The 144,179-nt window shown below is 45.5% G+C and overlaps 2 protein-coding genes and 1 long non-coding RNA gene across 4 annotated transcripts in view; 2 read left to right on the top strand and 1 right to left on the bottom strand.

The window, feature by feature from the left end:
• Window positions 1–8,560, top strand: part of ECRG4 (ECRG4 augurin precursor) — an 11,434-nt gene extending 2,874 nt beyond the window's left edge. The window contains exons 2-4 of the mRNA XM_019428484.2: window positions 2,073–2,120; window positions 4,126–4,283; window positions 8,185–8,560. Coding sequence (XP_019284029.1) covers window positions 2,073–2,120; window positions 4,126–4,283; window positions 8,185–8,295 — 317 coding nt within the window. The 3' untranslated portion in view covers window positions 8,296–8,560. The remainder of the gene's footprint in view (window positions 1–2,072; window positions 2,121–4,125; window positions 4,284–8,184) is intronic.
• Window positions 8,561–24,937: 16,377 nt separating this feature from the next.
• UXS1 (UDP-glucuronate decarboxylase 1) lies at window positions 24,938–120,704 on the bottom strand. 2 transcript variants are annotated; one of them, XM_019428482.2, is made up of 15 exons: window positions 120,494–120,704; window positions 91,351–91,378; window positions 90,017–90,080; window positions 88,898–88,941; window positions 83,815–83,875; window positions 72,592–72,772; window positions 58,698–58,802; window positions 55,649–55,708; window positions 52,724–52,845; window positions 42,287–42,406; window positions 34,893–34,936; window positions 31,322–31,382; window positions 28,166–28,223; window positions 26,146–26,249; window positions 24,938–25,801 (listed from the first exon to the last, which is right to left on the bottom strand). In XM_019428482.2, exons 1-15 carry the CDS (start codon window positions 120,585–120,587, stop codon window positions 25,670–25,672), a joined length of 1,278 nt encoding a protein of 425 aa, XP_019284027.1. In that variant the 5' UTR covers window positions 120,588–120,704; the 3' UTR covers window positions 24,938–25,669. The 2 variants fall into 2 exon arrangements, with proteins under 2 accessions (XP_019284027.1, XP_019284028.1); XM_019428483.2 differs by having other exon boundaries at window positions 90,017–90,065.
• On the top strand, window positions 46,662–48,635 carry LOC109254530 (uncharacterized). The gene is made up of 3 exons (XR_002074844.2): window positions 46,662–47,085; window positions 48,020–48,133; window positions 48,247–48,635. It is a non-coding gene; the product is annotated as an uncharacterized LOC109254530 (long non-coding RNA).
• Window positions 120,705–144,179: the final 23,475 nt, after the last annotated feature.

Genomic DNA, 144,179 nt, shown 5'->3' with positions numbered 1-144,179 from the left:
TAAAAAAAGTTATTAAATGTACACATTGTAAATATCTGTAACCAAATCATTTGAAGGTTTGGGCAAATTTTCACAAAGTTTGTATGTTTTTAGTGAAAGTTACCAGTAAGGCTTTATTCAGTAGTGCAACGAATTTTTTTAATTTCTTTATTTATTTTGAGAGAGATAGAGGGAGCACACAGGGAGGGGCAGAGAGAGAATACCAAGCAGCCTCCCTGCTGTTAGCGCAGAGAGTGATATGGGGCTCAAACCCACGAACCGTGAGATCATGACCTGAGCCAAAATCAAAAGTCGGTCGCTTAACTGACGGAACCACGCAGGTGCTCCTAGCAGTGCAATTAATTTTTATTTTTAATCCCTGTGCCCAATTTTGGAGTTGAGAGGATTGTTGGTGATAAATGTATGATGTAAAAAAAAAAATTCCCTGGTTCCTAGAGATTCTTCCCAACCACGTTCCCTGGCTGGCATACCTATTCTAAGGGCACTTGGCTAGTGCTTTTTAAATTCAGATGCCTACAGAGGGCTAGCTGACAGGTGAAATGGCTCTTTATGGCCATGGGGTGGGCTGAGTGACTTGGGCCCAGAGATGTTCCAATTCAAATTTTGCAAACACTGCGTGCAGTCATAAAACACGTCTGCAGGAAAAGCTCAGCTGTGGGCAGCCAATTGGTCACGGATGTGTTTTCTTCCCCCCGATTACATAGTAAATACTTTAAGCAGGGGTTCTTAGTCTTATTTAGGTCCCAGACACTTTGGAGAGTCTGGTAAAAGACATCACTCCTATTCCCAGAAAACTGTACCTTCGCAGATGCAAACACGGGCCTTGGGGCCTGTCCATGGATGGAGCAGTTAAGGGCCTGCCTAGAAAGGTGGACATCACCACCTTCATCCTGGGGCCAGATCAGCTCCTTACACCTGAACATGCTATGTTCTGTTCACTACTTCTGAGGCTGGATTTTTCTTCCAGGGGCTTTGGATATCCCTTCCAGGGATAAGCCTCATACCTACATGTAGCACTTAAAGATCAGAGATGTCTATGGGTCCTCACACCTGCTCACCAAGCAGAGGAGGGTGTCCTACCAGACCAGTCATGTGATTTTCTGTTAAAATGTTTAGGCTGGTTAGAAATACTTTTAGAACTGAATAAAAATGTCAGAAAATGGTATAGATAATGCCTGATTGGAAGAGGGTCTGGGCAACCTTACAAAACTGGGCTGGATTAAAAAAAATTTTTGTTTAATGTTTATTTTTGAGAGAGAGAGAGACATAGAGTGTGAGCGGATGAGGCTCAGAGGGAGATACAGAATCTGAAGCAGGCTCCGGGCTCTGAGCTGTCAGTACAGAGCCTGACTCGGGGCTCGAACCCACGAACCGTGAGATCATGACCTGAGCCAATGTCAGACACTTAACTGACTGAGCCACGCAGGTGCCCCTGGACTGGATGTTTAAAGAGCTAAAGTGCCTTCCTCGGCTTATGACAGTGAAACTTCATGGTGCTTGCCCGCCTTTGTCCTCACACGGCTGCCTTCTTTGTACCCCCTCCCCCTCCTCCAAAGATTCCAGCCATTGGACTTTAGGTTCCATCCATCTGACATGATATCACCTCCTTCACAGTTAACTGAGATCCTTGATTACATCTGCAAAATGCCCTATTTCCAAATAAGTAAACATTCGATAGTTCTGGGTGGATATGAATTGGAGGGTGGGAGGCATTATTCCATTTACCATACCATGAAAAGAGAAAGTCTGCAGAAAGGTACATATGACAGACAACTGGCCCTCATAATAAGACGCAAGGAGCTTGAAAGAACGATGTCACTTCTCCTAGGGAATATCTCAAATTGTTATGCCCTGGGTCAGCCATGGTCATTGTCACCAGTTTGAGCCATGAGTAGCCTGAATTGTTTTTCCTTCATGACAGGGAAGGCAGCAAACATCAAATACTGTGATACCTCCAAGTTGCCAAGACAAGATAGGGGCACGCGGTGCTTTATTCCAACTCAGATTTTTGCACTTGAGAATGTAAAGGGTACAGTGCAACTCTGACATGATTTCTGTTTTCATTCCATTAGGTGGCGTAAGTGGGAATAAACTCAAGCTGATGCTTCAAAAGCAGGAAGGTAAGTATACCCCCCATGGATAATGGCTGCCTTCTTAATGGGGCGCAGTGAAAGGCAATGTTGAGCGTGCTCACTGGGGTCTTGTATTTGGAAAATCAGAAGTGTTTACTCCTTAAAAGGTTGGCAGATCTGAAGGTCTTACTGTGTGTGTGTGTGTGTGTGTGTGTGTGTGTGGTATTTCATTGGATAAATATTATTGCCAGTAAATGTTTGAAAATTATTTTTCTGAAAGCTGTCGGTGTGGACTCAAAGATAAAAGAAACAGTGCTACTGTGTTAATTGAATGCTATTTATTTTAGAACCAAGATACCCTGTAGAGCACGTATGTAAATTTAGAGCATATCCTTTAGAGCACATAAAACCTCCATTGGTGGAATAGACACAGAATGGTACTGTTGTAGTATTCTATATGCAATTAGCCCCCGGGGCCAGGGTTGAACAGAAAAACTGTTTGTCACTAACACCTGTTGTGAAAAATACTCCTCCAAGGAATGTGATAGATGGCACCAAAATGTTGTCGAACCACAACAGGTTGGGAGCCATACAATAGGAGTTCCAGGCCCACCATAATCAGGTAGATCAGTTGGACCAATCATGTGGTCTTACGAAGGCCATCTTCCCTTGGAACTGTCATCTTTGCCTGTAAAATGAAGAATTTGTACATCTCTTAGAAATTTAGAAGTGTGACATTTCTGATGTGAACCTTTAATCCCTTATATTCCTTCCCCGCCCCAACTCTGCCCCAGTTAACGGGAGAGTCTGGCAGGCTGAAGCCTGCTCCCTGACAATGTGGGGCTCCCTGGTGCTATTCATATGCTTCCCAGTCAGCCCCCCAGAGATCCCCTGGATGCTGAGCCTTGGGGGTTCCCCTCAGGGGCAGGGGGCTTCTGAAGGGGCTCCCAGCATCTTCCCCAGCATTTCTAGCTGCTCATGAGGCCCTGGCCCATCCCTGATCTCTGTGCTGAGCAGCCCGCTCCTCCAGGACACCTGGGGTGACGGAAGCTCTTGAAAGGCCACCCTGTCAGAGGTGGGAGCAAGCAGACCACTAAGATAATCACGAGTCCTGATGTACATCCTCAGATTTTATTCAAGTCAAACCTAGAAACACATATTGAGCACCTGATGTGTACAAAAGGGTGCAACAGGCCCTGAAGGAAACAGGGATGAGCAGGAAGTGAGGAAACAAATCCACTGATACTTGTCCATGTGACCAAAGAACACATAGAACACTTCACTCCCATTATCCTGTGCAGCCTTCGTAACACCACCAAGATGGGGACTGTCAGCCCGATTTTGTAGATGAGGGGACAGACAGCAGGGGAAGACCCAGTGGCAGAACTGTGTCCCCTGAGCACGTCCTGCAGAAGGGGAGCCTTTTGAACCATTGAAACCACACTGGGAAGACGTTGGGAGAAGCCACATGCTAAAGCAAGGGCCAGTACCTTTCAAGACTTGGTTGAACCGTCGATGATCTGTGAGGCCCGCAGATGGTGACCCCAGGTGGCCCTGTGTGCTCCAGCTCTCCGGGGTGAGAGCATGCCATGGTGCCAGGCTGGGCCACTCCGAGCTCATTGTTCTAGTTCTTTTTCCTTCCTGGTCACCTAATCAGGCACAGTGCTCTCTTGTTTGCACGTGCAAGGAACGTACACCTTTATGGCCCTAGACATCTACTTGTTTCCTAAATGCCTAAGGGGTGGGCCACCAGCCCCTGCAAGCGGCCTGGGGTCTAGGCCCGGTGAGTGACTGCAGAGAATGGGCTGCATTTCTTCTCTCCCCTGTGCGCCTTTATGTGACTGCACCCAAATGGAGAGCTTACTACCAAGGGGTGTGGAGACAGATGATGGACAGCTGTATTTCATCACATGTGATGTAAGAATGAAGTTGAAAGTCAAAACCATCTAATGCGGGGTGGGCTTGGGGTGTGGGATGTTCGTTAGCGATTCACCCACGCTAAGAAGAGAAATCAACCTTTGTACTTTGGGGGGGTGGGGTATTGATATTTCAGCACCTGCTTCACCTAAGACGAAAGTGGCGGTGGACGAGAACAAGGCCAAAGAATTCTTAAACAGCCTGAAGCGCCAGAAACGGCAGCTGTGGGACCGGACTCGGCCAGAGGTCCAGCAGTGGTACCAGCAGTTCCTCTATATGGGTTTCGATGAGGCGGTGGGTATTCCCGGCCCCTGGACGACTGGCTCCCTGCAGAGCAGCACCATGGGGACGGATGCTTGGCTTGGGAAAATGGCACAGAAAAGTAGTCTTCATAATTCACTCCAAAAAGTAGGAGACCCCATTATCTGTCAAGTGCTACCCAGGCAGTGGATAACATTACCATTGAGATGTAGGGACATCAGCTAGAATTTTCCATCACACTACGCCCAAAAGGGAGTCTCTCCCAACATGGCTGGGAAGCGGGGTTCCAGAGAAGCCACTGCCCAAAATGGCCGGGACCTAAATTCATCCAGAATCCGATTTCACTTATCTGTACAGTTTTGCCCAGCGGGTGTTTTTTTTTATTTTTATTTTTTTAACATTTATTTACTTTTGAGAGACCCAGCACAAGCAGGGGAGGGGCAGAGAGAGAGGAAGACACAGAATCTGAAGCAGGCTCCAGGCTCTGAGCTGTCAGCACAGAGCCTAGCGCAGGGCTCAAACCCATAAGCCATGAGATCGTGATCCAAACTGAAATCGGATGCTTAACCGACTGAGGCACTCAAGTGTTTTTGAGTGCCTGGGTGTTTTTAAGATAATTTACAACCTCCCCAAAACATTTGCAGCTTTACCTCCAAAAAATGTCAGAGACAACAAGATTGATGCAAAGACCCATGAGGATAATGGAAAGAGATGAAAAGTAACTTTTTATTGTATTTTTTATTTTTTAATGTTTATTTATATTTGAGAGAGAGAAAGAGAGAGAGAGAGCACAAGAGGGGGAGGAGCAGAGAGAGAAGGAAACAGAATCTGAAGGAGGCCCCAGGCTCTGAGCTGTCAGTGCAGAGCCAGACACGGGGCTCAAACTCGCAAACTATGAGATCATGACCTGAGCCAAAGGTGGACACTTAACCGACTGAACCACTCAGACACCCCAAAAGTGAGTTTTAAAAAAATGTCTACTTATTTTGAGGAAGAAAGCATGAGGAGGGGAGGAGCACAGAGAGGGAGAGAGAGAAAGAATCCCTAGCAGGTTCCATGCTCAGCCCAGCTGGGGGCTCGATCCCATGACCGTGAGATCACAACCTGAGCCTAAATCAAGACTCGGACATTTAACCACCCAGGGGCCCCTGACAAGTGGCTGTTAAAGAGAGGTGGTCTTTGCATGTGCTTTCAGGGAAATTTGGCAATGCATTTGCAGGAAAATATGGTTCCGTTCCTGTGTCCAGGAGGTAGGTAGGTGAGTGGATGTATTCACGAAGTCCAAGGAAAAGAATGTTGACAATCAGAGACTCCCAGCAGGAAACAGGTACAGGTGAGGTGGCAAGGGAGTTAAGATCACGGATTCCACTGCACAGAAGCAAGTGTGCAGAGTGACCAGCACGGCAGTGCCAGCAGGAACGCCGGACTGGAGGCTCTGCGGCGACATCGAGAACACTCGCCCTGCCCTCCAGCCGGAAAGCGTGCCCGGAAAGATGAAGGGTGACATCTCCAAGCCGGGGGAGCTGGAAGGGCTTTTCCAAATGGACCCAAGATTCGTACTGTGCACAGAGGGTGTCTGTATACAAAGCACCACAAATTGATGAAAAAAAAATGAAACTCTTTAGAAGCCTTATTTTTAAAGGTTTCTTAAAAGGCAGCCATGTAACTGTATTACAATGTCCTTTCCATTCATATATATATATATATATATATATATATATATATCCTGCGTGTGCAAAAGGCTGAACACATACATCCAGACTCTGCCAGGCAGGGGTCTAAGCACTTAATATGAATGAACTTACTTACAGTCGCAACAACCCAAAAGACAGGTACTGTTACTTGCGTCCTTGTGTTTGGTTTGTTCCTTCCTTGGTATTCCATTTTCCAGTGGAGTTATTGGGGCTGAAGGTAGAATTAGGTAAGGGTCTGTAAGCACTGTCAAAGTGCACATTCCCGTGAGTCACGTGGGAGAGCACCAGTCTACCCACATCCTCAGGAACACCTGGAATTCTCACTGAAAATTAAAAAAAAAAAGAAGTACTTATTTGAACATGAAAATTGCATGCCAGTTGTAGTAACTTGCATTTCTTTGCTGCAGTCCATGAAAAAGGCTACTAAGAGTTTAATGTGGAGAGGGGCGCCTTGGTGGCTCAGTTGGTTGAGCGTCCGACTTCGGCTCAGGTCATGATCTCACAGTTCGTGAGTTCAAGCCCCACGTCAGGCTCTGTGCTGACAGCTCAGAGCCTGGAGTCTGCTTCGGATTCTGTGTCTCCCTCTCTCTCTCTGCCCCTCCCCTGCTCGTCCTCTGTCTCTCTCTCAAAAATAATAAATATTTAAAAAATTAAAAAAAAAGAGTTTAACATGGAGAAATGGCTAAAATAATGACTGATGACAGAAACAGAATAAGGGTGAGGATCCATAAGATTATAACTAGCCACAGAAAAGACTGGAAGGCAATAACGTCAAAATGTCAGCTATGCTTGTCTTTGGCAATGGAGTTGTAATCCCCCTTTTTCTCTGCCCCACTCCCACATACCCATTTGTAAATATGAGTGTGCGTTATTCCTGTATTCATAAAATATATTTTTTTACTTTCTTGAAAACAGCTTTTTCCCATAAAATGGGAAAAACTGGGGAACAAGATTATTACACTATGGGAAAAGCTGTAGTATTGTAGGGAAAGCAAATGTTCTCATTTTCATGCCAGAGCCCCCGGGGCTCAGCAAACAGAGGGGCGGCGTGGTGCCCATCAGCGTGGCACAGGCTGACCCACCGCTCACCCCCGGTGGGTGGCCACAGAGAACACCATTGTGGCCGAGGCCAGGCCTTCCAGCCTCAGGAGCGCTCAGATACCCATGTTCACTGGCAGTCTTATGCAATAGATGCCTGCCACCCAGCCACCGGAAAATTCCATCCATGAGGTGCAAAAGGGTGCCTGAGAACTTGCACTTTATAGCATCCCTAGAGGTTGGATGCACCGGCCACACTTTGAGAAAAATTGGGCCCAAACTTCTGGATAGCCTGCAACCTCCCTAGGTCAGCCTTTCCTTGTCCCTGCCTTTTCGATCTCACACCAAGTATCTCTCCGAGTCGTCACCATCCACACCTGTGAGCTTGCATCTACATTCACCTTGTACCTTCATGAGCAACAAAAGAATCTCTCTTTCCTCTAAGAGAGGCAATGGTGTCAAAGACCAGCTACCCCAGTTATAAACCTGAAAGTTGTTCTACGCTTCTCAATCACTTCAGTTCTTCTTCCCCTTCTTCCTGCTAATTGCAGCTGCCTATTTTCATGTGTGTCTCAGTAACTGTAGGCTTCGTGAAGGCAGGGAATCTGTTCCAACTTGCTTTGGGTGGCCCTCCGGTGCCACGCATAGGGCTGACAGGCTGCGCCCAGTTAAGAAGTGTTTGTGGAACGAAGAAGGACAGCCGTGCAAACTCTAACCTACACCACGGGTATAAAACGGTCACCGTTGCTACTGCGCATGGCTATCACATGCCCCGGTGGTGGTTGATTTAATTCACCAAGCGTCTACTCTGTGCGCTCGAGTGGGCCAGGCTCAGGACAGGACAGGGAGAGGAGGCAGTGTCTGTAAGATGAGTACAATCAGATGTGCACGGTGCCCGCGGGTCAGGCCAAGTTATTGCTGTCTTTGGGAGACGTCCATTTTATCTACTAGAAAAGAGAAAAATGTTTAAGTGTTGGGTACATTTAGAACTCACAGGACGGAGGTTTTCAAGGGCTTGGATCAGTACTCTTTAGCTGGCTGTACTCACCTCTGAGTACAGAGTACGATAATGAAGGGTGATTGTCAGTTGGAGCTGTTAATCATTGAAGAAGAGCCACTATGGAGAAAAGGCAGAGGGAAGATGTGGTCTAGGGGGAGTGGGTGTCCTTCAATCTGTTCTCTGTTGTGCTCTTTTTCTCCAGAAATTTGAAGATGACATCACCTACTGGCTAAACAGAGGTCGGAATGGGTACGACTATGATTCCTACCAGCGTCACTATGACGAGGACTCTGCGATGAGCCCCTACGACTGAAGGCACGGACCCATCGGCAACTACCATGACTACTAACACCCCGTGCATACGAACCGGCGCCCAAAGTGCCCCCCACCCCGCCCCCTTCACTGCCTCGCACCACGTGGCTTCTGCTGGGCTTTATTCCAGCAGATCTTTTCTACCCCCTTTCTGCGCCCAGGAAGGGTGAATTAAAACAAACAATATTAATGCTTTTTGATATTTCATGCAAGTACCTAACAACGCATTTCATTAAAAAATAGAAATAAAAGCATTTTGTTAAAAATGCAAGTCTCCGAATTCATTCGGGTGGATTTCAGTCCCTGGATTTTCCCTAAATTGAAGCCTCATCTGAGAGACAGCTCTCTGTTACCATCACCCTGCCAGGAATCCTCGCCACCACCGGGGCAGACCAGGCCACTGAGCAGGGCGGTCTTCCGTTTGTTAACATTTCTGCCCACGCTAAACCCAAGATATGGAACCAACAAGAAAATTTGATCGAAAATTATTTAAGGCTACAGAACACGGCTTGGACTAATCATTCCACATGTGTGTGAGACTTTTCTGGGCCCCCAGGCCCTGAGCTAGAGCTGGGCCTGTTTAATATGATCACGCAGGAAATGAAGGGTAATAGAAAAAAGGCTGAAGTTTGGATGAAGTCATGGCCTCATTTCTCTTAAAAGAATTAAAGCTTAGCCAATGAATTCAAGAAATATTTAAGAATATACTTCACTTCATATTTAAGCAACCAGAGTGAATGAGGGGTGCCTGGGTGGCTCAGTCCGTTAAGCCTCCGAGTTAGGCTCAGGTCATGATCTCTTGGTTAGTTGGTTCAAGCCCCCTGCAAGGCTCTGCACTGACAGCTCAGAGCCTGGAGCCTGCTTCAGATTCTGTGTCTCCCTCTCTCTCTCTGCCCCTCTGCCCCTCCCCTGCTTGTGCTCTCTCTCTCTCTCTCTCTCATTAAAAATAGGTAAATAAGCAACCAGAGTGTGAATAAAAGAGAAAAGTGCTGTGGAGGTGAGGAGAGGAAAGAAGGAGGGAGATGGGGGCAGGATGGTGAGGTGAGGGGATGCTGTCCGGAGACATTACTGATGGAAGGAATCTGGTCACAGCCTGTGTGATGACCTCTGTGCTGCGGCGGGCACTCAGAATGGCTCTTAGACTTTTGTGTGTCACAGACCCCTCTGACAGTCTAATGGAAGCTTTTTGTTCTTTCTCAGAAAAATGATAATTTTGTATATAGTCCCTGGACTACATCTCCATTCACAAACCATAACTAAAGATAAACAAACAACGGGCTTCAGGAGAGTGGTATATATGGGCACTCATAACACCCACATATAAATTTTGTTTTCATAACTTTATGTCTTCCTTTGGCATCCTTACGATTTTTTAAAAATTTGGTAAACTATTCATAATATAAAATTTACTGTTTTTACCATTTTTAGGTGTATAGCTCAGTGGCATTAAGTGCTTTCACATTATTGGGCAACCATCACCACACCTGTCTCCAGAACATTTCCATCTTCCCGAACTGAAATTCTGTCCCCATTGAGCACTAACTCCCCATCCCCCACTCCACCCCCCCACCCCACCTCCTCCGCCGCCAGCTCCTGGCAACCCCCATTGTCTTTTCTGTCTCCGAATATGGTGACTTTGGTACTTCACTGACGTGGAATCATACAGTGTTCTTTTGTGTCTGGCTTATTTCACTTAGCATAATGTCATCAAAATTCATCCATGTTGTACCATGTGTCAGAATTTCCCTCCTATTTAAGGATAAACGATGTTCCAAGGTAGGTTTGTACCCCATTTGATTTATCCATTCATTTGTTAGTGGACAGACGCCTGGGTTACTCCCCTCTTTTGTCTGCTGTGCATGATGCCCATGCACATAGCTCTCGTGTGCCTGCTTTCAATTCTTTTGGGTGTATGCCCGGAAGTGGAATTATTGGATCATATGGTAATTGTTTAATTTTTTGAGGGACTGCCATACATATTTTTCACAGTGGCTGTCCTGTTTTACATTCTCACCCTTTAAGCGTGTTTCTTCTTCTTGTCTACTATTAGGCTGGTTCAAACCCAGCACAATTAAAGAGGAGGGAGGGAAGGGTGATGGAGAGGCCATCTCAGCTTCGTTCCTGACCTTGCCACGCTTCTCCATGCTTGCTGGATGATTTTGGTAGATGTCTATAAAATTAAGGAAATTTAAGGAAATGGAGTTTCCTATTTATCATGCTGGCTTTAAAAGTATCCTAAGAAAAGTTCTAAATGTCATGAATGGATGTCAAATTCTATTTTCCTTATCTGTTGAGATGATATAACTTTTCCTTTTTAATCTATTAATTAATGTGGTGAATTCTGTTAACAAAAGTCTAATATTAATCAATTGAATCCCTGGGGTGAAACCTCACTTGATCGTGAATTCTTTTTATTTATTGTTGAATTCTGGTTGGATATATGTTCAGAATTCTTATATCCATGTTCATGAGGAAGGTTGGCCTTAGTGTTTTCTTCTGGATGTTTTTGTCAGTTTAGGTATCACGGTTATTCTGCCCTCTTAAAATGAGCTGATTTCTTTCTTATTCTGTGTAGGAATGGAATGATTTGTTTCCTGAATGGTAGCATTCAGATAAAGCCATTTGAATTTGGTGTTTTCTTCATGGTAAAATTGCTTCCTATTGATTGCATTTTTTTTTTTTTACAGGTAAAACATTATTCTGACTTTATGTTTCTCCTTGGATCTGTTTTGTTAAATTCCATCTTTCTAGGTAGTCACCCATTATATCAAAGTTCTGAAGTATTGAGAGTTGTTCTTATTATCCTTTTACTGCTTTTCTCTGTAGTATCTGTGGTTTTGTTATTTTTTTTTCATTTCCATTCCATTTGTGCCTTTTTAAAAAATGAACCGTCTTTTCAAGCATAAAGATTTTGCTTTGTTGATCTGTTCTTTTGTATGTTTCTCTACTTTGTGAATTTCTGTTCTCTTAATTTCCTTCCTTCTGCATCTGTGGGACTTTGATTTATATTAGATCTCAGCTCTATTTTCAGCCTTATTTTTTTTGAAGGCATTTAATAGTTTCCTTCCAAGAACTGTATCCCATGAGTTTGATGTGAAAAGTTAAGAAAAGATGACATCATCTCATTTCAATTATATTTTCTCCTTTGACCCTTAAGTTGATTACAAGTGTTATTAAATTTCCAAGTGAATGGATTTTTCTAATTATCGTATTGGCTTTGTTTTCTAACTTAATTGCATTGTGGTAAACAATTGGAAAAAAAAAAAAAAAAAACAACTATGGTCAGATCCTGATCCTTGGAACTATACTGAGGCCAGTTGTATGGTCCAGTGTGTCAACCCCAGCAAGTGTTCTATGCGTGTCTTTTCCAGACATCAGATGAAATCAGGTCCATTAGCTCAAGCTGGGTAGTTGTACTCTTCACATTTTCTATTTTCTTACTGATTTTTTTTTTTTTTTGGTCTGTTTGATCTACTGATTACTGCCAAATGTGTTAATGTGTACTATGATGATGGATTCAAAAGGGTTTTCCTTTAATTCTGTCATTCTGGCTTCATAGGAGGCTATACACAAGTTTGCATGGTATCCACACATTTCAATGCATCTTCCTAGTGAATGGAATCATTGCTCATTATGCAGCAAATTTCTTATTTCTAGTAGTGCTTTTTGCCTGAATTCTCCTTTGATATTAAGATAACTATATTTGCCTCCCTTTGGTTACTAACTGCCTGGTATATCTTTTCCATAGTTCAGCCTTTTTTTGTGTGTGCTTTATGTGTGTCTTTTGTAAAGAATAAATAGCAGACATTTGTTTTGTTTTTAAAATATGGTGTGACTATTAAGGCCTTAACAGGAGAATTTAGTCCACATACTCTATTTTTAAGTTCATTCATTTATTCTGAGAGGGGGGAGGGGCAGAAAATGAGAGAGGCGGCGGTGGGGGGTGCCAGAGAGAGAGAGAGAGAGAGTGAGAGAATCCCAAGCAGGCTCCAAGCTATCAGAGCAGAGCTCACTGCAGGGCTCGATCCTACAGACTCTGAGATGATAACCTGAGCTGAGCTAAGAGTCGGACACTTAACCAACTGAATCACCCAGGCGCCCCTATTTCACTTACTCTTAATGTGATGAGCAATTTGGTTTTATTTCTAACATCACAGTTTGGACTTCTGACTCATTCCATTTCATCTGTTCCTGCATTCTTATTCCTCTTTTCTTGCCTTCCTTTGGACTGTTTTGTTTTCCTTGGTAGAGTCTTTTCCTTGTATTTCTTTTGAAGGTATACAGTGGCTCTATTCTATTCGTGTTTGCTCTATTTAATGCATATTTGACAACACGACAGGCGCTCGGTAGCCATATAGCTTCTCCTGGACAAACAAGGACCTTGCAAAACCTTATTCTCCAATCTCCTCTCCCAACTTCTGAGCGGTTGTAACTTGGCATTTTAAATTTAGCCTTCTTTATTTTCCCCACAGATTATCTTTGTTTCATATGTAGTCATTAATTTGTTTAGACTGTCACATAGTTATCTTGGTTCATTATTTCTCCTTGCAACTCAGACCACGTACCTGAGGTCATTTTCCTTCGATTTGAATGAAATCTTTCAGGATCCATTTAGTGAGGGTCATTGGGTGGTAAACTCTCAAGTTTGGCATTTTCCCCTGTTTCACTTGGTACAGAATTTTTGGTTATTTAATTAGTACTTTGAGATGATTCTTACTGTCTTATGGTTTCTACTGTTGACGTTACAAATTTTGCTACTTACCTATCACTTCTCTCTGAGTGACACTGTCCCTCCAAGGGTCTTTTATAGCTTGTCTGCTATCTCCCACAGCTAGGTCTATATATATTTACACTGCTTAGGGTGTGTTGGGCTTTTTAATCTGACGGTCAGCATCTTTAAACAAATATGGAAAATTCTTGCAATACTTCTTTGAATGTCACTTCTTCCCCATTCTATGATTTCTTCCCAAAATGTTACTCAAGTATATAAACTTCACTTACATTTTCCCTTCCTTTTTCAAATATGCTTAGCTATGTCTCTTGTTATCTGCTCAGATTTTCAAGTTTCTCTTTTATTTCCTTAAATGTATGAAATTTCTTTTTATATTGTTTGTTCTCTCCAGTATCTGAAGAAGCCTTTGTGGATCTGTTACGACCCTGCCATCTATCCATTGTTTTTCACCCATAATGTCATCTCCTTGATTCCATGTAATGCCTAATCCCTGCTCATTTTATTTAGAGCTTTATTTGGTTGGGAAATATTTGATGCCTGATTTAAGCTGAATTCGTCCATGTGGCCCTTGCGTCTCCCTTTACGAGTGGCCTTGGGTGCAGAGGCAGGGACAGGTGGAGTCTTACCAAACAGGGACCACTGTAGATTAAATTCTCCACTTGTGGATTTATAGACCACATGGGGACACCTTGGGGTTAAGATTTTCATGGATGCTCTCTCCCAACCTACCCACCCACCCCTACCCAGCTCTCTGAAAGAAGCATCTTCACTGCCCGCTTCAGTGTGATGGGTTTATTTGTTTATCCATCCAGGTGGATTCCTTACTCTTGTATCATTAGGAGATAACACCTAGAAAGATTGTTTTTTATTATGATATTCAGCACTTTATTGGCCCTTATTGGAGATATATTTAGGTTATCTAATCTGTCATACTACTAGAAACAGAACTCCTATTTGGTCATTCACTTCATTTATATACATATATTACTTTTTGAGTTTTTATTTATATTTGAGAAGGGGGGGCAGAGAGAGAGGGGGACAGAGGATCTGAAGCAGGCTTCACATTGACAGCAGAGAGCTGATGTGGGGCTCAAACTCACAAACAGTGAGATCATGACCTGAGCCAAAGGGAGACACTTAACCGACTGAGCCACCCAGGTGTCCCCTATTTGGTCATTTACTTCATATCAGACATTCCTCACTTTTTTGTGTGTGTCTAGGAATCTCTGAAGCATAATGCTTTTAGTAAGTAAAATATATAGGATTAAAAATGAAACCAATTATATTAAAAAAGTTACCAACACTTTAAATATTTATTTTGGGGAGAAAGCACAGCAGGGGAGGGGGACAGAGGACCTGAAGTGGGCTGTACAATGACAGGCTGACAGTAGTGAGTGTGATGTGGGGCTTGAACTCATGAACCACGAGATCATGACCAGAGCTGAAGTCGGATGCTCAACCAACCAAGCCAGCCAGGTGCACCAAAATTTACCAACATTTTAAAAGACAAATTTGTGATATAGTAATAAGGATGCTTCCTTGTGCTATGAGTAAGAAGATCTGGTGCCAGGTAGACAATCCAAGTAGTGAAATTATTCTGAGATATTCATAACAAGTATAATGTGATGGCATATCTGATTTGTATGCACGACAAAGTCCCAGGTAAGAGCAAAGACTATTGCAGTTTGCTGCCTATACTTATAATTAAAGAAAAGTCTACATTTGAGCTGGGGAGAGTAAAAACAAAGAACATAAGATCTTTCCCCATTCAAATTCATGAAACTGTTTATTAAAAGGTATTTCCAGGGGTGCCTGGGTTGCTCAGCCGGTTGGGCATCTGACTCTTGATTTCGGCTCAGGTCATGAAACTGGGGTCATGGCATCAAGCCCCACATTGGGGTCCACACTGAGCGTGGGGCTTGCTTAGGATTGTCTCTCTCACTCCCTCTGCCCCTCTCCCCTGCTGGCATGTGCTCTCTCTCAAAAAAAAAAAAAAAATTAAAAAAAGGGGGTTTCCAGTCCAATTCCTGTAGTATATCCAGAGTAAAAGTTCCCAATTGTTCTTAGGTTAAAGGTGAAAATACATGAGTCGTCCTAGGAGGTCTGGTCCCCGCCTTTCCCTTTAGCCTCCTCCTGTCACTCCCTCTTGCTCTGATTCAGCCACTTCAGCCTTTCCATCCTTTGAGTGTGCCATCGACTCCCTCCTTCTGGAAGGTTCTCTCTCCCTCTTTTGCCTGGGTAACTCCCAGACTTCCTTCAGTGTTCACTGTTGTCCTCTCCCCTCCCCAGTTCTTCCGGGTCAGCTTCCTCTCACAGGCTCTGCTACAGTGCTGAGATATAGCACCTTCCTAGAGAATATTGTCACATGGGTCATTATCTGATAAACTTCTTGGTCTCTGCTGGACTGGAAACGCCAGGACACACGGCATAACTATCTCTTGCTCACTCAGAGCCTAGCACAGAGCCCATCAGAGTAACTGTTCTTTAGTATGGGTTGGATTGAGCCTGATTGCATTTGGGAAGGGAAAAGTTGATCGAGTCTCATTTCTACAAATGGGGAAAATGGCCACAAGGGCTGAAGGACAGACACCTCCTAAGATACAAAGTGAAACAGGAACAGAACAGGAATACAACTCAGATTTGGGGGTCCTTCCCATATCAGATGATCTCTCTCCTTCCTCCTCAGGACATGCACCACCCTACATTTGCTTATCCCCATGTCCCTACCCCCAATTTCCCCAATGGCAATGTCCACCTCCTTTCTCCAAGGTGTGCCTCATGGGCCTTTGGTTTTCTGAACCTGTTCTCAGACCGGAAATGGCGAACTAACTTTTTTCCCACTCGTCCAATGCCGGCTGCCTTCTGAGCAGAAGATCACATGATCAAGGATGAGAACTTGAGGCCAGGCTGGGTGGGAAGCTTTTTTAAGCTTGGTCAGAGGCCCTTGGCCATGTGCTTTCCAAATCATACCACATAATTCTTTTCAAATCAAGAAATACGGTCTTCTTTTATGGATCAGAATTACTCTCCAGGATTTTATAAACCAATTATTTTCATATACTGCTTCAACAAAGGGGGATGGGGAATGCCGTTGTAAAAAGATACAAAGATTGGAAATGGAAGGATGACACGTGCACAAACATTGCTCTCCCCCTCTTCCTCTGCCCCATGTTTTTAAACATTGAGTAGACAGCATCTGGGGGAATATGACCAGATCTTCCCAGGAATCTATGCTAGGGATAAAATGCCCGGAGTGACTGGACTGCTCATTTTCAAACATCTGAAGAGCTGTCAAAAGAAACAAGTCTTTGTCTCGTTCTTGGAGAGCCCAAAGGGCACAACCAGAACCCAATTCCAGCTCAAAATTCCAAATGTAGAATGGGATGCTTCACGAGGTTAAGTGCTTCCAGCAGGGTGAGTGAACATTTTGACAAGATTGTTTACTGCAAATTCTGCGTTCGAAGATTAAAGTTCCTTAAAGTCTGAGATCCTGAAATACTCAGTGGCGATTCTCATACAACGGCAACTCACTTCTCCATCCCTGCTGAGCCTCTGTGAAGAGATCTAGCACCTGATTCCTCTGAAACCCTGACTAAGCCTTTTTCTCTGATAAAACTAATAGTACATACACCTAAGGCGCATAGGCAAGACTAGATAATGGCAGACATGTTACAGCTAAAAGATTCACTCCATTCAGGCTACAGGCCACTCAATAAAGGCTCTAGTAGTCTGTGATCTACCCTGCCTCTACATCACAGTGTAGCAATGAGGGAAAAACAGGAAGATACCTCCAGGGAATCGGGATTTATAAAGAGATGCGTCTTTCCCTTGAAAGTTCATTTCTTTTCTTGTTAATAAATACCTAGCTTCGCTAATGTAAGATGGCCTGGGGAGAGGGCAGACAAAAACAAGCAGCGCCACTGCTGTGACCACCAGCATTATGAAAAAGCCGAGAAGCAGCCCAAGAGGCGGATGTAGTAGCTCCGGGGGAAAAAAACCGTGTAGAGTGGAGTCTGTTATAAAGGATGTGTGGTGGGCGCTGCCTGTAATTCATGGCTAGTTTTTTGTTGCTTTTAATTGAGCTCTTTCTCATCCTATTCCTTTCTGATTTCCAGTTTCTTTTCTCTTTTTGCTGAGAAACAAATCTTGTGAAAACAGACCAGCAAATGTGACATAGAACATGGTAAGCATCTAACATTAAAGAAGCCCAAGTGCTGATAAGAACGCTGATGAGTGGGTCTTTATTGCACTGATGACAGATGAATTTTACCTCCTGTCATTTGACCTGTGGAGCTAGGAATGATGATTTTGACTAATTGTCCATCTATGATCTTTCCAGCTGGCCGCTGACTCAGACACGGTTCTGTTGTGGGAAGTATAAACACAATCATCATCATTTCCTTCTCCCATCTGTATATTACGTCACTGCAACCTCACTATCACCTTTAAAGTAGGAAAATCGGGTGTTATCACCTTCACTTATTTTTTTTTAATATCTTCAACGAGTTTTATTTCATTAATACTTGATTACTGAAATTCCCTTTTTAGCTACTGATTCCTATTTAATCCTTTTCGGTGCCTATCACATTTTCCTCCCTTTATTTAAAAGTAATCTTTCAGGGTACCTGGGTGGCTCAGTCGGTTAAGTGTACGACTTCAGCTCAGGTCATGATCTCGCGGTTTGAGCCCCGCGTCGGACTCTGGGCTGAGAGCTCGGAGTCTGGAGCCTGCTTTGGATTCTGTCTGTCACTCTCTCTCTGCCCCTCCCCTGATCACACTCTCTCTCTCTCAAAAATGAATAAACTTAAAAACAAATTTTTTTTAAAGTAGTCTTTCAAATTCAAGTTTTGCCAGAAAGACAGCACAGGGCATCAAGCACAGACCGTGGTATAGCTGGAATGCTTAACATGATTAGATCTTTCAGCGTCATGTGACATGATCATGGGATTTGTTTTCCTTCATGGTGGAATATATTGATCAGGGTTTTCAAATACTGTACTAGCCTTGTATCCCTGCAATAAGTTCCACTTGGTCCTGGTACACAGTTCTTTTTATATGTTGTTAATTCAATTTGCTAACATTTTATTTAAAATTTTTGCACCTAAAAGTTAAATTTAAAAAATTTTGCACCTATACTCATGAGAGATATCGGTCTGTAGTTGTCCTTTTTTTGGTACTGTCTTTGCCTTTTTTTTTTTTTTTTTTTAGGTTTTTATTTATTTATTTAGAGAGATAGAGAATGAGCAGGGAAGGGGCAAAGAGAGAGGTGGACAGAGGATCCGAAGCGGGTTCTGTGCTGACAGCAGAGAGTCTGATGTGGGCCTTCAACTCATGAACCATGAGATCATGACCTGAGCTGAAGTTGGATGCTTAACCAACTAAGCCACCCAGGCCCCCCTCTTTGTCTGGTTCTGATGTCAGGGTAACACTGACTTCATAAAACAAATTGGGAAGTGTTCCTTCTTCTTCTAGTTGCTGGAAAAGATTGTGTAGAATCGATGTGACTTAAGTATTTGGTAGAATTCTCCAGTGAATCCTTCTGGGCCTGGAGATTTTTCAGGAGGCTAATTATGAATTCTATCTTATACGACTATTCAAGTAACAGATCCCATATTGGGTAAGTTGTGTTAGTTTGTGCTTTTCCAGGAATTGGTCTATTTCATCTAAGTTGTCAAATTTACATACTGAGTTGTACCTAGTATTCCCTTATATTCTCTTGATGTCTCCTAATTGGTGTGATTGGCCATTTTCGTTTAATGTAATTATCATATTAAGGCTTAAATCTGCCTTTTTTTTTTTTTTTCTACTTGTTTGTTTCCTTTTTCCCATCTTCCTGTGGGTCACACATTTTTTTTTTTTTTTTTTTTACAACTCTATTTTTTCATTTGAGTATATCTCTTTCAGGAGTTGCTCTACACATTACATTGTATGTACACACGACTTCTCAAAATCTACTGGCATCAACTTTCACCAGTTTGAGTAAAATATGGAAGGTTTTTACCTTCCAGCATTTATACACAATTGCCTTATTTCCTTTAAATTAATTGAAAACCACAAGAGTGTTATAATTTTTCCTTCAACCATCAAACATAATTTAGAAAACGTTAAGAGAAGGAAAACCTATTACATTTTCTCTTATTTTTGCTCTTTTCATGTTCTTCCCTCCTGCCTGATATCCCAAGTTTCCATCTTTTGTCATTTCCTTTTTGTTTAAAGAATTCTACTTTAGTCGTGCTTTTAGGGTAGGTCTGCTGTGAAAACACCTCATAGTTTTCCTTCAGAGGAGAATGTCGTACTTTCCCCTCCATTTCTGAAGGGCATTTTCACTGGATTGACAGTTCTTTTCTTCCAACACTTAGAAAATGTGCCACTTATTCATGGGCTCATGGTTTCTGATTAGAAATTCCCCGGTCATTCTGTTTTGCCCCCAAGGCAATGTGTCTTGTCCCTTTGGCTGCCTTTGAGATTGTTTTACTTTGGCTTTAGTTTTTCAGTTTGACTATTACGTGTCTTGGCATGGACTTCTTTGGGTTTTCTTATTTGGGGTTCGCTTAGCATTTTGAATCTGTTGGCTTATGTTGCTTTGCCAACTTTAGGAAATTGTCAGTTCTTTTTCTTAGAGTATTTTTTTCAGTTCCATCTCCCTCTCCTCTCCTGGTACTCCAATGACATGACCGATTTTTTGTGATACTTCCATACATCTTTTTTTTTTTTTTGGTCTATTCTCTTTTTCAGACTGGGTAATTTCTACCGTTTCATTTTCAAGTTCATGGCGTCTTCCCTTTGTCCTCTCCACTCTGCTCTTGAATCCATCCACAGAGCTTTTTATTTTCATTATTTTATTTTTCACTTCTACAAGTTCGATTTCATTCTTCATATCTCCTCTTTGCTGAGATTTTCCATTTTCCATGTTCCAAGCATGTTTGTAATTGCTTGCTGAAGTATTTTCTTGATGCCTGCTTTAAAATATTTATCAGATGGGGATGAGAGAGGTACAGCATCAGTAATATAGTCAATGGCATTGAAGTAGTGTCCATTGTATGGTGGCAGATGGTAGCTACACTTGTGAGCATAGTGCGACATACAGAATTGCCAAATCACTATTTTGTACACTTCAAACTATGTAGCATTGTGTCAACTACAATTCAAAATAATTCACAGTAAACAAAAACTAAAGATACATAGAAGTTAAATATTTGTCAGATAATGCTAACATCTGTTGTCTTCTCTTACTCAGTTTGATCTTGGTTCTTGGGGTGACATGATTTTCCATGGACACCTGGTCAATATTCTAAGAGAAAACTCTGGGCCTTGGCAGGTCTCCTCTGATACTGCTCCTGTGAGTAAGAGGGAGCACTGCTCTTTACTACCTGGTGGGGGTGGAGGTCCAGGCTCCTCACTGGGTCTCCACGGATGACATTCAGGCCAGAAGGGGAAGGGGCACTTCATTACTGCTGCCCAAGTGGTCCCCACTGGGGTTGCTTTGTAACTACTGATCAAAGAGCTGAAAGTCCTGACTCGCCACAAGGCCTCTGACACCACCCCAGTGGCAAATGAAAGGGACACATCAATACTACTGGGTGGAGGTGGAAGTCCATGACCCCCACGTGGTCTTACATCATACAGATGGGGTCATTACCAGCCATCAGAGATGCGAGTCCCATATCAGGCTGTCTAGTCCCTAGCTCCCACAAGGCCTTCCGGGATACCACCAGGGAGAGGTGTGGGGGTGGGGGGCTGGCTGAGGCATCTTGTCACAGCCAGGCAAGGGAAACTCCAGGCCCAACTTGGCCTTTAATGGCAGAAACAGGATTGAGCTACAATTTTCTCACGTGGTATTCGGCTGGAGTAGATCCATTATTGTTTGAAAGTTTTCTGCCTTACTAGGCTGCCCCTTTCCTGGTACATTTGTTATAGCGAACAGGTTTGAGGGGCTTTGACTGTGTCCACTGGCATTTCTGGCTTGTGGCTTCTCCATTCGGGGATGTATGAGGCAAGAAGAAAATCCAGGGAACTCCCTACTTGTATTAGTTTCCTAGGGTCGCCATAACAAACACTGGACACTGGGCGCTTAAACAGCAGACACTTATTTTCTCACAGTTCTGGAGGCTGCAAGCCCAAGGCTAAGGTGTCAGTAGATTTGGTTTCTCATGAGGCCTCTCTCCTTAGCTTGCAGATGACTGCCTTCTGGCTGTGTCCTCATACGGTCTTTCCTGTGCACATGCACACAGATGTCTAAATTTCCTCCTCATAAGTCATCAATCAGACTGGATTAGGGTCCATCCTAAAGATCTCATTTTTAACATAATAATCTCTTTAAAGACTTTATCTCCTGCATTCTGAGGTCCAGGGGATTAGGGATTCAACATGTACATTTTTGAAGGGACACAAGTCCACACATAACACCACTGTGACCTTCCTTAGGTCCTGAGGTATGCAGTTGTCTGCTTTCTTCTATCCATTTCCTAAGCCTTCCTATGTTTGATTTATATATAATGTCCAGAATTTTAAATTGTGCTTCCTGGGAAGAAAAGGGAAAGTCTTATCTACTCCATTCTTGGAAACAGAAGTCTTTCCCTTGCATTTTTATCTTCTTTTCTTTAAAAACTCACCTTCTGTGGCTGGCAAATGGTAAAGCCAGTGAATCTTCCGCCTCCTGCATCCCGGGTCTGTAGATCACATCACATTAGTTTCATTCCGAACGAAATATATCTTAACAAACACAGCAACACAAAATTCAAAGTGTACCCAGACAGCAAGACTTTCAAACACCGTTAAAGTTCTTGCACGCGCCCGCCGTGGAAGGAGCTTGCAGGTCACTCCTCCGTCCCAACTGCTAAGAAGCAAAACTGGAACCACCACCAATTCTTCTTACATTCAACAGAGTAGTGAGGTCACAGGGCAAAGTGCTTTCCCCCAAACTGGAGACTGGAGAACATACAGAATCACAACTTAGCAGGATAGCAAGCTCTGAGCGAACAAGGACCATGGGAGTGAAGTCTGAACTGTGACGCACAAACTACTGGAGGCTCAGTGTGGACAAGGCTTGGTTAAGAAGCCCAGGGGGAGACGGTCACAGGGGGACCCACGGTTTTGTGTTTTATCTCTAGTTCCACCTGGTTCTCTCGGCAAAGAGCGGAGAAACACTTCATGCTCCTGGTGTGCTGAGGCGAGAGGAAGGAACTGTTTGTGGAGTACACCAGAGTACCCAGTTGTCCCTAACAAGACCTGCCCTCGAGAGACACTAGTCAACCAGGGTAACCTGCTGGGGTTATCTCAGAGCCTAACTGACCTGGAGAATGGGAAATCATGCCAGCCCCCACTAGACACCTTCCCGCCTAAAAGGAGAGAAAAAAAAAAAGAGATTTTTGATAGTAAAACCTTCTTTTTTCCTTCCCTCAGCACAGCTGTAGATAAAAAAATGGCCCTGATTCCTAATGTGCCTAAGGTACAAATAGGACACAGTCAAGAATTTTTAAGACAGAGGAAACAGGTGGGTCAATCTTGGTAATTAGAACAAAGCCCTACTGGAGTCTTTGAAGCAGTGTGTGTCCCTTCCTCCATATAGTAAACAGTTCTCAGGGCAATGCAGTTTTTCAACTCCCTATCAGATAGAACGATCAGCCACAGAAAGTCTAGTTAATACACAGAAATCACCTGTATACGCAAATTGAAACCCACAGCTCCTCTGCCCCAGGAAATCACTGAAAAGCTCCCAGATCTCCCCGTCGCCCTTATGAGGCTAAATGGTAAGTCACTCCATGGCCAGACCAGCATTTCACTCAATACAACTTTGGAATTGAGGATGAAGTCAAGCTCACAGTCCAGCCCAGAACCCTCAGAGAGGCAGCCCATGCAGCACCAATGTCGTGACTAAAGATGCCACCAGGGCTCATGGAGTGGTAACCAGGCTGCTGCGAGAGTCTAACTGGGGACAGTGGGCCAGGATCAGTATCTAAGAGCGTGTAGCTGAAAACCAGTAAGTTTTGATTCTGTGATGTGCACCTTGCTTGAGCCCATTGTCACAGAAGGAAGAGGAGTTGTGCCCCAGCACTGATGCCCAGGTCAGGAGCTGATCCTGACACGTAGGGGCATCATCACTACCCACTCCCCTGTCCCTCTCCAGGCTCCCTCAATACCACTTTCTTCTCTCTCTGGGACCTTCATATGCTCAATCCAAAGCTTACATTATTTCCCTGGATGCATGACCCTTTTCCTTAGGGGGAATCAGACATGATCCCTCATCCCCTTCTTTCTCGTTTCCTGAAAATTTTTATGAAAATCATGGGGACAGAAGTCAAAAGAATTCCAGAATTCTAGACACAAGCAAATAACAAGGTAAGAGAATTGTGCACCCAAGGCTTTTGGGTACCCCCAAACTGTACTGCCCACCTTAGGTCTACAGAAGTTCACTCCAGGTCTCTGTTTGCTCTTCATGTCTGGGATCACCATTAGCGGCTCTCAAACCTCTCAGCTGTTCACCTCTGCCCAGGAAAAGGTGTATCGCACATTTCAGGCCAAAATAATGACAACTGAAATAAGAAACCTTCCCCGAATCCTCTCTTTCTCCTTGACACACGGTCCAGTCTAGCAATGATGCTCAGCTCCAGGAGCCTTCTGGGGATTAGCATGACAAATGAAACAGAACCACAGCTTCCTTAGCCTGGCCTCCAAGATTCGGTGGGAAAAACATGTCCAATTAAGAAAAAAAAATCCCTAAGTGCTTTTGAAGGGCAGGAGAGTCTGGCTTTCCGGGGTTAGCTGTGGAAACAAGCATTCTGCCTGCTCATGCAGAGCCACCTGGCTTGGAAAGTGCAGTCACTCTAACTTCCTGCATTGTTCTTCCATTTGTTTTAAAAGGAATAACAAAAAATCCTAATGCTAAACCTTGAAAGAATTCTTTAAAAAAAAAATTTTTTTATGTTTATTTTTGATAGAGCACAAGTGGGGGAGAGGTGGACAGAGAAGGAGACACAGAATCCAAAGCAGGCTCCAGGCTCTGAGCTGTCAGCACAGAGCCCGACGTGGGGCTTGAACCCACAAACCGCAAGATCATGACCTGAGCAGAAGCCAGATGCCCAAGCGACTGAGCCACTCAGGCACCCCCCCCCCCCAAATTTTTTTTAACGTTTATTTTTTGAGAAAGTGAGACAGAGTGTGAGCAGGGGAGGGGCAGACAGAGAGGGAGACACAGAATCCGAAGCAGGCTCAAGGCTCTGAGCTGTCAGCACAGAGCCTGACGTGGGGATTGAACTCATGAACCGTGAGATCATGACCTGAGCCAAAGTCGGTTGCTTAACCGACTGAGCCACCCAGGTGCCCCAAAGCTTGAAAGAATTCTTAACAAAAGCAAAAGCTCTCAAAGTTTTCACTCAATGAGCCTCGCTTGCAGATCGTACAACAAAGAGCACTGCTTTTTCTCCATCTGGTCTGTGCTGCCCAGAGAGGGACACGCGCAGACTCAGACCCTGGGTGAACGCTGAGATCTCTCCACGCTGCAGTTAGCATGCTACGCACATTCAGCCCTGCTAGCTTAGCAGTTCTTAATATCCACTCATCAAATTACATGTACCAACCTGGTTGTTTTCAGATTTTTCCTCTAAATTCTGCAGTATTTTTCTTCTTCTTTTACTTTGAGAGAGAGAGAGAGAGAGAGACAGACAGACAGAGAGAGGAAGGCCGAGTCGGGGAGGGGCACAGAGGGAGAGAGAGAATCCTGAGCAGACTCCTTGCTGTCCGCACCGATCCCAACTCGGGGCTTGAACCCATGAACTGTGAGATCATGACCTGAGCTGAAATCAAGAGTCGGATACTTAACCGACTGAGCCACCCAGGTGCCCCCCTACAGTATTTTTCTTAGCAATTCAATAATACACATGCAAAGCAGAAAGCCAATCTTTAGAACTACAAGTGGGTTTCAATATTTTATTAAAATAGCATATATTTAACCACCGTTAACCAAGAATACGTTAACTTTGTCCCCCCACCCCCACCCCAAATACGCAGCACAACACAGTAGTGATTCTGAATATCCTTGATCGTGATAACCAACAGAAGTATTTCAAAGTCAAGTTTGCAACTAAAAACGAGACCTTGGAAAAATTCTGAATTAAAAGAAACATAAAGCCCTCAAACAGAATTCTTTTATTCGCCTGAGGAATAAATGCCGGTGTGCCACCCAACTGACAACACTGCTTAAGTTTGCTTTTTTTTTTCTTTATGCATAGTACAACGTCTCATTTATAAGTACCCACTTTTATAAATAAAATTGGCATTTTCACCCCATTTAATGTTCCTTTTCAGCTTCACAAAGAAACCAGTAAATAAAACTGTCAACGACAGTCACAACATATGCTCTCGTAGCAAGATAAAAAACGTGAAAATACGCAAAGATGCATCTACGCTATTTTACATAAAAAGACAGATTTTAAAAAGTGCAAGGCAAAATTTGCAGTTTTTTGAGGGGAGTTTTTAGGCACATCCATTTCTTTAAAGCAAGCTTCAGAATGAAATTCCAGTTTGTTCTTCATGACACCTGTTTTAAGTCTTTCCTTTAAAAAAAAAAAAAAAGAAGAAGAAAAGAAAAAAAATACATCCCATCAAGTGTGAAACAGGGAGTCTCCCGTCCCGAGAAGTGAGGTTTTCAGTTATGGCGTGTCCGTCCTTTTTTTATCCTTGCGGGCTTTGGTTTGGGGATGTATTGATTATTTGCCTGGTACTCAAGTTCTTTGCGGAAGTAGTGGATAGCTTTGTTTAAACCTTCCTCCAGCGGGACCTGTTTAAAGAGAAAGAGAACAGGAGACAAGGTCACTGTCAAGAAACAGCGGGAAGCAGGAAGAAGTGCTGACATGGGTCTGCCCTCTGGAGGCACACTCACAGCACCGTGCCACCACCCTGGATGCTGCTTTCACGGATTCAGCCACGTGCGTGTGCAAGTTTACAAGAGCAGGCTGCATCGTGGGCTCCCATTTCCCCCCGTAACAGAAGACAACACATGAAAGGAGAAGCCATGTAATAGCCTGGAGAAAACCCTACATCTTGTCTGCCCAACCACGCCAGCGCCCAAGAAAACCACCACGGGCCTTTGTCAACAGGGCAGCGTCGGGCCCGCGCACTCACCACGGGCTCCCATGCCAGCATCATCTTCGCTTTTCTGATGTCAGGTTTCCTTTTCTGTGGGTCATCCTGGGCTTCGGAGAGAAACTGAATCTCACTTCCACTTCCTGAATTGTTGCAGAAAAAAGAAAGGTAAGAGAATCACAAACCACTCTGGGTGTGACTTCTGCTATACGCCTCAAAGCAAAATCCCATCTGTGCACTGAATAAGGGAGCACATTGCAGAACACATTTCTCACGGAGTCACTGAGCCACGTGAGGAACTGTACCTCTGGTCCTACGAGAGCTTGGTGAGAGGCGGTTACTCTGCCTCCACAGGCCTGAGAGAAGGACAGGGCCTGTTCTAGCTGCCAGCTCCAGGGCAGACCAGCCACCATCAGCGAACATAGCAGGCATGCCCACAGGGTCCGACTCCGAAGTAAGTAAAAATGGTGAATGGGGAGTGTGGTCATCTGTGATGCCGATGGCCCCAGTGAGCCACATCTGAGGCATTCATGTGCCGCAGGAGCGCCTCGCTGGAATTGGGCCGGCTGTCAACTCGTTTAACCAAGTAGAGTGCAGGAGGAATGACCGTGGGCCAGTCCCGGGCTGATGCCTTATGGAAGGCCTGACCATTTATGCACCTGCAGGTGTGAGCTCTGAGCCAACACATAAGCTGTCCAGCTACCCTGCTGGGGAGATCACATGCAGAAGGACAGAGAACCTGGCTTGTCCCGCATCCTAGCAGGGCCCCTTCCCTGCTGGCCAGCAGAATGAAGCCATACCAGGGGCCATCGGCAAGACCTGCAGAAGAAACCCCCAGCGGAGGCCAGCCCCGATCACAGATTCACAGATTCACAGAACAAATAGGATGGTTGTTGTTTTAAGCCTCTGCAGTTTGGGCTGGTGTACTTACTACTCAGCCTTTCACAGAACCACAGAGGATCTTGTCAAAATGCAGATTCTTATCCAGAAGACATGGGTGGTGTGTGTGATTCTCCACTTCTAACAAGTATCCCATGGGCCCCACTTGGGGTAGAGGTTCTGAATGGTCTAGATCCCAGACAAGCTGTTATCTGAGTACATCCCTTCCCTACTTGGGTAGAGATGGGCAGACCCAGAGTGGGAAGGCAGGGGGAATAGAGCTAGGGGAGGCAACTGGGGCTGTGAGATCCTGCAATTTACGTCTGAGGAAGGTCAGCTCCCGTCCTGTACAACTGTCTGGAGCTGATTAGAACATGCTGGTAGATGACAGCCCCATGCCAGGAAGGACAGCCCTGAAGAATCAGCACACCTAAGTGTGGGGTCTGAATAGGCAAGGCACTTCAGAACATCCTATGTTAGGCTTACCCCAGGTCTAACCACTCCAACCTAGTTGTGTCTTGACTCAAATTTCTCGATCAACTATGGAAAACAGACACCCCCTACGAGCCAGACTTCCCAGAGCTCCAGTAAGCGTGCCGAAGTGAGGACAGGCTTGCCCAGTGCACATTTGCAGCCCGAGGGCTGGATGAAGATACACGAGCTTCTTACAGCTTTTAGAGTACGCCCTTGACTGGGGCTACTCCCAGTGTCTACGCTGCCTCCAGTGGGTGATGGCCGGGTTGGCCAGAGCTGTAAAGAGCTTGAAATCGCCAACAGGTTCTGTCAGAAACATGCAAGCTGGTGTCGCTCCCTCTTGGACCTCCAAAATCCCCTTCTCATCACTGTCAGTGATGACTGTTTGGACATCAAACAATCGTCACCTGTGCAGCGCTCCACCAGAACCGTGTCTTGAGCCCTGGGAACAAGCGCTTCCTCCTGCTCCACCCCGACCTGCTGACGCAGCTGTGACCACAACCCATCTCCTTTCCCACGCCCCTTCGTCTTTATCTTCCCATTACTTAATTAAAGAATCAGAAAACAATTAAGTGTTCCTGATAAAGTTCTGCTTTTTATCCAATTCAATTAGCTTGTATTAATTACACATTTTTTAGTCAAGGTGTTATTAACTGATAGCGCGAGTGCTGCCAATTTCACTCAGCACGGTGTTTGTCCTACTTACCAACAAGGTTTTTAATTAACTGAGCAAATTCTAGGATTGTGTGTTCTTCTGGGTTCCCCTAAGGAAGAAACGGTTGCTGATTAGAAGTGTAATCCCAACAGCAGAGATCTCTACCACTCAAACTGCATGTACATCTTCAAAGCATCCACGGGCTAACTCTGGCATCTTAGAAAGTCACCAGGCTCCTGCCTCTTCCTGTTTCATCAGGTGCTTAACTGATCGGGATGCTGACTAATCCATCCAGCAAAGTACTAAATTGTACTGAGTACTGCTTTTGTCCTCCAGACTTTGTTAACAAGAACACCCCTCAGCTAGGTCAAGAGCATCTAATAAGGACATACACATTACCTGGCCTAGAAGACCAGGAGAATTTCTGTATCTAACGTTACTATAACTGCGTTGTCACTTTGCATAAAAGTTTGGTGCTGCAAATTAGCTCTCCTAAGACAATATATTTCCCTCTGGATGCACTGTGTTAACAACTTCAGTAATAATGGATTTGCAAACTTGCACAAGGAGGCTGTAACAGAAATGAAATGCACTCATGGATGAGGGCTCTGGGCAAGCCAGAGGGAAAGACTCGATGTGGTTTATAAAGTGAGCTTGCTTTTGGGGGCTTTAAGGAAAATCATTTTCTCCTTTCTTTTCTTCCCTCACACATGACAGCAGCCACTGTCCTTCTTCCTTTCCTATTCCTGCTACTATCTATTTAGAGTGCACACGCACAAGCAGGGATGCGGGTGGAGAGAGAGAGGGAGAGAGGGAGAGAGGGAGAGAGGGAGAGAGGGAGAGAGGGAGAGAGGGAGAGAGGGAGAGAGGGAGAGAGAGAATTCTAAGCAGGCTCTGTGCTGTCAGCACAGAATCCGACCCAGGGCTTGAACCCACAAACCATAAAATCATGACCTGAGCTGAAAGACTTGCACGCTTAACCAACTGAGCCACCCAGGTGCCCCCCAATTCTGCTACTTTTATTTGCCACCTCCTCTCCATCATAAGAGACCACCATCAAGTTTGGCAATTTCATATCCTAAATACGCTGCACTCCCAACTTCCTGGTCTGGTCGAAGCTAGAAGGAAAGAGAGGCAGGAAGGGACCCTGGTCTTACATATGAGCACAAAGGAAGGACTAATTAGCAGAGTGGAGTGATAGGAACTTGGGAGGGAGGGCCCCTGTCTATGTCAGGACTACTGGCAGACATTTTTCAGACTTCAGGGAAGACAGGTTTCTATAAGAGATGGAAGTTCCCAAATGGCCCTGTGCAAAGCCACATAACCCCCAGAAAAAAAGAAGGAAGGAGCCGGGTATCTAAGACAAGATTGGTTACTTTAGGAGGGCGATAACTGACAACATGCACATTTTAAAGGGTCTGGAGCAAAAACCCAGGATGAGGGTGGCATGGCCTTTAAAGTATCAGGTAAGCAAATGCTCAAAAGACACTGAGGCTCACAAGACGTGTCTCATTCTATTTTTAACTTCACATTTCTTCAAAAGTGCATGAAGGTAGCCCTACGTAGGCCCTTGCAGCAACTGGCCCCCATGATCGGTCAACAGCCAGACAAGGGAGTGACGTCTCCATGTCTCCTGTTTGGTCAGAATTCCCTCCAAACTCAGGGAGACAGGAACTCTACAGCTTGACTGCTGGTTACAAAGAAAAGTACAAGGAAAGGTTTTTGAGGGAAGTGGTTTCAAGAAATAAGCAGGCATGACCACTCCTGTGCAGGAAGCAGGAAGAGGTGGTTTGGGAGAAGAACCTGAAACAGACTCCAAGTCTTGTCAAGGTGAGGCCATGGCTCCAAAGAAGCTACTGTCAGGGGCCATAGGCAGAACATCTTGAATGATGGACAGTATACACTGGACAAGATAGAATGAGGGTGTCTGGGTGGTCAGTTGGTTAAAGTGTCCAACATCGGCTCAGGTCATGATTTACGGTTTATGGGTTCGAGCCCCATGTTGGGCTCTGTGCTGACAGCTTAGAGCCTGGAGCCTGCTTCAGATTTTGTATCTCCCTCTCTCTCTGCCCCTCCCCTGTGCGTGCTCTCTCTCTCTCTCTCTCTCTCTCTCTCAAAAATAAACATAGAAAAAAAATTAAACAAGATGGAATGAAGCCATTCAGAAGACAGTAAGCAAGAGGGTAGGGGGACTCCAGACATGAACATGAACTCTGGCTGAGAGCTGGGGAGAAGACTCAGAGGGTTTGACCTTGCCCTCCAAATGCTTGGAAAGCTACCACACTGTAGAGCCATCAGACTAGCTGTGAATGGCCCCCATGCTGGGAAGTAAGGCCAGTGGGTAGCTCACAGTCACAGACACCAAGATTATAGTTCCAAATATAAGGAAACTCTTCCTGCCAATGAAGTGCTCTGAAGGGAAGCACGTTCACCAAGCAGAAAACCGTGGGGCAAAACCACCTTCTGATCCCTCTAACAGAGAGACTCTGGGACCATGGGAAGCAATGAAGGAAGCCACAAAGGTGCTCGGGGCAATCAGCTGAACTACAGATGTGATGAGAAACTGGGAAACTTTAACAACTTCTGTGATCTGACTCTCACTTAACAATGTCTTACAGAGAGTAGATTTATTATGTCAAACAACGGAGAAAGGAATGCACACAAAAAAATGTCCATCTACAGCCACAAAGGCTGTCACACATTTTTAGACCCAGGCCATTCAGGATGACAGAGGTGGGTGTTGTTGTTGTTGTTTTATTAAAAAAAATTTTTTTAACATTTATTTTTGAGAAATAGAGTGTGAGCAGGGGAGGAGCAGACAGAGAGGGAGACACAGAATCCGAAGCAGGCTCTAGGCTCTGAGCTGTCATGACAGCACACAGCCCGCCTCTGGGCTCGAACCCATAAACTGTCCGATCATGACCTGAGCCGAAGGCAGACGCTTAAGTGACTGAGCCACCCAGGCGCCCATGAAGGTGGGTGAGCGTTTATCATGCCATTCATCATGCCTTGCAGACATTTTACTCCTTTGCAAACTCTTACTTTGTTTTGTGTTTATTTTTTCCTCTGTTATTCAGCAGGCAATACACACGTATGGCCTACGTGTGCTGCTGGGAAATATAGCACAGCCTGCTGCCCTGCATGGTTTTACAAAAGCACGGAACTCTAACATGACCTGGGGGGCATGGAAGGGGCGGACGTACTCACCAGGTTGACGGGGCTGCTGACGTTGCTGTTCATGAGAGCCACGAGGCCATTCACCAGATCGCTGGAAAAGACGGGAAGGCAGGGTCAGGCGTCGCCTGCTATAGTGCCCAGGTGCCCTGCAGACCCACCCCATCTCCCGGAAGAAAACCAAAACCCAAATGGAAAACCAACAGTCAAAAACAAAATCCTGCAAATCAGCAGCGTTGAGAATGCTGTACTCATGGATGATGACATGATGTCTGGGATTCGCTGTCAGTGTGTGGGGGACAGACGGCTAAACAGGATGGAAGCTGACTGATGGGCCTACGTGCTCTACTTCTGTATATTTCTGGAACACTTCAACGATTAAGCAATAAAAATAAAATAGGCGTACACCCCCAAAAGATGGTGTTTCTACAGCTTCTGATGAAAAGTCCATGTTTAATGTGAACCATGTAGCTGGTCCATGTGAAAAAGCAATGATTCAAAAAAAAAAAAAAAAAAAAAAAAAAAAAAAAAGACCCACTGAAATGAGAGCACTCCAGTATGTAATTCTCATACTGGCAAATCACAGATAAAGCCAAACAATGCAGGTTGAAATAAACCGGACCACTGCTGCCGCCCCTCAAACTTCACTTTACCACCTCCCCCTGCCCCACCCCCACCAGACTCCTCGCATGGAACGGTCAGGGGATCTGGATGTTTCAGATGGATCGTGACCGACTGGGCCATGAAGGTGAAGAGAAGTAAGCAAACTTTCGCTTACCAAGGTTTGGTTCTTATTTTCAGAGGCTTTAAAGTGTGGCTCTGTTAAAAAAAAGTTACTTCGTAAAAATGACACCTCACTGTGGCACACAAGCACTTGTTCCACGTCTACTTTCATCGGCTGTGCTGCTCAGGAGATGTTTAAAGTTCTGCTCTGGTGATCTAAAGGCAGTCTATGTTGAAACCTTCCCCTCCTCCTCTGTCATTACCAGCAAGGAGCAGGTTGCCAGGGTCAGTTTCCAAAAGAAAACCTGTTTTTGCTTTCCTTTTCATTAGGGAAAAAAAAAAATCTGGGGGGTGGGATATTTAGCAAACTAGTTTCTGAATTTTTGTCTCTGACGATTGAGTATTTTATGTGAACATGCCTAAAGTCCGTTCCACTCTCATAGGTCAAGCTTCATCACGATGGCAGTAATTATTATATTACATCACAACACGTCTCTCATGGCATAGGCCACTACATAACTCGTAAGAAGACGTTAAAAGCTGCCATTCTGTAGCATCCACAATCATTTTTTGAACTGAAGTGGGGTGGGGGAGGGAGGGCCCGCATTAAACTGGAAGGCAACGGACTCGTGCAGTCATCCTCGTGGCAGGGACACGCATCTTTTATGTAATAAGTTGGCAACTTTTAAGGTCAAAATTGCACAGATCACACTTTTAACCTGAAGCTCTTTGAAAGTGTCATTTTGACAAAGTGACTTTAAAAAAAAAAAAAAAAAAAAAAAGCATGACTTTCTTGTGTGAATGAGGCTGTAACCTGACCATGAAAACATCAGACCCAGTCATGCCAAGATATGAATGTGTATGGTATGATCACCTGGACCTCAGAAACCATGAAATGTCGCTTCAGGGCAACTGTGGATTTTGGAAAGTTAACTTAGTACAGTAAGCACAGACTCAGACGTTGCACATTTTTAACTGCAAAGTAAACAAATTCTCAGTTTCTAAAAAAACAGCTTGGTAAAAATAGCAAAACTGTAAGTTATCTGCCTCAGCAGGGTCTTGAATAACAAAAATTGGAAGTCAGGAGAGCGGTCTGCCCGAGCTTGCTACAGCCATCGGAGCACACACCGTGGGCACGTTTGGTCCTGAGCTGGCATGGTGTCGGTATGTGCACCACTGAATTCTTAAAATATTTTAATCACTGGCGGAAGAGGTATGAGGCTATTTTAAATGAATTTTGTATCTGCTGCTTTTGAAATAATGAGCATGGCGAAAAAGATCCAGTTCTAACTGCTCTGTTACTGCACAGTCTCAATGACAGTTCACGAGCTGTCACCGCTGGAGACGTTTGGGGGCCACCGGTGAGGTGGCTCCAGGAAATGCCAGGAACTGCAGGACTCCCTCATAATGTGCACAGACTGGGGGTGGGCGAAGGCAGGTGGGATGAAAGTGTGTTATTAGGAAAGATGGTGCTCGATACCCAGAGGTCCAATTAAGATGGTCCGGATACAGAAATGTAGCATGATGAATTTTCTCTGAGCACATGGTTCCTGGGGTAAGTGCTTTGAAATGAAAACAATCCTGAAGGAGTGGCTGCTGCAAATTTCCTGGTTAAATCCTTCTTAAGAGTATCTGGGCAACAAAATGTACCAGTTATATTTTACTCCCAGGCTTTGTGTCCTGCTTGGCAAGACACTCAAGGCCAGGGAGGGAAAAAAAAAAAAACAAAAAAACAAAAAAACAAAACCAACCACTGACCGTGATGTATGTTTATTCATGGCTTTCTTTTAGACTAAATGTGAAAATTAACAAATACTTTCGGGGGAAAAAAAAATCTATGGTAGTTGTTTTTATTTTTGTTTAAAAGACTTTTTTTTTTTCCCTAGAAGTTCTATTTTTCAAAGAGACTTCCACCCAGGACTCTCACATAATCAGACAAAAGTCTATGCGGTTGCTCTGGCCAAGATGGCCCAGACCTGTGCCCGCCCCCCCACCACCCCATCACTGCTGTAGCACCCCTGGGATGGCCTCGGGACACACCAGGAATAGCATTTTCCGAATGACAGGCATCCCAGGGTATTTGCATTGAAAAGTGAAAAATACAGGGTACCCAGATGCAGAGCTGGATTTTACGAGGATTTAGGATATCAGAAACTAATAAAGAACTCATAGTAACCATGTCATGTGGGGAAATATTTTGGTATATCCAACTGTTTATAACTCTCTTCCCAGAACCCAAGCTGCATTTTAAAATGTCACCAACTGAACTGACAAGAAAACTAGACATATGAGGATTAACAAGAAAACGATAAAAATTACCACGTGAGACTATTCAACAAAGTTCTCAAATGTATTTTTTTCCGTTCCAGCATAAAATCTGACATGAGGACAGTCTACCTTATCTTTCCCTTAATGAGGACAGTCTCACCCGCCCCAGAAAGCCACATTTCAAATGGGTCTGATTTCAGCACCTGTGGGTTTGCTGGATGATTAAGGCCATCTCTCCAATTGGTGTGAACCGGAAATCAAGTCGCCCTCAGAACTGGGCAAGTTTCCCTATGAAACACTAGGTGGCAGTAAAAGATTAGCACATGAGTCATAAAAGTCTGGGACTTACTTGCAAAAAAAAAATTAAAGATTTTAAACGTGGGGCTTGAACTCGCAACGCCGAGGTCAAGAGTCACATGCTCCACCAACTGAGCCAGGCAGGCGCCCCTAGAATTTTAGCTTTTAAACAGAGAACCCCAAGGGCTTTCCATCTGAAAATTAAAACGGACTTTTAACCGAGCCACGACAGAGATGTGAAAATAATTAACGTATAAAACAGACACAGGCTGTTTGGGCCGCACCACCTCTGCCGGAAGCGGCCCAGCTGCCTTACCTGACGTACTGGAACGCTCTCGTCTGCGACCCGGATCCATACACCTAGGAGGAAAGCAACAGTCAGGCTGCCCGAGAAAACCACACTGCAATGGGAAAACGGGGTTCCTGAGAACTCCAGGGGCACAGACTGACCTCAGAACTGACAGCGGAGGGGCAGTGATGCGACAACTCACTCTGTACTTCAAAATAATGCCCCAACACGAGAACGTGCACATACACACGTCAAGTCTGTCCTCCAGAGTCGGCAGCGGGAGGAGTTGCTTCTACTGCGGTCTTGTGATGGGTCATGGATTACGTTGGGTTCTGGGGCCTCTGCGTCCAGCAGGGTGACGGACACGCATAAGCAGTGAGCAGTACATGGAACAGTCCACCCCGACTGCCCATCAGAACAGCTGGTGCTCAGTCAGACCAGTCACAGAATCTCTGGGGAGGAGGCGGCAGGCACCTCGGTATGTTTACAACCAGTTCCCCAAGCGATCCTAATGTGCAGCCAAGTTTGAGAACCACCCAGGAAACTCTGGATAGGAGATGGAGGTGGCGGGAGAGAGGAAGGGGAGGGCTTCAACGCTCCATTTGTGTCCCCTGCACATCGTCATGTCTCCGGGCCTCCACTCGGTTCCTTTCCTCCACCGCTACAGACCCCCTTGTCTAAACGTCCCCTCCTTGTGACACTTCCCTGGCTCGTTCTCCAGGCCAGAATGAACGACTCTGCCCTTGATGCTCAGCCATTCACACCATTCCTCTAGACTCTCTCCGCCACTCACACCAGCTTCCTAGGCTGTGGGCTCCTGGGCACAGGCGCCGTGTCTGACTCACCCATTCCCTGCTGTAGCACACACCACCCGTGCTCCACGAACATGTGCTGAACAGTAACCTTGTAAGCTCTGCAGTTTACAACCGCTTAGAATGAAGAGATGGACACAGAAGGCTCTTTGAAGCACCCCCTATAGTCACAGAGAAGGAAGGAGTCACAGGGCTTTTGTTTGCCTGCTTGTGGTGGGAAGGTGGCAGCGGGGAGGACGAACCACCTTCTGGGACAGCCTGATTTCCAAGCCGGAACAGAACAACACCGGCGCCTCCTGCCACAGGCTGCCTGATGCCAAAGAGGAGCCGGAGGCCAAGAGCCCCACAGTCCACACCAGCCTCCTGGCCTTGCTTCCCAACAGGGCTATGCAGGGCTCGGGCCGCCGGACTGGAGAAGCAAATGGGAAGGGACAGGTAAAGGGAGAAAAGCATGCCTCACAGGCACCTGCCTTTTTCTTTCTTTAAAAGGTTTATACCTGAATAAACATTTGCATATACCAACGTCAAAGGGGCATCAGACTGACCTACTGGGGCGAAGGCCCTCCCAGTGAGAAAAGCCCAGGGAACTGATTTAGGGAGCCTTCTGTCTACAAGACACAAAACATCGAAGAAAAAGGAGTGCACCTCTCAGAAGCAGACCCACCCTTTCCGGGCAGTTCTGCCTGAACCCAAAGCCTTGGTCTTGCTGGCCCTTCTGCTACATTTGGGCAAGTCAGAAAGGAAGCCTCAGGCCCAGTAAGTAGGAAGTAGAATTGGGAGTGGGGGAGGGCCATCCACTACTGCAATGCTGGCTCGTCCCCTTGGAAATCCACCTCCATCCGAGGGGTCCTGCAGGTGTGACGCCCGTAGTATTTTTCGTACAACCTCATTACAGATGGGGTCATGGAAGCTCAGAGCGCTGCAGTGACCGGCATCCAGGAGAGCAAAGTCTACCCTGACTCCAAGTCCGGGGATCTTTTTCCTACCCCACCGCATCAGTAATTTCAGAACGGCCTGTAGCTTCAGCTGTCAGCGATGGCCTACAAGTTGGCACTGAGCCATTCTCCCATCTCATTATAATGTGATCCGATTTAGAAGACCCCCTCAACCCGAGTGACCGCATCCTCGATGCATAGGTTTGCACATATGAAAGCCGTACTGTTGGTTGTCGGCCATGTACCTGCCGCTCCCGGCTTGTGGAGTCAACATGGAGGGTGCAGACACTCCTCTCTGCCTGCACCTTCCCGCCGCCCCTGCTCAGGTCCCTGCGACAGCAGGTCAGGTGGTCTGCTGCCACGTGCCGGCAACACGCACAGAAGCCCACTGCACGTGCAGAGCAGCAACGGCCTTCAACGTGCCTGGCTGCAGGCGTGGTCTCTACTCCCACGAGCCCTCCGTCCCCCTGATGGGACCCAGTGCCGCGGGCTGGCTGAGCCAGAGCCAGAGCCAGAGCCAGGGGTAGGTTAAGTGGGCTGCCCGCGTTAGGACTCTGAAGAATCACACCACACGCCTTCTCAACAATAGGAGTTAAGAGAATCGTGATGGTGACGCTCACAAAACGTTGTAAACCCAGAGGGAAAACTCAAGCAAGCTGCGTCTGTTGAGTGTTTCGCACAGTGGCCTTGTTCAGAGGGCCCTCCCAGACGGGGCAGGGATGACCAGAGGCCAGGATGTCCTCAGGCACACCTCCCCAGCTGTAGGCACCTGAGTCGGCAGAAGCGGGGCTCAGTCTGTCTCCTTGAGACCCAGAGACAAAAGCCCCTCAGCAGCACCCCCACCGCAGACACCTTCCACTGAGGTCCCACTTGATGTCCAAGTGGGGTAGCAACTGGCCCTCGGAAAAGTCCCTGTTACAGAAGGAGGCAATGGGAGGACCCCTATGCCCAGGCTGTGGGAGGAATGCAAGGATCCCGGGGACCCCCACGCACAACTCTCCTGGATCCTGTCGATGATCGACTTTGAAGATGTGCTCCAGTGTGTGCACTTAGTTCAAATGCACTGTGAGCGGTGCCCCTGGACCCTTCTTCCCTTGCATCCTTATAAAGTCCTATTGGATTTAAGTTTCTGTAGAGTATCGTATCCTTCATCTCTGCTTTGGTTTAAATCCGTCTCCCTATATACGTCCCCAGTATTTATTAATACGATGACCTTGAATTCTTGTGTGTACAGTTCACTGTGTGCAACGTGAAGAAATAAAGAAAGGGTGCACGTGGGAGAGAGAAGATGCTATGTGCCCCTCTCCCCAGCAAATACACCCACCCTGACCTCAGAGCACCCGGAGCCCTGCACACCCCCCGGCCCAACCATAAGGCACACCAGGGCGGGCACCGAATCTCACCCACAGTCCTGACAACAAGCAGATAAGCAACAAATGCTACAACATGAACAACCCAGGGCCTGGTGCTGCCGGTGAGTATGGCACAGCTCCCACGGCTGCCTAGTTTTCCTCTACGGGAAGACAGCAGGGCTTTTAGCAGCTCTGGCTTCGCTTCATGGAACGAGAGAAGAGCAAGGAGATTCAGGGTCCTGCTCAGTCTGGTAACGAGGGCTGTGTGCAGGTCAAAGCAGAATGGAGATTCAGGAATTCCCAAAAGGGAGAGGTAAGCCAGTGGGCGGGGAGGCAGCCAAGAGCACAAGGAGCACTACCAGGGAGCATCACAGGGGAGAGGGGAGGAGCATACTGAACACTGCAGGGGAGCACCACAGGGGAGCACTCTGGGGGAACGCAGCAAACGTGGGGGGCATGAGGAGCACTGCGGGGCGATGGGGGTCATGGGGAGGACAGCCAGGGAGCATGGGGAGCACTATGTAGCGAGCAAAGAGAGTAGCACAGGAAGCACTGCAGGGGAGCACAGAGAGCATGGGGTCATGAGGAACACGCAGGAGTATAGCGAGCTCTGCAGGGGAGCACTAGGGGGAGCATGAAGAGCACCACAAGGAGCTTGTCAGGATAAGGAACACGGGGGGTGGTGGGCGAGGCATGAGGAGCCCTGCGGGGCAGCATGGGGCGCATGCATCAGCCCAAACCCCACTGCTGTGCCTCGTGCCTCTGTCAACGAAGGCCCCAAATCAGAGAGCACTTCCGATACTACACTGTGGATACAAACAGTGTATAAATAAAATGCAGACTTTGGTCTCAGAAGTAGGGTTTCTCCAAAATTTCCCTTTAGAAAAACAGCAAGACTTTTTAAAAGATACAGACTGTGACTCAAACCCCAATTCTTACACATCCAGAAAAAATCAATGTTATCTGCAAGTTGGAATAAATCACAGGAAGGTGGCAAGACAGAATTAAACCCCACTGTGAACATGTGTATAGGTCACATGTGAGCGAGCAAGTGCTTAAACTGAATGGTGAACTCAAGTCTCTTCAAAATAAACTTAGTAAGCTAGCCCTCCTCGACTATTTTCTAAACTCAACTATTTTCTAAACTTTCTGAACTGGATTGCAGGATTTTCTGAGCTTCTGTGTGCTCAAACTAGACAGAACAGAGCTTCTGTGCGTGACTCACAGAACTCAGCAAAATATTCCGAGTTACCCTAACAGAGGTCTATGACTCAAGGTGGGGACAGGTCCAAAGAATGGTATTTGCCCAGAGATAAGATAACAAAAGACTTCAGGGAAATAGCAGCTGGAAGGCGGGTGACCACAGTAACCCAGCTTGGAAAAGGGAAGGCAAGATACTAAGCTGCTACAAATGAGATCTTTAGTCTTAGAACGAACTTGCTGGCAATGAACAGGAAGGGAAAGGATGGTTGTACCTCCTCGTTAAGCAAAGTGTTCCCCAAGATGGGCTGGACAGAGAGTCATGACACATGACCTCCTCCTCCAAGACTTCTCCACAGAGCCATCTGACGAAAGAAGAGAGGCTACCTCAATGGGGCAGCAAAGGACGAAAAGTTTAGCGACTCCATCAAATCACTAAAGGGAAATAGAATGCTGTGTGACAGGAGAGACCAGACACTTCTGAAAAGCCTCCCTGAGGACTCCTGCCACCAGAGGCTCCTAGAAAAGATGGAACGCGGCGTGTTTTGGACTCGTCGCAGTCCTGCTCGGCACCAGTCGTCCTGCTGCCGGGTCCCTGGCACAGAAGCTCTGGTGGCGAGGAGACAACACATGAGTTACCACCATCTGCCCACAATAGGTGCTTTGTTGGGCTGGCGAGGACTAGCTTCCCACCTGACACTTGGAGCATGGCTGCAGCCCAGAAGGCAATCAGTCAAGAAGCTGTTTCTCAGAAAGCTTTTAACAGTTTGCTCTGCAAACAAAGCAGCTCTGATCTCGGGTGTGAACATAGTCAGGGAGGGCAGTGGCTAAAAAAGCTCCAGGAGTGTCCCTGAGGGTGAGGAATTCTCAACCAAGCAGCTGGACTTGAGGGGTTCCCGTGCAGGAACCCGGGGGGCCCAAACAGCAGGCAGAAGGGGAACGCGGAGGAGAGGCAGCTTAGCTTTCAGTAACACTAAGCCCACTACTTCCAGAACAAGCCCCAGAGCCCTTGTGCTCATCACAAGGGCAAGCAGCCACTATAAACCCAATCGCTAGCTTGACCAGCACTCATCACACGCCTCCTGGGCACCAGGCACTCTTCTGGCAGCTGGGGACTCGGCCATGAATGAAACTAGATCCTGATTCCAGAGCTGACACTCGAGAGGGGATTGGTGGCTGGAAAAATAATACTTCAGTCAGTGATCAGTGCAGGGAAAACAACAGAAAGCATGGTTAGGAGGGGAGAGTGGCAGGTGGGTGTCATTACATATAGAATGGTCCAGATGAGAGGATGATTGAACCAGGAGATGCCTGGAAGGAATGTGCTCCCTGGAAAGGTAGAAGCAAAAAGCTGGGGTTGCAGGGCAGCGGGGCAAAAAGCTGGGGTATGCAGGGAGGCCCGTGAATCACGCTCTCAGCAGGTGAAAGCTCTCGAGCTTCTACTTATCTTTAAAGGATCCCCTGGCTGCTGGGCAGAGAGCCCCCGACAGGGAGAATGAGCGGCTGGAAGGCCAGGGCAATAAACTGGGAGTGTGTGGCATGAGGGCCAGGGGCAGTGACAAAAGAGGTAGACGGGGCCGGATTCTGAATCTCTCTATGGCAAGACCACCAGGCTGTGCCAATGGAGTAAGAAGGAGAGGAGCCAGGGTGTCCACGGCGTGGGCATCTGCAGGCCCCGAGGCTTAGAGCCAGCAGCTGGTAAGTGGGAGGGGGGAGCAGGTGTGTGGGACCCTGAGAAAGGGTTTGGATTCACCTCTCTCCCGCATGTGTGCAGGAAAGTCACCCACAACATGTGTCTTGCCCTGGATCAGGGGGCACATCATCTTGTAACAGGCTCAGCATTTTGTTCTGAATAGGCTGGTATAGTCAACCTAGCCAAGAAGAAATAGGAGCACCACAGGGAACAGCGATCAAGAGCAGAGGCTCCGGCTCAGACTGGCAGCCGCTGTCCGGCCACATAAGCTTGGCAATTCCTCTAACCTCCATGATTCAGTCTTCCCAGCTGGACAGTGGGCTAATAGAACCTGCGCCCCATACATCTGTCATGAGCACTGAGTGACTTAATGGAGCTTCAGTCTCCCCATCTGGACAACAGGCTAATAGAATCTGCGTCCCCCACATCTGTCGTGAGCACTGAGTGACTTAATGGATGCAAACGTCACTGAATAGGAGACGGTAAATTTACTCTATTGAGAGACAGATGGATGGATACTTATGTACACAGAGCTGTAACGTTCCCTGCGGAATCCACTCAGCTGATAAGCAAACCATCCTGCAGTTTTCAGAGTAACCAGACCCTTATCTACCCTGGATGTCCACCAAACACTGAGCCTGAAAGGACGCAGAGGCTACAGGGCTGGAAGATGTGATGAAGACAGGAGGAGGAGGAGGAGGAGGAGGAAGGAGGCAGGAGGGCAGAGGAGCAGGAAGAGGAGAGGAAGAGAGAACTGAGGATTGAGCAAAACCAAAGAAAACCATCTGAACTGAATCAGCAAACCCCACACAGAGCAGGCAAGAGCCACTCCTCCCCGAGGAGGCGACAGGGGGTGGTGGAGATGAGCTACCCATCCTGACGCCACAGGGGTATCTGAGGGCATCAGGCGGCTGGTGCTCACCTGTACTCTAAGCTTGAACCACTGACCCCAAACCACCAGGGTCCTGAAGCCTCCCAGGTTGAGTGCAACCAGCAGAGGGCATATGGGCGTCACCATGACAACTGCCAAGACTTGCCCAGACACCTCACTTAGCAATCTGAGGGTCACTGAGGACACACACAGCCCTGGCTACAGCCAGAGGGCCAGAACAGTGTCCAGAAAGGTGGTTGCTGGCAGGCTGGTGCGGCCAGACACACCGAGCAGCATGGACCCAAGCAGCATGGACCAGGCTGTAGCCCGCACACTAGACTATCTGTGCGCCTGGAGAACAAGCCCACCAGGTTCTGCTGCTTCTCTTCTGGGTTCTAGCCCCAAGCCTTCCCTCCTCGTCACTAAGGGCAGCAGGATGTGCCCCGCGCAAAGGGACAACTGCGGAAAAGTTATTCCCTGAACCAAGAGGCACTGCTCCTTTGTCACTTGCTGGTAGACTGCCAACTTTTTCTGCCCCCACCTGAGGCCCGCACAAACCGTGAGCGGCTCGCCCTGTAGCGCCTGCAGGATGAAGTTGCTGACGACCCGGCCGTCGTTCATGTGCATGCGTGGCCCAAAGGTGTTGAAGATCCTGGCCACCCGCACTTCCACGCCTTCCTGGAACAGCAGAAGAGGACGTGAGATGCAGTTCACTTCGTGTTTCTGGTGCCCGGCCCATAAAGGAAGTCTGAAAATGTCTGGCTTTTTGCTCCCAGATGAGAGTGGTTTTCTGGTTCGGTCTACATGATGCATTCATTAACAAATAGGACTGCACACAGTTATACCAAACTCAAATGTGTCCCCAATCCCACTATCAGGCCACTGGCATCAACCCTCTGCCAGAAAACCTGAGAGGTAGCTAAACAGTACAAGGGGAAAACACGTTTGGAGAAAAATTTTTTCCCAGCAAATAAATATCTATTTCCCAAATAGGACCATGCCATGCATAGTCCTTTATAATCTTCTTCACACAGTATTTCCTGCAGGTTTACTAGTCAATAGTGATTTAAATGTCAATGAATGTTTAATAGCTGATTTGAAGAAAAACAAGCAAATACTTTATCCTGGAAAAGAAGGGACATACGGGTATTCTTTTGAAGAGCCACGCTGTCTTACACTCCCAATCTGGTCCACTGGAAAACTTGTTTTAGTGAAAACCTAAAGACAATCTGGCACCCCCTGTAGGTTGGTATCTAAAAGACCTGGAAAGATACATGCCAACATTATTTAAAATGGCTGTCTCTACATGGTCGGATTACAGGTGCTCACTTTCTTCTACATGTTTTTTAAATCTTTCTATTTTTGTTCCAATAAATATGTATTACTTCTTTTTCATAGTAAGAGAAATTTTTTTAATTTTATTTTTTATTTTTTAAAACGTACATCCAAATTAGTTACCATATAGTGAAACAATGATTTCATGAGTAGATTCCTTAATGCCCCTTACCCATTTAGCCCATCCCCCCCCACAACCCTTCTCATAACCCTCAGTTTGTTCTCCATATTTATGAGTCTCTTCTGTTTTGTTCCCCTCCCTGTTTTTATATTATTTTTGTTTCCCTTCCCTTACGTTCAACTGTTTTGTCTCTTAAAGTCCTCATATGAGTGAAGTCATATGATTTTTGTCTTTGATTAATTTCACTTAGCATAATACCCTCCAGTTCCATCCACGTAGCTGCAAATGGCAAGATTTCATTCTTTTTGATTGCCGAGTAATACTCCGTTGTCTATAATATACCACATTTTTTAAACCATTCATCCATCAACGGACATTTGGGCTCTTTCCATACTTTGGCTATTGTTGATAGTGCTGCTATAATCATGGGAAATATGTAGTACTTTTGTAATCAAGAAAAGTGTATTTTCAAATCTATAATCAGGAAAGTTTTTTTTTAATGGTTTTATTGACTTTTGAGAGAGAGAGAGAGAAAGAGAGAGAGAGAGAATATGAATGAATGGGGGAGGGGCACAGAGAGAGGGAGACACAGAATCTGAAGCAGGCTCCAGGCTCTGAGCTGTCAGCACAGAGTCTGATGCAGGGCTCGAACTCACGAGCAGTGAGATCATTACCTGAGCCGAAGTCGGATGCTTAACCAACTGAGCCACCCAGGTGCCCCCAGGAAAGTACCTTTTTAAACCCCAAAAGGCTTCTCTAAACTATCTCATGCAATTCTTAATTTCACAGGCTACTTTTTCATGAATCAAAAAGTTAAATGTTTTGGGGCGCCTGAGGGGCTCAGTTGTTTAAGTGTCCAACTCTTGATTTCTGCTCAGGTCATGCTCTCACGGTCAGTAGATGGAGCCCCATATCAGGCTCTGCGCTGCGTGCGCAGCCTGCTTGAGATTTTCCCTCTGGCCCTCCCCTGTGCATGTGCTCATGTGTGCTCTCGCTCTCTCTCAAAAAAAAGTTAAATGTTTGCATTACACCCTGAATTAGTGGACTTCCACAGCATCTGTGTCTCTAATTTGTTTCACCCATTAGACTACAGACACGTATTTTCCAGGCGTCTGAGGACAGGCAGGATGGCAGCGTGAGGCCCAGGGGCTCATGTGCCCTCCAACTCCACTTGTTCTCACTGAGCTGCACTATTCTTTGGAGAGGAACAGTACGTACCTCACAGGGGGATCATAAAAAGGAAGCCGGTCCTGCATAACGCTTGGCACGGGCCTGGCAGCCAAAAGCAGTAGTTGCTATTGTGTTTACTTGACCAGAAAGTTCTTATCTTTTCTAATTCTACTGCCTCAGATCTGGCACAGGCTAGGAGCCAATGGACCCTCAGCTAACCGGGCTGATTATGCACAGACTTCACCACCACTGGGATGACTGAGAGGTGATGAGCTACAGTGTCCCAAGGGTCCATGAGGTCTCCCTGTGGCTGGAACCACCTGGCGGCCACCTCTGCTCACGGCAGCCTTATCTCTGTCCCAGTTGCTAGACAAACATTAGCAATTTTATGGGCACCAAGATGTGAAACTGCTGGGAAGCATGGATCCAGCAAACAGCTCACTTCTAGAAACCAGAAGGCTACATTTTTGCTAGGGCCTCCCAGCAATACATTATAATGTTCACATGAGCTACTCAGAGTTTTAGGATTAAGGTATGAGCTCTAATTCTAGGTCCATGAATAAATCATTCTTTTCTGTACTGAACTAACCAGAGAATATTTCCAAAATGGGGTGAGAGGGAGAAAGAAGCAGAGATGTTGACCTCAGTAGAAAAGAACTCGAAAAGTAGCCACTTGCATTTAATTGTTAAGATGAGGAAAGATCAGAAGTGGATGAATATGAAATTATTCTAGAAAAAGACTGGAAAAGCCTCAGCAAATTTACAAGAGCCAAACCCACGTGCCCAGCAGGGGGAAGCTCGTGGGCTATACAAGGTTTGCAACAAATCAGATGCTTTCATCCTCTGAACTTTATCCTCTGGAACAACCTTCCAGAACAAGGCCTTATAAAAGCCATGTTCTGAAGACATGAACTGACCAGGATGTAAAGGAGCCTGTTTTTATGGTTTTCCCATTTGGGTTATAAACTTAGGTGCTATAGGACAATGCCTCTGGATAGGTGTGGTTGCCAGGATAGCCACCTCACCTTTCCGAGAATTCGAGCTCTGAAACATAAAATCCATAGCTCTCAAATGAAATCAACATAAACCCAAGGCTCATGCAACATAAGACCCGCTCTCCTATCATGCAGTGGCTCTGGAGTTTGCATACTGCCTCCTCAGGACACAAAGGCCACCCCCATTCTGCACGCACAGTCTAACAGCCCTCCTCCCCTGCTATCCTGCAGGGCCCTTGCATGACAGGGTGGACAGTCAACAGATACTGACACGGCTGCTTATGGTGGCAGCTTGGTGGGTGGACACATATGCACCTTGGAGGAAGGTATAATTACTCCCCGTCTCACACCTGAGGAAAGGGCCAGTGTCTGACACAAAGCCTACTTCCCTGGATGAAACCCCAGAAGGTGCCTACAGGCTGCAATGCCTCTTCGGGGAGACCCTCCTCTGAAGGACCAATGAGCAAACGCATGCACAAACTCCTAATTCATATTCAACCTTCCGTCTGCCAGGGACAGAGTCGTGGTGACTACCGCGCTGGTGCGTGACTTTCCACCATGGCATGTTGCAGGATCTCTGCACACGCACACACGTGCGTGCACACACACACCAGCAACCCGGAAAAGGAACTGCCAAGTCTTTCAGAATGGCTGGGTTTCACTGTGTCCGTGGTTTTGTCCTGGGTGGGGATCAGGAGTCATTCACTTAGGACTCCGAGCATCAGGAAGCTTTTTATCAAGCATTAGGGCGACTCCTCTAAGTTTGAGACACAGCAACACAAAACCAGTGGAAACCTAAGAGAAGACAATGCTTGGGGTGCCACCCGAGTGAGCATATGTAAGCACACGTAGGTAAAGAACACGTGGCTTGCTTTGATAACTGGGCTTTGGAAACCGTGGCCAGGCTGCAGTAATACACAACCCCAGATGGTAAGCTGGCATCAGAAGGTCTCTTCCCCTATTTCTAGGGCCCAAGAAGGGTGAAGGGTTTGGTAGGCAGGCCTGACTGATCAACCAGTGGTAACTCAAGAGATACAGTGAGGGAACAAAGACTCCTCCCTCCCCAAATATCTCCAGAGGACAGAAATGCTGCCAGCAGGGATTAAATGAGCTCTCCCTCAAACGCTCTCTTTTAAAATGCAATCATTGCTTGGCAACTACTGTCGCCAGCTACTGAACAACACAGCATGATCACAGTCACTGTCTTCGCTGATGGCAGGTGCCGGAGGACAGAACACAGAAGCCCTGCTTCGAGAGAGCAGGTGCCGACCAAGAGCTGACCATCTGCCACCCGCTCTGTGGTTGTGGGCAGCCTGCTCGGAAGGCAGGGATGGGGACAGAAGAAATAAGAAGTGCTCCTGGATACGACGGGCCTGACTCTGTGATGCTTCCATAATCCTCCTGACACCGCTGGGAGAAGTGCACTCACGTCCCAAGAGCAATAGGATCATGAGGCCCTGAACAGTGACCTGGGTAATTCCCCTACGACCTCTCCTAAATGCATCCTGATGAGGTCTGCAGGCCGTTACAGAACACAGAGCAGTCTTGCCGTGCAGGGTTCTCCAAAGTGCTAAAAAGTTCCAATTCGCTCTCAGTGGTGGCGGAGGGAGGAGGACACACAAGGTCAGGGGCCGCTAGCTACGTGTCTGCCTGGCAATCACTCTCAACAGCCCTGCTTTGGTCTTAACAATCAGCCCAGAGTGTTCGCTGTGCAGCGCATGGTGAAGCCAGGAGGGGTAAGTACTACTCTGCCAGTTTCCGGCTGGGACTTGTGGGGTGTGGAGGGCCAGGTGCTCAGCGAGTAAGCCATGGAGCCAGGAGACAGGACAAGGCTGGCACTGGGCAACTCCAGGCCACGAGTCTTGACCCCTACGGGTGAATACTACCTTCAAACATTTGACTTATAAGCTGCTTGCTGAATATATATTTTTCAAACTAAAACATATATACCAACTATGTAATTTTTTAAAAGTACCCTGGGGTGCCTCAGTGGCTCAGTCGGTTAAGTGTCCGGCTTCAGCTCAGGTCATGATCTCACAGTTCATGAGTTCAAGCCCCACGTCAGACTCTGTGCTGACAGCTCAGAGCCTGGAGCCTGCTTCGGATTCTGTGTCTCCCTCTCTTTCTGCCCTTCCCCTGCTCACATTGTGTGTGTGTGTGTCTCTCTCCCAAGAATAAATAAATATTAAAAAAAATTAAAACAAAAAAGTACCCTGATGTCACAAAATAAAACAAAACCCAAAAGGCCACTGGACTCGATGATTTCTGAGTTTTCAGTCTTTCTGCTTGGCCAATCTATGGTTTTATGAATGGTGGCTTGTTTTGCAGACCCAGTCCTGTAGGTGGGCCACAGACCCCAGAGAGTCAGACTCACGTGGGGCCATGAGCTCAACTGCACACCAACCACTGACCACAGCGAGTGGACAAGTCCCCACATTTGAAGTCCCCAGATTCATCCATGTGCACAAAGAACGCAGACCTTAATTCCTCCCTGACAAGTTCAAAGGACAGGTTTCCCCTGGGATCCAGAAGTAGAGTGTTTCTATGAAACCCTTCATAAGCTGGGATGACATAAAACAAAGAAGCAATTACCATGAATTTATATGGGAAAATTTTTGAGCGTTCCCGGACTCCAAAAGTAACCTCTCTTTGCCTTTTCTGATACCCAAGGACACACCTTGCTAACATGAACAGAATAAACCGAGACAAAGCCCAGATGGTCCCGGACACAGGTCAAGGCTCTGGCACCTGGCGCGATGCTGAGATGCTGTGTGTGGCTTCTGGGTAAGGCGCTCGGGGAGGGTGGGGGGGTGGGGGGAGGGCTCACAGCCTCTGTAACGGCTCAATGAAAAACCAACCCTGAATGCTATTTTTGCCTTTCACATGTTTTTGTAAAGGTGACGATCCTGTTTGGGTTCCATCTCATTCCACCCCCTGGAAGAAGACTCACGGGAGCTTCTCCTTCTGTAAAGGATGTGTCCTGAAACGTGTACGTGCGATAGATTTTTCTGGGAAGTCAGGTTCTATTTAGAATATGTTAGCATATTTCCATACATGAAAACAAACTCAGGATTCTGAGAATCTTTTGGAAAAGGGAAAATCGTCCTTTAGATCTTTAGAAAAAGATCTCTAAAATCTTTAGACCAAGATTATTCATGCCTCTTTTCATCTTGATTATATTCTCCATCCTTATCTATTGGATTTATTCAGAGTAAGATACAACCACATACCATATGGGGTCTTCCCAATGAAGTGACAACTGACACTTCAGAGGAGATGTGTCATGTAAAAAAAAAAAAAGAAGAGTTTAAGTTATTGAAATAACTAAGTAAAAATATGCCAAAGGATGATGGTTTATCCTTCTCTCTGGTCATTCTTTTTTCATCTGTTTCCAGACAGCGTAAATCGTACACCTGAAGCTTTGAATGTATCTTGCTATCTTGAAAGGCTGAATTTATAACTATAAACTGGCACAGTTCCTTGGTGGTTAACCTCACCGCTCTATCAGCGGCTGGTCATTCCAGAGCAACGCCGTGTGGACTGCTGGGCCAGGTGTCCTCACTGAGTGCGTCTGCTTCAGGGCAGCGCCGACGCCCGTGGACTCAGAGCTGCACCTTCTCTCGCCCAGCCAAGCTTCCTCACCCGCAATGCCCCACCGGGACCACCAGGAAAGGGCCAAGGAGCACGCGCTGCCGCCAGTGTGAGTCCTGACTCCACTTACAGGCGGGGGAGCTAAGAACAAGTTTTGTAGCCCACCTTCCCATCTGGAAAATGGGCCACCCACCCCTACCTCAAAGGCATCATGAGAATGAGGGGATATTAAACAGACTAAGCCCTACAGACTGAGCCCTAACAGAGGCCAGCACACCGTAAGGCCCTCACAGCCCACAGGGTCCGGCTCCTCTGTGCCACCCAGAACAGGCCTGCAGGGCAGCACCTCCAGAACTGCGGGGCACTGAACTGAGCACTTAGGGTCCACAAGGGCTACATCCACTAAGGAGGCACAAGCAGCAGCAAAGTCAGAGTTCTGAAAATCAGTCACTTGGGGGTGAGAACCCCAAAGATGGTCTGATTTGCCCCAGACCAGGCCACACCCAGAGGAGCCAACCCCATATGGACAGGAAGTGTCCGACCTACTCTTTCTGAGAGCTAATATAATAATCCTGAGTAAAAGATTTTACTTGGGTCCTAAACGTTTACATCCTTCACAGTCTTCACATGGCGGCGTTTATTTTATTTGTTTTGTCCTTATTTTTATCTCTGGATGGGATTACGGGTAACAATTTTTCTTCCTTCCTGCTCATCTGTGTTTTCTTATTTTCTATTCCTGGCCCTGCATCCTGCCAGAGCAGGAACACAAAACACTTTTCGACTGCAGGAAATGCACCAATGTTTCTCTCCTCCTCCTCAGCATGGATTCAGACTAAGGAGGGAGAGAGAACCCGTAGGGGGCCCAGTTGTGGACCCATGGCTCTCCCTGCAAGGAAGCAGAGTTATTTGTAAGGCAAATAGTAGTGGGGTGAAGGTGGGAAGCCCATGCTGTGCCTTCTTCACAGGCCTCTCAGAACTCGGGCAAGGCCAGTGACCTCTGCCCCAGTGCATGGCCCTTGGCTGTGCTGTCCACACATCAAGAGGCATGAGCTCTACTTGTCTGCTGTGCGGCCACCAGAACCAGACATGACCCTGCCACCCAGAGGCACGGCCACTCCCTGACCTAATGGCTACCCCACAGGAGCAGGAGCAGTGCTACGGCGGAAGTGCATCACATCTGCTTACGAGTCCCAACTGGCCACAAGGGGCATGTGCTATTTCCAGATGACAGTGACTGTAACACTCACCCAACACGAGTCCTTGGACAGGTGTGCCAAACAATGTGATGAGTCTGGACAAGTCTACAGGCCACTAGGTGCTGTCAGCCGAGACCCCAAGCTTCTCAAAAGCACAGAGCCTTTCTTCTACAAGGCGTTCTCAGACCTAGTACCAGGACATAGTTCCCACAGGTAGAGCCCCTGGTGTTCCAGTGAGAAGCACACGATTAACTTGACCATGGATGTGACTCTTCCATCCACACAACACTCGTCTGCTGGGGCCTTCGGTGTGTGAAGCACATCCCAGACATTCCACAGTAAAGGCATCATTCAAGTGAGGGACTGTCCTTTACCAGGACAGCCCCTGCAATGCAGGGACACCCTCTTGACAGGGCTCTTATCAGGGACACTTAGGCACAGACCAACTGTACACACAAGGGGCTTCTAATGGGAACATGAGTTTACAGTTTTCAGAGTAATGCTACTTGTGCCATTAACCTCCCAAGACCTCCGTGAGCAGAAACATAAATGCTGACAGATCCAGATTTATCTAGATGCTACATTCCCGATATCATGAGCCAGATGAATCGGATGCAATGGTAGTTTCTGTTTGAAATGAGTACCCTAGCTAGTGTGTGGATGTGTATCACAGTTCCTGGCATACAGTCGGTGCTCAATAAATGCTGGCTATATTATTACTATCACAATTACCATGAGCTCATACCTTGAGGAGATAGCTATTCCCTATAGACACTCCTTAGACTCACTGAATAAAAGTTCAATTAAAATGACCTATTTGCCCACCAGCTTTAACCTATCTAAAAATTCACTAAGAAACACCACAAGAATGAAAGCAAAAGAAAACAGTTGAGAAACACAAGTCTTCAAACTCTTTATACAATAAAATCGCAACACGTGCCCCTTAAGAACACAGGTTAGTTTTCTCAAGTACCAACATATCCAGACATTGTTCTCTGTACCTGGGAGGCCATCTTATGTACATTTTATTTTAATATTTATTTATTTTTGCGAGAGAGAGAGCCAGAGTGAGAGCAGGGGAGGGGCAGAGAGAGAGGGAGACACAGAATCTGAAAGACTCCAGGCTCTGAGCTGTCAGCACAGAGCCCGATGTGGGGCTCAAACTCACAGACTGCGAGATCATGACCTGAGCCGAAGTCGGACACTTAACTGACTTAGCCACCCAGATGCCCCGGGAGGCAATCTTAAATTGTGGGGTCAAGATATTCTGGACTCAAGAATGAGAAAGTTATGCCCTTTCTATAACTGATTAATGCTTCTCCTTTTTTAAAATAATTTTTTTAATGTTTATTTATTTTTGAGAGAGAGAGCATGAACAGGGGAGGGGCAGAGACGGGGGGAGACAGAAGATCCAATAGAACAGAGCCCAGTGCAGGGCTTGAACTCACAAACTGTTGAGATCATGACCTGAGCCAAAGTCTGACGCTTCTGAAGACTGAGCCACCCAGGCATCCACTGATTAATGTTTCTTAAAATAAATGGATAATACAAGTCGATTGCCCAAAGTAGCTTAGAAAGCAATTAGTTTTGCTTCTGGCTGAGAAAAAAGACAGAATAAATAAATGCCCACATAGGCAGAGGTTATTTTATAGGTCTTTAATGTTGGTATTTCACTAAAAATATAAGGGAAAAAACCCCTCCTGACAACTCTCCTCTGAAAAAAAGAAAGATGCTTAGGGACACTCAGCGCCGGGCACATTGACAATGCCTCTCCCCTCATGCAACGTGCACTGCCATCTGAGGTCGCCTGCTGCTCCCAGGGACAGGCAATCAAGTCTCTAAGTCCTAGGAGTATGGGCCACACCATCTGACTGCAGTCCACAATGATTTATGCCCATATCCCTCCCTCTACTAGAGGGCATGTCTGGGGGGACCTCAGAAAGCTGGTCCAAGCTCAGGGACAGTGACCAAGGAAAGGATGGACTAGCCTGGGTCCTTGCCTGGAGGCAGAGCTGGGGTGGGAACCGAGGCCCTCCACCTCTTGGTCAGTGGGCTCTTTTGGCTACACCATGTGGGTGACCAGATCTGCCCCATGACACCATTCATGGGAGAAACCTCCAGTACAGCAATGAATAATTAAGAAGGCAGGAAACAGTATGAAATAAATATAAACAACAATTCCTAAGGAAGTTCAAATTAAAGCAATAATAAATTCATTTGTAGACCTATTAAATAACTCAGAAGAAAAGTAAACAACAACAAAAATAAACTTCACTAATTTGAAGGCTTCAGGAAAACACAGGCACTTACTAACTGCTGATGGGCAATTAGGCAATAAAGAAATGTACCATTCATAGTCATGTAACAGCATTCCAAACCAAAGAACGTATCTCCAGGAAACTGTTTTTTAAAACGGACATACACGGGAAAAGCTGCTGATAATACTATTAATTTACAGTAGTGGGAAACTAAACTCTCCCAGTAGCCACTTAATCACGGCGTTTCATTCCTGTATGGTGCTTTGCATTTGACAGGACAGGTGCTCCATGTGTCTACACCCCAAGCCCCCCAGGATGCGGTTCGATACCTGCTTCATGTAGGCATAGCACATGGTCTCGGCAACGCGCTTCCCTTCATCGTAGCAGGCTCGGGGTCCTATTGGATTCACGTGGCCCCAGTAATCTTCACTCTGAGGGTGGACTTCAGGATCTGTGAGTGCAGGAAAGTGAGACCATGTGTTCATCAAGCTTATATGCATCGTGAACAATGAATATTTACGATGCAAGAGACTGCTCTAGAAAGACCAGGGTAAACATTTACAAATGGAGAGGCCCTGATCAATGTTGCACTGCCCATTCTCTAAGTTCCAGTGGGACAGGCTGGACAGTACTTTTACAGGGGAAGAAATAAAGTAAAAGACCAGGGTTCTCTCAACTGCAAGCCCCTCTCCCGTAAACTGTTCTTAACACTTAATTATACAAGCTATAATTAAATGTAATCTACGTGAAAGGATGTATGGTTCAACTTTATATTTATAAAATATGTAATTACAGCAAAGCCTGTACTTCTTGAAATAACTTCAGGAGCACCTCTGTGGAACACAAGGACTTCCCCACGTGCCAACAACCCTAGAACAAACTCGAGAGCCTCAATGAGACATTAGTACCCTGGTCTGTGTAGGTGGAAGGACGGAGCGTCCCTAAGGCAAATGACCGCTTGTTCCCTTAGCACACATTTTATATTTCCCAACTTTTGTTTCTCTGGTGTGTAAATCAATCACATTTTAAGATGTGCCAAAGGCACAGACCATTTAAAGAACCTAGTAACAAATTCTTTTTTAACACAAGTGTATTTTGGGAATGTGGATACCTAATTTATATGGCACACTAGGAATTTTATACAGCCATAGCCAAGAAACCTGGACAGTGTACAGGAGCTCTGCGTTATAAATTCATCTCGTGCTTATCTTATAGCCAAAATCTGACTGCAGCTCATGGATACAGAGTCACGAATACACAGGTGCCCGAGTCGGCCGGCCCCCCTCGGAGACTGGTGCCCCCCACCCCTGCAGTGTGGCCGAATCCAGGGGCAGGTTCAGACCTCTCTATCCAGTGCTGTGGTTTAAAATTCTCTTAAGAAGGGGGCATGTTTCTACTACAGGATGAGAGAAGAGGTCTATGGCAAATACCCCCTGAGAGAAGAAAACCAGCAACTTAATTTCACACAGATGTTAACAGATGATTGACATTAGGCCTTTTCTGGGAATTTCTGACAAGGGCCAGGCAAGCTAGACTCCAAAGAGACCATCATAAATTTGGCAAATGGTAAGAAAGAAGACCAGGCACACGCATGCATCTGTCCCTCAATTGGCACCCTGGGCTGAAGTGTCCAGGGTGCCCAAGGTTCAAGACACCACTTTAAAAGTGCCCACTCTCTGTGATAAAAGTAAAGGTCTAGAGTCACAATTGATTTCCAATTAGTCTCCCCTTCTCAGCATTTTGTGAGGCTAACACACTAAGCACCCACTCCACAAAATGCCAGTTTCCTGCACTATTCAAACATCAGAGCAGACCAGTTACACCCTGATGTTACTTAGAACCCTAAAAACTGATGACAAACTGTCATCAAATGTGCAGATAATAAATGAAGTGAGAGGAGGAAGAAGGCTGGACAGGGAAAAGATGTCACTGTGCCCTTTTGGCCAATATGAGGAATACCTTTATATCTGAGACATTTAAAAAGATTCAGCCCTTTGAGGTGCATGTGGGTGGCTCAGTTGGTTAAGTGTCCTACTCTCGATCTTGCTCAGGTGATGATCTCACGGTTCATGGAATCAAGCCCCGCGTCAGACACTGCGCTGACAGTGTGGAGCCTCCTTGGTATTCTCTCTCTCCCCCTCTCTCTCTCTGACCCTCTCCTGCGTGCTCTCTCACCAAATTAAAAAAAAAAAAAAAATTCAGCCCTTCAACTGTGATATATAAAGCTCATCAGAGGAAGAGAAGGGGAATCATCCAATGACTTATAAAGGGAAACTGACCCCTTGTGAAGTCTTGCTATGGAAAGAAACAGGGAGGCGGAATGCAAACCCACTCAGCTGTCTGTTCTAAAAGCAATGAGGGGAACAGGTAGGGGGTGGATGCTTTTAACTGCCAAGATTTCATTTTCACAGGGATTACAAAGAATAGAACTGCATTTAGTAGAACTTCTCTTTTTCTAGATTTTTTTTTTCAATCAGTTCCCTTATTTAAAAAGAAAAAAAACAAAACAAACATCTCTTCCTGTTTTGCCCCTTCACTTCATTTCTCTGTCCAAAACAGTAATGTGAAGTAGATAAGTTGCACATCAGGGTCTAGCTTCTGCTGCTTCAACAATGCCGTCCTCCACAACCCTGCACCCGTTGGTTTGGGGTTGAACCTGCACCCCTCATCCTGCTCCTAACCCAGGCTGGCTTAATGGGCCCGGAGGGGAGGTAAAGTTCTGCAGGTTGGCAAAACAGGCTCGTGGTTTTCTGGCATTCCCTACTTAAGGTTCTTCCAGAAGTCGTTATACAACAGGTGAGGCAATCAGTACATATCTCTTTGCCAAGCAAGCAAAAGCCAACCCCTGAGCTCTTGGTGGGTCAGGCTCACAGCACCCACTGCTCATACTGAAGAATAACGTGCTCCAGCTAACCTGGCCAAAAAATCCCTACTGCATGATTTCTGGGGTCCTTTCAGAGACGAATGGGAAACACCCCTCCGTGGCTTTGTAAATGGCGGGGCCTCCTGCGCAAGGTGACATGAAGCAGTCGTCCAAGGGTGTTCTTCGGCGGGAGGAAAAGGGGTTCGTGCTTTTCCGAGAGCAGACCACGGGTGGCTGACAGGTGGCCTCGCTGCTGGCTCGCGCACAAGCAGGGCGAGTGGGCTGGGCCATCTTACACACGGAATCCTGCACTCATTTTTGATTCCTTCCTTCACCTGAGACAGTCCCATGGGCCCAGAGCAAGCACGACGGGGGAAGCCCCACCACTCACCTCCATACACCTCCGAGGTGGAGGCCAGGAGCAGGCGAGCGCCGACTCGTTTTGCCAGCCCTACAGAAAGCAAAGATACGATCAGAGAAGCTGACAACCTCAGGGAAACGAGGAAGTTACAGAAGCGCATGCATGTTTTTGTGGCCAGTTGATGCAGTTTTTTAGTATTAATTGTATCTGATCATCTGTGCCCTGTGCACCATCTACTCATATTGTATCTACCTTGAAGCAAACAAACAAAAAACCAAAATAGAAGAACACAAACGAAACCTCAGAGGCACAGTATTTAGTTGGACACTTGTAGGTGTAGGTGCAGGCAGGGCCAAATGGAGAATCTGTTAGTTTGGTGAGGTGTGGGTTCGGGGTTACCACCAGTAGGCAGAAGGCAAGGCCATACGCACCTTCCCTTCCACCGTCCCTGTGACGTGCCCCCTGGCATTCTGACTGTGCCGGAGCCAGCCCCCGCCGGCTGGGCCCCTCCACACCGCCCCCCCCCCCCCCCACCATCTCCTTCAAGGCTCGGGTGCAACAGCCCCTTCTCCAAAACAAGTCATGACATCCCTGTGTCGGGCTCTAAACGCTTTCCTGCACAGACCCCTTGCAGGCAAAATGGACTAGAACACTGTGCTCGGTGGTAGTCAGGTAGGTATGGAAAGTCTCTAGGCACTCACAAAGTCCCAATGTTCATCAGAGGCTCACGGCAGCTGTGTGCCAAAGAGGCCCATCGCCCTTCACTTAACCCAATGGCTCCCGAACGTACTCCCCCATGGAGCCTTTGTGGACAGATGCCACCAAATCGACAGGCCGGGGGTGCCACACACCCAGTGCTGCACGCATGCCCGCCCACGGGGCAGAGGTCCAGCGAGGTGTCTGTGAAGTGCTGGGGCTGGGAGCTGGGTGTACGCACACAGCCTGCGGGCACTTCTGGAGGCAGCCAGGTGACACAGAAGGGCCCTGGCATGAGGGGTCCTGGGGTGTGGGTGTGGGAGCACCCAGGGGAGGAAAGCAGGGAGCCATGAAGACGCCCAAGAACAAGAGAGCAGGGCTGCCAAACAGGAAGGATCTGGAGATCATCTGTGCAAATGCCACAACATGCTGGAACAAATAAATGCTAAAAAGGGACGTAGCAGGATCTGGAATTTATAGGCTAAGGCTACCAACACCACAGGTCTGTCTCTTTCACTCCTATTTCAGCCCTCGGAAGTCTGCCGAGTGATCACTGTACCACATCACTGCATAGACGCATCAGTAGCAGTTTCAAAAGGAAGGACCCCAGGATGTTTTTGTTTTTTTTTTGTAATACACTTTTGAGGTAACTGTAGAGTCAAATGTGGTCATACAAAGTCAACAGAGAGAGACCCTGCATAGCCTCTACTGAATTCCCCCCAACAGTAAAAGGCTGCAAAACCAGAGTACAATATCCCAAGCAGGACACTGACATGGATACACTCAGGACCCAGAGCATCTCCATCATCGTGAGGACCCCTTGGCGGGGAGCCAGGGGAGCCCCACCTGTGTTGTTCTAGTGCCCAGATGTTTATGCAGAGACTGGACAAAGGGGTCTCATCTTGAAGAAACCGAGCACGGGCCCAGAGAAGTGTGGAGCCACAGAGAGGGAAGGGCCCCACCAGGAAGAGGCCGGGGGGGGTTCACTGCATCTTGTCTCAAGTGCAAAGCGATTAATGACAGCACCTCTTTCCGTCTGGAATATGAAGTCCCTCTTAAGTCTTTGCGGCCGAGCGACCGTCCCCCACCTTCAGCTTTTGTCCCTGTCGTTCCTGAAAGGAGTTTATCATTCCTTCAGGACTTCCAGGTCCAATCTCACCCATGGCCCACGAGTCCCTTCTGCCTGGAACTCTAACAGCATTTCACTGGCACCTCCCTTTGGGAACATTCCCTTCCTCCTTGGTGTCACTGGTGCCTGGGCCCATGTATCGCCTTCTCCAGGAAACACCAAGTTCCCTGTCAAAAGACAGGACGGTGCCTGGGCACAGTGACTGCACAATGGATGCTATCTTCTTAAACATCACATGCTTGGTGGCTCCTCTGTTGTATCTCACTTGGGTACGAAGGAGGCGGCTGGGGCGGCAGAGGGAGTGTGGGGAGGGGTGGGAGCAGCAGGCAGCTCTACCAGTGTCTTACCTCTGAGCAGAAGGGAGACCCTGTTCTGTCTAGTGACCAGGGCAGGGGTTGTAACAAAGGGAACAAAGCCCCTTCTACACTAGGAGAATGAATCATCTATTTCTTGCAGAGCTGGACCCCTCAAACTGTTTAGTCTACGAGGACTGAAAACCAGTCTCCGGCATCCCTGTCGGTCCCTTGTCTCCATGCTTCCCTCGAATTACAATTTAGTGCTGCATTTCCCAAACCCATTTATAGAAGCTGTCTTAAATGTTACCATAATTAAATCCATTTTTCACTTGACATTTTAAAAAGTGGTTCCTTTTTCCCCACTTTGCAACTAATCAAAACTCCCAGTTTTTGAAACCTGTGTCAAACTTGAGATGCCTTTGATTTCAAGCATTCATAGGTACGCATTATCCACAGCTAGCAATCTACGGCATGTTGTTTGTAACACGCACCCGTGGCCCCCTTTGGTGAATCCCGCAATTCAGCCTAGACTTGGGCACTCAGCTTGGACGACCCCATAAGGTCGGCTGGTTTTCTGCTCCTCCCAGGGGCACTCCTGAAACCCCCATGTGCGCAGTCCGCACCGACCTGGCCTTGGATCAGAGTCGCCAGTGCCTCTTCTAGCTCAGAGGCACACACACCATGTATCACAGGGTAAAGTGAAGGAAGGTGTCACAGTCACACACACAGTCACAGTGACAGGTGGTCACTCTCAGGGGATTCAACTGTGGCAGTGCAGACTGGTTACTAGGATGGTGGTGTCCCCCATGACAACTCTGATGGCTCGTAAAGTCACTCCAGGGGTGAGGGAGGGGTCTAAAGTCTAAGACCAAGCTCTAACAGAACGTCGATGGCCTATGCCTGGGATTGCCTACAACATTCCCCAAAACAGCTGCGAAATAAGGGAAGGACAACTTACCTAGCATGTTTAACGTCCCGATCGTATTGGTCTTCAGCGTCTTGATGGGGTTATACATGTAGTTTGGAGGGGAGGCCGGAGAGGCCAGGTGGTATATCTGGTCAACTAAAGGAGACAAAAATGGAAGTTCGTGATTTCCACGGAAAACATTAAAAATATTCTGAAGTCCCAAGAATCAGACTGTATGATACAGGCATTTCTGAAGCACTGAAATTCTAGTTGTTACTGTTTTACTCTTCATAAAAAGTAATTTGCTTTTGCAATTAGAAGAACTTTAAACAAAAATAGAAAGTCTAATTGTCTGCAACAAAAACACATGGGGGCCCAGTAATCTGGGCCTGTTCTCTAACGAGAGTCAATCTGATTCCAGAGTTGACTGTTTTCTGAGATCTGTCCCAGATACAGCATGCAAATCAGGAGGAAGACCAATTTTTCAGACACTGAATTAAACATGAACATCCAAAGCAAGCAAGGTTTTTAATTTGTAAAACCAATCTGACATAAAAGCACTAACGTACGGGAGGAAATAATCTTTTGCTTTGTTTTTGCAAATCTTGTGTACATAAAACCAGACCCTGAGATGACAGTTGGGGGGTAGTTTCTGTTTTTCACTGACTGATTATTTTTTAATTTTTGTTTTCATTGTTTATTTTTGAGACAGAGAGAGACAGCGTGAGCGGGGGAGGGAGAGAAAGAGAGGAAGACACAGAAGCAGAAGCAGGCTCCAGGCTCTGAGCTGTCAGCACAGAGCGTGACGCGGGGCTCAAACTCACGAGCCGTGAGATCATGACCTGAGCTGAAGTGGGACGCCCAACTGACTGAGCCACCCAGGCGCCCCCTCATTGACTGATTATTTATTGAGGATCTGCTTAGTGGCTCACGAGCAAAAAGACACACTGGAAACTAACATTAATAATAAGACTTCACTCACTGAATGCCTATTTGGTGAAGGACACAGGACAAGGGTGGGGATACAATGACAAATCACCAGCTCTGGGGGATTCTGGCCTGATGAAGGAGACTGGGCAAGGGGGTCTTGCTTTGAGGTGGGCCTGGCTGTGCAGAGAGATGGGCCAGGAGCTCATTCCCGGCTGGGCTACTTGGGAGTGGGTGTGCTGCATACCAGGGACGGGAAAGGGTGAGACTACAAGGCAAGAGTTTCTGCTGTGGCTCTGAAAGGTCTCAGTGAAAATTTGGTCCAGCTACAGCATGTGAGACTTTAAATACCAAGATAGAATCTGGATTTGCACGGACAATGAAGACCACTTAATTCAGAGCAAGAGACATTCCGAGAACCTGGATTTTGGCACCAATCACTAAGCAGCTGATAACGCATTGTAATAATCACCATAATTTTGAGGGTAAAACACCATTATTCCTGTTTTACATAAGAGATTATGAAGCTTGCAGGTGAAGCAGTTAAATAATGACAATGCCAGGATTTGAACCCAGTTCCATTTTAATCCAAACCCAGAGCTTTTTGAGCATTATACGGTATTGCCATCACTACAGCTGTAGTCAGAGGGTGGTTTTTAAAGCCACAAATGGTGAAATGACTGGGTTCTGCACGACTCCCCTGTGTACAGGCATTCACTGGAACATCCCCATCCCCAACCCTTGCTCTCCAGGGTCAGGAGCACCTGCCACACAGCAGAGAGGCCCTTGGGAAGCAATGTCTCCCTGTCAAATAGCATGTATAGGAAAGCCATCCCTCCAGACAAAGTCTATTCTGTGCCACTGCACTTCAGCTCCAGGTGAAAGAAAATGTCACCACCATCACAGCGAGCCAAGGATATGAAACACCACAGCCAAAACGAACCTACTTGTACATGGCTTCAGCGCCCATTCAAGAGGGCCCGCAGGGACCTCCTTGGCCTCCCACCCTCTTCCTAACCAGGGACCACTGCTCTCTTTTTAGGTAATGGCACATTAGGGGCTAGGTTTTAGAAACCACAGGCAAACCGGCAAACTAGGAAAAACAGTTCCCATGGTGAATTCTCCAATGTAACTTTCTCAGAAAACGTCCCCTCACACCAAAAAATGCCCACCTTCCCCACCGACACTCACTCACCACCCATGCCCTCCTGAAAATCTCCTGTCGTGCCCGGATGGCATAGGAATCACCACAGTGCCTTCAGGGGCCAGGGCTATTTCCGAACACTCACCCAGGGGTGAGAGCCAATGACAGTTTATCTTCACACAAGGGGCAGAAATGATGCCTCCACACAAGAGCATAATATTCTAGGCTGTGAGCTTGGTCTCTACTTAATTCACACTAATTATCACAGTCTTTCAAGCCCAAGCACATCTGGGAGGCTCAGTACACATGAGCCACCAAGACTAGGAGAAAGCAGAAGCCGGATGGTTCTATGAAGACCGTATCTTTGGGGAAGGGGTTCTAGGTACTGCACAGGCTCATGGAAAAACCTGGTAAGGATATGTTTTTCCAATACCATGACCATCCCTCAAGAAAGCAAAAACAACATGTAAAAGACTATAGGCCCCATCTTCTGGATTATTTACAAGGCTTCTTTTTTGCCAAGACTATTCCAGAAAACTTCTGATGTGGTTGCTTTAAAAAGTCTTAATTTTGGGGATGCCTGAGTGGCTCAGTCGCTTAAGTGTCCAACTCATGATTTTGGCTCAGCTCACGATCTCATAGTTCATAAGTTTGAGCCCCGCATTGGGCTCTACGCTGACGGCATGGAGCCTGCTTGGGATTCTGTCTCCCTCCCTCTCTGTCTCTCCCCTGCTTGTTCTCTATCTCTCTCAAAATAAATAAAAAAATTAAAAAGTCTCAATTTTTTTAAAAAGAAGATACTTCTGCAACACTATATCAAAATCTCAATAGCGATTTTTGCAGATACAGAAAAAAAAAATTCTGAAATTCATATGGAATTTCAAGGAACACTGACTAGCCAAAACAATTTTGAAAAAGAGGAACAAAATTGGAAGACTTACATTTCCTGATTTCAAAACAGTACAGAACTACACTAATCAAAGCAGTGTGTTACTGGCATAAAGACAGATGTATACACCAATGGAATAGAATACAAAGTCTAGAAATAAAGCCTTGTATACATAGTTCAGTGATCTTTGATAAGAACACCAAGTCACTCAATGAAGAAAGCACAGTCTCTAACTGTCAGTTGGGAAAACTGAGTGTCTACATGCAAAAGAATAAAATTTTATTCTTATCTTACGCTATGTACAAAAGACCTAAATGTAACACCTAAAACAATAAAACTCTTAGAAGAAAACAGGGAGAAAGCTTCATGACATCATGGCAAAGATTTCTTGGGTAGGACACAAAAAGCAAAGGCAACAAAACAGAAGCAAAAACAGAAAAATAGGAGTACATCAAACTTAAAAACTTTTCTGACAGAATCGCAGGACACAATTAACAGTAAAAAGGCAAACTATACAATGGAAGAAAATATTTACAAGCCATATATATGAAAAGGTGTTAATATCCAGAATATATAAAGAACTCTAAATCAACAGAATCAAATAACTGAAAAAATGGCAAGGCACTTGTATGCCCAAAAATGATATACAAATGGCCAACAAGCATATGATAAGAGGCTCAACATCATTAATCATCACAGAAATGTAAATCAAAACTACAATGAGGTATCATTTCACACCCATTAGGATGGCTACTATTTAAAAAAAAAACAAAACAAAAACAAAACAACAAGTGTTGTTGAGGATGTGGAGAGAATGGAACCCTTGTACACTTTGGCGGTGACAGAAAATGGTGCAGCCACTATGGAAACCAGTGTGATGATTCCTCAAAGTCTTAAACACAGAAGTAATGTAAGAATAGGAATCTCACTTCTGGGTATATGCTCAAAAGAACTGAAAGCAGGGTCTCGAAGAGAAATTTATAAACCCATGCTCATAGCAGCACTCTTCACAATGGCCCCCAGTAGATGCAACCTAGGTATCCACAGATAGATGAACAGATAAACAAAATATAGCGTTAGTGTGCACGTGCGTGCGCGCGCGCACACACACACACACACACACTGAAATATTATTCAACCTTAAAATTGAAAAAAATCCTGTCACATACTTACAACATAGATGTACTTTGAGGACATCACCCTAAGTGAAATAATCTGGTCATGAAAAGTAGGATTCCACTTACACGAGGTACTTAGAGTCGTCAAGCTCAGAGACGCAAGGTAGAACAGTGACTACCAGGAGGAGCGTTACTGTTCAGTGGGTCCAGAGTTGCAGTTTTGCAGGTGAAAAAGTTCTGGAGAGCTGTCCTAACATAATATGTTTAACACTATAGACTAGTACACTTGAAATCAATGGTTCATATGGTAAAAAACAAAGTAAGATACTGATGAGCCATAAAAGCAGATGAAAAAGAGTATTAGTGGAAAAAGGGTATAACTTACTAAAGCTGAAGTCAAAATGAATAGTTTTTTGTGTACATATGTGTTCTCTTCCCTTTCTCTACTCTGGGAATATAAGAGCTAAAAATAAGGCTCATGAGCCACTGCCAGTCATTCAAGATTCTCAGTCAATCCTTGCTATGTATCTGTCACCCAGTGAAGCTTTCGCGTGAAAGATGCCTAGACCCCTGGCATCCAGGGGCAGACGTCTCAAGCAGGGAGACTCTGGACCTTTATAGACACAGATACTTTTAAAGCCACATTTGAAGACTACTAATTTAAAAGTAGAACCCACACTTTTGAAAGACCAATCTTTCTTTAAGAAAACACAAAACCTTTGAAAATTATTTATAGTCTGTTAATATGCAAGTTTGTTAAGAGCGTCTATCTAAATAAGAGGAAAATCCTAGGATTGCTTTCTGACCCTCCCCCCTCCCCCAAGTTACTCGCAGTTGATAAATAGCTGAAAATAAGAAGCAAACAAAGATTTTACTGTGAGACCTGTAAGTTAACAAGACAGGTCTCACAAAATGCCATCATTTTAAGGCAGTTTAGTCCTTTCCAGCTTACAGACAGGACCGGTAACAGCAGTCTGTTCGTGCTCACCTGCTTCAAAGCTCAAGAACACAGGTGTATGTAGCTGACCACTAACTCCACATTCAGCTACAGCATTTCCAATTATTTTTTTTATTTTTTAGTTTATTTATTTTGAGAGAGAGGGGGAGAGAGAGTGCAAACATGAGTGGGGGAGGGCAGGGAAAGAGGGACAGAGAGAGAATCCCAAGCACGCTCTGCTCTCTCAGTGTAAAGCCTGGCACAGGGCTTATTCCCATGAACCACGAGATCATAACCGGAACCAAAAATCAAGAGTCGGGACACTTAACCGACTGAGCCGCCCAGAAGTCCTTGCATTTTCTCTTTATAAAACATCTCATCACACCCCACTGCTTCTCTCGGGCAGAAGCAGGCCAGATCCACAATGCAGTAAATCTGGCCGAACCTTCAGAGCTGAGTGCCACCCCAAAGAGCCTACTCGCGCGTGCCTGGAACTGAGCTTGCGACCTCCGGATTTCTGCTCATGCAGGTGCAGTTGCCACGTGCTCCCCAAAGACCGTGCAAATCGAGGGTACGGGTTGTGATCTCACAGAAGACATCATTCAGCACTGCTTTTACTCTTGAGGTGACAACCTACGCAGCGAAGAAAGGAAGGTCCCCAAAGCATCAAAGACCGCGGGAGAAAAGGGTGCCCTGAGAGCCCATCCCTTGTGAGTCTGACATCAAATAAAAGGTGCAAGCATTTCTAATCCGCTCCATCTCCTTTGCATATGCAGAATCCATACTTTCTCCTGCAAGGCTCAATTCAGATGTCAGTTTGTGTGGGGAGCCTTCTTGCAGGCCCTGGTCAGAGATAATCACTCTTACCACCGGCTGCCTGTGCCACTGGTTAATTACTGCGTTCTGCCTTGTCAAGTGCTTCCTACACATCCTGTTCACCAGATGAAAAGCTCACTGAGCACACGAAGCAATCCTTTTTCCTCCTTAGATCTCCACACAGCTTTGCTCTCTGCAGCAGGGGGCCGCCCTTGTTACCTATGAGCACACATGAAGGAAGATTCCTGGGCAGACCTAATGCATCAGAATGGCTAGACAGGCCTAGGAATCTGCCACGGAAAATAAATTCCCCTACATGGCGCCTTGGCCGGGGCCAATTTGGGAACGGTGCTCACTAAAAGTTAGCTGAGTGAAGAGACGAGCCATAGACTGGGGCCTTTTCATTCAAAAGACTATTCCATCTGCTAGCTCAGCCTGAGTGCAGCCTCTGTTACCCCTTGGAAAGGCTAGTAGTAAGGTATGCCCTATAAAAACTATGTCATGACGCCTAAGTAGCAACACTGATGCACTGAAGAAGAACCTGAAATCCTATGAAAATCATTTCCAACAGCCCCTCCTTCCCATGAGAACGTGTTCTGCCTATAGCATTAATGACAGTAACTCTGGTTCCGGTCCTAAAAAGGACCACACGATGGAGGCTGTTGACTAATTATCTGGGTAAGGAATTACGAAGAGGAGAGCAAGGGGGGGTGGGGGACTTTAGAACACGCATAACATAAATAATCGGAATGAGAGGTGCTACGAAAGTACTAAGTAATATTAATAATAACAGAACAGTAAAGTTAACCCTCACATCCCAGAGGGGGAGAAAAGCCCTCAAAAAAATGTCAACTGCCTTATCAAAAAGTACACCAAAAATGAGCGTGGCATTCAAAAATCTAAGCTCAGGGGAGAGAGAGGAAGAAACAAGTAGAAAGGCATGCCCTCTCATTTGCTGGAGCTGTGCCTCTGGACTTGACCACCACGTGACTGTCCTGCGACCCTGTCACGTTTTCCAGGGCCATGTGCTGTAATCATGGAGAGAAAAATAGGAGCCTGAGAAATGAGCCCTAAAAGATTAGCTCAAATTAATGATCAAGAAAGGGAAACAGTAAAGCAAGCCAGTATTTTCCTTTTTCACAGAATTTCCTTAAATAGGTCCAAAACAGTATGCCTGCCAAAACACAGGACATTATTTTCATGCTGGGAAGAGGATGGGCCAGGGGAGGGTATGGCAGAGGCTCGTTCGGCCCCACCACGGATTCTGAAAATAATACTGCAACTACACGCACCACAACGAACGTTTTATATGTTTTCAAGATGAATTTCACTGTGCCTGCAGTCCACACAGATGATATACAAATATAGAAGGAATAAGGTGTAGAAATTGAATGACTCCTGAGAAACCCCAAATTGTTCAGGTTCCATGAAAAAAAACGAGCGTGCTCTCCTACCAAAGGCGAAATCCACATAAAAGCCTACTGAATGTTTACATCTCCTGGTGATTTATTTATTATTTATTTGGTTTTTTTTGGCGCAACTTCCTAGCATAGCCCAGTCCAACCGCCTCCCTGTGCCAGAGCCACACCTTACTTAACTGGTAAGGAGTTGCACCCTGCAGCTTTGGAAAAACTACAAAATAAAACAAAAGGTTGATTCTTGCTGTGAACTTGTGGGATTATTTAGCATACAGCAGAACCCCGACGTAAAGATACTCCTTACACGTTTTCTTTCCCTGCAGTCCAGGCTGGAGCCCTGCCACAAATACTACACAAGGTGTCCCTCTCTGCAACATGGAACAACGCGAGGCCTAACCCTTGTCCCCCAACACCAGTATTTACGATGGAAAACAGGATTTAAGAAGATACATAACGTTTCAGTGTAAAGACCAAATTTCTCTTGGCACAAAGAACTCAAACAGTGGGATTTTGCCTTCATTTCATATCAAATAATATTGACTTAATACGAAGGGAAGACTGTGCATGCCAGAGGTCTGGCTCAGCCCCAGGACCCAAAGTTATGGTCAGTGCTGCTGCCTGTCAATTTCCTGCAGCTGGCAGCCACCCGCACCTCCCCTGGAATCTCCTCCAAGTGCCAGGGGGTCACTGTGATAACACCATGGTGAGAAAGCACCTATGATGCCAGAGATTCACTGCAGGATTTCCCCATGGCTCCAAGCTGAACAAAGCGGGGGATCTCGGATCTGCAGCCTCTACATTTTATGTTAACATTTGCAACAAACACTGAAAGAGAGAAAAAATTTTCTAAATTATAATTCAACAAAAATATTCTCATCAGAACAGCACTCCTCAAATACCTACGTCAACATGGACCCAGTGTCTTTGGCAAACACAGTTTCTATCCATCTTTCTTGAACAATTCTGGGGGATCTGGGTGTGACAGTCCAGCCTCTCCTGTCTTCCCTGTCTTGGTGCCCACCTCTCCTGGCCCTGCACAGGATCTCCACACCTGGGTACAAGGTGGGTAATAGGGCTCCACGCACTGGTTCCCTCACCTGCACATGAGGATAATAAATGCCTACGTCACCCATATGTTGAAAGAATGAAATCTGTTCATTATACACAGTGATTAGAATAGTGCCTGGAACACAGTGAGTATTCATTAAGTGTTTGCAATTGTTATTTTCTGCTTTCATTGTTCTGGACCTCTTACTCAGGTACTGCATGTTCCAGGACCGGGCTTCCCATGACGCAATGGACGTCTCTGTCGTTTTCTGTCCTCTACAGAAATGTTGGTCTCAAGGTTGCTGCTTGTACAGATGGCGGACAAGTAAACTGGAACAGCTTTTGGGAGGGGCCCAGGCTATATATACATCAGGAGCCTGGACATGAGTCTAAGACAATGACAACAGTGACTTCGATGTGTAAACGGGGCGGCTTTCTCAAGCAAGGTTCATAATGGCCCCATACTTGCAAACTTGCAGACACCCGAGACAACACCAATAAAACTATGTGAAATTCACATGATGGGGAAGTGCTAATAAAATAACCTCCTGAACACACAGCTTAGTCTAGCCTGCCGCACACATGCTTAGAACGCTTACATTAGCCCACAGTTGGGCAAAGCCTACTTTGTAAAAAGCGTTGAATATTTCCTGTACCTTGTCGAATACCGTACTGAAAGCAAAAGCAGAGAGTGGTTGTCAGTGTACCAGCTGCTGACTCTCGCGATCACTGGCTGACTAGGAGCTGTGACCACTGCCACTGCCCGGCATCACAAGAAGACAGGACTGCATGTCCTCAGCCCGGGAAAAGATCCAGATTAAAACTCTGAAGCATGGTTTCCACTGGATGTGTACTGTGACCACACCATCGTAGAGATGGAAAATCTTTAAGTGGACCATCATTAAATCGGGGACCATCTATACCTCCATCCTCCTTCAGCAGTGTCTGCTCCATTCTGAAAACCCTCCAGGGTCAGTGCTCGGTTTCCTGTGTGTCTTTAATCCTTGCCTGAACGGTCACAACGTTCTTTCTCTAGACATCTTCCCTTCTCACTGAGCCCACCCGTGGCCAACACCTGCCCAGCAGGCCTCCAGGCTGGAACGAGGGGGCTGTCCCAACGCTGCACCTCATTTTCACCATCTCCATGGCCTGGCATCTCCCTCGCAAAACCCAAACACAACCTGCTACCCACCAACTCTCGCTTCTCTGAAACTTCCCCATGTCCTAAATAGATGGGCTGGAAGAAGAATTAACTTTGCTCCTTCCAGAGCTCAATACAGATTCACCTTCTGAAACTTAAATGGTAACATCTGGTAAAATCCAGAGTTCTTTTCAAGCAATATAAAACCAGATCAAGTTATTTCAGTGGGTATTACAATTCCTTCCAAAGAAGCGCTATCTCTTCTCTACAGCGCAGCCCAGACAATGCAGAGGCCTCTAACATAACTCCTGTGACATCAGCACCTCTGGTCTAAGTCAGTTTTACGGTTAATGACCACACAGCGGTCCCCAGATTCCGCGGTACCCCATTCCCAGCCCTGACGTGCACACCCCGCGTGTGTAGCAATCACTTTCTTCCTTCCCAATTCCACCACCACAATCTGAGTCCAGATGACAGTTACTTTCCCACAACAGTTACATGGCTAATGCCCCTGCTTCTGAAACATAATGGTTATACTTTGAAAATAACAAGAGGAGGAAACCTGTGCCGAAGGGAAACCAATGAAGCTCCGCTAGGACACTGCCAAATTAAGTGACACCTCTGTGTGACACCCATTATAGTCCAAAATTTTGCCAGCTCCAGAGAAACAAACCAAAACAAATCCCATGTAATACTTTTGGAAGCTGAAGAGCGTTACTGCTATGGTGTAAATTTCAGATCAACTGGAATTTCTTTTATTAGGAAAAAGGTATGAAAAAATAGTTACGTATTAAATGCTGGGTGTACATACTTTGTAATACACTCTACCGCGCAAAGGAGGAGAATAATTTATGACATCAACAGGACATATTAACTCGTTCATCACTGCTAAAAGAACAGCGTACATTGGGGCACCTGGGTGGCTCAGTCAGTTAAGCATCCGACTCTTGGTTTTGGCTCAGGTCACGATTTCATGATCTCTCTTGGTTTCCTGAGTTCAAGCCCCCAATCAGGCTCTGCGTTGCCAGCTTGGGATTCTCTCCCTCACTTTCTGCCCCTCTCTCACTAGTGCTGTCTCTGTCTCTCTCAAAATAAATAAATTAATTAAAAAAAAAAAAAACATCTGCATACACACTACACCAATGGTAACACCACTTCAGGTGAGTACAGGCTGTGAAATTCAATCTGAGGAAAATCTAAAGAGAAGTCTAAGTGAACTATAGCAGGTACTAGAAGCACGAGGCAATGATGGGGCACTCAAGGGTGCCCTAACTTATGTCCTCCTTTGTGTGAATGCAACACCGAGGAAAGGAGGCAAATCAAACTAAGTTCATCCGGTTAAATTCATGCTGTATCTGATTTAAGGCGAGGAAGGATTATTCCCTCTGAAACACACAACCGTACCCACACGCAGGATTGAACAATGCCCATCTTCCCATAAGGGGCTTGGATTCAGGTGGGCACTGTGGGGGTAGAAGCAGTGAGATGGGGTGATCGGGGCAGGGGTGGGCAGACTGTCACGGGCATGGAAGACTCACGCTAAAGCTGGAGAAAGTGAAACACGGGCTTGGACTACGGAGGTGGAGAAACGTCTTCTGTTCTGCCACACTGGTGCCACTCCCACTGCCAGCAAAGGACAGAAAATGTCAACCCTTCTCGTGAGCCCACGTCGTGAGTTCACGTGTGTGTTCTCCACACAGAGTCTACTTCCAGAAGCAGATGTGGCCTCGGATAGTTTTGGTGTCAAAGCCCAGAGGCAAAGCAAGTAATTTACTTACCAACATACCATTTTCACTAAGTTTTGGTTTCTCCGTAGTACTCAAATTATGTAATCAGTAGTTACATTTCACAAATGTTTACTCGCATGTGCAAAAAGGGAAAAGAGTAATAATAATAATAATAATAGCTACTATTTGGGGAGCACTTACTGTGGGCCAGACCTTGTGCCAAGCCCTGTGGTTTTTTACTGATGCCCTAACAGGCTTAGAGTCTACAAAAATATCCATTTATCATCTACTGGGTCTGCAGGTCAGAAGCCAGGCACTGTGTGGCTCAGCTGGTTCTCTGCTCTGCCCTCACAGGCTGAAATCAGGGTATCAGCAGGGAGGGCTGCATTCCTGCCATCAGAGGGTGATTCGAGGTGTTGGCAAAACTCAGTTCCACGAGGCTGCAGCACTGAGGTCCCCATCTCCCTGATGGCTGTCGACTGGGAGCTCCCAGAGACTGCCCGTGGGCCCTGGCTCACAACGGCCGCTTTTGAAGCCAGAAGCGGTGGGTCAAGTCCTCCTCATACCTTGAATCTTCCGGATTTCTCTACTGCCTGTCTCTCCGAGGCATCCCTTCTACCAGATCTCCCCAGCTGGCTTCTCTGCCTGCTGCTGTTGCTTTTAAGAACTCATGTGATTATGCGGGTCCACCCACATAATCCCAGGTAATCTCACTATCTTACAGCCAGCTGATTCATGGCCTCAATGCCAAGAGCAGGGCCTTTCACTGCAGCGCGTTGACTCCTGCACTTGGCAATTCTGCCTATCACATGCATGACCTCAGTTAACCCTCAGAGCAAACCCATGGTCAAGTCCAGGGGGAAAGTCAGCCAATTTATCTGTTACCTAAATCATCTGGTTCGCTTTACAAATTATAGCCTAACCCCCAAATAATCCCAGATAGATTAAATAATTAAATGTTTAAAAAGAAACAAAAATATCACACAAACCAAAAACGCCATGGCTAAATATTTCTCTATTCTTGGGACTCTTATAAGCATAAAATAAATAGAACAGCAAAGAGGGAAATAAACAGATGAGCCTAGAATTACAAAAATTAAAGGCAAAAGCCAGATTTGGGAAGAAGGGCAGGTGTTAAGTATATACCGGATGATTAACATCCCTATTATGAACTCACATAAAAAACAAACATTTTTTAAAAAAGCAAAATAAACTGTTTAGATTTCTTTTCTGAATTAACATGTTAGAAAATCTAACTTTTTTTTCTTCTGTCACCAGGAAGTCGTGGGTTTTTCTACCAAATTAGCAAACCCATCTTGTTAGCAGTTTTGGAAGCTAATGCTGAATGCCACTCATGCATTAGTGACACAGACCCCAACAAACAATGAAGGAAACGGATCAGCATTTGGCGTAATTCATATTTGAACACTTGATTAAGGAAATAAAGTTCAGACAAAGACAGTTATAAATGAAATCCTGGAGAACTTTAAGGGCAGGAGTGAATAAAGCACGGTGTCCCCATACAATGATACTGCAGTTACACTGGCTCTCCAAGATATTTTGCATTATGCAGACGCAGGAAAATGTCCCCGACATGGTAATACTGAAAAGTAGAACGCTACACTACCCGTAGGAGGAGGAGGAGGGGCGGGTGACGAACGAGCTTTGGAGCCTGAAACCCAAGGCTGAATTCTGGCTCTACCACTAATAGCCCTATGGCTTTGGGCAGGCCACGACCCGATTCCGGTTTTCCATAAATAATCAAAATGGGATGACACCATTTACCTCTCAGGGCTCCGGTCGGATTTAAATGAGAATTAACAGCAGGTCTGCTGATCCTAGGAGGTCTGCTAGCCAAGCACCTGCTGGAGGTTCTCTTCAGTACACCTCAGACAATCTCGAAAAATGTCTACCGGAGGCCCCCCATATCAGCCTCCTGTGGCCGTTGTTGTAACTGAAGTACCATGCACCAGGTGAACCGAAACACCAGAAATTTCTTTTCCCACAGATCTAGAAAACAAGGTGTTAGCAAGGCCACACTTTCCCCAAAGGTTCTAGGAGAGAATCCCTCCTTGCCTTTGAGGTGGTCCTCAGCCTGGGGCTGCATGGCTTCAATCTCTGCCTTGGTCTTCGTGGACCTGCTCTTCTCCCCATGCGTCTGTGTCTTGTCCATTCTGTCTCCTATAAAGGCACTTGCCATTTTCCAATGGCACTTCCACACGTCTATTTCCATATGGCCCACCCGGGTAATCCAGGCTGAGCTCATCTTGAGATCCTTAACTTGATTATGTCACCAAACATCTTTCCCCGACATAAGACCACACTCACGGGTTCCAGGGGTTAAGCCATATGTTTGGGGGGATCCATCCGGCCCACTGCAGTGCCCAAACCCGCAAAGTTTGTGGAGTGGCAAAGTTAGATGTGGAATTTCACTACTAGTGCCACATTCCACACCAGCCGGTGCCCCGCATGAAGCTACGAGTACTGTCACACGAGTGACAGCCACCAGACCTGCCGTGCAGTGGGGAGGACTGTGCACTACACAAGCCCTCCTTGAAAGGACCGCTATGTCCAAAGCCAGGGGTGCTCGGAATAGCGAAGTCAAATATCCACGCTGCCGTAACTGTTCTCTCATCGCAGAAACTAGGATAGTGCCTTGTACCTGGTGAGACTACTTCAGAAAGAAGGCAGAGCCCAAACTCACTGTGGCCAGGCCGGTTGGCTGCTCTGGGGAGCAGCCCCACCACGCTCACCGTGCTGTTGATGTGCGCTTTCGCTTACCTTCGATGTAGAGTGGCTCCACCACGTCGTGGTTAATCAGCTCGAAGTTCTCGTGGCCGATCCAGTGCTCCACATTCCTCTTCCTGCCAGTGAAGAAGTTGTCCACCACAGTCACCTCGTGGCCATCCATCATGAGCTTGTCCGTGAGGTGGGAGCCCACGAACCCCGCTCCTCCGGTTATCTGCACCAGGACAGGGTGCCCAAGGTCCCCAGAGAAAGCACAAGAGGACACGGTGACAACCAGCTTCAAGGGGATATGCCTTTGGTGCAGCCACAACTTAACACTTGGGAGGAGAGTAAGGAAGGAGGACACTAATGGTTTCAGGGCAGCGTCCTCTCTCTTCCTCCAGAACAAGTCGTCATACTACTGTCGATTTCTAAGCAGCCTAAAAACTTAAGCTACCACCCAGTAAATATCAGTACAGAAAAGCAGCTACAAGTTTCCAAATGTCCCCTCTGACAGAGAATTTCACATTAAAAGGTTCTTATTTTATGCCGGATGGGACACTGAACATCACTTGTGTAATTCTAACACTCCTGCAGAGTTTCAGAATGTTTTAAAAAGTGATTAGAACATGCAGAGATTTGGTGAGCTACCAAATGATATGTTTTTTTTTTTTTTTAAATGTTTATTTATTTTGAGAGAGAGAGTGAGGAGAGGGGCAGAGAGAGTGAGGAGAGGGGCAGAGAGAGAGGGAGGGAGAGAGAGAATCCCAAGCAGGGTCTGCACTGTCAGCACAGAGCCCAACACGGGGCTTGATCTCACGAACGATGAGATCATGACCTGAGCTAAAATCAAGAGTTATCAGATGCTTAACTGACTGAGCCACCCAGGCACCTCTGTGGCTTTTAAACTGGACACAAAAAACTCATTAAAAAAAAACTATTATCTTTTCAACTGCTTATGAGAACAAATGAATAAGCAATAGCTACTGTCTTCAGACCTAAACCCTAAGTGATTGAGGTCCACTGTTTGGTCAGTGTCTGAGCGGGAGCACAAACACTGCGTGGGGTCCACCAACGGGCCTACAGGGACACGATGCAGCTGTGGGGGGCAGGGGGCCAGCAATGCCATCCTGCCAAAACCGGAAGAGGCAATCGCGATTGAAAAACACAGCTTGAGGTCATAGATACTTTATTCAAATTCAATGGTGTAAGTGGAGGAGCCAGATAGAGCACGTACTGTATTTTGAGGAAAGAGTAGAAAGAACAAACTCAGAAAGCAGACTCGTGAAGTCAAACTATCTTCTCTGCCCTGTTCTGTTCTCCGCCCTGCCTTCTCTGTTCCCAACTGAAAGAATTAACAGAAGGAAAAAACCCACCAATTCTCTCACTGAAAAAAGCACAAAAGCCCCTAGGCCTATGGTTTTAAACCATTTAGTTTGCAACAAAGCCCTCTGTGATCTGACACGTAATTCCAATGCTGACCACGGGTGAGGGCAAAGCTGCCCGGGGTGAAGAAGGTAGATTTGGGAGACAGTGCAGGGGAGAAATGCCAGCCACCAGCACCAACCAGACATTTACACTTGCTCTGATGAAAATCACAGACACAGCTGACCCCTGAACAACTAGGATGTGAAGTGCACGGGTCTACTTGTATACAGATTTGTTTGATAAACACAGTACAGTACTATGAGTGTATTTTCTCTTCCTTATGATGTTCTTAATAACATTCTGTTTTCCCTAGTTTGTTTTAAAAACAAAATACATAATACACATAACACGCAGGATAAGTGTTAATCGACTGTTTATGTTATGGAAAGGCTTCCAGTCAACAGCAAGCAAAAGGAGTCAAAAGTCACATGTGGATTTTTGACAGCCTGTGGGGGTGTCGGGGGTGGATGGTCGGCCCCTCTCGGCCCTGAGTTGCTCAAGGGTCAGCTGTATGATGGTTGAGAATGTGGATGGTTGAAAAATCCTGATGCTGAATAGCTTTCAATCAGCTGCATTCATTTAAAAAAAACAAAATTTATGTTTATTTACTTTTGAGAGAAAGAGAGAGACAGAACACAAGCAGGGGAGGGGCAGAGAGAGAGGGAGACACAGAATCCGAAACAGGCTCCAGGCTCTGAGCTGTCAGCACAGAGCCCAATGTGGGACTCAAACCCATGGACTGCAAGATCCTGACCTGAGCCGAAGTTGGACATTTCAGTGACTGAGCCACCCAGCCACCCCACAGCTGCATTCATTCTTAATGGAGAGCACCACTTCCTAAATCCTTTCTGCTTCTGAGGTAAGAAACAAACACCCAGAGGAACTGAATTTCTGACCAAGGTCCCCAGGTCATCAGTAATGACAGAATAAGCCCAGCCTTCCTAATTTCATATTCTCTCCACTACCTGTAGATTTGTCTGGTTCATGTTTTATCTTCAGCACCCCTGTATTTCACCTGTATACCTGAACAATGATTTGAAAAGAGAATTTTGGGGAAAGATAACTAAATTTCAACTCTCGCTCACTATATGTGCTTAACTCAGGGGATGAAAATCCATTTTATTTTGCCTTCATTTCATTGCATTTTCCCAAGCTTCCCACTTAAGTTCATAAATCAGAAAAATTACATCTTTTTAAAAAGAAATTTAACCTCTTTTAATGTAACTCTATATCCATACACAAATGTTTCTTAAACTAAGACGTTCTGTAGCATGCTAACTTTACCTCCGCATCTCATCTAAAATGACCTAGCGACGACTCAGCTAAGCAGAAATGCGGTGTACTAAATTATACACAATTGCCTCCAACATTTTACTAGTTTTAGTGGTGACATAAAATTGCTGGAAGCACCTTAGCCCTCCTTAAAATGCATTTGAACTGTTTTTTCTTGAAGAATTCCTTTCTATAGAAAATACTTAAAGATTTATGTAACATAGCTGGCTCTCCCTAATCAATTTCAGTCCATTAGGCAAGCATTTCAAACAGAAACAAGACTGGCAGAAGCCCATCACTTACAAGCTTCCTCAGGAAAACTAACTACCAAACCCGGGCCTACCCTCCCAATAACTAGGAGGTAACATCGAAGAAGACAGTAGGAAGAAAGGACAGGAGACCTCTTATGCTGAAATTGACTGTGCTCCACGCAGCTTTGCAGAGCTCTGCAGTTAGCAGCTCATCTCCACTGCTTGTACTTCTGCGCTGGTGGGAGCTCACAGGCAGGGAAAGTGGTCCTGCTCAAGGGTGGCATTCAAACTCATGCTGCTCAGTAAGTCAGCAAGAAGAATGCCTTTCTGAACAAACCTCTTCTCTGTGCTAAGGCTCCAACAATCACTGAAAAGGCTTTGGGTTTTAGCAACAACATGGCACCAGATGACTCTGAAATGTGGCTTAACCTATGAGCCAGCAGATGAGTGAAGAACACTCAGTCCATTTATTGTGGCTACATGTAAAGTGGCTCTCGGCATCAGCAGGGAGATCATCTCACGTGGAAATAATAATAACCCTTGCAAGGCTGTGCAGGGTTCATATACTAGTGTATGGTAATAAACATTCTGATCGCTCTGACATGTGGTAGCAGAGAGATCAGAAAAATTAACTTTTCTCTGCTGCTGAAGACATGGATGTATTTCTCAAGTCATGCTTAAATGCCTACACGTTTTTGATACGATAGAAATAACCCAAAAAGATGGGTGGACAAGTATAACAGACTTTAGAGTCTGCTCAGGGTGAGATTTATGTAAACCATCTAAAAAGGCACAAGGTCTTCTATAACTTCCAGAAGAGAAAGGCGATTATGTGGTATAAGTAGTTTAACAATGATTTAGGAGTATTACTTGGCTGTTTGGGACAAGTAGTCCTACAGCCTAAACAACGGGTAAAAAGAACAGAAAAGCTTGTGCACCAACCACTTATATATCAAGGTCACAGATAAAGCATTTCCTGCAGAATGGCACTGTGAGGTGCTCCACAGACCTGTCCCTCAGCAAAACCATAACTGGGGAGGATCAATTAAAAAACCTAACCAGTTAAAGTCTTTGGAAATTGTCCTAAGGGTATACATACAGCAGATGAAGAAACGCTTATTCAAGAAAATCTACACAAATTCAGTAAGAACAGTGAGAATCTGTGACACTTGAGCCATGGACCACTCCCTCCTTCCACCCTACAAGCCCAGAGTTCAGAGTGGATGAGTGTTAGGTGTGGCCAAAACAATGGAGCTGGCAGCCAAAAGATCATGGTATCTCACCAGGAAGGGCAGGGCTCAGGCCTTTCTGATTCCCTCCAGCGGTGAGCTGCACAGGCTAAATTCCTAAGGTGTGAGCCAAGTGGTTAAGACCTTCCTCCTCCAGCTCCCACTCACAGGGCAGAAGCTCTACCTACCCCAGGCAGGGCAGGCGGTGAACGCATGAATAATGGGACCATGGTCACCCTTGCCCAAGCTCAGTCAAGGAGTGGATTCCATGTGCAGAGAGGCCAGGCGAGAAGACCAGGGGCACTGTTCCTGCCTGCCCCCTGCATGTAAGCAAGAATGTCACTCCCTCCTCCAGTTCCACAGCAGTGACTCAGAGATTTTCCCCTGGGGACAGAGGCAGTCACTAAAAACACAGAGCTCCAAAGCTCCCACAGGGGTATAAACTAAGTTTGAAAGACAACGTGGGAAAGTTCAAGCATAAAGGTGATCTCAAGCATAATGAATGGAGATTTGAAGTGGTAAGCAACAGAAAGGAGCCTGGTAGCTCTCTGAGAACAAGCTTGAGCACAGGCTGGCCAGTTTAGTACAGAGAACCAGGGAAAGACACACCTAAGAGCCCTCCCGGGCTTAATAATCGGCCTAAAAATCTACCTCTGCAAAGGGGCCAGAATTTAACTGGATCCGACTGAGGAACGATTTATAACACAAAGCACTGATTAAAGCATAGTTTGCTCAACTAGAGATTACTGGAGCCTAAAAGTTGGTGTGGATACCACACAAGGCAGACAGCTTAACAGAGAAATCAAGCTAAAAGATGGTCACCAAGAGCCCTGCTAGAACCACTGCCATCCCAGGGTGACTGTGTCCATCCCCAAGCCTGCAGCCTCTGAGCAGTGCCCGTCAGAGCTTCACCCTCCAGGGAACGCACGTCACTGAAAGAGACCAGCCAAGATACTCAACAGATAAACAAACAGGCAAAAATGAAACAAGGCTTAGGGAAAGGGGAGAACAGTATCCAGAGTTGCTACAATATACTACCTAAAATACCCAGGTTTCTACAGAAAATGTTGAGACTGGCAAAGAAACAGGAATGTGTGACCCGGACACAGGGAACACCACCAGGCCCATCCGTGCACGGGCCCAGCTACCACGTTTACCAGAGTCTTCAAGTCAGCCATTATAAATAAGTTCACAGAATGGAAGGAAACCATGCTTTAAGAAGTAAATAAAGACTAAAAAGGGAAAAATTATAAAATAGAAACAAATGGAAATTTGGGGGTCGACAAATATAGGACAATTCACTAGAGAGATTCAACAACTGACTGGATCTGGCAGAAGAAAGAATCAGCAAACCTGAAGATACATCAAGAGAGTTTATGCAACCTGAAGAGCAGAGAGAAAAACGAAAAGGAAAGTGAATAGCCTCATCCCAGTCTGAGACGCCAATAAGCTCACCAACAGGCACGTAAGGGGAGCACCAGAAAGGAAGAAAGAGAGGAACCGAAAAATTATTTGAAGAAATAATGGCTGAAAAGTTCTCCAATCCCATGAAACACATGAATCTATACATTCAAGAAGCTGAACAAACTCCAAGTAGGATAAATGCAAATATGAAGCATGAACCCATATCACACTAGAAACGCTGAAAATCAGAGACAAAGATAAAGTTTTGGAAGCAGTTGTACTGGGTTAAAACACTGTCCTACAAAAGTTATATCCTTCTTGGAATCTCAGCACAGGACCTTATTTGGAAGTTGGGTGATCGCAGGTGTCATCAGTTTGAGATAAAGTCATACTGGAGTAGAGTAAACCTTGAATCCAGTATGAGACACACGGGGAGCGCACCATGTGATGATGGAGGCCAAGACTGGGGAGATGTATCTACAAGTCAAGGAATCAAGGACGGTAGCAACACCAGAAGCTAAGAGAAAGGCATAAAACAGATTTCCTCCTAGAAACTTCTGAGATAGCACAGCCCTGCCAATACCCTCACATTAGAATTCTAGCTTCCACTACTGGGAGAGATTCAATTTTGCTTGTTTTAAGCTACTGAGCTTGTAACTGTGACAGCAGCCTTTGGAAAGTAAACAGAGACAAAGGAAAGGACTCAAGTACAAGGAAACCCCCAACATGATTAACAGCTGACTCTCCATCACAAATAATGGAGGAAGCAGTAGGGTCATTAACATATTCAATGTGCAGAGAGAAAACTGCCCGCCAAGAATTTTATGTACTACCAAAACTTCTAAAAATAAAAATAAATAAACAAAAAATGAGAGTATTCATTGCTAGCAGCCCTGCCATTCAAGAAATACTAAAGGATGTTCTTCAGGCTGAAAGCAAATTATCCCAGAGAGCATTTCCCACAGAGGAAACAAAAGGGGAAGGAACAAATAATTAGTAATTATAAAAGACAATGTAATTGCACTTTTTCCTTTCCACTCTTAATTGATTTAAGGACTAAATTGTACAGCACAACAATGTGAATGCACTTAAAGCCACAGAACTATATACTTAAAATGGCTAAAATGTGGGGCACCTTGGGTGGCTCAGTAGGTTAAGCAACCGACTCTTTGATTTCAGCTTGGGTCATGATCGCAGGCCCATGGGATCAAGCCCCGCAACAGGCTCTGTTCCAGTTGTGGAGCCTGCTTAAGATTCTCTCTCTCCCCCTCTCTGTGCCCCTCCCCCCCCCACACTTGCAAGCATGCTTTCTCTCTCAAAAAAAAAAAAAATGGTGAAAATGAAAAACCATGTTATGTATATTTTACCACCACCACAGCAAAACAATTGTAAAAAATAATAACGTGAATTACTGTATTACTTGCCCTGTAAAATATAGAAATCTATCTGACAACAGAATGAAGAGGGTAGGTGGGAGCAAAGTTGTATTGCAGTAAGGCAATGACACCAAAAGTTTACTCAAACCCACAGGAACAAATGAAGGAAACCAGACAAGGTAATTACAAGGTTAATGTAACAAATTCTGCAAATGTCTCTTTACTCTCCTTCATTCACTCAGCTTATTTAAAAGATGTAAAATTACATAAATATAAAATAATTATAACAATGTGTTATGGGGTTTGTAACATGAACTGAAGTAATACATAAAATGGATAGAAATAATATCACAAGAAGGGGTAAAGGTAGTAAACTACGTAGGAGTGGCAGGTTGACATCTCACTGGATCTTAAGTCTACATCTCAGGGTAAATCTGAAGTAGAGTATCGTAAGTTAAGATGTACATGGTAAGCACTAGAGTAAGTAGGAACAGAATGAATTTTTAAAATACGTAAAAAATAATTAACGAAATTCAAATTACACATAAGAAAACATTTACTTAATGCAAAAGAAAAGAATGGAAAATGAGAGAAACAAAGATATGAGGCATACAAGAAACACAAAGGAAAATGTGTTGTAACTCCAACCATGTCAGTAATAACATTAAGTGTGAATGGATTCAGCAAACACCCAAAAGGCAGAGATTGTCAAATGGGAGAAAAACAAAACAAAACAGGATCCAACTATATGAAGTCTTAAGGGAATACACTGAAGACCCAAAGATACAATGTGTTGAATGTAAAAAGATACAAAACACAGCATAGAAAAATAATAAGAAAGTTGGAGTGGCTTTGATGGTATCAGACAAAATAAACTTTAAAACAAAAAATGTTAAGAGATACAGAGGGGCATTCTATAATGATAAAATCCATCAAGTGAATGTAATAATTATAAACACTTACGTACCTAACAACAAAGACTCAGAATATACAAAGCAAAAGTTGAAAGAATTAAAGGAAGAAATAGAGATTTTAACAACAATAATTGGAGGCATCAACACCTCACTCCCAATAATAAACAGAACTACGCAGAAGATTAGCAAGGAAATAAAAAGACTTGAAAAACACTGAAAACCTGCTAGACCTAGACCTAACAGATATCTTTATCCGTAGAACACTCAACAACAACAACAACAGTCCTTTTAAGAGTATATGAGGGACGCTGGGCTGGCTCAGTGGGCAAAGCATGTAACTCTTGATCTCTGGATTGTGAGTTTGAGCCCCCACGTTGGGTGTAGAGATTACTTAAAAATAAAATCTTAAAAAGAAAAAAGAGTACATGAAATATTCTCCAGGACAGACCATATTCTAGGCCATAACACAAGCCTCAATAAATTTAAAAGGAAAGGATTTGAATCATACAAAGTAAGTTCTCTGACTCTAATGGAGTGAAATTAGATCTCAAAAACAAAGAAATCTGAGAAATGCACAAGTACACAGAATTTAAACAGCACACTCCTAGATAACTAATGGATCAAAGAAAAAGTTACAAGGAAAATTAGAAAGTATTTTGAAATCGGTGAAACAAAGAAACAGCACTTAGGGTAGGCAGCTAAAGCAATGTAATTTCTAAAGAGATACAAACAACCACAACTAACTCAAGAAAAAATGGAAAATCTGAACAGGTCTATAGAAAGAGATTGAATTAAAAATGTTAAAAAAAAAAAAAATTAACAACAAAAAAGCCCAGATAACTTCTGTGGTGAAATTCACCAAACGCTTCAATGAGAATTAATACCAAATATTCACAAAAGCATCTCAAAAAACAGAAGAGGAGGGAACATTTCTCTACCTATCCTATGAGGTCAGTATTACCCTAGTACCAAAACCAGCTAAAGACATCATAAAAAAAGGAAAATTACAGACCAAAATGTGTTACAAATACAGGCATAAAAATCCTCAACAAAATGCTAGCAAATGAAATCTACCAATATATAAAAAGGATCATACAGGGGCACCTGGGTTGCTTAGTCAGTTAAGTGACCGACTTCAGCTCAGGTCATGATCTCACCATTCGTGAGCTCGAGACCCGCATCAGGCTCTTGTGCTGACAGCTCGGAGCCTGGAGCCTGCTTCGGATTCTGTGTTTCCCTCTCTCTCTGCCCCTTCCCAACTCATGCTCTGTCTCTCTCAGTCTCTCAAAAATAATAAATAAATGTTAAACATTAAAAAAAAAAAGGATCAATACTCTGGTTTCTCTTCAGATCGAATAAAAAAAAAGGATCCTACATTAACCAATTGAGATTTATCCAGATATGCAAGATCAATTGCAAAATGAACAAACTAGGGGCAGAAGGGAATCTGGTCAACTTGATAAAAGACATCTATGACAAGCCCTCAGCTAACACCATATTTAATGGTGAAAGACAAAACTTTCCCCTAAGATGAGGAATAAGACAAGGATGTCTGCTCTTCCCACTTCTATTCAACACTGTATTAAGGATTCTGGCCAAGACAATTAGGCAAGGAAGTGAAACAAAAAGTATTCATACTGATAAGGCAGAAGTTAAACCACCTATAACTGCAGACGGTAGGATCTTATACAATATATTGAAAAGTCCTCAGGAACCTGAAACTATTAGAATCCAATGGTTTCAGCAATTTGCAGGATATGAGAAAAGTCAAAAATCTACTGTAGTTCTATTTACTTGCAATAAATACAAAATAGAAAAATGGAAAAAACAATTCCATTTATGCCAACATCAGAAAGTATAAAACACTTCATTCAGAATAAATTTAACATAAGAAGTGTGAAACTTATACTGTGAAAACTATAAACAAAAGAATGCTAAAAGAAATTAATGATGTGAATAAATAGAAAGCCTCCCCTCCCCACCGTTCTCAAGGATCCGGAAGACAATATTGTTAAGATAGCAATAATACCCAAATTCATCTATAGATTCGATGCGGTCTGTATCAAAATCTCAGGTGGTTTCTTTGAAGAAACTGATGAGTTAATTCTAAAATTCACCAGGCCTGTAAGGGATCCAGAGTAGGCAAAACTACCTTAAAAAAGAAGACAAAGTGGGGGGGATTCACACTTCCCAATTTCAAAACTTCGTATAAACATACAGTAACGAAGACAGTAATACTGGCCTAAGGACAGACAGGATCAATGGAACGGAACTAAGAGTCCGGAAATAAATATTTTCACTATGGTCAGTTGGTTTTTGACAAGGGTACCAAGACAATTCAATGGGAGACGATCAGTCTCGTCAGCCAATGGCGCTAGGTATATACCCAAGAAAAAGGAAAAAAGCTAGGTCTTCACAAAAAGTTAAACACACCTTTGGTTCACAGCAGCTTTATTCACAATGGCCTAAAGTAGAAACAACCCCAACTGTCCATCAATTGATAAATGGATAAACAAAATGTGGTACACCCATAATATGGAATGTTATCCAGCCACAGAAAGAAATGAAGCACTGATTTGTGCTGCAGCATGGCTGAACCTTAGAAACATTACTCTAAGAAGTCAGATACTAAAGACCACATAGTCTATCATTTCATTCACAGGAAACGTCCAAAACAAGCAAATCTATAGAGACAGAAAGTAGTTTCAGTGCTTGCCAGGAGCTGGGAGGAGGATGGCCGGCAAAGGGGGTAGGGCTTCTTTCTGAAGTGATAAAAACATTCTAGAAATACAATATGATGCTGTTGTGACTTTGTGAACACACTATACATCATATTTGGTATGGATGACCTACGGTATGTGAATTATACCTCTTTTTAAAAAAGCAAGTTTTGGGGCACCTGGGTGGCTCAGTTGGTTAAGCATCCAACTTTGGCTCAGGTCACAATCTCACTGTCCGTGAGTTCGAGCCCCGTGTCGGGCTCTGTGCTGACTGCTCAGAGACTGGAGACCGTTTCAGATTCTGTGTCTCCCTCTCTCTCTGACCCTCCCCCATTCATGCTCTGTCTCTCTCTGTCTCAAAAATAAATAAACGTTAAAAAAACAAATTTAAAAAAAACCAAGTTTCTTGGGGTGCCTGGGTGGCTCAGTCAGTTAAGCATCCAACTCTTGATCTCAACTCAGATCATGATCTCACGGTTCATGGGATTGAGCCCCGTGTCAGTGTCAGACTCTGCGCCGACAGCATGAAGCCTACTCGGGATTCTCTCTCTCCCTCTCTCCCTGCCCCTCCCCCCTTCTCTGTCTCCCTCTCTCTCTCAAAATAAATGAATAAACATTAACAACAACAACAAAAAAAGCAAGTGTCTGGATATTACAAATATTAATCAGATGTGCAAACTTACCAAAATTCTTTTACGGTCCTTTTCAGATAAAAATTTTACTGGCGGGTATTTCTGGGTGAAGCTGTAGAATGTGAAGAGATTAGAAAAGTCAAACATCTCCTGTGAAGATTTTCTCTAGTCCCAACAAAACAAAGGCTAGATTGTGGAATTATCACTGTCAGCCCTTCTAGCCATTCCAAAGAGGCTACAGGAACCAAGCAACTCCCGGCTCGTTCAAATTCAAGAAATATGCAACCCACTCCTTGGGCTGAATCAAGCTGAAGATTGCGAGTCCGTGCTTGAGAAGGGAACATTTGTCACTGCACAGGCTGTGAGGAGCCAGAGCTAAACACAAAACATGGGAGGTGGCAGCGTCCTCACAATGCTGTCTGGGGGTCTGGAAGGAAGAAAGCAGCCTCGTGAAGTCACAGATCCAAAGCAGGAGATTGTGCCTTGCAAGGGTAAGAAATGAAAAAACGAAGCCTGTTCCCTTATTCTGGCCGATTTCACAATTGGATCATCTGTTTCTACACCAGTGCCCCCGGACAAGATGACTGGGCATCAGCACTTTCTGTCTCCCACAGTCCGCTCTGAACCCATCTTAAGTGTCACTTTACCCTTCCAATGCCTCTTGCCCCTGGTAAAGGTTCCATGGTCCCCAACCCACACTGATGTTTCGGGGCAGGGCAACGCAAGTGGCAGATAAAACATCAACCGAGAGTTGATAAATGCAGATTTGAAACATCCATTCTTGAAGTGGTTCAGTTAGGAACAAAAGTGCTTTAAGTAAGTTCAGAGAAATCAACTTTGCAGTCATTATTTTAACTGGAGAGGTGCCAGGGGCACTGTCTCATGCCCTCCACATCCCCAGCTGGGATACAGAATGCATTTCCTTAATGGTCGCTGAACTGAACAGAATATGACAGGTCATTAGACAGAAGACCTTGAAGCAAGTGTTTCTCATCTCTTGGAAGAGTGGAAACATGCTTAAATTGGAGCTTGGGGCAGGAGGGCTTTCTCTTACAATGCAGATGAATTCCCCTATTAAGAGCTTCCAGATTCTCAAAAGGTCAAGCTCCCCTTGCAGACTACAAAACCAGACACAGGCAGGTGGGAGCATCTGAGGGAACTGGTGACAATCTTGGGCTTCTCCCTTACTAGTTCTGTGACCCAGAGCAAGACCCCCAAAAGCTCTGTGCACATCAGGGCCTTCTGCTCCGTCAATGGTAACCACAGCACCTCCCCGAGAGGGCTGCCCTGGCACGGACTGTCTTTACCACAGGCCGCCATGGTGAGGGCCGAGTGAATGTTCTCACAGCGGCCGTGGAACAGGGCAAGCTCCGCCTGCTAGAACACTGGCAGCCTTCAGGGAGCCTGACAGATGTCTTGTTTGCAAAGTGACACTTCTTGTCATTCCGAGTACTTCCTCCATCAGTGAGCTGGAGGGGGGCCAAGCAAACGACAGCACTGCCTGCGTGCACCCCTCACATGGGCCCGATGTCCCCTCTCTTCTCTGAGCGCCCCACATCCACCGTTCAGCCTCAGTCCCAAATTCTGCAACCAGCCACGTGGTGCATCTGCAATGTCTCTCTCCTTCCAGGCCGACCCTCTGCCTACCTGCCCACTGTGGCCCACTTGTACTGGGAAGAAAACAGCAAACAGTTTTCTTACAGGAAATATACTTAAAAGAAATAAAACTGAAGCAAAAACATTAACTGCCTGACACAAGGTCACATGTGAAGTACAGACTGATAAACCTACTTCAAACAGTGTGTGCTAAAACTTAAAAAAAAAAAAAAAAGAAGACATTGGCTGGGCTTCTTGCTGTTTTTCTTCAACATGTAGCAACCAAGTTTCAGACTGCATATGTATGATCAAGTGATTAAAGTGTTGGAAAAACTCTCACAACCCTCATTTCTTCCTTTTAGAAGCCAGGCACACAAAGCCAGAAGCAAGAGCAGGCGGAAAGCTCCTTCGGGGTCCTCCTCAGTCCGCACTTCACACTGTTTGCCTCCCTGCAGCCACAGACGACAGAGTTATGGGACTGCATGAGGGGACTGAGCGGCAACGCTGAGGTAGTCGTGTGAGGTGACTGCATGGCAACTCTCAGGTGACTGTGTGAGGTGACCCCATGGTAACTCTGTGACAGCATGAGGTGACCGTGTGGGAACTCTGAGGCAGTGACTCCGGGGGTGACCACATGGTAACCTGTGACTGCGTGAGGTGACTGCTTGGGAACTCTGAGGTCACCGCTTGAGGTGACTGCGTGGTAACTCTGTGGTGACAGTGTGAGCTGGTTCTGATGTGGTGCTAGCTGGGCCACTCCTTCAGCACATCATTCAGCCCTCCCCTGCTGCACTTGCCAAGCACTGAACAGAGTGGGCAAGGAAGAGGCATAGGCTTCTTTAAAGGCATGAAGTAGGTTAAAACCCTATGTAGTAGCATACTGGCTCATCCATACATTCATTTGGGAACTTTTTAATGAGCACCTATTTTGTGCCACACGCTGAGGATACAGAAGCAAACAACATAGAGGATCAAGGCCCTGCCCACATGAAGCCTGTAGTCGGCATTTCTGAGTATGAGAGAGACAAGTAAGCAAGGGAGGCAGAATGTAGCACGAATTGAATAATGGAACTTTTCTTACCCCCCAAAATTAATCCTTTAGTAATTATTCTATGCCATTCCAGACTCTACCCTTACTGTTCATTAAAGTAGCAATAGTAAGAAGTGTTTTTACCTAGAATTTAAGTTCTCATCATGACTTGCTATCTATTCACAGAAAATATAAAGATATGGAGATGAAATTAAACAAATGGCAGGCAATCAAACTCTTAAGAAGTGGGAGGGGGTGTTGTAAAGAAGAGAAAAAACTCACACAACCCACTTACTCAGGCTTCTCGAAGGGCACTGTCCCCATTTCTTTCCTTGTATGAATATAATCTTTACCTTTCAAAAATATCCTTAAATATCTTGGGGGCCACTTTGCCCCCAGGTGACAAGCACATCAACACAATGTAGTCCAGTTACATTCTTATCTTGCTCACGTCAAGATGGGTGTTTGATCATTCTTAGCACATAAATCAGTCAAGAAAAATAAAACCTGACAGAGCTCCATCGATTTCTACCACAAAGTCTTGTCCATACTTGACTTTCTAACACACACAATAACTCGGGCTCATCCGTCGCCTGACTTGATCACCAAACTGGAGAACAGAACCAGTTGAGGATGAATAACTAGTAAAGCAGCCCCAAGAGGCAAATGCTTAACCTCTACACCCATCCTAAAGGGAGCTCTCACAGCTTGACAAGAATGAGTTACTGGTAGTTTCTTCAACATTACATTCATACTTGTGCTTCTCTTTCCTATTTAAAAAGCACAAATATTGTCACAAAAGTATCAAAAGGAATCATAAAATTCTCCTATTTCAAGAGATCTCGTGTGTAAGCCATTGCTTTAGGGAAGGGTTATACAACTGATTCACTTTTCATAAATGAATATTACTCTCTAAAGAAAATAATCACTGGCAGGCCTTTTTTTTTTTTTTTTTTTTTTTTGCCAACATAAAACCTGGTTGGTTATTTCTTACCATAAGCAATTTTTTTTTTTAAGTTTCAACTAAAATCTCTCAAATTCTACCAGTCTTATTAAAGGTGGAATTTCTGGCTCCCATCCAGTGAAATGTTACCAGCAGCATAATTTCAGCCCAAATCACAGCAAGAAAAATTTAAAGAACAAATCACAACTTTATATTACTAACTCAATCTGCTAAAAAATAACAACTTTTAGTAGAGCAAGAGTTGAAATTAATAGTTTGTATGACTGCATATAAACTATCAATTGAGGACAAAGAAGAAAATGAATGAACATATTTAGTTTGATGATTCTTCACCCTTATTTCTCCGCGATCATTTATCGCAGACACCGAAATCAAAGAAAAAATTGCTCTCCATTTCTTTTATGAATCTGGGCTTGATAAAGGCTCATACAATACTGATACACATCATCCAAACCCATGCCAAGGTAAGGAAAAAAAAATAACGTCAACTTTAATGAGGGTTTTCATTTTTCTGTTTTAAACCTCTAAAAACCCAACTGTTATGCTGGATGCACAGTTTTCCAGATAAACTCAAGGGAAAAGTTCCAGTGCCCCGAGCTCCAATGTTTTGGAGAGAGGGGGAATGTGGGCACAACAGAACTACACACAGCAGGAGGAGAGTTGGGGAAAACACCAAGACAAATGGTGAGGAGCAACTTGCTCTGGAATCTGATTCAAGTAAGTTCCCACCATATTATACAATTCTTCCCTCCCAGCCACTTCACCTGGACTCAATTCTGGAACCTTCCTGAGGTATGGTGACAAGCAAACAAGTGACCCCTAATTTCTTATAGTACTTACATATAGTACTGGATTTCAGACCCTCCAGTTTTGTTTTGTTTTTTTTTTTCTTCTTTTGGAATTCCCTCAGATTAATCAGTATATGCTAGAAACCATCTGATTGCCTTGCATAACTTAAAAGAAGGTAAGGCCTAGCCTCAACTTGTATGTCACGAATTTTCAGGAACTGAGAAATTCACGGGGTTCAGAAAAGGAAGATTTCAACACACCTAGATCCTATCTTCTTCTAATGTTTGGAATATTTGAGCATTATATTCAAATCAGGATTAAAAACAAAAACCAAAACATTTATGTGGTTATTTGTTTAGATATGAGAGTTTGTAGAAATCAAACTGACGGATAACAGAGGAAGGACTTTTAGTGTAGGATCTGTGTGGTTGAGCTTCAGGAAGACTCCTGAAACAATTAACTTTATTGAAATAAATAAGTTTTTTTTCCTAGAGAGAACCCATAGCTTTCATCAGAAATAGTTTGTAAAAAGCAAAATAAAGGAAGATAAAGCTTTAAAAACACTGCATCAAATTTGACAGTAAACATCTACCTTCTCACAGAAAAAAGTTCTTATGTTGAAAGCACCTAACACCTCTCATATTATAGAATTACATGGTTAAAAAAATAATGACAGAGGTGGGATGAGCTTATACCAGATGCTGACCTTCTAAAGTCAGTAAATAGAAGGATTTTCCATAAAAATGTGCACATACCTTTTCTCCAAATCTCTGATTTTCTCTCTTAGTGGTTCAACAATCTAAAACAAAAATAACCAAAATTACTTTTGAAGAAAAGAGAGTTCTCCACCATCCCTCTTTGATGTTCCACACAGACATGATGTAACACAAATCAGATTTTAATTTCTTCTACTGTCCACTTCCAGTTTGAAATTAAGTTAGATCACTTGAATCACACGTTAAGAATTGAGATGATAAACTGTATGTTGGAACTCTTACTCCAGAGACACTTAAGTCTCTCTCAGAAAATTAACTTTTTACTTTCCTTACTAATGAGCAAAGTGGTTGAGGCTCACAAAAAACAGACAGATCACCACCACCCGTTCTTTTTAGGAACTAAAGAATCCCCTGAATGTTGCCCTCCCCTAAAAGCTTAACCTCTTGTTTCTGCACATAATCGCCATGTCATCTGCTCAGCACATGAATGAATGGCAGGCTGTGAGCCGACCCACAATGCTGTGTTTTAACACAGGGAGCTCAATCCAAGGGCTTCTCCAGGACTGTGACATTTGGCTTCGAACCAAAATGAGGGACTCTCCATCCCCTCCCATAGCCCACGTCACACTAGCATACCTATATCTGCAATTATTTGACTAAAAGCATAAGCGATTATTTTCAAACAGAAGGTGTATAAATCCACCACCTTCTAGCTTTCTTGGAGGTGGGTGTGTGACTTCCCCCATCTGTGCATGTGGGCACCCTCTGTGTTTCCAGAGGCCCAGCATCTGAGTTGGGCTGGTTTTCCTTTCAACATCTGCTCTGGCACTTGCCTCCATCCCTGGTACTCACCTCCCCCTCTCTAAGAAATTCTCAAAGTTCACTTGAGAAGTCGTAACAAACTTTTAAACCCATTTTGCCTCTGAGTAGGAATTCAGTACATCACACCTTGATAAAACAGACAAACGCTAACACAGGGATGCATCCAGAGCATAAGAGACAGAAAGGCTCCTCTAAATAAGGGTAAATTTTGGAGATGTTTTCCAGATCGCGTAATAGCAGCAAGCTGCCACACTAAAGACAGCAGCACCAGCGAAGGAGCTGAAATTGACAAACATAACGAAAAAACCAGAAACAAATTATGGGAAAGGAACTAACCTCTTCAATCTTGCTCTCGATTTTGAGTTCACCGTTTTCCTGCATAGACCTGTTGAGTAGAAAGCTACAAAACTGAGATCCACTGAAAGGCTTGGCGACCTCAAGATTTATTTGTGAACAAAGTACAACACACACCAACGCCTGCAGACCACCTCACCGCTCCCCTTCCCAAACATCGGTCCCGGGCTCCAGTTCCCTCCAGAAGGGAGTTACACCAGAGGAACAGAAGACAGCGGAGGAGAGGAAACCTCAAGTTCATCTCACCCCCTCACCTCTACCGCAGAAGGGTTATTTCTATTCAACTAAAATAATCTCACTTGCATGTTACACCCAACATGGGATTATAAATTAGAGGCAGGAAGCGTGTCTATAGGAGTCCAAGTCTCTTGGCTGGGTTTTCCTGGGGCTTTAATGCAAAATGGAGCTTTTCCAAGCGAAAAAACAGAGTTCCTTTAAATGGGATCTGAGCACCCCTCCTAGTCACACACAGAAAGAAGCCCTTGTCAGGAGACACTCATGACCTAGCGGTGGCAATCAGATCAACACGGCCCCACCGGCCTTGCAAAGTCTACTCAATATGAAAAGCCTGGTGGGGACACAGCAACCCTTTGCCCTAGTGGCCTCCTGCAGGGACATTCAACTTCCAAACTCACCACGAGCACGGCCACCGTGGCTGTGGCTCTTTTATTTTCACCAGCAAGAAGTAGAGAGTGGAGCAAATTTTGCTTCAAACGTAAAACTGTACTAGCAGTGCCAAATTTGTTTTTATGATGAACGCCTGTTATTATTATTATTTTTTAGAACATAAACACAAAGATTTTACTCTTCTGAGTGCCCCTCCCGCATTTATCATGAAGAACAAATAATGCACACTCAGTCGGAAGCCTCCCTGGGCCTAATCCTGAGGTAAACAGATGACCTCAGCCTTCACGGTCTGCTCCCAGGGCCAGGGGCCAGCCGTGGTTTCCCTAAGACAGCCTCTTTTTCAAAAGGCTTTGGAAAAGCGCGCCCCCTGTGTGCCTGCTTGAGCCACCCTGAAACACACCTTACATTTCAGCCGTGTAAAAGCTAGGGTCAGCCCCTTACTGCGTACCAAAGGAGGGAAGGGACCCTGAGGTGGGCAATGCAAGGGAGCCAACCGGTAAAAATGGGTAAGTAGCAAAATCAGATGTATTCCTCGAGAACGTAAGGAGAAAGACAAAGCTCAGGTGTGCGGATAGCAGAAAGACTCAGTTTCGCTTTGTAAATATTCTGCAATTAACCCATGACATGTAATGACTGAAATGCATCTACGAAACCCCACCAACAGCATCCAAGTTATTAAAAAGAGTTACCTCATGTTAACGAAGTTGCCCCAAACAGCTGTAAGGGAAAGAAGAAGAAAATAGGTCAATATTTAACTTCATGACATTCAAGGATTCCAACGAATAGAGTTTTAATATTTAACGAGTATTTTCAAGTACACTAAGAAATCTGAATTACAGCTCACGAAGACAACAAAATGCACACTTTTAAAGGATTAAGTCCTACTAAAACGTAAGTGAAAAAGGATCCTATGCCTCTCTTTAATTCTGGAATACCTCTTGTGGGGTCTGGAGTTCAACTATGCTTGTGTTTGGATAAACAGTATGTCCTCAACCTTTGTTTGAGGAAAAGCCAGGCAGGAGAATCAAAGAACTGCAGGCCTGAAAGAGATCCCAGGGCTCGGTGCAACCTCTTTCTTTAAATCTCTATGAAACCAAAACCCAGAGAAGTTAAATAATGGGCCAAAGCCATGGCTTAACCTCACCTGGAAGTCCATCATCTCTCAGCACTTACCATGTCTCTCTCATATTCCAGTTTCCAGTCGGCTGGCCTGCCTCCTTGATTATAGACACCCGGAGGGTGGGTCATCATGTGTACACAGCTGGTGCCCAGTAAATGTGCACAAATCAGCCCCAGCTGCAACACTGACAACCTGCCATGGCTGACTTTGAAACATACTACCAGACCACGAGCGCCCATGTGACGTCACAGAACAGAGGATTACTTCATAAGGAAACCTTCTGCATGAATGAGTGGTTCTAATATTGTGTACACATTCCTGCTTGTTTGTTTTATATTTTTATTTTATTTTTGAGACAGAGAGAGACAGAGCATGAACGGGGAAGGGTCAGAGACAGAGGGAGACACAGAATCTGAAACAGGCTCCAGGCTCTGAGCTGTCAGCACAGAGCCTGACGTGGGGCTCGAACTCACGGACCGTGAGATCATGACCTGAGCTGAAGTCGGATGCTTAACCGACTGAGCCACCCAGGTGCCCCTACGCATTTCTGTTTGGCTCTTATGTAGTCACTCCCCAAATGGTGAACACCTCCTCAGGTCCAGGTGCTCTTACATGCTGGGGAAAGAGAGAGAGCAAAGACAAAGACCCTCCCCATCCCGGGAATGGTGATTCTGTGAGCTGGGAAAGGCATTAAGGTTGGTACCTACTCTGAGGCACCTTCTTATGGTCATCCTCCGGTACGTAGTAGGGTTTAACAAATATTTACAGAATAGGACTTAACTTCCCAAAATCACATTTTGCTGATTCCATAAAAGCACATTCCCCTCCGAAAGGAGGAAGCAACTAATACATAAGACAGTGATAAATAACTAAAAGTGGCAAAAATGCAAGAAATGGGAGAAATTAAAGTAAGTCCATACTACATTCCTTATTCATTAAAAAAAATAATGTTTTTTACCTTTGGACCATGTGATCTTACTTTTGAGTATTATCCTCAGGATACACATTTATACACAGGAAAGTTGCCTTCATAAATCATGGCTTTATTTATACTAAAAAGGGGTGAGGGAAAAATCAAAATATCCTAGAATGGGGGAACTGTTATATAAATTATGATACAGCCATTCAATGAAATCGCAAAGCCATTAAATATCACTGTGACTTTTATCAAACAGAGAAAAAAATAACAAGTGTCGACAAGCATGTGGAGAAAAGGGAACCATCATGTACTGTTGGTGGGAATGTAAACTGGTGCAGCCACTACGGAAAACAGTAAGAGGTTCCTCAAAAAAATTAAAAATAGAAATACCATGTGATCTAGCAACTCCATTTCTGGGTATTTATCTCAAGGAAACAAAAACGCTAACTGGAAGAGATACGCATTCTCAGGTTCACTGCAACATTACTGACAATAGCCAGGACACAGATACAACTCAAGTGTCCATCATTGGATGCGTGGAATATTATTCAGCCATAAAAAGAAACAAACAAACAAAAAAAAGGAAATCCTGTCACTTGAGGTAACATGGATGGACTTTGAGGGCATTATGCTAAGTGAAATAAGTCAAAGACAAACACTGCATGATCTCACTTATACGTGGAATGTTAGAACAAAACAAGAAACCAAAGTTGATAAATACAGAGAATACATTACTGGTTGCCAGAGGTGAACATGTAGGTATTGGTGAAATGGGTGAAGGTAGTCAAAATAAAAAAGTCCTGGGGATGTCATTTAGAGCATGGTGACTACAGTTAATAATATAACATTGCATAAGTGAAAGTTGCTAAGAGTGAATCTTCAAAGTTCTCATCATACACACAGTGTAAGTATGTGATGTAATGGATGGTAACCAGAGTTACATAATACATATTATGTATTATGTGTATTTATATATAGTATATATATAGTGTATATAGTATATTTATATATAGTATATATATATAAAAATACATATTATGTAATATGTACTAACACATTATATATTGCTGTTACTAAATAATACTGTTACATGTCAATTATATCTCAATTAAAAATATAACTATGAAAATACATTGTAACATGGTAATGCAATTATGACCATTTCAGATGAGAAAATACATATGCAGTATGACTTCCACTACTAAGAACCACGTAGAATAAAAAGACGGTCCGAAGATGCCAAAATATTGTTCAAATGGTGACATAATTGTTTATTTTTCCATGCATCTATGTTCCTTCCTACCTTGTTTTCTAGCAAAGGAGGGAAAAGATTTCCAAACCTTTGCTGAATTCTTTGCCCCCCACACCATCTGCCCCACCCCCCCACTACCATGAGGTGGCCCCCACCCAGAAGGCCCAGGAACATCTGGGTCAGTGGTCAGCTTGGACACCCAGCATTGTGGACCAACCAGCAGTTGCCAAACCCCATGGATCCTGTTCTCCACTACGTATCTCAAATAAACACATCGTCTCATCTTGGCTTTAGGATTCTGCTTGTCAGAATATGCCAGGAAGCAGTCCCTCTCTGGCTGTGGAACCTCAGGAGGGGGGAAATTAATTATCTATAACTTAAGATGCCTTCAGGATAGATAACACCTTTGACAGCCTTTTCAAATCATTCCATGGTTACTAGTTTATTCGGTTTCTTTTTAACCTTTTCTTGAGTGGGTTTAAAATGTCTCAGAGACATTTCTCAATCCTTCCATCATCCTTAGACTACCTCAGAGCACATAAGGCTGCCCCCTCTCCTAGACATCTTCTCCCTACTTGAAGTACAGACACCAGGGCTCTGAGGGCTCTCCCCTTCCCTACTGGTCCTGCATAAACACTCCTCCCTGGGTGGCAGGTGAGGACCCTGGGATCTGTCCTGAGGAATAATGCTCATGACCACATCGTTGCCACCCTTAATGAGGGGATAATAATGGCCATCATGGCTAATGCCCAAACCTATTCTTGTGGCTCAGACTTCTTCCACTGGCTCCCTGCACTTGGAAAAACCTCCTGCGCTTCCCAGTTCACCCCCCAGAGCTTCATGAACCCCATCTCCCCTCCTCACCAATCAGACCTCCACGCCCACCCCCCCAAGCCCCGCCTACCACTTGCAGCTTCCACCCTCCCTAAAGCAGCTCCACCTGTGGTGGTCTCCTTGGCCAGAACGCCTCATTCCGTTGTTGGGAAAGCTTCTTCAACCTCCCTCCCTGCTCCAGGGGACAGGAGGAGACCCTCCATGTTGTCACAGCACCCACACTACACACCTCTTTTTAATAGGTGGTTTACAGGTGGGTTTCCCTGAACACCAAACACATGCAGCCAGCCACCAAAATTAGTGGAATGGAGGAGGTAAGGAATGTTTTCACTTTATTACACTTATCCCTCGCTTAGTACTTTTATCTTCAGAAGTGTTATTACTAATTAATCTTTAAGATGTTTTTATGTCAAGTGTTTTTGGCCTCCTTTTAAATTCTCAACAGCTACACCGCCTGCTTTGTTTTGAAGAACAAAAAGGACTCAGCACCCAGCTCAGACAAAAAACACACACAGCAGGCAGGGAAAGCTCCTGAATTACTGCAGACTCATTTCAAGGGGGGAAAACACAAGCAATTTCCAACAATTACAGAGCCTTGTTCCTGGTGTTCAGTGTAGACTAGCCTAGAACCTTGCACAGCATGGAGTTTAAAAGTTAAACATTGCTAAAAATTAATGTTGCTCTTAGAATTTTGCAACCTGCTTAAGTTAATCTGACCCCCCTTACAGTGTCTCAAAAGGATCTCTGAGAATTACGAGTAGCCGTATTCTATTGATGTTTGGACTAAATGGAACTAAATTAAGTCAATTACATACCATATAAGGACTCAATATTAAGAAAGGTATTTTTTAAAAAAGATAATTATGGGGCACCTGGGTGGCTCAGTTGATTGAGCGTCCAACTCCTGATTTTGGCTCAGGTCATGATCCAGTCAGGGTTGGGCTCTGCGTTAATAGCCTGGAGCCTGCTTGGGATTCTCTCTCTCCCCCTCTGCCCCTCCCCCAGCACTCTCACTCTCTCACTCTCTCTCTCTCAATAAGTAAATAAACTTAAAAGGAAAAAAAGATAATCATTCGCCATCACTAACAAATGGCTTAACACCAAATTCCCTTACACTGCTTTCAAGATATTTTAATTTATTCTAATTTTTATTGCAAAAAATACTTTGCATGCAAACTGAGGCACACTGGTTTCACGATTCTTTTACTGTCTGTATCCAAATTTCATGCTATGCAAGGAAACCCTGTTCAAGAAAATCGATCACATAGAAATTTTCATTTAGGGCAGAAAAAATTGAGTGATTTTTAAGGGTATGATTAAAAATGAGTGTCCTTCTCCACGAAAGAAAAAATTAAAATGTTAACTCAATGCTTCTGTGGTCTCTATTAATCTAACATGGTTTCTTAAATATTAATCAGGTATCACTTTTATTTTTTATTTTTTTAACTTTTATTTATTCTTGAGACAGAGAGAGACAGAACATGAACATGGGAGGGGCAGAGAGAGAGGGAGACACAGAATCTGAAATAGGCTCCGAGCTGTCAGCACAGAGCCCAATGCAGGGCTCGAACTCACGGACCGCAAGATCATGACCTGAGCTGAAGTCGGACGCCCAACCGACCAAGCCTCCCAGGCACCCCAAGTATCACTTTTAGAATGTAATTTCTCAATCTGCAATCTGTGGGTCTCCACTGAATTCCTGAATGAGTTTCAGGAAGTCTTGGGAAAATCCTAGAAAGTCCACACAAAACCACACATACAAAGCTTTCAAAACTCCCCAATAAAAGTTTGAAATTTCAGAGGTGCACTGGTTTTAGAATGTTTTAGAATGAGGATAGATTCTGAGTTCTTGAATGCCAGACTTTAGTGAAGGCACGGATTCTGCACCAGCAACCCTATTCCCCTGTTTTAAGTACCGTTGTAACACTGGATCAAACAAAACTACCATTTCTGTTTGACACACACCTGTACATTTTCAATGGTTGAAATATGCTTCTCAATGTTTTGTTGGGCGTTCTGATCACCATTTTCACCTAGAAAGCACATGTATTTTTGCCCTAAGTCAGAGGCAGAAGAATGAATTAGGAAAGCTGCTCTCTGGCCCAGCTAATGGGCACAAACCTGCATGACACACAGTATGCCCCATGTGCCGGCAGGCGAGGACAGCCAGACACGCTATAAACCAGCATGCCAGGGGCTCACCGACTCAGCTTGGTGATGTTAGGACAGTACAACCACACGGAGAACCCATGCAAGATTTGCCCTCTGTCTTCAATGTTTGCTAAAATCCTTTCTGGCTCATTCACCAGCCAGCCAGCCAGCTAGCCAACAAAATTGGTGCCCGCAGATGCGGAGGGCTAAGACCCTGTGCATAACTTCACCTGTATGGTAGGCAACATACACATGATGGTCAGCGAGGACCAGAGGAAGAGGTGAGGCTCAGCTGGCAAGAAGCAGTAGGGTCCACCTGGAACCACAAGGGGAAACAGCTTGACCCCGTTCATGCAGGAAAAGGTGGAGCGCCAGCCACCCACAAAATGATGGGGAACCCGGATCATAAATGGGCCTTCAAAGACGGGGCAGTGGGGAGAAATGGCATGCCCACAAACTGCAGTAGGAGAGGACAGTCATCAGCATAAATGTAGGTCTCTTTTTAAAAATGCAAACATTTAGGGGCACCTGGGTGGCTCCGTCAGCTAAGTGTCCAACTCTTGATTTTGGTTCAGGTCATGATCTCACGATTTGTGCTTGAAATTTTCTTTCTCCCTCTCTCTCAGCCCCTACCCTGCTTACGTTCTCTCTCAAAACAAATAAATAAACATTTTTTAAACATGCAAACATTTACATATTGAGCCCCTGCTAGAAGCCAAGCACTGTATGAGGTCTTGCAGCAAATGCTCCTAATCCATGTTGCCCTTTGGACTGAAAAGGTTCTGTGAGACCTAACAATGGCTAAGAATTAGCAGGGGGCAGGGAGAAAGTGGAGTGAGGGTCTGTCTTCTCTAGTCTCAAGGGATCAAATCTGGCTTCCCAGAGCCTGTGAGGCCCTACAGACCTCCTGAATCAGAATCTCTGCAGAGGAGCCTGGGCATTGTATTTTTTCAAGTGCCCCCTGGGGAAGGTAGAGAGCCCGGCCCTAAGGGATCTGGTGACCTGCCATAGCCACACCTCACCTTTGCCCACCTATCTGCTTATACAGTCCAGGCTCAAAACACTATGGTCCCTCGTAATTTCTCCAACATGCCAAGGCTGTTCCTCCTGCCTCAGGGCCTTTGCACTTACTCTTCTCCCAAATGCCTCTTTAACTTGCCTCCTTCAGTTCATCTAGGTATTGGGTCAAGTTACCTCATCAGTGAGGTCTTCCTGACCAGCCTATTAATAGTATCCCCCTTCTCTCCTCCCTCCCCATACTCAACCTGCTTTCTTTTTCTTCATTGCACTTATCATCAGACAATATACCCAATGTATCTATCTATATGTGCTTGTATGTTTCCAGCCCAGAAAATGGAAGCTCCGAGACAGCAAAGACTGTTTCATTCACTACTGTTCTCTAGGATACTGAGATGCTTCCTCATAATATTCAGCGCTCACTCAGTATTTGCTGAAAGAATGAAGGAAAAGCTCTCCCAAATGATTAGGAATCCCAGTTCTAAGGCAGGAGTCATCAGCAAACTTTTTCTGTAAAGGGACAGAGAATAAATATCTCAGGCTTTGTGGGCCATAGGATCTCTGAAGCCACTACTCAACTCTGCCACTGTAGTGTGGGCAGAGTCATAGATAATTCACAAAAGCGTGACTGTGCTCCCACACGACTTCATTCAAGGACACGGAAATGTGAATTTCATGTGTGATGAAATAGGATTCCTTTTTTTTTTTTTTTTTTTTTTTTTTTTTTTGCCTTATTCTTCAACCGTGTAAAAATTGTTGAAACTTTCTCAGCTCAAGGGTGGGCTGGATTTGGCTCACGGTGCATAGTTTATCGTTCTGTGCTCTACGAGATACCAGGATGACTAGGTGCCATCCCAGTGCTGGAGTTCCTGTCCTTGCAGGGAAAACCGCCCAAACCCACCAATGCATAATACACATCAGAGAAGTAGAGGCTGCCATCGACCCAGTCCTGGGGAGCAGAGAGGGGACGAGAGGTCACTGAACTCTGAAGATGCGGGCTGCATACAGCCAGGGACATCTACTGGCCTGTGCAGGGGATGCCCTCGGAGGGGTGGGAGGGGGGCAATGCTAGCAGAAATACCCTGGGGAGGGAAAGATGAAGGTGTAGGGTCACGTGGGCCATGAGGGCTTTCCTGACAAGCTCCCCATGGCGATTTTCTGTTAATGAACCAAACATGGGCACCCCTGGTTCACCTTCCTAGCATTCCCAGACAGCGGGGCTCTGGTTAGTGGGCGACCAGCTCAGAGTGTGATGCAGGGCAGCTGTGTTCTGGCCTAACAGGAAGTAGGGGTGTGAGGGACAGATGGGTCGAGAATGCAGAGGACAGGAGGGGACAGGCGGTGTATCAGGGTGGGGTGGTGAATGGGTGTTATCAGGAGACGGCTGGGGGAGGGGACCATGGTCTGGGATTAGCACATATTCCCTTGGATGCATCCCGTAGTGATCCAGGCTAAAGATGTCTACTAGGCAAGTAGAAACAGAGGCCTGGAGCTGGGAAGGCCAGCGCCAGCCAGAGGTGCAGGTAGGACACCTGCTTGTGACTCATATGTCAGAGGTTCAAGAGAACGTGGCACTGACTGCTGCATACAGCCAGGTGATGGCCACAGCCCTGGGGAATCTCGTGACAAGGCCAAGGCCTGTGACCAGGAAGCACAGCGATGCCAGTGTCACCGCCAGTGGCCCCCCACGGGCCTTTCTTGCTCACTGTTTCTAGTCACAAGGTCATGCTATTATCTCCATTTCACAGCTGAAGATAGGAGCCACGAGGAGTCTCATGGGACTTGCTCAAGGTCACAAGGCCAGTGACAGCCCTCACTCCCCCAACACTTCCAAGTGTGAGGCCTCATTCCCAGGCCCCAGAGTCACCCCCATCTCTGGTGAAAAAAGACATCTTGATTTTGTTTTTTTCTTGTCCTGTCCTCCAAGCTAATCCCCCAGCCTCAGCGGCCCTGCGTGGCGTGTGCTCCAACTAAAACTGAGTGACGCTGAGGTCATGAGTCCTAAGGAGGGCAACAGAGCCCATGAGTGCTGAAGGTGCTCCCTATTTCAGCAGAGTGTGCAGCTATTCCCATCCCCGCTTGCTCAGGTCAAGGAAACTCTAATTTAGAGAAGCATTCAAATCAGAAGCCCTGTACAATACCAGGCACCTGGAGCTCGTGGAAAGTGAGTCTAACTGGCAGAGGAAGTTCCAGCCACACTGAAGTACATCAACACGGCTGCACGCATTCTGTGACTCTGTTTACTGTTCCTCTCAAGGTTTTCTGAGCGTGTTAACTACAACAGAACGCCTCGTCTGGGCTATGACTCACTTTGTGCCAAGTGCTCACTGCAAAGCTGTATGGTGTCATTGTGTTTTGTACACAGTGCCTCCCTGGCGGCACTAAAGACCTGACCAAAAATTCTTGGACACGCCTCCTGTCAGGAGGTGGGGTGTGTGCGTCCTCCCCTGGAATCTGGTGGACTTGTGACCCTCTCCAGCACAGGGGAGGGCAGGGGTGATGCCATGTGGCTCTTGGAGCTGGTCGCAGACAGCGTGCCCTTCCGCTAAGTTTGCTGGCACGCCGGCTCTGGGGGCCCTGGGCCGCTGTGGAAGAGGCCTGATCACCCCGCTGGCAGACAGGTCACCTGCCGGGGCTAACAGCCAGTCCTAGCTGAGCCGATCCTCAGAGGCAAAGATGTGGCAGCAAAGAAACCTCCAGGAAGTAGATTCTCCAGCCCCAGCCGTTTGAGCCATTCCAGCTGAAGTTCCGGAGAACTTCTGCATTTCCAGAAAACTTGTGCAGAGAACATCTGCATTTCAAATTCCTGACCCACTGCTTTATTACATAGCATACAAAACGGCTGCTATTTTATACCACTAAGTTTTGAAGTAACTGGTAAAGCAGTACAACATAAATAGAAACGAAACAGACAGGTATGTCCCCAGCCCTTTCGTCTACCGATGAGGCAGACCTCGACTCAACCCAGGGTACAGGATTTAATTCCTCCCCACTCGACGTATCCCCTACCAAGTGCATGTGTACCCTTCATCGCGTCCAAGCACAGCTTTGCACAGACTCGTCGCCTTGGTAAAACCCCGGGTCAGGGCTACAGTCGTGGGGAATCCCTCCCTCCCCAACCACCCGGGCTGCCTGCCTCCGCCTGAACAAAACTTTAAATGTGCTGAGGAAAGATGCATCCTTGCTCCCAGCCATGAGCCTCAACAATCCTAGTACCAGGAGACAGCAAATATCTGACTCCCCTTGGGTAACCTTTGAAGCTTTTCAAACAAGAATACACATTACTTTTTCTTTCATGCATTACTCTCGTAATAAGAAAAGTATTAAAAGTGTTTAAATGGATTGGAAGGTTCAAATTAGGAGATCTTCTTCTGTTTTTAATTCTTCAAACAAGAAACCACTGAATGGGGATCCTTGCTTTCTGCCTGACCTGAAGGAGTCTAGCTCCAAAGCCTGGATGCTGGGCAGCCAGCCAGGTCTGTCACTGTCCTAAGCAGTTACACAGGATGAAAACTGCCCCACAGGAAAAGGATACTTGGGGTGGCCGAGCAGACCCCAGTAACTGGCAGGCTTCACAGTCCTCACGGAAAGCACCTGCTTATCGGACCTCCCTGCGACACTAGCTCTCTTCTGGGCCCTCCCGGAGGCCAGGCTGCAGGGAGAGCACCTTCTAGAGCCTGCCCTGTGTTCCCTGCATTCGAGGCTGGCAGGTCCCGAACTTGAGCTGTAAAACATTTGAAATGATTCTGACCTCCTCACAGGCTTACCTAATAAAAGCATACCAACATTCCCATGGGAAAAAATTTTGTCCCAAGAAGTTCCTTTTTTTTACAAAGTGGTTAAAAAGGCAAGAAAGCATGGGCTTTACACAGGACATCTGGTCCTCCAAAGAGTATTTACATGTTAAAAATGTCGATATTAAGTGAGAACAGAAACTTAGTAGAACCAATATTTTTTGCCTTTTAAAACTATATACATGTTTAGAACTACCCACAAGTGTATTCACAGAATACGTTTCTATACTTTTCTATTAATTTCTACATCTTGCAAGAAGAAAGTGTGAAATATGTTTTTTTGGTCTGGAGAGGACATTGAGTTCCTTCTGTCCCTTCCAGGTAGGGCAGCATCACAGCCTGCAAAGCACAGGGTGACCTATTAAATTCTCCCAAACTGGTGAGAAAAACTTGAAATCCAAAACGATTAATTCAATTATCATCTCAAGAAACTACTATTCTGTTTTAAAAGCCCGGATAAGGGGCACCTTGGTGGCTCAATCAGTTAAGCCTCCATCTGTCTGACTTCAGCTCAGGTCACGATCTCGCAGTTCACGGGTTCCAGCCCCATGTTGGGCTGTGTGCTGTCAGCTCAGAGCCCAGAGCCTGCTTCAGATTCTGTGTCTCCCTCTCTCTCTGCCCCTGCCCCACTTGTGCTCGGTCTCTCTGTCTCTCAAAAATAAAATAAATGTAAAAAAAGAAAAAAAAAATTTAAAGCCCGGATGAGAGAAACTCTCTTCCATGGGGACTCTCCATAGGTGCGCAGGACAAATGGTTGTTTAGAACAGAGCTACACGAAGTGTGTCCCCGAGCAGTGGCAGGAGCATCATGTGGGGACTTGTCTGAAATGCCTAAGGCCCACTGAGGGCTTCAGATCAGAAACTGTGGGGTGGGGCACAGCCACTGGGTTTTAACAAGGGCTCTAAGTGATGCCAGTTGCCCTACAATCTGAGCACCTCTGCAGGAAACGGCCTCCCTTTGATCTTCTCCCATGTTCACATTCTCAGACACCCCATGTTTTGTTAAGAGGACAACAGAGTTGGGGCGCCTGGGTGGCTCCGTCAGTTAAGTGCCCAATTACTGATTTCAGCTCAGGTCATGATCTTGACATTCGTGAGTTTGAGCCCCACGTTAAGCTCCATGCGACTAGAGTAGAGCCTGCTTGAGATTCTTTCTCTCTGCCCCACCCCTGATCTCTCTCTCAAAGTAAACAAACATACTTTAGAAAAGTTCCAGAATTTCTTTTCACTGCCCCCCGCCATGTGAAGGAGGGTTCCACAGGGCACACCCTCCCCCACCCTAATGCCAGCCACGCAGGATGCACGGCTCATCCCCAGTATCCTGGCCTCCACTCCTCCACCTGTCATGAATAGGCCAGCATGGTTCCGAACATACTCAAACCTCCCTAGGCTTCCTACCCCACCGAATGTCTTAGGGATTCTTACATCATATTTCCACTTCCCACTTAGGAAATAATCAGTGCCTTATAGATGGTCTGACGTCTCTGATAGAAACCAAGTTGTTAAGATAAAGTTTGTTTAGGAATGGGTCGCTATGAGCTTGACCCAGCACACTTAGGGACAGAGCCTCTGTGTTACATTCACTGCACAGCCAAGTCCTGACATAATCACAGCATTTGACTTTCTCCCCAAAGGGGTTATTGCTCCCTCCCTTTGGTTCCCCCATGCCCAGGAGGAGTGCCCTCACCAAATGCAAGCCAATCCCTGGGTTCTCTCTGCCTGTCCTCCTGGGCAGGACACCCGAGGGACCCTTCTGCAGCCCCCTCCAGCTTTACTCACTGCCCCTTCACGCTCTCCCCCGGCACAGTAACACTGAACCCTGATGTCTGAGTGCACTGTGCTTGCGCTGACTTCAAATCCTGGCCCTGTTCTTCCCCTTTTCACAGAGGCCCTCCCAACCCTCCACTTCTCTGGGTCAGGTGACTCTCTTCTGTCATCTTTCTAAGCCCTATGTGGGCCTTACCATCCCTCAGATGCCCTCTCTGACCCTTTCTTGGTACCACTGCAGAGCTTTATACCTGCTTGTGTCTCTACCTCCTCACCAAGGTCACTGAGGTCAAGGCCCCTGTCCTGTCCATCCTATCACTCACATAAACAATGTAGCAGAATGAAAATTACAATCGAACTTCCACACACTGACCTTGAAAACCCAAGACAGTTTTTAAAGTAAAGCTTTAAGGGGCGCCTGGGTGGCTCAGGCGGTTGAGCGTCCAACTTCGGCTTAGGTCATGATCTCACACTTTGTGAGTTAGAGCGCTGTGTTGGGCTCTGGCCTGGAACCTGTTTCAGATTCTGTGTCTCCCTCCCTCTCTGCCCATCCCTCACTAGCACTGTGTCTCTTTCTCTCTCTCTCTCAAAAATAAAAACATTAAAAAAAATAAAGCTTTAAAATTCCAAATATTGAGTTATCTGTAACAGGTGTCACTCTTATTCAAGAAAGCTGTAAGAACAAGAGTTTGAAAGGAAAGAACTCTCCCATTGAAAACTTCAGCCATGCAAAACCTTCCTTTAAATGAGGACAGCCTATGATACATACATCTATCACTGAGATCTAAGCAACCATTTAGATTTTTGAATGAAATCTGTGTTAAAAGATTTTTTCCATATATTAAATACAAAAGCAAATCACAGAAAATCCATAGTATAAAAACATTTACATTTCAAAAACACCTAAATATATTTTATGAACACATAATGCACAGGAAACTATCTGGGTGATTCATACATACATCTAAATTGTCAACAAGTAACAGACAGGAAGGGAAAACTGGGTTAGCTAGAAGGGGGAGGAGCAGGGAGAGGATCTTCCAAGCGCTTCCATACTGTTAGGATGTTAAAATTATGAATTAAAAATAGACCCCCAAAGACACATATCAATGCCCTCTGCACCTTACTATCCAAATGTAAGTAACCCTTAACCACTGAAAACCTTTCTTTCTTCCAGGTTCAATTCAGCTGGGTACTCAGAGGCAACAACCTATCAACAGAAAGATAACATGGTATTTACCATGATACTTGTAACAACTATGTGTTTATTTCTCGCAGCTGGAATTAAAATACATTCTGTTCCCAAATCTTCACCTGAGAAAACCACTACTGCCTCTTCAGGAAAGGAGGCAAAAAATTTGTAAACTCGTTCCACTCAAACATATTCTCAAGGTTCTACTGCATGGTATTATATTCAATTAAGTAAACATTCAAAAACCGCTTAATCTGCACAAGACAGTAACATAAAATCTGGAGACACAGGTACGAATAAGATAGAAAAATGCCAGACCACCCCAGAAAGCAAACATGCACTTGGATTCTTCAATCTTTGCCTAAGGCTACCAAATAAGGGCATCTCTTTAGTTTTCTGACAAAAAGAAGAAACAGATTAACTAAAGAAAAAGGAGAGCAACAAAGGGTGAATCCTTCCCAGTCCAGCCCAGCATCAGTGCTATGGGCAGGAGAGACGAGAGCATGCCTTTACCATCGCTGTAGCAGATCACAAAGCCTAAATCACAATCGCAGACCTCACTTCTCAGGATTCACCCTGAAACTGACCCAGAGTTCTTGCCCTCTGATCAATTACTACCCAGTGGGAACAGAAGTCCATAGAAAGCCTCCATTTCCAGACCCTAGCACAGAGCAGGCCACTCAAAAAACATTTGCTGCCCAAGTAGATGATGAATCTGCTGAAAACTAACAAGCAACAGCTCGACTTCCTTTTCAACTAACTTCCAATGAGCATCACTGATTAGGTCTGATAGTAAGCTTGGTTGGATCTATTTTTAGATTGCCGAAGGCAAAGAAAGCCGGAAGAAAAGGTTGGGTTTTTTTTTTGTTTTGGTTTTGGTTTTGTTTTTTTTTAAGTAGGTAGGAAGGAAAGGACAGTTCAGACTCTTCACCACAACTTCCAAATGGAGGAAGGAGCCTTCATGTGGCCAAACCCAGAATGTGAAACTATGACAGAACACATAAAGGTGTAGTAACCGTTTTTAGAAAGTAGAACACTATGATTAAGAACAAGATGGAAAAAGAAAATGTGTATATGTAAGGATCAGTACAAAGCATGAAGGAGAAACTTTTTAAAAATGGAATACAACTTTGGGGGAAATTCTGCAGCTTGCTGTGGGAAATTCTGCAGTTGCTGTGTCGAGGGGTGCCTGGGTGGCTCAGTAGGTTAAGCATCCGACTTTGGCTCAAGGTCATGATCTCACAGTTCGTGAGTTCGAGCCCCGCATGGGGCTCTGTGCTGACAGCTTAGAGCCTGGAGCCTGCTTCAAATTCTGTGTCTCCCTCCCTCTCTGCCCCTCCCCCACTAGTGCTCTGTCTGTCTCTCTCTCAAAAATAAATAAACATTAAAAACAAAAACAAAAACAAAAACGTTGCTATGTCGGGGCACCTGGGTAGCTCAGTCAGTTAAGCATTTGACTCAGTTTCGGCTCAGGTCAAGATCTCACAGTTTGTGGGTTCAAGCCCCATGTTGGACTCTGTGCTGATAGCACGGAGCCTGCTTGGGATTCTCTCTCTCTCTCTCTCTCTCTCTCTCTCTCTCTCTCATTCTCTCTCTCTCTCTCTCTCTGCTCCTTCCTGGCTCATGTGTGCTCTCTCTCAAAATAAATAAACATTTTTTTTTTTTTTAAAGTTGCTGTCAATAATATGTGTGCTACTGGATATTTATGTAAAATACTAAAGAGAAACTTGATAGACATAAATTCCACAAAAATAAAACCTACATGAAAAAAATTATAAAACTTCACTGAGGGCCAAAAAGAAAGATCTCATTGAAAATGAAGAGACATCACTACCTGTATGTGGGAAGACATTTTACTATCCTAAAATTTGAAAGACTGATTTTATCATTGTACTTCATTCTGTTTTTCCACACTGAGTAAAGTACATTATTTTCCTATTTACGAATTATCTACTCTTATTTGTTTATTTATTTAGGTTGGGGGCAGAGGGCAGGGGCAGAGAATCCCAAGCGGCCTCACGCTGTCAGCACAGAGACCAACTCGGGGCTCTGGGGCTCGATCTCACAAACCGTGAGATCACAACCTGAGCAGAGACCAAGCGTCTGACGCCTAAGTGACCGAGCCACCCTGACGCCCCTTGAGGATGGTTTTAAGTTGGCCTTTTCATTTTGTATTTGAAGAGGTGGAGAAGGAAAGAAGGTGCGGGAGGGACTCAGGAGGGACATTTCAGACCACAGTGCCCACTGGAGTCATCTAGACCACAGCCACGTGTGCCACGCCCATGACCAATGCAATGATTCCCCACTGGTAGGTGGCCATCCACAGGGACAGAAGCCCATGGAATGGCTGTGTCCGTAGGTCACCCGAACAGGCCTGGAAAATGCCAGCCTTCTACCCATGGCGTTAGTCAGGAATAGCACAGCCCTGGAGAACATGAGGAAAGCCCCTGACTAACATGAGGGAAGAGGTATATGGGAGAAGCCAGATGTGGGGGTGAGTGTGACGGGGGTGTCTGTGTGGGGCTGGGGGTGAGAGCTGGGAGAGAGAGAAAGAGACATGAGTAGGACAGGACAGACTGGGTGGGCGACTGGGGAGGAGGGTGGGAGAGGGGGTGAGGGGACAGGTGGGGAATGAGGAAGGGGGAGAGGGAGAGGGAGAGAGGAAGCAGAAGGGAGTGGGCAGTGCAGGGAGTAGCAGCAACTGTAGGTGAGGTGGGTGTGTGAGAAAGGGGAGGTGGGAGTGTGGAAGGGGGGAGGGGAAGAATGGATAGGCAGACGAGGGGCAAGGGTGTTGGAGCACAAGGCGTGAGGTGGGCAGGTGCCTTAGAGGCCTCAGGAAGGTCCCGGCGCTCAGTGGTGGGGGACAGGGTAGGTGAGCCAGGCAGATGCAGGTACAAGACCCGCCACTCTGGCTCAGAAGGGCTGCGGGCCCTACAAACTCAGCACCGTGTCCTGGACAGGACGCTGCTGCTGGGACAGAGGAACAGGCCTTCCAACCACCTAAGCTGCATGGGTTTCAACGCAGACCAGCTGCCCAGCAGCCACCTGGACCCACAATGCTCATCAGCCAGGTTACAGTCGCAAAGAAGAGGGGGTGCTCCCACTGCAGGGCCAAACGGAGGACCAGAAGCCAGCCGATCACCCACCAGCAAGGACCAATGCCCAGGAGTAGGGTCCTCTACAAAACCTCCTGGCCCCTCCGCCTTGTAGGCACCCCACTGGGGCTGCTTCAGAGTAAAACATTGTTTCAGCACAAGTGTCTGTAAAAGTCTACACTGAAGCTAAGAAATGGGGTTCCTTCAGGTCCCTCTACACCATGATGGAGTATCAGGCTAAGTGCCAAGGCAGGTCATATAATCACCCTATGTCTCATTTTCCCCATCTATAAAATGGGGAGATTATCCCCGCCTCCCTGCCAGACAGTAGCGTTATCAAAGCAGGCCACTCCTCATACTGCATTACAGCATGTGCACCAGGGGTGGGAGCAGGAAGTGGGGCGGGTGGGGGGGGAGGTTCATTACTTTGAGAGCCTGGGACAGGAATTACGTCTTTTAAATAATTAAGATGCACTGGGAATAAAGAGATCAAGGAATTAGAATAAGATTCTATCCAAAAACAAAACAAAACAAAAAAACTAAAAGGAAGAACAAGACCTAAGATCCTTATGTGGAGAACCACTGTTCGTGGCCCTTATCATTCACAGCTAGTAACCATTTCCCAAGGATTGTCACGTCAGATTAATGGGATTCTTTCATTTGACTCCAATGGAGCCATCCTAACCCTCAGTCTTCTGTTGCTGGTATAACATGGCTGTCTGCTCACATCTTTCAAAATAAATAAACGAAACTCAGATCACTTACATTACATATGTCAACAGAATTCTAAATTAGAAACAGCATGTCTGTTTTCAGAAAGACTATAAAAATGTTCAAAGATACTAACAATAAAATTCCAAGGTCTCACCACCCTAACAAAATTGTTTTCACTTTCCAAGACGTTCAGACCCTTTCTGAAAAAGACTACGATAAAGCAGTCCAAGCGTTTGCTACTGATACTTTACAGCACGTAACTTATTTTGGTTAGAAACATAGAAAGCTTAACCAGAAACTCAAAGAAACTGATGGATTAACTTGATGTTCACCCTTGCTCTTCAAAGGGGTTCCTCGGTCCACCGTCTGGGGAGCACCCACTTGCCCGCTGTCACTGCCCTTCCTGAGCAAGGACAGTCCCTCCCCACAGGTCACTTTCTCACACCTACACCTGGAAACATCTTTTCTCCCAGGTGGCTCATCAACTGAAGCTATCATCTCTTTAAAGAAATTCTTTCAATTCCTCATAATGCTTTTTAAAAAGTACTACTACCTGGGTGGCTCGATCGGTTGAGCATCAGACTTCTGCTCAGGTCATGATCTCGCAACTCGTGAGTTCGAGCCCCGCGTCAGGCTTTGTGCTGACAGCTCCGAGCCTGGAGCCTGCTTTGGATTCTGTGCCTCCCTCTCTCTCTGCCCCTCCCCCGCTCAAGCTTTGTCTCTGTCTCTCTCAAAAATAAATAAACATTAAAAAGTACTACTGCCTGCAAGGTAGTAAGAAAACATAGTATTCCAATTTTATAAGTGCGTAAAAATGGAACAACAGGGTTAGGTGACTGTCTCCAAGCCAAACTATGGAGCCTAACAAGAGCAAGTGAAACTACCCTTCTCCGTGGGAGGAATCACTCCTCCCACATGGATCTTTCAGGAACTCCTAAGACCCAAGACATCTGTAGAACATACAGCAAGGGGGGAAAAAGTGAAGCAGGCATTAATGTGGATTCAAGGCACATGGAGAATCTGGTAACAGGCCCTGCCTGTTAAACATCCATTCGTGAAAGCTCTTCCACATCACAACCATGCTCTGGGTTTCCTGGCTTACACAGCAGTACCACACAGCAGGCCTACAACCCACCAGCACATCTACACAAGGTCCGGGATGCACACAGCAGACTGCGACATCCCGGCTAGGCAGGCTGCCCCCAAACGCAAAACTGATTCCACGTGACCCTGCCCTAATGCTTGAAAATTCAGGGTATGTTCACCAAAATCTCTTCTTGCGCCGTATGAATTTTGATCAAATGTTAATTCGTCTCACTGAATAAAGACTATGCTGGGGACAGACTTCAAATGCTGCCTTTAAGGGCCTGAAGGACTCCTGCTCCTTGCACCCTATCTCCTCCAATGCCATGGTCATGCTGGCGTCTTTGCCTTCAACCCTACCGTCCAAATCTTATCCCTCCTCTAAGTAGCAACCCCTGGGCCTTGAGGGCATCTCCATTCCTTCATAGTCCCTGGTCTCATTTCTCTCAAGGAATACCTTGACCAGTGTCTTAAGAACAATGTGGGGAAAATAGAACTGTTGGAAACAAAGATTCCCAGGTCCAATCTGTTTCTGCCGTCAGAACACCTCTGACACCAAATGTGTGGATTTTTTTTTCCTCCACACTAACAACCTATTCTCCAACTCTCTGGACACTAACTGTATGGGTGTCCAACAATTCCAATTCATTCTGACACTAACAATCTAGAATTAGGACAGACCCCAGTTAGGGTCTCAATCCCACAAGACTCCCCCCACTTCAGATGGCAATCACAAGTCCCTATTCTGATGAAGTGGCTATAAAGCAAGGGCTCCTATGACCCCATACCTGGGTTTGATCATTTGCTAGAATGGCTCCCAGAATTCAGGAAAACAGTTTACTTACATGCACTGGTTCATTATAAAGGATACAACCCAGAAACAGCCAAGTGAAAGAGATGTACACGGCAAAGCAGGGTGACAGGACTGGAGCTCCCACAGCCTTCCGTAAGTACCTCCTTGCATTCAACAACCGGGGAGTTCAACAAATCCCACTGTTCAAGTTTTTGTAGCGCTCTATCTCCAGCACCCCATTCTCTTCCTGGAGGACGCTGGGTGGGGCCGGAGTGCCAACCCTCTAAGCACATGGCCGGTCCTTCTCATGACTGGCCCACCATGGCTACCTAGGGACCCACCCTAAGTCACCTCATTGGCATCAACTCACGTGTGATCAAAGAGAGGCTCTCATGAATAACAAAAGACACTCCCATCGCTCAGGAAATCCCAAGGGTTTTAGGAGCTTTGTGCCAAGAATAGGAGACAAAGACCAAATATACTTTCCTCCCTACCACACCAGGCGTGAGAAAATAGTCGCCATTCACTTCACAGAGGACAGTTAACATATATAGAGAGAGATATTGAGAGATCAGTGGAAAAGAAGGATGCCTGGCTGGCTCAGTCAGGGGAGGATGAGACTCTTGATCTCAGGGTCATAAGTTCAAGCCCCATGTTGGGTGTGAAACCTACATAAATAAATAAGCGCAAAAGAGAACCAACAACTCAATAGAAAAATGAGCAAACCCATAAACAGTTCTCAGAAATGTGTATATATATATATATATATATATATATATATAGTCCTTAAACATTTCAAAAGCAGCTTCATGACACAATAAAAGAAATGCAAATTAAAACAAGGAGATGCCATTTTCAGGCTGGTGACAAGTCAAACGTTTGCCAGCAGCCTCGGCTGGGGAGGCTGAGAGGAGACGGCTGCTCACAACCCCTGGTGACAGCATGCGCACATGTCTATTCACTGCAGCAGTATTTGCAACAGCAGCATTTTGGAAATAAATGCCTTCCATAGGAGACTGGTGCGTGCACACAGGAGTACTATGCAGCTGCACAACAGCACAGGGGGCGGCTGTGTGCACCCACACAAAGCCCTCGCTCTCCAGGAAAGGGAGGCAAACAGTCTACACAGGATGCTACCCGCTCAGTAAAAACGGATAGCAGGGGCATACATACACCTGGACTAAATGCTGACGTTTGTAATAAGATGCGTAAAACAAACCAGAAGTGTGCGGATGGCTCGAGATTGCCCCCAAATCCAATGTTTCATGTAGTTTGACTCAGAACCATGTACATGGCTGAAATACTTTAGTAAAAAGAAGTTGGTCGCAAACCAAAGCATGACCCTAACTTGTTTCAGCATTTTAAAAAAAATTATCACAAGTAGCTTCTGAACACAATACTCTAACTGCACATCCTCAGTAGGACATATTCTGAGGACAAAAAGAACTCCAAAGAAATCCTGAATTTCGCCAAGTTTGTTACTGGTAGTGGTACTGACATAGCAATTCTGAAACTGTTCTGTCTGTATGGTGGTAGAGAGCTGATGACTTTTTTACTGATGCTAGAAATGAGATTTTCACAGTGGGAAAAAGGAGACAGCAATATGGAATGGGGGAAGGTAAGGAAGATAAAGTGTGCATGCTTCCCGGCTCTGTTCCCTACAAGCCCTGGGAGCAAGGACACCTCAATGGCAATGTGCACAACCAGGGCCCAGGCTCTGATTCCTAAACAATATTCTCCAGTGAGAGAAAGCAGGGAGCCTTGGAGAAATGGCTAATTCCAGGACTGGAGCAGGGAAAGATGAGCCCAGAACATCTGGAGATCAAGGTAGTGCTCAAAGACTCTGAGTCCACAGTGGTTTTTTTTTTTTTAAACAGGAGGGGTGAATTGATTGGTGACCCCCCCAAAATATGTCCACATTCTAATCCCTAGAACCTTGACTATGACCTTACTTGGAAAAAGATGCTTTGCAGGTGTAATTAAGTATCTTGAGACCAAAAGATGACCCTAGATTATTCAGTTGGGCCCTAAATCCAGCACCATGTGTCCTCATAGGGGACCCAGGGGAGATGTGACAGCAAGAGGCGGCAACGTGACCACCCACAGAGGAAGATGGGAGGGATGCATCCACACGCCAAAACATCTGGAGCCTCAATGGAGACTTCGGAGGGAGAGGAGCCTTGTCAGCACCTCGATTTCAGACGTCTGGCCTCTGAACAGTAAGAGAATAAATTTCTCGTTTGAAAACCACCTTGTTTGTGGCAACATTACAACAGGCACAGGAAATTACTACAGAAAGTGAGAGAAGATAGAGGGAGGCAAGTTCTTTTCAGAAGAATGCAAGTTAATAAACTCAAGAAAAGCAGGGGCGCCTGGGTGGCTCAGTCAGTTAAGCATCCGACTCTGGCTCAGGTCAGATCTAACCTGACCTGACCTGCGTCGAGCCTCGCATCGGGCTCCTGCTCGGAGCCTGGAGCCTGCTTCAGATTCTGTGTGTGTTTCTTTCTCTGCCCCTCCCCCGCTTACGCGCGCTCTTCTCTCTCTCTCTCTCTCTCTCTCTCTCTCTCTCAAAAATAAACATTAAAAAATAAAATAAAAATAAACTCAAGAAAAGCAGCATTTTGGATTTCCCAGTGTGAAAAGTGATCTAGGCAAGGACTGCCAATGGGCACTGAATGCACTCGCTGGACGAGAAGCCACTCCTTCTCTGAGAACCACCTCTGGGACTTTCTACCAAGAAAAGGCACCTTGCACCTTTAATATGAAGTGCGGCGATGGCCAACCCTTCCAGGCATCAAACGTGTCATCAACAGTGGGGCAACCCTGATGGAAGGCAAATCATCAAGCACTATTATAAAAATGTTCAGCTGACTTTAATTATAAGGAAGCAATCAGACAAATCACATCGCAGAATGTGAGATGTTTTACAGGACAACTGGCTTTTTTTTAAAGGTACATGTTATTAAAAAAAAAAAAAATTAAAAAAAAAAAAAATTAGAGACGTAACAGCCAAATGCAACATATAAACCTTAACTGATCCTAGAGTTTAAAAAAAAAAGGTGGGGGAGGGTGGGGAGCACCTGGGTGGCTCAGTCTGTTAAGCATCCAGCTTCAGCTCAGGTCATGATCTCATGGTTTGTGGGTTTGAGCCCCGCGTCAGGCTCTGTGTTGACAGCTCAGAGCCTGGAGTCTGCTTCCGATTCTGTGTCTCCCTCTCTCTCTGCCTCCCCCCATCAAAAATGAATAAACATTAAGATTTTTTTTTTAAAGGCTATCAAAGACATTGATGGTACAACTGGGGGAAACTCAAACATGGCCTGTCCACTAGACAGTATTATTTATGTTAATTTTTAGAGTGTGTAATGGTGGTGACATTATACAGAAGATGCCTTTAGTTCTAGGGGATCTACGTGAAAGTATTTAAAGGTGGGGTAACTTTCAAATATTTCAACACAAAGATGTACACGTTAAAACAGAGAAAAAGAACAAATGTGGAAACAAAGAACAGCTGGTAAATCTAGGCAGAAGAGTATTTGCCTGTTTGCTGAATTAGTCTTTCATTAGGAATAAGAGAAAACAGGTGTGTAAATTATTAAACTAAAATGCTGAGGGCTCAAAACAACTTTGAGGTGCCCCTCCCAACCCCCAAGGAATGGATTCCCAGGGTCTCAAGGATCCTGGGAACCTGCACTTCACAAGCGCTGGCTGATCCTCATGCTCAGGTAAGTCTGGAACAAGCACCTGTACTATTTGCTTTGTCTTTCCCCCCCTTTCCTCCCTGGAGGCAGCTGGCATCAGGATGCTATCTCCCTGGCAGCAGGCTGGTGGATGTTTACCGAGTGAATTCGAGGGACGGTCCCTAGTCACGCGGGGCTGATCAGATTAAGGGCAAAGCTGTTCTAACGAAAGCCCGAATCAGACAAGTTTGCAGTCTGTTTCCACAAATGCAAAGCAAACACACATAAACCGCGCTTTTATATGGTTTTCAGTGTTTCATTTCGTAGCATTTCTCTTCAGTGGGGTGCAAGCGACAGGACTGAAGGGTGCCATGGCTGCAGCGTCATTACCACAAGATCCCTGATATGCCAAAACTTACATGAGGATGACAGGGTATCACAACTCTAGCTTTCAAGAGCTGAGGGTGAAAGTAATGGCTCCTGAAATCACTACAGCAGAAAGACTTCTTTTTCATTCTTGTTTAAGGTCTGGGCCTGGGGGGTGGGGGTGGGAAAAGGGGAACACAATGCAGCTAGAAGGCAAGAGGAGGATGAGGCAAAGTCAAGAGAACACCTGGGACAGACAGTGGGGAGGCCCAGCCGCACCCGGCAGAGTCAGGAATGGTCTTGCCTTGTGCCTCTGGAAATGGGGTGACAAGTCCACCGAGACAGGGGTTCTGGCTTTCAAATGTGTGCAAACAGCAGCATGACTGGCAGCTGTACTCCCCGCCCGGCAGCAGATGGGCAGTCCATTCTCTGGAAGGGGGTCTCAGACTGGGGAGCCCCAGGTCCACCTGGGACGATGATCACGGTACCGCTCAGACCTGAAGTCCTGTCCCCACGGGGGCTCCAGGATGCGGGCAGCCAGGCCTCCTCGTCCAGCAGACAGCTGGCAGAGCCTGGGCACCAGGGCTCAGAGGACAGACCTACAGCACTCTCTCAAATAGGAGTGGACAACCTAGGGCCACCAGAAGGCCAACGAAAGCCTCCAAGAAGAAAAGTGGGAAGGGACCAGGAGGGAAGAGATTCTTTAGTGAGAATGAAAAATAAACAAAACTACCATGAAAAGAATACAGCCATGAAATAAAGGCCACTGCTTTTGTTTGTTTCTGTTTTTTTTTTTAATCCAGAGGAAAAAAGAACTCATATTAATGAAAAATGATAGCAAAAATAATTTTTTTAAAAAATCATTAGAAGCTTTAAAATGTAAAGTAGGGGCACCTGGGTGGCTCAGTCGGTTAAGCAACCAACCGTGGCTCAGGTCATGATCTCATGGTCAGTGAGTTCGAGCCCTGTGTCTGTGCTGACAGCTCGGAGCCTGAAGTCTGCTTCGGATCCTGTGTCTCCCTCTCTCTGCCCTTCCCCCACTCATGCTCGCTCTCTCAAAAATAAATATTAAAAAAAAATTTTTTTTAAATATATAAAGCAGAAGTGTCTAGAAAGTAGAGCAAAACTTTTAACAAAATTTTTTTTTTAAACGTTTATTTATTTTTGGGACAGAGAGAGACAGAGCATGAACGGGGGAGGGGCAGAGAGAGAGAGGGAGACACAGAATCGGAAGCAGGCTCCAGGCTCTGAGCCATCAGCCCAGAGCCCGACGCGGAGCTCGAACTCACGGACCACGAGATCGTGACCTGAGCCGAAGTCGGACGCTCAACCGACTGAGCCACCCAGGCGCCCCGAGCAAAACTTTTAAAGAGTGGACAGGCCACCTGGGTGGCTCAGTTGGTTAAGTATCCGACTCTTGGTTTCAGTCATGATCTCACAGTTCATGAGTTGGAGCCCTGCATCAGGCTCTGCACTGTCAATGCAGAGCCTGCTTGGGATTCTCTCTCTCCCTCTCTCTCTGCTCCTCCTCCACTTGTACTCTCTCTCTCTCAAAATAAGTAAACTTAAAAAAAATTTTTTTTTAAAGGGAGAAAACAGGAAATAAAAGGACTAGAGCAGGTAATACTACATCAGCGTAATAAGATTCAGAGAGAGAAAACAGAGAATGAGGAGGTGAAACAAAGAATAATTTAAGAAAAACCCCGAACTGAAAAGTAAGAGTTTCTTGGGTTGCAAGGACCCAGAGGACCCAGTGCATGGGGCACAGGTGCTATGTGCACCTCCCACATCAGGGGACAGGTGCGTCAGGGCAGGCTCTGCTGAGCTGCAGCAATGAGCGAGCCCAGACCCTATGAGGCTTAAAAACGAAGATGTATTATTCAAGTTTGTGTCACTCTAAGGAAGGGGTGGGGGTAGGGGGGTGGGGGTAGGCTCTTCACTGAGCACCATCACCTTGAATGATGTCAGTTATCAACCCAGAGGGGAGGAAACATGTTTACAACTAATCGCTGGGCCCAGAACTGAAGCAGGGCACCCCCCTCGGCTCCTGGGCATGCTGACTGCATGAGGCCACCAAGCTCTGGGAGAGAGGAAAGGCCAGGCAGCAGAGAGCTGGAAACGTGTGGTCTACAATGACCCTTGTGAGCAAAAAGAAGATCCTGACACCTTCCAGAAAGAAAACACAAGCCCCACAAAAGGCACTGACCTGACACAACTGGTCTACGGTAGAAGCCAGAAAGTAATGCAATAATCCCTGAAGAGTTCTGAAGGAATCTTCGTCTAGAATTCTACATCATCAATCTACCAATTAAACGTGAAGACAAGACATTTATCACATGTCTCAAACTCCTCCAATGCACATTCAAGTGAAGTAAGTGCAAAATAAGCAAGAGGAAGTCAGGGAATAAGACATCTGTAATGGGCAGAGCAGGGCTGAAGGCTGTGGGGGCCATTCTTCAGGAAGGTGCCCCATCAAGAGGTCCTGATGCTTCTGAACATCTTAGGGCAACTGACAAAACATGTGGAATTGAATCAGAAATAGTAGACAGAGAGGGGGGGAAAAAAAAGAAAGAAAAAGAAAAAGCCATTTATTAACTCCAGCGAAAACAAAAGTCATGCACAACACAGCTCACTAACAAGAAGAATAGCATTTAGTCATACACATATACACTAAATGCTGATCTCAAAATTACACCACATCTACATGGGGGATGGTGAACACAGGGGAAGCAGGGAGGTAAGAAAATAATCAATCATCTTGCAAAGAATAAAGTCACTAGGTAATACCTACAAATGAAAAATCAACGAGCATATGATTCTATGGCACAAAGATAAACACCAAAAACAATCAGCTAAGGGAAGTGCTTGCCTCCCAGCAGGGGAAAATAGTGGCAGGGACTCTGTTTTGCCTAACAAACCCTGAAGACTCTATTTGACTTTTCAAACTATGTGCATGTTAAAGAAACACTAAAGGTAATTCCAGTTGAGCCTCTACCTGGGGAGCTACCTACCTAGTAGGTTGGCAAGATTTTCAATCAGACCTCTGAGCTCTTCAGTACTCCATGGGCTGAAACACTGAAGATAGAAACCCTGTTCTCAAGGACTGGGACTTTTACTGAGAAGAAAACACACGCATGGGAAAGACCTTTAGTGCAGTGCAAGGTGTCATGGGCTGACTCCCCTAGGCATGGTCCAGAAGAGTTCAGATGCACGAAGGGAGACTCCGGCCCAAGTAGGCAAAAAAACAGCCCTTTGAGAAAGATCCAAGTGCAATGAGAAAGACTGGCAGAACTTGAGAGAGGAGCAGACAGTGCACTTCCAGAAAGGGAATTGGCTAGCTGTGAGGCTGTGTTAAGTGGGAGTATGGACAGTTTTTTCAAAGAGATTTCACTCTTAACAGGGAGGGCAAGATTGTCGGTAAGACTCCCTGCTGACTTACATTCTCAGTATCCTTGGACACCACCTATCAGGAGCCCTGTAACGTTTTTCCGGCAGTGTCTCAGATGTACCATCCCTGCTCATTAGTAACACTGCTCCACCCTGTTCTTGAGCCCCTCATAAGTAAAATCAGATTTTATAAGCTGGCACCAGGCCTCTCCCAAGCCGGCCAGCTCTTGGCCCCTGTCTGGTCAGCCTCATCACTGTACCATTTTCATGCTCCAAAAACACTATCTTTCTTTGCATTCCTACAGCCCTTGGCTGCCACAGGACCTCTGCACATGCTGGTCCTCCTGGAACACATTCCCCCCTAAGCCTCCCTATTCCACACATCATTCAATTCTCAGCTCAAGCCTCAATTCTCACGGAAACAAATGTCCCTGATCACCCTAATTCAGGAGTCCCATGCATGATCTTTCATGCATTCCTTTCCTTTATACCAGTTTGTAATTCAGCCTTCATCGAGGTGGTTATCTCATTCTTGGCCACCTTACCTTCTAGACCAGTGGTCCCCTGACCATAGCAACAACTTCCCAGGTGACGCTATTAGAAATACACAACCCAGACCTACTCAATCAAAACCCTGAGGTGGGAGGCAAAAATCTGTGTTTTGAAAACCCTCCAGGTGATTCTGATATACTCCCCAGTTTGAGAACCACTGCTCTAGGCACCAAGATGGCACTTCCTCAGTGTCCCCCAGCACCATGCACAGTAACAGCCAAGGGAAAAGACTTGGCAGGATTTCCTGGTTGAATGAATGCTGAAAAACTTCCCAGGGCTCCCTAAATCTCCCTTTATTAATTCTAATCACGATGGAGCACCTGGGTGCCTCAGTTGGTTGAGCGTCTGACTTCAGCTCAGGTCATGATCTAATGGTTCATGAGGTCAAGCCCTGCATGGGGCTCTATGCTGACAGCTCCAGCTCAGAGCCTGGAGCCTGCTTCAGATTCTGTGTCTCCTTCTCTCTCTCTGCCCCTCCCCCACTCACATTCTGTCTCTCTCTCTCTCTCTCTCAAAAATAAAACATCAAAAAAAATTTAATTCTAAACACCTCTGTCCAACCTAGATCAACAATGAACCGTCTGCAGACCTGGGTTCTACCCCCAGCTCCCTGGCCTTTCTAGGTTCAAAACTTGGCTCTCTATAGCTTGTCATCTGTATAATCATCCATAAATGTTCCTAATTCCTCTTGGTCTAAATTTTCCCACCTCTAAAATGGGAATGACCATAGTATTTCCCAAGATTGTTGAGCTAATTAAATAAGCCAATGAGACTCATGCCTGCACACATATGTAAACACTCAGCAAATTTAGGTGCTATTATTATTTCATAACAATAATTATGCAATTTTAAGTGATCTTTCCCCTGGGTCTCAGCTTTCTTGCTCAAGATTGACCACATTCACTTAAGAGCTCTTTCTCCCTTTCAAACTACTCCCATCTAACACCCAACCCGGCATGAAACTCTGCCTAGGATCCAAAAGCCCTGCTTGAGGTTTCTCTGCTCCACCTCCTGGAACAGCTGGGCTGTGCTGGACAATCTGGGTCTTAATAACACATGTCCTCCTAGAGCTCAACTGAAGTCACTTTCCCAAGTCCCCTCTCATCTCGGGAACCAGATCTTGGTAATTCAACCAGTTAGCAGGTTGTTTCATTTAAGAGCATGTCTGTGTGGTGACTAGGATTCAAAGGGAGCTTACACTGTAAGCTATTTCTAGTCCAACTGTGGTCTTTGGTAACGTATTAATAGCAACAATTATAATATATGCTCATCGAAAAGATCTTAACATAAAAGGGCGGGGGGGGGGGGGGTTCTGCCTCTTAGAAAACACAGGGTCCACCACCTGCCTGCGAAGTGCCCCTCCTGCCCTGTCTCAGGCAGAGGCCGGGAGTCAGGATAGACAGGAGGACCTTACATAGCAAAGCACCGCCCCGGGTCTCCGGGAGCTGCGCCTCCCCACTGGGCCGATCCGCCGCGCCCCGGGGACCCTGCGCGCCCGGACATCTGGGCGCGGCCGAGGGCCGGCGGGGATCAGCAACACTTGGCTCCCCAATAGTTAAATGCTGAGTAATTTTCCTGCGGAGCAAACAGTCGGAGCGGGGGCTCTGCCAACGGCAACAGTATTTTTATCCTACTTAACCAACACGGCGGCGCGGCCACGACTGTCCCCAGGGTGTCCCCGCGCGGCATGCTCGGGAATCGCCTGCCGGACCCTCGCCGGCTGTCGGGACGACGTGGACGGGAGTCCCACGCGTCGGGGCGGGGGTACTGGGACACCGGGCTGGGGCCTCGGCTGGCGCCTCAGCCGTGCCGGGCCCGGCAGTCCCAGAGCTCCGGGGCAAGGAACCTCCGCCGGACTGCCAGGTCTCGGCGCCGGGGCCTAAGCGCTCGAGGGTTTGCGCCTAAGTTGGCCAGCTGCTTTGCCGCAAGAGCGGAGAAGGGGAAACGGGTCCTCGCAGCCCCCGAAAAGGAGTGAAAGCAGGGAGCTTAGGTCCCGCCCGGTACGCGGCGGGAGACCGGGCAGCAGGGCCACCCTGCCCACAGCCCCCCGACCCCCGGCCCCGCTGCCGCGGCGTCCGGGAATGAATGGGGCTCCCCGCCGGCCGCGGGCGCGAACTCACAGGCTACGTAGGCGAGCAGCGCGATGCCCAACAGCAGCTTCATCCTCCTGCGGTTGACGGCAGACACGAGGCGCAACAGCGCCTTGCTCACCATACCCGGGAGCCGCGCCGGTCCAGGGCCCTTGCCGCGCGGGGGCCCGCCTGCTGCACAATGCGCGGCGGCGGGGACGGCGGCGGCGGCAGCGGCGGCAGCAGCAGCGGCGGCGGCCGGGGAGAGCCCCGCCTCCTGCCTCCGGCCCGCGCGGTCCCGCCCCCGCGTGCCGGGTTTCCTGCTGGCGGGGCCACCGCGCATGCGCCACTCCGCCCTCGCCCCGCCTCCTCCCTCGCCCTCCCAACGCGCAGCCCCTCCGCCTGCTCTGCCCGCAGGCGCAATTGCGCCTCTGCTCAGTTTTCGAAGAATGTGGCCGCGAACCGAAGGCGGGGCGGGCGCGGCGCATGCGCGTACCGGCGTGTTTTCCCCCTGCCGGAGCGCTGCTGGCGCGCTGTACCGAAGAGGTACGTCCCCGACCCGAGGGCGGGACCGCGGTCGCCAGTTTCCGAACCCGGCCCAGGGGGTGGCAAGCTGTGGGCATTCATATGTGGCGATCAAAAGAAATATTTATGCTAAATTTGGCCATGTCTTTGAAGTTCTTTGAACGCCTCTTTCAGAAAGTTGACTAATTCTGTGGACTGTTGACTTCGTTAGGAGCAGCAGCGAAAATTATTAATCCTCTAAACTATGCTAAAGTGAAAACCCGATGCCTTTTTTCTCTGCTGTGATCGACTGGGATGTCTTTTTTCTTAAAATATTTTGTTATTATTGTGAAAACGTAATGCTGGTGATATAGAATTAGGACAAACCGGGAAAAGGAAAGGGTGAAGCCGCGCTTTGTCTCTGCCTGGAGAAAAACGTGTCATCACATGTGTTTCATTCCAAGCTTTTTGTTGAGTGTATATACTGTAAAGTAGTTATGGAAGTGAATTGCTGTGGTGTACCGATTGCGTGTGTGGTGGCTGAATGTATTTATTCCGTAGGCATTTATTGAATGCCTGCTGCAAACAAGGAGGTGTGTCAGAGGATACATGGACACCAGAAGCTCGTCATTGGAGCCACAGAAAGCTGGTCCCAGTAGAAAAGAAAAGATGGTACACATAGATCTGCGATGCCAAGTCAAGTGAGACCCCAGAAAATGTTGGGGTACTGGCTAAAAGTGCTGATCAGCCACAGAGAGAAGTCAGAGGAGCCAGCGGCATCCCTGGAGTGCCAGGCCATTTTGCCAAAATCAAACACTTTGTGTTAGCTTTATTAGAAGCCTCCAAGAAAAATAAACAAGTAGCAATAAATCAAAGCAGCAATATGTTAGAGCCTTAAACTACACAGCCCGAATGCTGTGATTGTATGATTCTAAATACAACCTCCCCCCAAACCTGGTCTCCCCAGTAACTTGCTGAGAATCACTGAATGGGAGGAAACATGCTGAGGGGTTTTGCCCTAGGAAGAGCCACCCTCCAATCATGCCTCCCGCAAACGGTGTGGCCTACTTTCAAGAAGCCCCATCCCAGTATCTGAAGTATCAAAGGAGGCTGCCAAGTGACATTTCCTTCGCTTCCTTTGGAGGCAGAGACAGCCCTGCCTTGGGAGCCAGAAGCCTAGGTTCCCACAGTGGCAGGGTTTCCAGAGCCCAGCTGTGAGCCTGAAACAAACCACTTTTTGCCTGTGAGGCTTAGTTTACCTCTCATTAACATTTTGGGTTTGGGTTAGTTCTATAATTGTTGCACAAAAGTGCCTAGAGCAGGTAGAGCTTTGGGCTTTTCTGATTCTAATATTTTTAGATTAAAGGTGAGGAGCAGAGATGTGAGAAAAGATTTTTGTTGACACTTGTCCTACTGGGAAAATCAGATTGAAGCTGTAAGCAGATTTCAAGCATATTCGGTTATCGGCAGGATGTCGTTGATAGGTATCTATCAATTCAGACGGGACAGAAATTGTGAAATACATGCTATTTCTGTACAACAGTATGTAATTGCATTCCTAGTCGAGCGTCTCTTCTGCCACCACGCACCAATGCCAATGCTCCATTGCTCCTGCCCCACTGGAGTAAATACATGGAAATGCCATCAGCAGCTGTAGGTAAAATTCTGCTGCTGTCGTTATTACCACCAAGAAGGCTGTTAGTGGCCCAGGATCCCGATTTCCAGCTCCACCAAAGCCAGAATTGGGGCGTAGGCAGTAGTACACATTGTGCCCAGTGGAGGTGGGAAGGCACAGGGGGAAGGGGATGCCAAAGAGGCCCTCCAAGCTCATCAGGGAAACTGCGGGCTTAGGCCTGTCATTCCCTGTGCTCCTCTTCTCTGTTTTCTCTGGTCTTTTTCCAACTGGCTCACCTCCACTTCCTCCAACAGGTCCGGGCTCACGTCCCTAACCCCTACCCCGTCCTTGCTATCAGTTACTTCATTCTTTCAATGGATATGTTAACAAGAATATTTTTGAGCAATTACTAGTTACAAGGGGTGATTAAAAACTGAATCATAATATGGCTCTTCTCCTAGAGTGCTAAAAATCCTAAGAAGTGTAGGAAACTGCACTTAATAAAGCTTCTACCACGTGCCAGGGACTGTTACGCAGGATGTTTTGACATGTTGCCTCATGTAATTTTTTTTTAAATGTCTATTTATTTTTGAGAGACAGAGACGGTGTGTGCATGCACCACTGGTGGAGGAGCAGAGAGAAAGAGACAGAGAGAGAGCGAGAGAGAGCGAATTCCAAGCAGGCTCTGTGCTGTCAGCACAGAGCCCGCCGTGGGGCTTGAACTCATGAACTCTGAGATCATGACCTGAGCTGAAATCAAGAGTCAGAGGCTCAGCCGGCTGAGCCAACCAGGCACTCTGCTTCTTTTAACAGCTCTGTGGTATAGGGTCGCTGCTGCTGCTGCTGCTGTGTTTGATAGAGGAGGGACTGAAACCCCCGGGGCTGGGATTTTAGCTCGAGCCTTTGCGCTACTTAAGGATGCTTTTCTGCAGGAGGGTGAAGAGGTGTGCAGAAACAACTGTAGTTCATGGTAGAAAGCGGTGAGTGCTGTGGGACAGACTCCATGGATGGCTAAGGAATTTCACAAGACAGAGACACTGCTTTCGGGTACTGTGGTACACGCTCACCAAAGCGGAGTGGCCGCACCTCCAGTGGGAGCATTTATACCATGGAAATGAGCAGTCGCTCTGAATCAGGGCTTCTTTTTCTTTTTCTTTTTCTTTTTTTTTTTTCCTTTTAACCCACACACTTCGGCTTCCAGGTGAGAATAGTGAGAGGAACATTTGGCAGAACAGGAGCTATGTGAGCAGAATTTGAAAGCATGGGGAAGTTTTTACTCACACACGTTGGGCAGGGGTTTCCCTCAGGAAATAGCAAGGGCAGGGACACTGGGGAAGGAAAGGATACCATAGGGCGTAGTGGGGATGCTTGTTTGGCTGGAGGAGCAGGGATTGCGAGGAGAAGGTATACATGTTGGAAAGGAAAGATTCTGGAAGGCCTTGAGGGTTGGTACAAACCAAGAGTCAGTCCGGTCCTGGTCAAGGGTCACTTTCTTTGCTAGCTACTTACCAGTTGCCTCAGTCTCCATCTGTGCTTGTTCTGCTGGGGCTGGGAGTCCATACACTGCATAATCCAGCTGCTGGTAGGTCCTGCCAGTGGGAGGCCCCGGTGGGAGACCAGCAGGACAAAGAGACATCTGCTTCTGGCTCTTCCAATATGGCCATGGCTAGCGGTTGCCGGACGTTGCTAGCATTTGCTAGCGAAGGTGGGTGATTCCGGACCCCAGCCATCCCGAGCCAGGCAACATCTTGTCAGAGAATCAAGGCCTCTCTTCTGGGCTGCTCCAGGGCTGACCACCCATGGGTATTCACTGCTTCTCATCTCTGGGTATCACTCCATTCTTTCTTGTTCTTTCAGAATTCCTCTCCTTTGTCTTCTTAGGCCTTCCAACAGCTTTGTAACCGATCTGCTGCATTAAAGTCCTTATGTTTGAAATACTTACAGTAGTTTTCTTGACTAAACCTTGGCTGATACATCTTCTGGTAAGATATTTGAGAAAGAAGAGTCTCAGCTTTACTCTGGAGTTGCCTGTCATGAAGCTTCTCCTCCATGCCACTCCAGCTGTGTCACAGGTCACTGCTGTTTTCCTTCACTGGAGTCCCTCCATAAAGGACATTACGTCCATGGATCTCAGAAGAGGGACAAATGGGAGGTAGGTCTCTGTACTCAATCTCTGTTTCCTGCCCCAGTGTCACATCAGAATGAATGAGTGTACTGTACCTTCCATCAGGTGTGGGGACACAGGAGGGTTTAATATGCCAGCCACCTAAATAGTCTGAAATTGTATATCTAATATTCCCATTCCTATGAGTCTGTAAAAAAATTTTTTTAATGTTTATTCATTTTTGAGAGGCAGAGAGAGAGTGTGAGAAGGGGAGGGATAGAGAGAGAGGGAGACACAGAATCTGAAGCAGGCTCCAGGCTCTGAGCTGTCAGCACAGAGCCCAACGTGGGGCTCGAACCCATGAACCATGAGATCATGACCTGAGCCGAAGTCAGCTGCTCAACCAACTAAGCCACCCAGGCCCCCCCCTCCATGAGTCTTTTTTTTTTTTTTTTAAGTATATTTATTTATTTTGTGAGAGAGAGAGAGAGAGAGAGAGCACAGGCAGGGGAGGTCCAGTGAGAGGGAGAGACAGAATCCCAAGCAGGCTATGCACCATCAGCACAGAGCCCAATGTGGGGCTCAAACTCACGAACTGTGAGATCACGACCTGAGCCAATATCAAGAGTCAGATAGGCCTAACCGACTATGCCACTCAGACCCACCATGAGTCTTCTTTAAAAAACAGACTTTATTTTTTAGAACAGCTTTAGACTTAAAAAAAAAAAAAAAAAAAAAAGAACAGCTGTAGATGTGCAGAAAAATTGAGAAGATAATACAGAAAGTCCCCACGCACCCATTTCCCCCTGTTGTTGATATCTTGAATTCCCATAGGATTTACGTCCCTTCACGTCAGGGCTTCATACTGTCAACATGATTTGGGACTGCTGACGTTGGCCTTGACCGCCAGGCTTAGGTGTGTTTTTCTGGTTTCTCTACTCTGTAGCTACTCTTTGTCCCCTTTCCATTCTGTCCTCTTTGCAAGAAAGCCATTCTGCACAGCTCGCACATACGAAGTGGGGAGTCACAAGTCACCTCCTTGAAGGTGTAATATGTATATGAATTATCCAGAACTCTTCCTGAAGGGACTTTTGTCTCTTCTACCCCATTCATAGACATCCAGTCATTTAATTATCCAATCCATCCTCCATGGGACTCGTGGCTGTTGATTTTGTACTTGGAGTTATAATGCCATACTGCTTTGTTTGTTTCATTGCTCAAATTGTCCCAGCTTGGGTCACTAGAAGCTCTTTGAATTGGCTCCTCTGCACCTTTGATAAACTCTCTTCATTGTAGTTACTTTGCCTTTGTTGGTTTAGTTTCCTGAGGCTACAAGTGCTCCGGGTTCATCTTGTATACTTCCTGCCCCAGCCCCAGAATCAGCTATTTCTCCAAAGAGTCCTCACTCCTTTTATTGGAGAATGATACTGGAAACCACCATCTGGGTGCTGGATGTGCTAGTACAGGAGTGTTGTTGTTTCCGGGCTTTCCTAGATGACAAGGCAAAGAACCGTGTGTGTGTTCACATGCACGTGGAGGTAAGCCCGTGGAGGTACTTCTGCAGGTAACTCTGTGTCACGCTGAGCATGCGTTCATCCTGATGTCCCCAACTCCGATCCATTGCCGCGTGGATCCTTCTACCCTCCTCCCTTGCTTGGCTGCAGCTTCCCACTCCATCAGTGAGAAACCTGGCCCCTGCCATCCACCATCCATTCGCTTCATTGCCTGATTCCAGTGCTCACGTACAGCAGCGTCACCCAAGAGTTCTTTGACTACTGCATCCCTGGGGATGGCCGTCTGTGCAGTCCTCCACCCCGTTCTCCCTACATACACACACACACACACACACACACACACACACACCGGCACACGCATGTGCCCCTTTCCCCTCCTCTCTCCTCTGCCCACCCCCACCCCCAGGCCCCCTGTCCCACCCCAACCCTGGAATTTCTATGCTGGGCAGTTTGTTCCCCCTGGGTTAGTCCATACCCTGCTGGCCTCCCCTTTTTATCTTTCTAAGCAAACACAGTTCCCTTTCTAAGAAATACTCTGGTGTCACCCTTAAAATACCTTCTTTTTTATTTTTAAGTTTATTTATTTTGAGAGAGGGTGTGTGTGAGCAGGGGAGGGGCAGAGAGAGAGGGAGAGAGAGAGAATCCTAAGCAGGCCCCACACTGTCAGCAAGGAGCCTGATGTAGGACTCGAACTCACAAACTGTGAGATCATGACCTGAGCCAAAATCAAGAGTCAGACACTTAACCGACTGCGCCACGCAGGTGCCATGAAAATATCTTCTTTTTTTTTTTTTTTTCAACTTTTTTTTTTTTTAATTTATTTTTGGTACAGAGAGAGACAGATCATGAACGGGGGAGGGGCAGAGAGAGGGAGACACAGAATTGGAAACAGGCTCCAGGCTCCGAGCCGTCAGCCCAGAGCCTGACGCGGGGCTCGAACTCACGGACCGCGAGATCGTGACCTGGCTGAAGTCGGACGCTTAACCGACTGCGCCACCCAGGCGCCCCGAAAATATCTTCTTAAGCTCGATCAGACTCCGGGTCTGGTCTGTGGTCTATAGACAGTGAGTGTGCTGGGCTGGCCCTGAGCAGCAGCTCCCATCATCAGGCTGGTCTCCTGGTGTCACGGGAGAGGCACCTGGCGTGGACAGCTGACACAACAGCCCAGGTAGACAGGAGCAGGAACACACTAGCAGTCATGGTGGAAAGGGCATGGAGTCAAATTTGAGGATTATTTCGAAAGTAGAACAGTGGAAGTTCTAGTTGATTGCAGAGGTCAAAGGGGAGAAAAATTAATCACATAAGACTGTCATGTCGCATGCTGGGGCGACAGGTCTTCCTGAGGTGTTACTCAATGAAGACTGAAAGCATTTTTCCTCCAGGGGTTTGCATTTTAATGAGACTCCTGGTCTTGAATTCAGAATTGGCAAAGAGGTTTCAAATGCATGCCAATTGCAGCAGCAATGTTGCGGTTGCCCGAAGCAGGAGTTAGGAAGGGCTCCTGCATCCAGACATGGCAGGAAATATGCTGTGATGTTAGTGACACCTGCGTGGCTGGGGAAGAGTGGGGCAGGGTCTCCCAGGCCTTTTTTGGTTGTTGTGGTTCTATCTGCGAGCTTCCTTCTAGTTCAGGGGTTTTGTGGTTAATTTTACATACTACAAACTACCATTGGAGGAGATCATTTTGAGCAAAGCCTCTGTATCATATCCCGTAGGCATCATCCTTCCTTGTCTAGTCTAAAGACAGTCCTGTATTCCAGACTAAAATAACCAAGGAGCTGGAAGAGAGCCTGGTAACAATGAGTACCTTAAAATTGACCTAGGACTTTGGTCAGAGCATTGTGTTACAAGGCAACAGTGAAGTAATCAGTTACCTTAGTGGGTTAGGTATTGGACACCAAACCATGCTTTTCAGACCTTGTGATACTTTACATATTAAGGAAGAAAGCTTAAAATGAGAATTTTTAGGCACAAACAGTGGTCAGGAGAGAAAATTCTGTGTGTGCGTGTGTGCATGTGCACACGTGTAAGCAAACATCTGCATGGGATCTTCAGAAGCAGAGAATGCAAAATACAGCATTCTCATAGGAAGCAGAAAAAGGCTCTTCTTTCTCAATATGCCTTCCTCCTATCTGGCAGGAAGTTGTCATAGTAAATACATAAATCTATGTTTTCTATGATAGTAGGCCTTTAATCAGTGTACAACCTGCACAACTGTATGTGGTATACATGGCCAGGAGTGGGGTGAGATGAAGTGACACTGCAAGAAGGGGAGAAGATAGTAAGAAAATGGCTTCCCTGTAAGCATAAGAAGCCATGGAGTTATAACAATGAGACCTGCTCTGATGGGTTTTCTGGTGCACAACTAATGATAACTTAGTAAAGCACATCAAGCAAGCAAGCACCCGAGTCATGAAAAAACATACATGAAATAGCCTGCATCTTCACATCCTCCACGTCCACTTCACTGTCTGGGCCCACAGTCACTGACAGCAGCAGGGTAAGTTGGGATGCGATGGAATGGAATTAAGTCAAGTAGGGAGGAGGTAATCAGCCATGACAGCACCCTGTGCCTGTAAAGTAATAAAACCCGTAACACAGATGTGAGGATAATTCCACAGACATTTAGAGGAGGTGATAATTTTGAAGGACAACGTATATTTAGACATACATTTAAAAAAATCAGTTACTTTATGTTTCACTTCATATGCAGCTTCCTAATTGCTTTTAAATTACCGACATCAGGGAAAAGCAGAGACCTTGTGCAGGTAGCAGATCTCTGTCATCGGGGAGTGTCAGAACCAAGGTTGAGATGGGGGGATTTTCCAGTGTTAATGGGATAACAGTGAAGTGTTTGGGCAGAACAAAACCCAGAGTGGGAAGGCAGAAAAGGCAGAAGATTCAGTACAAGTAGATATCAGTTTATTCGTTTTAAAGATAGGTAAGCCTCCTTTCATATACAGGTTCAAGGTGACCCATGAAGCAGTGATAAAATAGCAGCTCAAGAATTGCCAAAGGACTTCCTCCCTTCATATGCTGGAAGCAACTTGTCCTGAATGCTGGGTTGGCTTAAGGGAGATTTTCACTGGAACAGAAGAACCTCTAAAGAGATATCCCCAGGTGAATTTCTAAGTAAAATTAACACTACCCAGGTGTTCAACAGCAGATGAATGGGTAAACAAAATGTGATATATACACACAATGGAATATTATTCAGCCTTGACAAGGGAGGAAATTCTGACCCATACTACAACTTGGGGGAAGCTTGAGGACACTGTGCTAAGTAGTAAGTAAGCCAGACACAACAGGGCAAACACTAAGATTCCCCTAGTATGAGGAACCTGGAGTAGACACATTCATAGAGACGGAAGGTAGAATATTGGTTGCCGGAAACCAAAGGAGAGAACAGTTACACTGAGTGGGTACAGGGTCTTTAGGACAGATGGAAAGTTATGAGAATGGATGGTGGTCATGTTTGCACAATAGGAATATGCTTAATGCCACCCAACTGTATGCTTACAAATGGTTAAACTGGTAAATTTCATGTGATGTGTGTTTTGCACAACAAAAAAAGAGGAACACTGCTACTTTCACCACTCTAACTTGATAAGAATCTGAACTTCATCAACTTGTAATTATGTAACAGATGTGTCACTCTTCTGGTTTGGTATTCTCTCCCAGTACTGTAAATGTATTCTTAACAATGAAAAAAAATGACATTAAAATACCCACCGAAGCCCTTTCAAAGATGTCCGTCAAAACCTCCCAAAGGAAATTCTCCTGAATTATTTCATCAAATAGAAGGGGTCGTTTACTTTGTGATTTGCTGAAATTAAAGCAATGCCATCCTACAAAGCAGCAAGGGCCTTGTAGGGTAGACTATAACATTTCGTATGCAATTTGCATGAACTCTCACTTAGAAGTTCAATTTCTTTGCCTCGATAGCCTTTCTGAAGCATTATAGAACTTTATAAAGGTACATGTGTCTGATTGCATTGTGGCCACTGTTGTGAGTAGTTCCCTGTCAGACCCTTCTTTGACCCTCACTACAACATCCTTTCTTTGAAAAAAAAAAAAAAAGAGGACATCTTCTCTTGACTTACGCATGTTGTCCAAAAATAGTATGAGTCCTAGGCATTGGTGACAGCTTGTCACTCTCGAGGATTTTTTCTGATCCCCATACTCTTATGTCCCTCCTGCTGAGAAGAGGTATGTATTTGTGCATGTTAGCGTGGCTAGTAGGATGGCTAGTAGCCACACTGTGAGCGAGGATGGGAGGGCACAGTATTTAACATTTAAAGTCAAGTCATGATTTCAGTTTCCAGTTCTGGCCCCATACCTGAACTGGCTCTGGATATGGTACTTAGCCTCGGAGCCTCCATCTGTAAAATGGGTTGAATAACACCTTTCAGGGTTGCTCTGAGGATCGGAGACAATATATGTAAAGCCATACAGTGCCTGGCAGGGAATGGACACTCCATTAACATTGGTCACTATTGCTTTTATCATTGCTGTCCTTGTTAGAGTGTTTGCTCCCAACGGCGGACTCTTAAAACAATAAATATGCTTTGGCAAAAAGTGTGCTTTTTCAAAACTTTGATATTAATGCTGAATTTAGAGCGTCCATAATGAGCAATAGCATTATTGGTTGATTTCAGTAAAATCCTTCACATCTGGATTTGTTAACTCTTTGAACTTTTCTGATAATTTTCTGGAGAGAAACTTCACATTCGCAGGGACAGAGATACCATACGGAAAATGTCGTATTAAGGCCTGCTGACAATTGCCTTCACTAAGTGAGGAAAAAGGAAATGTCTATTTTTAAATGTGTTGCATCACCTTATCAGGATGATCACACACAGCAGATGTTGGAAACTACAGGTCGTGGACTTAGCAGTAGGTTCCATAAGGAAGTCAGTCACCAGGAGAAACGTCCCCCGAACCCTCCTCATCCCTGCAGCAGTTTTCTTCAGATTAGTGAAATGGAGCCTTCAAGTGTGGTGTTATTACTCTTACAGCTATGTCTCTCTTAGCATTTGAGAAGCAAATGTTTTTGCCCAATCTAAGGTTGCTGGCAAGTGATAAACTCAGCTGTACTGTTAGGACAGTTACAAATGCAAATGACCAAATTCATCCTAGTCTTTCCCCTGAAGAAGGAGGCTGGAATTATTCACACAATCAAGGGAAGGACAATAGGAACTGGGGCCTTAGGGCCTAGAACTGGGAGCCCAATAAGTGTCTAACACACACACACACACACACACACATACACACACATACACACACGGGCACATGCACATATACACACACGCTCAAATTCTCTTATCCTGGATAAGACTGCCTCTAAAGACAGGAAACATGGGTCCCCAGGAGTTCGAGGATTACTGTACAGAATCAATAAGCTACAGCCTACTGACTACCTGCTTTTGGGTAGCCTACACGTCAAGAATGGTTTTACATTTTAGATGGTTAAAAACAATCAAAAAGAGAATGCTGTTTTGTGACGTGAAAATTGTATCAAATGTACACTTCCGTGTCCATCAAGTTTTATTGGAGTGTTGGAACATAAACACATTCATTTGGTTGCACTGGCACCACAAGGGCAGAGTTGAGTAAACACAACAGACACCATGTATGACACTTGTCACTGTAAACACTACACATGGCAGTGACACTGAAACATGACGGCGTTTCACTGCCGTAGATACCAGTAGATTACAGGGTCTTAAGTTTTATCACCAATGAGTACTCATTATGCCAAAATACAAAAGCGAAGAGAAAACTGGGCTTTGAATATCTGCCTTTAAGGCACAGGAGAATGTAGATTACTTTATTGGATTAGATGGCAAAGCATTTTTTTGTCATGCAATGACACTACAGCATGCTAACTGAATATGACATAGATTAGTGTTATCAGACTTAACGCTCACAGCAATATTCCCAATTCACAGGAAAGCAACAGTCAGAAAATTTAGAACATTTATTTTTCTCTCTTTCTTCTTTTTTTTTTTTTTACGTTTTACTATTTATTTTAGAGAGACAGAGACAGAGTGCGAGCAGGGAAGGGGCAGAGAGAGAGGGAGACACAGAATCGGAGGCAGGCTCCAGGCGCTGAGCTGTCAGCGCAGAGCGGCTCGAACTCACAAACTGCGAGACTGTAACCTGAACTGAAGTCAGATGCTTAACAGACCGAGCACCCAGGCGCCCCTAGAAAAATTAGAACCTTTAAAATAGGAAGTGTCATCATGCAGATTCCTGCACAAAAATGAAACGGGAAAATAAGGCTACAAAGTAAGTTTCCTAATAATTCATTTGTTAGCTAAGCGAGGACAGCTATTTACCAATGGTGAGTAAATTGAACCATATTTTATTGCAGCAGCCAAGGAAATGTGTCCAGAAAAAATAAACTTATTTAAATATATTATCTTTTGGTGAGAAATAGTTCCTCTCAGATTTGAGGACTTTTTTTTTTTTAAAGGTAAATGATTTCAAGTGGTTTTCCTTTGTCCTTGATGAATTAGCAAATGTTACTGAATGTGTTCAGCTGTCCTTGTTTGCTTAAGAAATCAATGGTGAGCTTGAAGTAACCCAAGAATTAGCTCCTCTAGTGTGTGTGGAAGAGCTGAAGGTAAGAATATTTCCAAAGAGGCTGAGAACATGTGAATTGAGTACAACTTGAAGTGGAATCTCCTAAGATGTGTTACTCTGATGGTGATATAAATGTGTATAAAGTAGAAAAACAGCTTAGTTGGAGAGATTTATAAAATTTGTGAAAACCTAAGGTGTTTAAAGCCTGTAGTTACTCATTGTATTATTTATCAGTAGGTACTTGGTAGAAAATATTTAAACATATTATGTGCTACTGAACAAATAGCATCAACAGTGGACTTCATTCACTCTAATGGGCTTACCCATTGTCAGTTTCATGCATTTGTTTTTGTTTTGTTTTGTTTTATTTTGTTTTTTTACCAAATAGAAGCTGCATATCCTGAATTGACCGACCACACAGCAGTTCAGTGGCTTGGCAATGGCAACGTTTTATTACAATAGTTTCAGCTCAGGGCTTAGATTGAATTTCTGAACAAAAAGAACTGCACTTAACCCCGATTATCACACATCGAATAGCTCTCGAAATTAACTTCTGCTGCAGGCTTCATAATGTTTCTTAATGAATTCATCCTAAAACTAGAAGGCAAAACAACACTGTACGTGTTGTTTTAAACTGTGGTAAAGCCATTTCAATAGCAACTAACGTTTAAATCACATATAGCATCAAGCAGCTTTATACACTTCTCATGCTGTCAAAAGCTAAAATAAGAAATGATATCTCCATTCCCACACGAATTTGCGGACGATATATATATATATCCTTAGCTCAAACTGCAGTTCTAGTAGTGTTTATCAAATCTTGAGGCAAGCCAAAAGGAAAAGGAAATTTCCGTATTGCAAAATCTATTGAACTGTGCGGTTCAGGAGCTTCCCCTCACCTTCCATTGGGAGTGGTTCCTTTTATTTATTTATTTTTAAAATGTTTATTTATTTCTTTGAGAGAGAGAGAGAGAGCACAAGCAGGGGACGGGCAGAGAACGGGAGACAGAGGACCCGAAGAAGGCTCTGCGCTGACAGCAGAGAGCCCAACACAGGGCTCAAACCCACAGACCTTGAGATCATGACCTGAGCTGAAGTCAGACGCTTAACTGAGCCACCCAGGCACCCTGGTAGTGGTCCATTTTAAATGCAATGGCATGCTAAATACAATCATCAAAACAATCACAGAATTGTAGCAGTGCTTTCCGAGGAATGAATATTCTCGGGGCGCCTGGGTGGCTCAGTCGGTTGAGCGTCCGACTTCAGTTCGGGTCCTGATCTCACGGTCTGTGAGTTCAAGCCCCGCGTCAGGCTCTGTGCTGACAGCTCGGAGCCTGGAGCCTGCTTCGGATTCTGTGTCTCCGTCTCTCTCTCTGCCCCTCCCCTGCTCTCGCTCTTCTTTCTCTCTCTCAAAAATAAACATTAAAAAAATTAAAAAAAAAAAAGGAATGAATATTCTCAATAAAATCATAGGCTCATGGGTTTATACCAGTATTTGGCCATACTTACCTGTATGGAAAGACATTTTCAATGATGAAATATATACTGTCTCAGTATTAGCGTATGAACATTTGTAAGTGATTATAATAAGAACATTAACATTGAACACCAAATTAGCAAAATCGTATCTCACAAAAAATAATTCTATTATTCTCATTAATAAACTTATTATGCAAAAGAGCGCTCAATTATTACATTTTGAATTTTGTCAGTAAAATTCTTGTAGAAATGTGTTTTCTCTCTTGCCATATAAGTACTTACACGATATCCTTATTTTGCCTCTTGTTTTGCAAAGTCTAAAATATTTGCTAGGTGGCTCCTTAAAGAAAAAGTTTGCCAACACTTGCCCAAGAAGAAAGGAGATTTTTACCTCTGATTCCACTTAGAAAAGTGAAGAATTAGGGGCGCTTGGGTGGCTCAGTCAGTTAAGCATCCAGCTTTGGCTCAGGTCGTGATCTCACGGTTCATGGATTCGAGCCCCGCATCGGGATCTGTGCTGATTTCTCAGAGCCTGGAGTCTTCTTGAGATTCTGTGTCTCCCTCTCCCTCTGCCCCTCCTTCACTTACATTTTGCCTCGCAAAAATGAATAAACATTTAAAAAAATATGAAAGAAAGAAAGAGGAAGAATGAGCCAAACTCTCATCATGATCCTATCCCTGAATCAAAAACTGTGGCCAATAAGATTATGATCTATGATTGGATGGGCCTGGGCCACCGGCCAGTCCCTGCAGCCAGAGGGATGACACAGAGCCCGAGCAGTGCCCATGTAACTGCAAGGTGGAATGACAAAAGAGAATGAGAAAAAGTCAGGAAAAATTGTCACTGGGAGATCTGAAAAGCAGTATGTTAGTTGAAAAGAGATAAAAAAGCAGACTAAGACCACATTACAAGTGGTAACATATATATTTTAGAAAGAAAAAAAAAGTTAGACATTGCAAGTTTTAAAAAATGTTTTAAGTTTACTTATTTACTTTGAAAGAGATGGAGACAGCATGTGGGGGAGGGGCAGAGAGAGAGGGAGAGACAGAATCCCAAGCAGGCTCCACGCTGCCAGCACAGAGCCTGACGCGGGGCTCTAGCTCACGAAACTGTGAGATCATGACCTGAGCCTAAATCAAGAGTCAGATACTTACCTGACTGAGCCACCCAGGTGCCCCTAGACATTGCAATTTTTTAAAAACCTCATTGGATTTTGATCTGATGAGAGCTAGAGTTGACACCATGAGGAATGTAACACAGAGGTGTGGAAAATACCGGATGAGAGATAAAACACGTGGAATAAAAAAAAAAACAAACCCAAACAAAACAAAACAAAAAACCCCATGGAATCAAGAATGAGAGATCCAACATGTGACTAAGAATCCAGAAGGAGACCATAGAGAGAAAGGGGTAGAAGCAGTGCTTGAAGAAATTGTATCTTAAATTTTTTCAGAATGGAAAGAAATAACAAGTCCTCATATATTAACAAACACGCAAACCCGTACAAAGACCCTCCCACCAGAGAAACTGCAAATACTCAAATTCAAAGAGAAACTTCTAGAAGCTAACAGAGGGAAAAGACCTATCAACAGTTTAAAAGACTAACAATTACGTTATGAGTAAGCATCTCAGTTACCAAAAATGGAAGCCAAAAGATAATGGGACAACTTAAAGTACTAAGGGAAAAGTAATGGTCAACTGTGAAGTCCCTACACAGTTAAAACATCATTCAAGAAGGAAGGTGAAATGAAGACATTTCTAACATCAAATACTGAGTTTCCTACTTACAGAAGGACACCAAGACTAGTCGAGAAAGAAGGATAAACAGCTGGGGTGGGAGGAAAGAACTCCTTTTATTTTGGACACTTTGAGATGTATACCCCCTCCCCCCGCCCCCCGGAAAATGTCCAGTAGACAGATACAAATTTGAACTTGAGGCTCAGAAGAACTGAATAGAATGATGTCAAAACATTAACTTGCTCAGGGAGACAGACTGCAGTGAGAATAAAGGAAAGCTAATGACAGAGGAGTAGAGAAAGCAGAGTGGAAGTGCAAAAACCCAGAGAAGAGTGGTGAGGCAGCAATGTGGGATGCTACGTAAAAGTCAGACAAGAAGCATCAGGAGAAGATTTGGATTCAAAGCATTAAGTCTGTACTGGTAGGGTTATTCTTTAAGCCAGAATCCCATGCAATCTTCCTGTTTGTAGAGACCTCATGGGATTTTTTTTTTTTTCCTGCTAAATGATCATTTGATTAAGTCAGGATCCAACCAGAAAAACAGCAACTACTCAAAATCTTTTTTTTTTTTCATTTATTTATTTTTTTTTTTTAAGAGAGAGAGCGCAAGCCTGGGAGGGGCAGCGGGACAGGGAGAGAGAGGGAATCCCAAGCCGACTCCATGCCCAGAGGGAAGCTACACATGGGGCTCTATCTCGCAACTGTGAGATCATGACCTGAACTGAAATCAAGAGTCGGATGCCTAACTGACTGAGCCACCCAGGTGCCCCACCGCTCAAAATACTTTAAATGCAGAGAATGCCAAGGAATATAATACAGGGAATTTGTTACAATGGTGACAGCTGGGATGGTGAAGCACTCCAGCGACTGGCACAGGCAAAAAATTACTGCCACCCTGCCTTCCCACAAAGGACTGAATGTTTGCTACCCAGTCTAAGGTACTTTAGCATATAGCAGCCCAGACTGAGTAAGACACCCCCACTGTCTAGAGGGACAAAGGTGGGTTGCCAGTGTTTCCAGAGCACAGAAGCCAGGGTCACCAGCAGATGCTATAAGCACCATGAGCCTGTCCAGTAGGAGCTGGAGCCACGGAGAAAACAGGTACTGCAGGAGCTGGGTCTGAGGTTTGAGCAGGAAAAGGGCTGAACACACACCCAGCTTCTCTCTTCTTGTTGCCTCTAGCCATCTGGCCGTGCCTCCTGGCTAACCAAGCTGGAGGCCGGCTGGTTGGGGCTCTGGGAAGTGCAGCCTGAGCCCCTGCGAGATACGGAACACAGCAGAGGAATGGCAAGAAATGGATCTGAGAGCAAAGAGGCTGGGTCTTGAACCTCGGGCACTTTATCTGTTTTTCTTCCTTCTCCTCCCATTAACCTAATGCTGGTGGAACAGAACTCAGGCGATTGCACTGACTCACGTGATTCTCTGAGTTTAATCTTATGCTCTTTGCTTTGCTCTTTAAAACCCCTCACTATCCACAATGTCCAGCTGAAATGGCACTTCCACCGTGAAGTTTTCTGGATCCCCTGGTTAGCAGTCATCCCTTTCTGCACTGGATTTTCTCAGCATTTTATTATCTCTTCCGATAGACGGAGCTTCTTGAGGGTGGGGACCACATCTTGCCCATTTTCTTGTTTTCCATGGTGTTTTTTTCATTATAGGCATTCAATGCAACCTCCTGTGGTGGTAGAATAAATGCAGGTAAGAAGCAATCATTTGTATGGATTGAAATGACCCCATTTATTGTGATCTCACAGTCCACAAATTCAAGCCCCGTGTCGGGCTCTGTGCTGACAGCTCAGAGCCTGAAGCCTTCTTCGGATTCTGTGTGTCTCTCTCTCTCTCTCTCTCTCTGCCCCTCCTCTGCTTACACTCTGTCTCTCTCTCAAAAATAAATAAACATTAAAAAAATGTTTAAAAAAAATGACCCCATGATTCGAAAGTGAAACCAATGTGTGTTATGAGAGGGAGAGGGTATATACATGGAGACACCCTGATTATACTATGGCAGAGGAGAGACCATAATCTCTGTTGTTCCTGAGGACAATGGCTCCAGCCATTGGTGTCTATTTCTATTGTTACTCTCTCTCCATTGCTTGGTCTGTACTTTGCTACTTACTTCAATTTAAAGAGAAACTAATTGTGGTGATGATGGCCGGTGATGTGGTAACAGTGTATTAAGATCTTATTTAGATTGTCAAGAACCACGGATCTAGCCAGAGGTTCTCAACTTGGTGGCACATCGGAATCCCCTGGGGCACTTACAAAAAATAGCACCCCTAGGGGCACATGGATGGCTCAACTGGTTAAGCATCTGACTTGGGCTCACATCACGATCTCACAGCTTGTGAGTTTGAGCCCCGCATCAGACTCTCTGCTGTCAGCATGGAGCTTGCTTTGGGTCCTCTGTCCCCTCTCTCTCTACCCCTCCCAGGCTTGCATTCTCTCTCTCAAAAAAGTAAAGAAACATTAAAACATTAAAAAAAAAAAAAAAAAAAGCACCCCTACCTAGCCCCACAGAGATTTGGCCTGAGCTGATCTGGGTTAGGGCCTGATCATCACTTGCTGGTTCTAATGTGCACATCAAGCACTGAAATTTTGGACTCTTTTAAAGAAGGAGCAAAATATATGTTCTCCAGCAGTTGTCTCGCTTTTTATGAGCAAGAGGTATGAGATCAAGGACTTTAGACAAATTACCTAGTGCCTTGGTTTCCTCTTACTTTAAGTGGAATCAAGAATAGTACCTGCCACATTGTGTTGTTTTATGGATTAAATGAATTAACACGCGGAAAACACTTAGGAAAGTGGCATATTATAAATGCTCAATAATATTGGATATTATTCCAAATCTTTGGTCTTTAAGAAAGCCATCAATTCCTACTGGTGAGCAGGGTTTATTCTATTCTGTCGTAAAATTGTTTTCACTTTTATACTCTTAAGTGTGTCATTGTGATGACCAAACAAGTTCATGTACCATCTATTCCCTAACATACAGCAAAGGGTCTCTCCTTCCTCTAAAGCTTGCTCCTCATTAAAAAAAAGTCACCTTATACTTGCATTACAAAGATTCAGAAAATGAGATGCAATCTCAATTACTTTATTTTGAACATGTAAGCTCGAAAGAGACTTAAAAAATGCTAGTTTTGGACGTTTCCAGAGGTTACCTAAGGAATCATTTATTGAAAAAAAAAAAAAAAAAGGAAGACATCTGGCAGCAGTTTAATAATGAGCCTGAGGGTATGACCTCAGCTTTCAACTACTGATAGCACTACTCAGTAGTTGAGCTACTCATAGCACAACTACTCATAGCACACAGGCTTTATAAAGATCAGTTAAGAAAGGAATCGAGTAATTATTCAAATTACGGAGATCGTGAACAGGATAAATGAAAAATCAACTATCTAAGGACTCTAAGCCTGGAACTTACACACAGCAGGCTTTTACAGTATAGCAACGAGCCTAGCAACTGTCTGTACGTAGCCTTTCCCCCCTTGAATGGCCAGCACGCTCCGAGGAGATCAAGGCCCGCCACCCAGACATTCCTTGTCACAAAGGAGACACTCTGGGGCGACCACCCCTTGAGCCCCTGACCTTGAGTGCCCAACAACAGGTTCTTCTACATGTTCTGCTTGATGGAATGTAGAGGAGGACAGGATCTGTACATTCTCAAGTCGTGATTAGCAGGGGCAATCAGGGTGTGCCTGCACAAACCAGCCTTTCAGCACGTACTATGAGAATGGGTATTTGTGATTCGGGCGGAACTTTCCATTGGCCGCATAATACACTGTTCAAAAAGTTCTATATCTCAACTTAGTCAAGGGCTAAAGGTTGTGGGCTCTAGAAAATGGTTTTAGAGCCTCAAAGTTGGCTCTGGTAATGAGAGAGATGCTTATGTCAACACCACATAGTTTGAATAAAACTGAAGAAATAAGAGAGTGCGAAAATTAATATTTCTACATTTATGTATTAGTGAATATATTTTTGTAGCATGTATCACAGCGAAATTAATAAGTGAGAGAAGTATTACAGGGAAGCATCTGATCAAATCTATATTCACCCTGATCAAACTTCCGTACTCGAGTGGTCTACAAAAGAAAACAAACGGTTCTGGGTAAATACTGAAAGCGTTGAGCACAGGACCTGGTTCTTAGCACGTGGTAATAAATGTTTTCTTGGTTTTGAATAGAAATCTTGCCTCATCAGACCCACAAACACCCTAGCAGAATGAACACCTGCTTTCTGCCTTTGTGACTCAGCATGGCCTTGTGGCTGCCCTCGGAGCAGGGGTCTTGCTCGTGAGGGCAGTAGTCTTGCACCTGTGAGTTAGAGTTTGCGGAGAAGAGAGGGAGGCGGTCAGGTTTGTACCAATCAGCAAGAAGCTAAGTGCCTGTGTGATCACCTCCATCAGATAGCCTCCCAGCAGCTGCCTGCAGGAAGAACTGGAAGAAAAACCAAAAAACCAAAAAGCGAGGAAGAGGGGGGTTTTGCCTCTTCTTCCCCAGGCCCTCCTCCCACAGAGCTGAGGCCTGGTCTGGGCCACAGGTCTGACAGTGATGCCCTGGGGGACAACACTTCTTGACCCCTGTGCCACTCGCTGTCCACATGTAGACCTGGCATGTGTGCGTCCTGCCCTAGCATCATCTCACCGTGATCTTTCATCGTTGGAGTGAACAACGATCTTTGGATGATTGTTGAGGAGGTGACAATATTGGGGGTAGCCACGCTCCACCTCCCCTCTGCTGCCTGCAAGTCCCTTATTGAAGGGGCCTGATGGGCTCTGGATTGAGCTTCCAGAAGCCAGTGTTGGCTGGGAAGCAGTCTGTTTCACTCGAGACAGTGAGGAGGCACCAAATACCCGAGGGACTGAGCCGGGCAGAGAGCCAGCATAGCTGAGACACCCACAAGCCGGACAAGAAATCCAGGGATGGTCACGACCACAGGGAATAAATGGGAAGCCGGTAACACAGCCAGGGAGAGCCAGTCCCTTAAGTATGTATGTTATGGGGCGTGGGGGCCAGTTCTGGGGCTCTTGCTTCTGTCCCCTGCCGGTGTTTGAGGTTTGCTTTTATGGGGCAGACAGAGTCTGTTGGAGGGTGTGGGCTGAGTGAGGCACTTGAAGGAGTCAAGGACCTCGAAGGCTGTTTGCAGATATCAGATGACAGCGTTTTGGTCCCCCTCGCTGGCATGCCCTGGAGCATCAGAACAGAGGATTTCACTGGCAATTGCTAAGTCCAAGTTTAGAAATAGATCACTCTGGCGTGACTAGTAATTTTTGAAGTGCTCAATTCCAAGCTTCTGTAGAACTTGGAAGATCTACAAGAAGAAAACACAAAGACCTGTGTGCCGAAGTATCTGTGAGTGAGGAATAGAGTAGAAAAAAAAAAAAAGAAGCTTTCTTCACTAATTCCTTAAGGCTTTCCCTCTTTTGTCCTTTTGCAAGAGGAAAGCGTGAACTGTCATTTGTGTATCTGGGTGGTAACATTGTCTCTCTGCTTGGGAGAGCTTTCTGATGAGTAGGCAATAAATTCTCGTGGTTAATGGGCATGCCAGCTGTAGCTGTGGATGTTCTGTGAATACTTATCGACCAACTGACTTTAGGGAAGTGCATTAGACAGGCGAATTACGTTTTTAATTTGTTATTTTGTGAAGTTTGCATTACCCATTAAAGAAGCTTATTTCTCTGGGGTGTGTTGAGTAATTAACTTCCCATCAGTGGAGAAAAAAAGCAGCCGTCAGATACACAACACCACAATTCACAAAGTCTACTTTCGAAAATGGTTGTTATCAAGTTTAGAGGCAGACTCCTTGCCTTTTAAATCGTCACCTTCATCAACTATAAATCTGTTCATTATTAGAAGTCCAATTAATTTTAAGCACTCTAATTACATGGTTACATACTGATACCAGACAATTTTAAGAGTGAAAATGCAAAAGGCTTGCAGAAAAAGTGTTAACAGCCCATGTTGGTTCTTCCTTTCCCAAGAGGAGAAGTGAAACCTGTTTGAGATGGAAAGGAAGGTTTTGAGGCTGTTTGGAAAAGATGGTCCAATACACAGATGCTTTAATTAGTGTGTAAATTGCAAATCAGTATTATCTATTACTCTTCATGTGGGAGGACAGCCTTATAAAGCATGCTCCTCAATTGGCATTGCATAATGTCCCCGTCTCTTCTTTCCTTTGGCCAGATGCAAATTATGCTCAGAATGGGCTAAGGAGAATGTGTTTCAGAACTTAATGTAGGCTCACCTAGAAACCATTTTGCCTTTTAAATTAAAAACACTTATAGCTCTGTCTTAAAAACAGAAAAGCTGTTGGGAGCTTTACTGTGCATAGGCCAACCCTTTCAACACTTTCCTCGGGATTACTTAGAAAGAACACTGCGGTTTTCTTTCGGGATAGCTCATCGTTTTAAAGCAATGTATAGCAATTCGATGAGCAAGCTGAAATCATACATTTGTTGGTGAACTGTTCAAAGTGCTGCATGAAAGGTCCCCAGTTGCCCACAATCATTTAAGAACTGGCACCAGCATTGCCTTCCAGTTGTTTCCTACTTAATATCCTAGATACAGTGGGGGATGCAGACAAAACAGCCTCCTCTCCAGGAATGTCTCATCTTATTGGACAGGCTCAATTGGAAAAAGCACAAAACCTCAACAAGAGGAAATTAATTCAGTGGAAACTAGGCATTTGAGACCTGGAGGGGGTCATCCTGAGTTATCCTGGAGAAGCCGTTAATCTGGAAGGATCAATCCTAAAAGTCTTTCCTCAGGAGATGAGTTTTGAGTTGGAATTTAAAAAATGACAGGACATGATCTGGCTGGAAGAATAAGGGGAAGAAGGTGGAGTCACCGTTAGAATGTGACACAAAGTTGTGCAGAGGTGGGGTGCACACTGGTTTTATTTTTCCTAGGATCTTTGTTTTAAAAACCCTGCATTCTAAAGGGTAAGGACAAAGGCAAATCATTTTAGACTTTGAAGCAAATATTTGAAACAATTGGAGTCTGGAAGTCATCACCTCCCTGGACGAATTTGGTGTACATGCTCAGTGGGCATCCCTCTGCTTTCTTCTGCACAGAGGCTGACGCTCCCAAGCATGTATTCTGGCTCTTGGTGGTTTGTCCCTCCCCCTTTGTATTTTGGGGGCTCATAAAAATACCTTGTTCTGCAGTTTTGTTGCAACTGTGTTCTATGGATTTCTTATTTTGATTTTTAGGTTTGGGAAGATTTAAAAACTATACCGCTATGCTACTGCCGTGTTCCCAGGTCTGTCCCCAGTGTGTGTGTATGTGACTGTGTGTTCCAATGATTTTCTTAAAAAACGACTTTATTGAGCTATAATTTACATACCATAAAATTGACCTACTTAAAGTATACATAATTTGGTGGTTTTAGTATATTCACAGACACGTGTTACCATCACCACAGTCAATTTTAGAACATTTTCATCACCCCCAAAAGAAACCTCATATGCTTTAGCTACCATCCCCCTATTCCCTTCCCTTCATCCCTAGGCCTCCACTAATCTACTTTCTGTCTCTGTAGCTTTCTCTGTTCGGGAGAAAATAATTTTTTTTTTATGTTTACTTATTTTTGACAGAGAGAGAGAGAGAGACAGCATGAGCAGGGAAGGGGCAGAGAGAGGGAGACACAGAGTCTGAAGCAGTCTCCAGGCTCTGAGCTGTCAGCACAGAGCCTGACAAGGGACTCGAACTCACGAACTGCAAGATCATGACCTGAGCCAAAGTTGGACGCTTAACCGACTGAGCCACCCAGGCGGCCCTTCACAGAGTTTTCATTGACTTCTGAGGATTTGCTTAGAATTAACCAACCAACCAATTGATCAGCCTACTTGTAATATAGAATGAAAGAAAACAATTTCACAAGGCAACATCTGTTTCAACTTGACACATTTTGTGTTAGGAATTCCAGCAGGCGAATTGCCCAAAATACATAGGAAAACCATCATAGGGTTTAGAGACGGGTATTGACTTACGTAATTTTGAATTAAAGAAATATATTTTTTTCCTAAATTGTCCCATAAGATGATTTAGCCAAGGAGAAAATATAGTTACATCTTGGTACAGTTTCTATAGATTTGGATCAGACTCTTCTTACTTACTAAGGTCTTCTGAAGTTTCATTAGTGACTTGTCTTTGTTTGGACAATGAATCAAAATCAGATATTAAAAGCTTGTTTAG

The sequence above is a fragment of the Panthera pardus genome, unplaced genomic scaffold (assembly GCF_024362965.1).
Source record: "Panthera pardus isolate Hobbes unplaced genomic scaffold, ASM2436296v1 HiC_scaffold_25, whole genome shotgun sequence".
NCBI classification, from domain to species: Eukaryota; Metazoa; Chordata; class Mammalia; order Carnivora; family Felidae; genus Panthera; species Panthera pardus.
This window is presented reverse-complemented; position numbering and strand designations above follow the sequence as displayed.

Excerpts from the sequence above, each read along its gene's own strand:
- UXS1 (XM_019428482.2), bottom strand. The coding sequence starts at position 120,587 with ATGGTGAGCAAGGCGCTGTTGCGCCTCGTGTCTGCCGTCAACCGCAGG. Across the intron at positions 58,803-72,591 it reads GGAGCCACTCTACATCGAAG|TTGACCAGATATACCACCTG; the intron begins GTAAGCGAAAGC and ends TGTCTCCTTTAG. Across the intron at positions 26,250-28,165 it reads GTTAATTAAAAACCTTGTTG|GAAGTGGAAGTGAGATTCAG; the intron begins GTAAGTAGGACA and ends GCAACAATTCAG.